We start from the raw sequence: 144,179 nt of genomic DNA on the forward strand, positions 1-144,179 counted from the left end.
TTTTGTTTACTTTTACGAAGTAATTCCTTCAACACCTCATGCCATGTGGTATTTATCGTGAAGAGGGTATAGGAGAAGTTTAGTTAGAAGTGCTTCTGCTTGTTTTTCACGTCTTGGTATGACGCGGCCAGGAGGCAAAACCAGAACTCCGGTATTCGAAACGGGCGCTCTACCACTAGGCTAATGTTGACTGAAATTGACAAAAGTTTATAAATGGTATCTTCTTTCAAGATCAAATACTCACTTAAATATGATTTTGTTATATCTTTTTATCACAAATCATTTGATTTCACTGCGTTGCGTAGCTATAACTGTTTCAAATCATAAGATGCCTACATTATAGCTATTGCTGTTTCAAGTCGTAAGTTGCTAAGCTATGACTGTTTCAAGTCAGAAGTTGCCTAGCTATGACTGTTTCAAGTCGTAAGTTGCCTAGCTATGACTGTTTCAAGTCGTAAGTTGCTAAGCTATGACTGTTTCAAATCAGACGTTGCTTAGCTATGACTGTTTAAAGTCGAAGTTGCCTAGCTATGACTGTTTCAAGTCGTACTTGCTAAGCTATGACTGTTTCAAGTCAGAAGTTGCTTAGCTATGACTGTTTTAAGTCAGAAAATGCTAACCTATGACTGTTTCAAGTCAGAAGTTGCTTAGCTATGACTGTTTCAAGTCAAAAGTTGCTAAGCTATGACTGTTTCAAGTCGTAAGTTGCTAAGCTATGACTGTTTCAAGTCAAAAGTTGCCTAGCTATGACTGTTTCAAGTCAAAAGTTGCTTAGCTATGACTGTTTCAAGTCAGAAGTTGCTAAGCTATGACTGTTTCAAGTCAGAAGTTGCCTAGCTATGACTGTTTCAAGTCGTAAGTTGCTTACCTATGAGTGTTTCAAGTCAGAAGTTGCGTAGCTATGACTGTTTCAAGTCGTAAGTTGCTTAGCTATGACCGTTTCAAGTCGTAAGTTGCTTAGCTATGACCGTTTCAAGCGGTAAGTTGCCTAGCTATGACTGTTTCAAGTCGTAAGCTGCCTAGCTATGACCGTTTCAAGTCGTAAGTTGCTTAGCTATGACCGTTTCAAGTCGTAAGTTGGTAAGCTATGACCGTTTCAAGTCGCAAGTTGTTTAGCTATGACCGTTTCAAGCGGTAAGTTGCCTAGCTATGACTGTTTCAAGTCGTAAGCTGCCTAGCTATGACCGTTTCAAGTCGTAAGTTGCCTAGCTATGACTGTTTCAAGTCGTAAGTTGCCTAGCTATGACTGTTTCAAGTCGTAAGTTGCTTAGCTATGACCGTTTCAAGCGGTAAGTTGCCTAGCTATGACTGTTTCAAGTCGTAAGCTGCCTAGCTATGACCGTTTCAAGTCGTAAGTTGCTTAGCTATGACCGTTTCAAGCGGTAAGTTGCCTAGCTATGACTGTTTCAAGTCGTAAGCTGCCTAGCTATGACTGTTTCAAGTCGTAAGTTGCCTACCTATGACTGTTTCAAGTCGTAAGTTGCTAAGCTATGACTGTTTCAAGTCAGAAGTTGCTTAGTTATGACTGTTTCAAGTCAGAAGTTGCCTAGCTATGACTGTTTCAAGTCATACGTTGCCTAGCAATTACTGTTTCAAGTCATAAGTTGCGTAGCTATGACTATTCCAAGTCATAAGTTGCGTAGCTATGACTGTTTCAAGTCAGAAGTTGCGTAGCTATGACTGTTTCAAGTCATAAGTTGCCTAGCTATGACTGTTTCAAGTCGTAAGTTGCCTAGCTATGACTGTTTCAAGTCGTAAGTTGCTAAGCTATGACCGTTTCAAGTCGCAAGTTGCTTAGCTATGACCGTTTCAAGTCGTAAGTTGCTAAGCTATGACCGTTTCAAGTCGCAAGTTTCTTAGCTGTGACCGTTTCAAGTCGTAAGTTGCTTAGCTATGACCGTTTCAAGCGGTAAGTTGCCTAGCTATGACTGTTTCAAGGCGGTAAGTTGCCTAGCTATGACTGTTTCAAGTCGTAAGCTGCCTAGCTATGACCGTTTCAAGTCGTAAGTTGCCTAGCTATGACTGTTTCAAGTCGTAAGTTGCCTAGCTATGACTGTTTCAAGTCGTAAGTTGCTTAGCTATGACCGTTTCAAGCGGTAAGTTAGCGTAGCTATGACTATTCCAAGTCATAAGTTGCGTAGCTATGACTGTTTCAAGTCAGAAGTTGCGTAGCTATGACTGTTTCAAGTCATAAGTTGCGTAGCTATGACTGTTTTAAGTCATAAGTTGCCTAGCAATAACTGTTTCAAATCATAAGTTGCGTAGCTATAACTGTTTCATATCATAAGTAATTTAATACAAGATGTCGGCCAAGTGGAAACTGAATTTTAAGCCCATATTCAACGACAGTTCGGTGCCTGGGTGCAAATCATATAATTATTAAGAAATTTTATTAATGCTGTTTGGATAATACATTCTTTTTAAGCTTCCATTTTTCACAGAGTTTTATCTTCATGAAGTGTACTGTCATAATGGATTTGTCTTTTGTCTCATAAACAACGTACCTGCCGAAAATTTAACCTTTTAAAAGATTTGTTGATAACATGAGCCAATATACACAAGTTATGAATAAATTTAACAAGCGAATGGAAACAAATGTAAGATAATTTCGTGATATCATACGTTCTGGCGTCATGAATCTCTGCATGACTCTGTATAATGCCAAACTCTCAGACAGCACGACCTGTGCCAAGTCACCATGTGTCTAGCGAAACAGTGGGTATATACATGTATTTGTTTGAATATACTATTTTATAAGTAAACCATGTGCAGATCCAGGAATTTCGGTTAGGGGGACACCAGCTTTAATGAGGAGGTCACCCATTTCAAGGTCACACCGAGTTTCAAGGAGGGGAGGGGGGATTGATCCACAATGCCCCTCTGCCAAACTCTGGGTGTGTGCATGTAAAGAATGGATAACCCATACGGCTAACAGGAAACTTCTCGCATCATGATATCATAGACCTGAAATTGTCTGATACTTCTGAAGAATTTTCTGTCTTACTATATAGTACCATTTTTTGTTTGTAATCAAACGCAACTGTCGTGTAAAGTGTCAGACAGAAACGGATCGTTTTTATCTGGAAGTGAAAATAAAATGTTCCATCAAATGATAATCGCGCGTAATTATTTATTTTTTAAGTAAAATGACTGTCCTGCCATGTGCCTCCTTCCAGAGTTCAGTCTTTGATGCCAAGATTGTGGACAGAGTAGATGAAAAAGACTGACGTTTTGACTTTCGTGATATCACATCTTCGAACGTTCAAAACTTCACTTCATACGACAAAAAGACCCATCTAGTATAATCGATACCGCCTGGGGACACAATTATGCCGTAGAAGTTAAAGTTTGAACAAAATCTCAATGCTTCTCAAAATCAGTTGATAACGATGTTTCGCATCAAATTTAGTCTAATCATACATATGGATAATCAAATAATAAGCAGACATCCTGAAACAAAGCTTTTTTATTTCACACAGCAATAAAGAGAAGTCTTAGGTTTACTTTATATTACATGGAAAACTTTAGTAGTAACGTCTGATATAAATAAAATACACGCATATCGGTGACGTGTTACCCCAAATATATATGAGAGACGTTGAAGGGGAAGGCGAAGGTTGAAATCTCAAACTCTCTAATGTGTCAGAAATAACTTTCTCCACATGAATCAGAAGTGGAGACATTTTTGGGAACGACTTTCGGAAACTCTATTAAGCTATCTGAGCAAACCATACACTAGGTGGGCCGGTGGTCTAGTGGTAACAACCTTGACTGTCAATCCAGAGGTCCAGGGTTCGATTCTCGGTCCAGGCACTGGAAATTCCTGAGATATTCTTGAGTGTCTCCCACCTAACAGTAAACTTAGAGGCCTGTACTGGTTCTTCCCAGGAAAGACGAACCCACGTGTGTCGGTGCTTTACATCGGGCACGTTAAAAAACCAATATACTGTATCTAAAAAGGATTTCTATCTGTTCTGGGGGCTTCATTTCACTCTGTCCCTCTGGTCAGATCTCTGTGTCTGTACTAGTAGAGGATGAATTTTGCGCCCTGTATGGCTGTGTTTGCTATACGTATTTTTCATGAAAAGGGCGCTATGTAAATCTGGTATAAAATAATGCACTAAAGAGACAAAGATGAGACAAAGATTTGGTGAAGCAATAGTGATCCTCTCAACCCGGAATAAGCTGGTTCAAATACCACTAGGTTCGCAACAGATCCTCTTTGAAGTCACCGACAAGTACGTTTGCAACTGGAATCGCTCGTGATTCAAATAAGCACCAGACTCCTTTTCAAAATAAACCTGACAAAATTTGTCATTAACTTATCTCACAGTCAAACAAGATATGTATAATGGGTTTCAGCTGGTCACATGATCTTAACATTGAATGTATAGTCACTGTGATAAATAGCAAGCAAGCGGGAAGGTTTAAGTTCAAGTTTGCGGAGATCCATTAAGAGGTTCAAGGGAAGTTTAAAAGGATGTATGCCGAAGCATCCACCAATGTTTATATTAATAAAAATGTAGATATGGTAACTTGTAAACACTGGAAGTTAAAATCGCATTGATCATAAAGCTGCTAATGACAAATCACGTTGACAGTATAACAGTAATAATTATCATCAGCATTTATTAATATATATTTCAATTATTTTGTCTGATACATCATCTTCATCATCGTCAGCAGCAGAATCAGCATCAATATCATCATTTTTAGTTTCTTAACTTATCTATCATAATCAGAATCATCATTACCATCATCATCACAAACGAAAACCTTTACAACATTACTTTTTCCTGGTATAAACAATACAACATACACTTGAACAATATGTAATAAAATGATGATGATAATGATGAGGACCGTTATGACGATAATGATGATGACAGCGGTAATGATGGTAAGGATGAGGGGGGTAATGGACGATGATGTTGAAAAGTAAGGTAATGATGATAATGATGATGTTGGCGGAAATGATGATGATGAGGGCGGTAATGATGATGATGAGGGCGGGAATGATGATGAGGAGGAATGTAACGATGATGATGTTGATGATAATGATGATGAGGACTTTAATATCGATGATGATCGTGATAAGGGCGGAAATGGAAATGATGAGGGCTGTAACGATGGTGAAGATAATGAGGGCGGTAATGATGGTACTGATGATGCGGACTATAATGACAATGATGATGATGAGAGAAGTAATGATTGTGATGATTGTGAGGGTGGTAATGTTGATTATGATGAGGACTGTAATGACGATGATGAAAGCGGCAATTTGGCGATGATTATGAGGGCGGTAATAATGTGGAGGATTGTAATGACGATGTTGAGAGTGGTAATGATGGTGACGATTATGAGAGCGGTAATGATGGTGACGATTATAAGAGCGGTAATGATGGTGACGATTATGAGAGTGGTAATGATGGTGACGATTATGAGAGCGGTAATGATGGTGACGATTACGAAGCGGTGATGGTGACGATTATGATAGCGGTAATAATTGTAATGATAATGATGGGCGGAAATAATGATGATCTGGGTGGAATGACGATGTGGGCGGTAATGACAATAATGTGGACAGTAATGAGGTTGATGATAATGCGGACGGTAATGACATCGATGATGATGAGAACGGTAACGACGTTGTTGATGATATGGACGTTAATGATGTTGATAATGATGTGGAAGTAAAGGACGCTGTTGATGGTAATATCGATGTGAATAATGGCACTGATGACGTGACCGGTAATGACACTGATGAAGCTTTTGACAGTAATAACGATGATGATGGTATGGACGATAATGATGTGGACGATAATGACGATGATGTGGGCGGTAAAGACTCTGATGATGCGGGCGGTAGTGACGCTGATCATGTGGGCGGTAATGCCGCTGATCATGTGGGCGGTAATGCTCGCTCGCTGATCATGTGGGCGGTAATGCCGCTGATCATGTGGGCGGTAATGCCGCTGATCATGTGGGCGGTAATGCCGCTGATCATGTGGGCGGTAATGACGCTGATCATGTGGGCGGTAATGCCGCTGATCATGTGGGCGGTAATGCCGCTGATCATGTGGGCGGTAATGGCGCTGACCATGTGGGCGGTAATGCCGCTGACCATGTGGGCGGTAATGGCGCTGATCATGTGGGCGGTAATGCCGCTGATCATGTGGGCGGTAATGACGCTGATCATGTGGGCGGTAGTGATGCTGATCATATGGGCGGTAATGCCGCTGATCATGTGGGCGGTAATGACGCTGATCATGTGGGCGGTAATGCCGCTGATCATGTGGGTGGTAATGACGTTGATGTTGATGAGGGCGGTAATGACGCTGACCATGTGGGCGGTAATGACGCTGATCATGTGGGCGGTAATGCCGCTGATCATGTGGGCGGTAATGCCGCTGATCATGTGGGCGGTAATGCCGCTGACCATGTGGGCGGTAATGCGGCTGATCATGTGGGCGGTAATGGCGCTGATCATGTGGGCGGTAATGACGCTGATCATGTGGGCGGTAATGCCGCTGATCATGTGGGCGGTAATGCCGCTGATCATGTGGGCGGTAATGACGCTGATCATGTGGGCGGTAATGCCGCTGATCATGTGGGCGGTAATGACGCTGATCATGTGGGCGGTAATGCCGCTGATCATGTGGGCGGTAATGACGTTGATCATGTGGGCGGTAATGCCGCTGATCATGTGGGCGGTAATGCCGCTGACCATGTGGGCGGTAATGACGCTGACCATGTGGGCGGTAATGCCGCTGATCATGTGGGCGGTAATGACGCTGATCATGTGGGCGGTAATGACGCTGATCATGTGGGCGGTAATGACATTGATCAGGTGGGTGGTAATGACACTGATCATGTGGGCGGTAATGATGCTGATGTTGATGAGGGCGGTAATGACACTGATCATGTGGGTGGTAATGACGTTGATGTTGATGAGGGCGGTAATGACGCTGACCATGTGGGCGGTAATGACGCTGATCATGTGGGTGGTAATGCCGCTGACCATGTGGGCGGTAATGCCGCTGATCATGTGGGCGGTAATGGCGCTGATCATGTGGGCGGTAATGACGCTGATCATGTGGGCGGTAATGACGCTGATCATGTGGGCGGTAATGCCGCTGATCATGTGGGCGGTAATGCCGCTGATCATGTGGGCGGTAATGCCGCTGATCATGTGGGCGGTAATGACGCTGACCATGTGGGCGGTAATGCCGCTGATCATGTGGGTGGTAATGACGCTGACCATGTGGGCGGTAATGGCGCTGATCATGTGGGCGGTAATGACGCTGACCATGTGGGCCGTAATGGCGCTGATCATGTGGGCGGTAATGGTGCTGACCATGTGGGCGGTAATGACGCTGATCATGTGGGTGGTAATGACGTTGATGTTGATGAGGGCGGTAATGACGCTGACCATGTCGGCGGTAATAACGCTGACCATGTGGGCAGTAATGACGCTGTTCATGTGGGCGGTAATGCCGCTGATCATGTGGGCGGTAATGACGCTGATCATGTGGGTGGTAATGACGTTGATGTTAATGAGGGCGGTAATGACGCTGACCATGTGGGCGGTAATGACGCTGATCATGTGGGTGGTAATGACGTTGATGTTGATGAGGGCGGTAATGACGCTGACCATGTCGGCGGTAATTACGCTGACCATGTGGGCGGTAATGACGCTGATCATGTGGGCGGTAATGACATTGATCATGTGGGTGGTAATGACGTGATTATGAGGGCGGTAATGACGCTGACATGTGGGCGGTAATGCCATGATCATGTGGGTGGTAAGACGTTGATTGTGGGGCGGTAATGACGCTGATCATGTGGGCGTAATGGCTTGCTGATCATGTGGCGGTAGCGTGGTAATGCCGCTGACCATGTGGGCGGTAATGACGCTGATCATGTGGGCGGTAATGCCGCTGACCATGTGGGCGGTAATGGCGCTGATCATGTGGGCGGTAATGCCGCTGATCATGTGGGCGGTAATGGCGCTGATCATGTGGGCGGTAATGCCGCTGATCATGTGGGCGGTAATGCGCTGACCATGTGGGCGGTAATGCCGCTGATCATGTGGGCGGTAATGCCGCTGATCATGTGCGTGGTAATGGCGCTGATCATGTGGGCGGTAATGGCGCTGATCATGTGGGCGGTAATGCCGCTGATCATGTGGGCGGTAATGACGCTGACCATGTGGGCGGTAATGCCGCTGACCATGTGGGTGGTAATGCCGCTGACCATGTGGGCGGTAATGCCGCTGACCATGTGGGCGGTAATGCCGCTGATTATGTGGGCGGTAATGCCGCTGACCATGTGGGCGGTAATGGCGCTGATCATGTGGGCGGTAATGGCGTGATCATGTGGGCGGTAATGACGCTGATCATGTGGGCGGTAATGACATTGATCAGGTGGGTGGTAATGACACTGATCATGTGGGCGGTAATGATGCTGATGTTGATGAGGGCGGTAATGACGCTGATCATGTGGGTGGTAATGACGTTGATGTTGATGAGGGCGGTAATGACGCTGACCATGTGGGCGGTAATGACGCTGATCATGTGGGCGGTAATGCCGCTGATCATGTGGGAGGTAATGACACTGATCATGTGGGCAGTAATGCCGCTCGCTGATCATGTGGGCGGTAATGATGCTGATCATGTGGGCGGTAGTGACGCTGATCATGTGGGCGGTAATGATGCTGATCATGTGGGCGGTAATGCCGCTGATCATGTGGGCGGTAATGATGCTGATCATGTGGGCGGTAGTGACGCTGATCATGTGGGTGGTAATGCCGCTGATCATGTGGGCGGTAATGACGCTGATCATGTGGGCGGTAATGACGCTGTCCATGTGGGTGTTAATGACGCTGATGGTGATGAGGGCGGTATTGACGCTGACCATGTGCCTTGGTGGTAAAGACGTTGATGAAATGGGAGATAATGCTGCTGATCATACGAGCGATAATGACGATGAGGGTGGTAATGACGCTGATAGAACTTTGGTTCTAATGCTGCATGTTCTATAAATCTACTGGGCATCATGTCCAACAAAAAGATGCAATCTGTTGTTTGGTAAATTTGTATTCATTCGACAGACCGTTTCATTCTTCTCCCAAACCGTTGTTTATTCAAGTATACATGCGTAATCTAAATATTGCCCTCTATTCATATACTAGTACAAAGTTTCATGAACCTAGCTTGAATACTTTTTGAGTAAATGCAGGACGGACTGACGGACGAACAGGCGGACGAATGGCATTCCTACAGTCCCCTCTGGTGTTCCAGAATGCAGGCTAGGCGTCCGGTTACCAGATGGGTAGAAACTTCAATCATGAAAAAACTTGTCCTTTCGTTTGAACAGATGATGGATAAACTATCATCATTATCGGAATCATTTCAGTTATCAAGACATTTGAACAAATTCATCAGAACAAACTACAAATGTATAATATTCTGGCAAAACATCTTTATTTTTCGTAACAACTGAATAAGAAATAATTGCATATTTATTCAATAAATTATTGCAAATGATTAATGCATCATAAATTTGCACAATGTACAGTTTTCAGACAAGTTGTCTGGTAAAAATCAATCATAGTTTTTATATAATCAATGATTTAATCATGTATAAGCCTGATGAAAGTTAAAACATTGGTTACTTACATATAAAATAACTATAAGAGTACCATGTAACAATTTTAATATAAGAAAGAAACATTTAAACTAAGATCTGAATAAGGTATGCGGTCATTCATTTCATGACATATAACTACCTAAATATCTTTTAACCCTTACCCTGCTGAATTTTTTATAATGAACTTGTCCATCTCCCAATTTGGACAGTACCATAAACTGTTAAAAGAGGTGCTCACCTAGATTTTAACTGAATGGCAAACAGTGCAGATTATGATTAGACTGCATGGATGTGCAGGTTGATCATGATCTACACTGGCCGCAAAGGCAGAACCAATCGTGTCCACCATGATTGGGGTTAAAAGTACATTCAAATCTAAATCTGAAACATCACGCTAACAACAGACATACAGCAGACATGAACAAGTTTTGCTGATAAGTATTTCAACCAGACGGCGTAATGAGGTCGCAATGTTCTCACGCCTAGGGAAAAATTAGAACTGAACAATGATCATAATATTATTTTTTGTTTACAAATTGGAGGACAACTAAATGGCATTTATTTTTGAATGTAGGTCTACAAACAAGTTAATTTATGAATTTGTTATCACCCAAAAATAAACTTTTTTACTGAAAGGTGTGCATTAACTTCTTTTGATTTCTGCCAAACTACGCTCAATACTATTTAGAAAAATAAAAATTAGAATTGAAAAGATATAGCACAGCATGTACTGTCAGGTGAGTGGTCAAGTTCACAACATGATTCCCTCAACAGTACACACAGCATTTCCTGAGATAAAGAAACAGTATTCAAACAAATCAAACATCTGTTTTCACTAAATAAATGAGATCTGTTAAATAGTGATAGAAAATAAAACAAGAAGGTCATAATGACCCTGGATTGCTCTCCTGAGTAATATGAGCTACATGTTTCAAATGTCAAACTGATGCTAAAATAGTAAGAAAGTAGGTCAGTAGGTCACATTTATGGTCACTGAAAACCAGTTTTATGAATGGTGTGCAAAACTGTAAATGTCATCATAATTTCAAGGCCCACTTCGGGTCATCAGGTAATTATAATTAAACAGTCTAGGAAATATGATTTGATAATTTTTAAAGTATTTTTTCCTATATAACTCATATAACAAGTGACCCCCAGGGTGGGCCTCTTTTCACTGCAGGGGCAAAATTTGAACATTCTTGTTAGAGATCCACTAAGCAATGCTATATACCAAATATCAAAGGCCTAGGCCTTGAACTTTCAGACAAGAAGATTTTTTTCCTATATAAGTCTATGTAAAACTTTGGACCCCTAGGGCAGGGCTTTTTTTCACCCCAGGGGCATAAGTTGAACAATTTTGGTAGAGGAACAATAGGCAATGCAACATACCAAATATCAGAAGTGTATGCCTTGTAGATACAGGCTAGAAGATTTTTAAAGTTTTTTTCCTATATAAGTCTATGTAAAACTTGGGACCCCCTGGGTGGGGCCTCTTTTCAAGTATGGGGCATAATTTGAATAATCTTGGTAGAGGACCACTAGGAAATGCAATGTACCAAATATCAAAGGCCTAGGTCTAAGACTTTTGGTTTCAGACAATAAGATTTTAATGTTTTTTCCTGTACAAGTCTATGTAAAACTTGGGACCCCCGGGGCGGGACCTCTTTTCACCCTAGGGGCAAAAATTTGAACAATATTTTTATAGAGGACCATTAGATGATGTCACAAGCCAAATATCAAGGCTCTATATCCTTGCGGTTTTGTAAAAGAAGATTTTTAAAGTTTTTCCTGTTGGTTGTCATGGCAACCAGAGTTCTAGATGGATTTAAATTCTTTGGGCAATTTTGAAAGGGGGCCACCCAAATATCACTTGAAATTCTGTCAAGTGGTTTTCAAGAAGATTTTTATAGAAAGTGCTGACACATAACAGACGATGGGCATCTAGTGGTCACAAAAACTCACCTTGAGCCTTTGGCTCAGGTGCGCTAATAAAACACTTTCAAACAATATCATCTTCTCTCATTGATACATCTGATTAAAAATTTCATTGAAACTAAATTCTTCAAAACATTTATACTTTTGCTTAACCCTGATAAATTTCTACAATGAACTTATCCAGGATGTAACATTACCTGTTAAAAGGGGTGCTTACGAAAAAGATTCTGACTGAATGGCAAACAGTGCCGATTTTGATCAGACTGCATGGATGTGCAGGCTGATCAAGATCTGTACTTGTTGCAAAGACAGAATCAATCCTATCCAGCATGATAAGGGTTAATAATCCAGCATGATAAGGGTTATTATAAAAATATGTCTTCTGAACTGTTAAATAAATTACCTGCTAGAAAATAAGTTTGGTTTACAATATTATATGATACAAGAAGGCAGTAACATGCCAAGTTTCAAAACAGTATTGTAACAAATTGTCCTTTTTCACAGGAAATCAAGAACCATACCTAACCATACATCGTTCCCACTTTACAAAATTCCATTCTGACTTTTATACAAGCTTTCTGATAGAATGTACATAAGAAAAGATGTAATGTAGTAATGGTGTTATTTTTTTTACAATTTTTTTTCATATCTTTGAAAATGTTTATATTTAAGGCTCCTACAAAGGCTGCATAAACTTGTTTATACTATTGAGTTTTCTGACAGTTTTTGGTACATATAAAGTTAATATCAATTATAAGGTAATTATCAAATCAATAAATTGTGGAATGATAAAAACTGATGTCTTCCATTTATCAGAGAATCACATACACGGGACTTCCAACACTGTTACATCACTATAGTCTGTACTACGTATAGAATATGGAAACTTTTCAATACCATGACATGCCGCCCCTGTAACATACAAAAAGGTAAACAATACTTCAATCTGCCTCCTTTCAAAGAAATATTGAGTGTAATAATATAAAGGAAACTACATGTACAGTCTAACCGTGTTATAATGGTCACTGAAGGGAATGACTGACAGTGACCACTATAGACAGTTGATCACTGACCACTATATCCAAGTTGGCTATATACGACATCTGCTTAAAACGTAAATAATAATTGTAATGTACGAAAAGCTACGAGTTTTATATTTTGGTGTTTTAGACTGCTTTATCGTCGTAGAAATTATTTTCACTGGGTGCAATAAGGAAAAACCATGCTAACAGTATGCTTATTTCATATAAGATTGCTTTTGACTGTTATAATGCATTCAGATGAATTTTAGGCTGGCAATTGTTGACTCCATTAAGTCAGGCTCACATTTTATAAAGGCTCATTTAGAGAATTCCGATGGGGGAATTTAAGAAACAACCATTCTAAACAGGGCCACACTGAATACATGTGACCACTAATTTAATGCATGTAAGAACCTTAACTCTAACTCTTCTAATACTTCAGTATATGCCAACATTAAATTGCCCCTATTGGATGTACGCACATATTGAGTGTACAATATATTGACTTAAGGTTACGTTTACGTTTAACATAAGTTTTATAGTGTATACATTGCGTGTGTACACTCTAAGCAGGAGAATTAATGCTGACCTACCAATACATGTACATCAAACATCTTGCCCATGGCCCAAACCAAAACAAAATCTTAAGTATTTGAGGCAATCAAAGCTAGATTCATAAATTCACATTTTATTGGCAAACAGAAATCACACATCTTGAATTTCGCAGTTAACCAGCAAACACAAGAAACTGAAGTTGACTGAAATTTCCTGCATTTCAACTATACATTGAAAATGTCATTTACTGCCAACCTGAGCAGGTTTCTGCTGTATACTATATTATTCAGGTTACTGTAATGCTGTACACTATATTATTCAGGTTACTGTAATGCTGTACACTATATTATTCAGGTTACTGTAATGCTGTATACTATATTATTCAGGTTACTGTAAGATTACTCATTTTTGTTGAAAAAAATTTTCATAGATTTGGGCAAAACGGCTATTTTACAGGGATATAAATTTGAGGCTACCAATATCTGAACAAAATGAAGTGGAATTTGTCTTGTTCATTGGGGAATGACTCAACCAGAAAATCTACAAAAATCAGTACCCATGAATTCATATTTCTTGGCTAAACATAATGAAGATCTGCTGTGATAAAGCAAGATTTCTACGTTAGAAGCAACAAAGCTTCTGTTCTAGTAGTTATATTCCCTGATATTATAACCTAGTGTATTCCCTAAGGTCCTGCACATGCACACAGATTTGGACTTAATAAAATGAATGTACTCATAAAGTAATAACATAACTGTAGAACAAATTCATACATACCATGTGCCCCTTCAATATTCACTGCTAGAACAGCACCAACAAAATCTGGATAAAATCTAATTATACTTTTTATAGCATCACCGGCTGCTATAGTTGGTGACGCACCACTTTTCATCATCATCACTGCATGGAAACTAAAACAGATTAATACGTAAAATATAACTATATAATCTTGTACTGTTCAAATATATTTATTGTATACACATGATAAAATACACAAGCACAGGCGTGTTTTTGTTGGGCTGAACATTTCACAGTTACAGGTCATAAAGTTACAACACACTAAATAGCTGTAACAGTTCTTCTTTATTCTATATAAAACTGACATATTTCAAATGGCTGCAGCACACATCAGGACCCATTTCAAATGTCTGTAATTTACATTTTCTTGAAAAATTTTGTCAGTGCTGAATAAAAATCAAAAGAAAAATTGGGGCTGTTTGAGGCAAAAAAAAAAATATTTTCAATCAAATACACAAACTGTATAACCAGCTAAAATTGAGACCCTCAAATTGTAGTGGTGGTGTATGCTGTAATTGTTATGTTATCATTTCATTATAATTACATTTGCCCTATTCATTTCCACTGAAAATTATGACGTTCATTTCTTATGAACAACTAAAGGAAAGGCGCAAAAGTTACATCAACGCTGCTTAGTGATAACTGACTGCTGTTTTGACGACGTCTGCGTATAGTCTGGCAGAACCTTTCTAGGAAGATGTTGCAGTTGCTCCGTCTGGTGAACAGAATGTCCGACAGAATGGCCGGGAAGCTGATTTTAATGTTAAATGCCACAAAATATGTGCAATTTATAATATCATCTTGTTTATAAATGGAAAGGAAATAGAATGTAAATATAAGAAATGAAACTATTTTTTTCGGTGTTCATGCGAAATGAAGGACAGAATATGATCGGCAAATGAAACATGAATCGCTAGCACCGCGATTTATGGATTTGCCGACCCTATTCTGTCGTTCATTATTCATGAACATTTCTTGCATGAAAATGTTACTTAGGTGTCAAGCATAGATATGTCAAGTGATTTCAGAAAAAAATTGCAAAGAAAATAAGGAAAATAACTCATTCAACAATTTTTACCCACCTTAATAACTTGTGTAAAAAAGTTTTAATTCAATATCTGCATTCAATTTGATTTTTAAGTGAGAAATCTGTAGACAAAACTACAGCCTGAAGTCCAAGAAGGGGGAACTAATGTAATGTTATATTGAGCTTTGATGCCATAGCTTTGTCTTATTATCTGAAACGTAAGTGTGAGGTTTTAAAATAGTATTTGCAATTACAGCTAAAACATGGTACTGTACTATTTGAACAAATTTAACCAAATTTTCCCACTTAAAAATTGGCCTAATTGTGGAAAAACTGCAGGCAGAGTTATGCCTCTTGTCACATTAACGTAAACTATCAGCAGGCACAGCAAGTTTCAATTAAATGTTTTAATTTATAATGAAGATATTGGATTTCATCAAAAGCTTTAACCAACACCATTGCAGAGGCAGACATCAACATCAGGCTGAGTGCAATAGCCATCTTCTTTCTTTAAACGGTCAAACTAAAACAAAATTCAGCGTATTTAACCCCCTCCAAACTGGTTGTTTTGTGGATACAGGGACTATATCTTTTTAAAGATATTCAACTTCCACATATATACAAATATGTACAACAGAACTGTATCATGGTTTCTTGATTTCTATTTTTACCAAATGAAAAGGAAAAACTCTGCACTTTAATGATCTACATCTGTATACAGTTTCAAGAAGATCCATCAATGGGTTACTTTGTTTTGTGGAAATTCATGAATTTTAAAACAATAAAAGGGCAATAACTCTGCAGTAACTGAAGAGATCCTGATACAAGCTGTGCATGTATCAATGGCCTTTAATGATCTATAGTTGTTTTAAATTTCAGGAACATCCATCATGGATTACTTTGTTACGAGACATTTTGTGGTTTGTAAAACAATTAAAGGGCAATAAATCTGGTTACTGAAGTGATCCTGGTGATACATGCGCGAAGGCCATGTGCTTACTAATATTTATGTGAGGTTTGGTGATTCTAGTTAAAATATGCTTTATATGATAAGCATTTTCAATTTCACACATATCCCTCCACCTTAGGCATAGAAAGTGTTTGGTGGTGAGGAAAGGCTCAATGTGGCTTCCATTTCTGTCTTTCATCTCATACCATACGAGATGCATTCTAGCTTTCTGAATAGTTAACTTTGTTGTTTTTAATTTACCTTGGTAGGAATCTCATCATGACGTCACCATCACCTGTTGCAGCAGCGCCACCTACATCATTATCAACATAGCTTCCTGCACCAGCTATAGGAGAATCTCCAACACGTCTACTAGTTCAAAACATAATAAAACATCATCTAAATATATCAGATTAAAAAAAAACAACTATTATTCTCAAAAAAACTTAACTTTATTAAATATATTTCAGACTTGTAATGAATGATATATCAATTTATATATCATATTTTGTAATCTTTCAGTTACCATGGTCACATTGATTTGTTACAATTTTTTTAATGTTTTAATAATCCGTTTAAAAAATAGTTTTAATATTCTATAGTTTTCTAGCTGCTATTAATCTACCAGTATCTCCCTAGTCAATATTTTTTTTATGTTCAGAACTTATGATTAACTGCATTTAAATAAAGGGTGTGTCTCCAGAAAAACATAAATAACTCATGTTACACACATCAAAATCTCACCTTTGATAGAACCATAGAACCTTAGGTTTATGAAAAAATAATTTACATGATACTGACCTAATTAAAAATGGTGTAGAAAATCAAACAAAACATATAAAAACTGAACTACCCATATCAGTCATCTGTAATAAACAGTCACTTTCCTTAAGCAGCCAGTCAGCTCATTTTCAGAATTCAAATTTTATTCTTATCTGAACCTGCCATAGGAAGCCACCTGCCTAAAGCAGCCACTCTGTGTCACTCCCTTAGGAAACTGCTTAATATAGAGTTTTACTGTACTTCAAAGAAAATATTTCTAAATGGTGACACAGTTTGTCTGGTTTTGACTTATGGCTTCTTTCTTGCATACCAGACTGGGGTTTCCAGTGATTTCCCTGCCGTCCAGTGCTGGAAAACTCCATATTAAAATCTGGGTTTTTAAGATGACTCTCCTGTTTTAAATGATGTATAAAGATCTCCATCTATGTAGTAGAACATTTAAGCAGTAATTTCTATCTTATTACTTGAAAAAATATAATACATTGATAGTTCCTTTTTGTTCCTTATAATATATTTCTCAATTAAAAAATTACTTTATGAAAAAAACAAAATGTTACGCTGCAAATGATAAAACAAAACTGGAACTTAACATCGTTATCTGTGTTTGAAATGTCGTGAAGTCTTTCCAGTTTACGAATGCTGATTTCCTGCACTTTGTTTAAATAAGCTACTGTAAGAAAGTAGTGCTATAAAAAAGTCATTCCTTTGATTTTATATTTATTAATATCTGTTGAATATGGTATGCAAGAAAACAGTTCTATCACTGGCTGTAGGTGCATATGGGAATATCTGGCCTTTGGGTATCTGTTTATGTGGTAACTCAGAAGAGCCTTATTACTCCCTAAACAGTTACACTTCAGCTGGATGTTTCCATCTGCACCTACAACCAATGAAAGAATCTCATAGTCCAGCCCATAATGGTGTAGGAAGACCCCTGGTCCCCCTTAGCATATTATTTCAAACACTGGTGGGCATCTGGATAGAACCACTAACATTCTGTAAGTCAGATGAATTGCCTACTAGATTTAAAGCCAGTGACTGTAACTCCTCAGTAATGCAAGCCTCTCATTAAAATTCTTGTTTCTATTCCTGCCTAACAAACAAATACTGACCCTGGAATCTTATGATTCAGCCCGTTTGTTGATGTTCCACCTGCTACATTTCCTTTACTGTCAACTACAACCATACCTGTATCAATATAACAAAGTGCATGGGTGGAATATAATATAATCTAAGATATAATTTCATATCTTCATAAAAATGTAAGAACGTGGTATAGTTACTGTATTAAAGGCTATGGATGTACTGGTGACCCTATTTTCTGGGGAAAAACCTTCATTTCTAACCGATCCTCTACTCTGGAATCCCTTGTATTCAGTTTTATGTCTATTCCAGGCAACTAACAATCCTTACCAAATAAGTGATGATAGTTACCAATCTGAGACTTTTTGTTGAGCTTTGCCTAGCTTTCGGCTCCAGCTTCGAACCTTCATCAGGGCGGACTGATATCAAGTGACGATCGATGATCAAACGGTTACAAAGAATGGATGAAATAAGGTACCAAAGAAACAGGATAAGACCAATGATAGTGTGAAAAGTGGTGAGAAAAACAGAAATATTTCAGTACCAATACCCTATGTGCAAGGTTTGTCAGAGAGATTGCAAAAGGTTTACCAAAAGCATGGAGTGCAGTCTTACCATAAACCATACAATACCTTGAAATCCCAGCTAGTACATCCAAAAGAACCCACCCCACAAGAAAAGAAATGTGGTGTTATATACAAAATCAGTTGTGAAGGTTGTGAATCAGATTACATACTTTAGGAGAAACAGCGAGAAGTCTGGGAATGAGGGTCAAGGAACATATGAGTGTGACACGCAGCAGACTGACTTCAGTGGGAAAACATTGTAAGGTTACTGGGCACAGAGTCTCATGGACAAGTATCAAAGTCATGGGCAGAGAAGACAATACGACCCAGTGCAGGATCTGGGAAGCCCTAGAGATCATGGAGGGGGCCCCATCGAAAATACAGGCTATGACCTCCCTCCAGTGTATAGGAAGGTCCTGTCACATGATCATCGATCGTCATGTGACATCAGTCCACCCCGATGAAGGTTCCAAGTTGGAGCCGAAAGCTAGGCAAAGCTCAACAAAAAGTCTCAGATAGGTAACTATCATCACTTATCTACGAATGGCTGAGACAGGGATTAACCTGCATTCCAAATTCTTACCAAGTTGCAACTGTTATATTGTGTTTAGTCTAACTGGCACTTTACACAACTAATGGCATGAGTCACACTCCCTTTCCATTTCTTCATGTTGAAAATTTCATGTCATGATATTCTAACAATATTATCATAACATCATTGTGTTGTGCAATCTGGTGAGTCCAGACCTACTTGACAAAGATTTGCTTACATTTTAACCTTTAGATTGCTGGTGGCAAGTGATTCCGCCTTTGCGACCAGTGCAGACCAAGATCAGCCTGCTGGTGGCAAGTGATTCCGCCTTTGCGACCAGTGCAGACCAAGATCAGCCTGCTGGTGGCAAGTGATTCCGCCTTTGCGACCAGTGCAGACCAAGATCAGCCTGCTGGTGGCAAGTGATTCCGCCTTTGCGACCAGTGCAGACCAAGACCAGCCTGCTGGTGGCAAGTGATTCCGCCTTTGCGACCAGTGCAGACCAAGACCAGCTTGCTGGTGGCAAGTGATTCCGCCTTTGCGACCAGTGCAGACCAAGATCAGCCTGCTGGTGGCAAGTGATTCCGCCTTTGCGACCAGTGCAGACCAAGATCAGCCTGCTGGTGGCAAGTGATTCCGCCTTTGCGACCAGTGCAGACCAAGATCAGCCTGCTGGTGGCAAGTGATTCCGCCTTTGCGACCAGTGCAGACCAAGATCAGCCTGCTGGTGGCAAGTGATTCCACCTTTGCGACCAGTACAGACCAAGACCAGCCCGCTGGTGGCAAGTGATTCCCAGTACAGACCAAGACCAGCCCGCTGGTGGCAAGTGATTCCGCCTTTGCGACCAGTACAGACCAAGATCAGCTTGCTTGTGGCAAGTGATTCCTCCTTTGCGACCAGTACAGACCAAGATCAGCCTGCACTGTTAGCTATTTAGTCAATAAATTTTCCATGAATACCCCTTTGAATAATAAGTGGTACTGCCCAAATTTAATGATGGACCAGTGCATTATAGAAATTTAGCAGGCTAAAGGTTAATCCACTAAATATGTAACAGTTTTTCATGAATTGCAACTCCATTGTACAAGATCTAGATATAATTTTATACTATAAAATATTCTAATTTAGTGTGGTTACCATAGTAAGATATTTCAGATTTTAATTTATACTATAAATGGTATCAACTTTTTATCCCAAACTGAGTTTTTCTCATTGTAATAATTTAATGCGCAAACTTACAATAAAAAAAATTACTCCATCTAAATTCTGTTTTGAGGATAAATCAAAACTAATTAAATAATTTAAAAATCTTAAAAGTCACTATTTACAACTACCAAGAGAGTTCATTTGATACTTGTATAATATAAATGGTTTTATCTTATTACATAATCTAAGGAGAAATCAAGGCAAAAACAGAAAAGGTTGGAGAAAACAGTAGATTTAAAACTGTAGTAAGAAGTGCCCTGTTTTGCTCAAAATCCTGGAAAAGAAACATAACTATGGTCCTTAACCACATTGTAGCAAACAGAGGCACTTGCCTTAGTATGTCCAATTTTCAAAAGTTTTAAAATTTTGTATCTAAAATTAAATTCTTTTACCATTAAATTAAATAAAGATGAAATAGTTTACAATCTAAATAAACAAGATCACCACTAAGTTGGGGCATTATACAGTAGAAAATTTAGATAAATAGAGTTCCAGCACCACAAGTATTTAGTCATGTATCCAAGTTAAATCATTAACTTAAAAATCATTTGACCAATCAGTTATACCCATAATGTAAAATAATATAGTTTATAAAGTAAATATTCACAGAACCACCTTAAAGAGAAGATTTTGTTGCACCTGTTGCATCATAAAGTAAAGTAGAGAATCTTGTTTAAGATGGGTAGTCCCCCCCTGGAATGAACAGAACAACTTATTTCTAGCCGAGTCCTCGGCCGGCTTCATATTTTCCTCCCAGCCATCCAGTCTAGGCCAATACTGGTGGAAAAAGTACCAATTTAAGTAAATCATCCAGCACTGAAAACTAGTCAGGATATCAGCATGACCAGGAATTGAGCCAGACTGTAGTCCAACCTGCTAACCACTGCGCAACTGACTCCCTATCATGAATGCAGTGAACATTAGACTGTTAAAATTTATTTCTTTTTTGTTTTTGTTGGAAATAGAGTCACAGCTACACAAAAAGGCCACAAGGCAACTTTTCCAGCTTTCAACTGGGCAGGAAGGACCCAGGTACCCATCTAGGCATGATTTCTTCATGGTTGAACTCTTCGTAGTACCAACTATCTTACATAAGCCAGCTGGATAGCTTCCACAAACTGAAGAATTCTACATTCCGAGTAAGGTTTCCAACCTACGTAGGTGAGGAGCATGTGATTCAGCCACCTTAACCACTAGGCCAAAGAGGCCCCCTGTACCTACTGTAGCATGACTGTAGTAAACATTTTACTGTAGCTACTGTATAATGACTGCACTGAACATCTGACCGTACCTACTGTATCACAACTGCAGCAAATATTTGACTGTATGTACTGTTTTATGACTGTAGTAAACATTTGACTGCATGCACTGTATCATAGCTGTAGTTAATACATGTTTGTTACTATTGTATCATAGCTAAAAATGTTGGACCATACCCATTGTATCATGACTGTAGTGAATATTGGACCATACCTACTTGTATCATGACTGTAGTTAAAATTGGGCCATATCTACTGTATCAGACTGCAATTAATATTGGGCCATACCTACTGTATCATGACTGTAGTGAACATTGGACCATACCTAGTGTATTGTGACTGAAGTGAACACTGGACAGTCCTTACTGTATCATGACTGTAGTTCACACAAGCCTGTATGTACTGTATCATGACTGTAGTTTACACAAGCCTGTATGTACTGTACCATGACTGTAGTTTACACAAGCCTGTATGTACTGTATCATGACTGTAGTTTAGCCTGTACGTACTGTATCATGACTGTAGTGAACATTGGACCATACCTAGTGTATTGTGACTGAAGTGAACACTGGACAGTCCTTACTGTATCATGACTGTAGTTTAGCCTGTATGTACTGTATCATGACTGTAGTTCACACAAGCCTGTATATACTGTATTCTGACTGTAGTTCACACAAGCCTGTATGTACTGTATCATGACTGTAGTTCACACAAGCCTGTATGTACTGTATCATGAATGTAGTTCACACAAGCATGTATGTACTGTATCATGACTGTAGTTCACACAAGCCTGTATGTACTGTATCATGACTGTAGTTCACAAAAGCCTGTATGTACTGTATCATGACTGTAGTTCACACAAGCCTGTATGTACTGTAACATGACTGTAGTTTAGCCTGTATGTACTGTATCATGACTGTAGTTCACACAAGCCTGTATGTACTGTATCATGACTGTAGTTCACACAAGCCTGTATGTACTGTAACATGACTGTAGTTTAGCCTGTATGTACTGTATCATGACTGTAGTTCACACAAGCCTGTATATACTGTATCCTGACTGTAGTTCACACAAGCCTGTATGTACTGTATCATGACTGTAGTTCACACAAGCCTGTATGTACTGTATCATGACTGTAGCTCACACAGGCCTGTATGTACTGTATCATGACTGTAGTTTTGCCTGTATGTACTGTATCATTACTGTAGTTCACACAAGCCTGTATGTACTGTATCATGACTGTAGTTCACACAAGCCTGCATGCACTGTATCATGACTGTAGTAAATATTTGACTGTACCTATTGTATCATGATTATCACTGCCTATGCCTTTATACGAATCTTCAGATAACTCTTGCTTATTTCTGTTTGGTGGAAATGGTTTGGGTTTGTAGGGTCCACAGGATTGTTTTGGGTCTGGTACTACATTCTGAAATAAGAGTACGGTAATGTTAACATTGTATGACGTAATTATGCACTCTGAATATGCTTAAGTTTATAGAATTACATTAAAGTCTAAACAACGAGCTTACTCCAAAACAAAGTAATCTGACATGAAACTGTTAACAATTTATAATACTTAGTTTTATTTCAATCGGATAGAAACTGTAGGAGATGTGTAGACAATGTATTCCAAATGGATAGAAACTGTAGGAGGAGATGTGTAGACAATTTATTTCAAATGGATAGAAACTATAGGAGGAGATGTGCAGACAATGTATTTCAAATGGATAGAAACTATAGAAGGAGATGTGCAGACAATGTATTTCAAATGGATAGAAACTGTAGGAGATGTGTAGACAATGTATTTCAAATGGATAGAAACTATAGGAGGAGATGTGTAGACAATGTATTTCAAATGGATAGAAACTGTAGGAGGAGATGTGTAGACAATGTATTTCAAATGGATAGAAACTGTAGGAGGAGATGTGTAGACAATGTATTTCAAATGGATAGAAACTATAGGAGGAGATGTGTAGACAATGTATTTCAAATGGACAGAAACTATAGGAGGAGATGTGTAGACAATGTATTTCAGTTGGACAGAAACTATAGGAGGAGATGTGTAGACAATGTATTTCAAATGGATAGAAACTGTAGAAGGAGATGTGTAGACAATGTATTTCAAATGGATAGAAACTGTAGGAGGAGATGTGTAGACAATGTATTTCAAATGGATAGAAACTGTAGGAGGAGATGTGTAGACAATGTATTTCAAATGGATAGAAACTGTAGGAGGAGATGTGTAGACAATGTATTTCAAATGGATAGAAACTGTAGGAGAAGATGTGTAGACAATATATTTCAAATGGATAGAAACTGTAGGAGGAGATGTGTAGACAATGTATTTCAAATGGATAGAAACTGTAGGAGGAGATGTGTAGACAATGTATTTCAAATGGATAGAAACTATAGGAGGAGATGTGTAGACAATGTATTTCAAATGGATAGAAACTGTAGGAGGAGATGTGTAGACAATGTATTTCAAATGGATAGAAACTGTAGGAGAAGATGTGTAGACAATGTATTTCAAATGGATAGAAACTATAGGAGGAGATGTGTAGACAATGTATTACAGTTGGACAGAAACTGTAGGAGGAGAAGTGTAGACAATGTATTTCAAATGGATAGAAACTATAGGAGGAGATGTGTAGACAATGTATTTCAAATGGATAGAAACTGTAGGAGAAGATGTGTAGACAATGTATTTCAAATGGATAGAAACTATAGGAGGAGATGTGTAGACAATGTATTTCAGTTGGACAGAAACTGTAGGAGGAGAAGTGTAGACAATGTATTACAGTTGGACAGAAACTATAGGAGGAGATGTGTAGACAATGTATTTCAAATGGATAGAAACTGTAGGAGAAGATGTGTAGACAATGTATTTCAAATGGATAGAAACTATAGGAGGAGATGTGTAGACAATGTAAATATGAAGCTGTAATATTTCAACGTAAAAAAGACATTAACTCAAGGAAAATTATTGTACATGGAAGTCCTGACTATATAAAAATATAAACCTTCCAGTAAAAAAAAGGTTGGGAAGTATTAAAGCTTCCAATTAAAGTTTAGAGAATATAACCTTCCAGTATAATGTTGGAAAATATTGCCTTCCAGTAAAAGACTGGAAATATTACCTTCTAGTAAAAGGCTGGAAAATATTAACTTCCAGTAAAGGGTTGGAAAATATTACCTTCCAGTAATTAGGCTGACAATTCTTTTGTTTCCATTGTTTATATAAATCTCTGCTTTTATCACTGTGTAAATCTTCCTCTTTGAACCCAAGCTGTGTTGCAAACTCAGTTGCTGAAATATTTTTGGTTTAGAGATATAAACAATTTACATATTAGAAACTTTAACAGAAATACAACATAATACATAGCATACCTTTCAGTAAAATATCAAGCATGCACCCCCACTACAATTTCTTAAAACTGTATAAATTAAATTTAACCAGTTTGTATAATTTTTTGAAATGCTATAAAGATAGGTTGTATTATACAGTCTTGTACTTGTAATACCATTGTTAGAATAAGGACTCTTTCGAATGGCTGACAGGCAAAATATATCAGATATAATATGAAATCCATCTGCTCAATTTTTTTGGAGATTGGGGAAGCATGTTCACCGGCCCCTTTGATACCTCCGTCAAACCTTGCATCCTGAACATACCCCAGATTTCCACCCCTCAAACCCTACATCCTGAACCTACCCCAGACCTCCATCCCTCAAACCGTACATCCTGGACCTACCCCAGACCTCCATCCCTCAAACTGTACATCCTGGACCTACCCAGACCTCCATCCCTCAAACTGCATATCCTGGACCTACCCAGACCTCCATCTCTCAAACCATACATCCTGGACCTACCCAGACTTCCATCCCTCAAACTGTACATCCTGGTTCTACCCAGACCTCCATCCCTCAAACTGTACATCCTGGACCTACCCAGACCTCCATCCCTCAAACCGTACATCCTGAACCTACCCCAGACCTCCATCCCTCAAACTGTACATCCTGGACCTACCCCAGACCTCCATCCCTCAAACTGTACATCCTGGACCTACCCAGACCTCCATCCCTCAAACTGTACATCCTGGACCTACCCCAGACCTCCATCCCTCAAACCGTACATCCTGGACCTACCCAGACCTCCATCCCTCAAACTGTACATCCTGGACCTACCCAGACATCCATCCCTCAAACCCTACATTCTGAACCTACCCCCGACCTCCATCCCTGAAACCGTACATCCTGGACCTACCCAGACCTCCATCCCTCAAACTGTACATTCTGGACCTACCCCAGACCTCCATCCCTCAAACTGTACATCCTGAACCTACCCCAGACCTCCATCCCTCAAACTGTACATCCTGGACCTACCCCAGACCTCCACCCTCAAACCGTACATCCTGGACCTACCCAGACCTCCATCCCTCAAACTGTATATCCTGGACCTACCCCAGACCTCCATCCCTGAAACTGTACATCCTGGACCTACCCCAGACCTCCATCCCTCAAACTGTACATTTGGACCTACCCTAGACCTCCACCCTCAAACCCTACATCCTGAACCTACCCCAGACCTCCATCCCTCAAACAGTACATCCTGGACCTACCCAGACCTCCATCCCTCAAACCGTACATCCTGGACCTACCCCAGACCTCCATCCCTCAAACTGTACATCCTGGACCTACCCCAGACCTCCACCCTCAAACCGTACATCCTGAACCTACCCAGACCTCCATCCCTCAAACTGTACATCCTGGACCTACCCAGACCTCCATCCCTCAAACCGTACATCCTGGACCTACCCCAGACCTCCATCCCTCAAACTGTACATCCTGGACCTACCCCAGACCTCCATCCCTCAAACTGTACATCCTGGACCTACCCCAGACCTCCATCCCTCAAACTGTACATCCTGGACCTACCCCAGACCTCCACCCTCAAACCCTACATTCTGAACCTACCCCAGACCTCCATACCTCAAACTGTACATCCTGGACCTACCCCAGACCTCCATCTCTCAAACCGTACATCCTGGACCTATCCCAGACCTCCATACCTCAAACTGTACATCCTGGACCTACTCAAGACCTTCTTCCCTCAAACTGTACATCCTGGATCACCCCAGACCTCCACCATCAAACCGTACATCCTGGACCTACCCAGACCTCCATCCCTCAAACTGTACATCCTGGACCTACCCCAGACCTCCACCCTCAAACCGTACATCCTGGACCTACCCCAGACCTCCACCCTCAAACCGTACATCCTGGACCTACCCCAGACCTCCATCCTCAAACCGTACATCCTGGACCTACCCAGACCTCCATCCCTCAAACTGTACATCCTGGACATACCCAGACCTCCACCCTCAAACCATACATCCTGGACCTACCCAGACCTCCATCCCTCAAACCGTACATCCTGGACCTACCCAGACCTCCACTCTCAAACCGTACATCCTGGACCTACCCCAGACCTCCATACCTCAAACTGTACATCCTGGACCTACCCCAGACCTCCACCCTCAAACCGTACATCCTGGACCTACCCCAGACCTCCACCCTCAAACCCTACATCCTGGACTCATTCTAAACCTCAGGCTGATAATATAGTCATTAGTTTGGACAATACAAAATGTAATTTATAGAAAATTAACACTTTAATTTTTTTCTAAATTTGTAATTGAAATTAACAGTTACTTGGAATCTTGTACATTATTGAATACATTTACTACCTTGATCCCCTACAAGAAGTGTATGGGTAGTTCTCTCCATCACTGCCCTAGCCACAGATATTGCAGCTTTAATTCTTCTTATTGCACCAACACCTCCTACATCATGTGTTATCCTGCAAAGTGAAGATAGTAAAATATGAGCTGTTTACGACTCATTTCTTTTCCGCCTTTCACCGACAAATGTTCCATCTTACTTAAAAAATTGTCAAGACACAATAATGGAATTACAAGTACTATAAGATACACCAATGCAGCTGTAACAGGCTATGCTGGCTTTAAGCACCGATTACAACATAAACATTTCTAACTGACCTTGAAACTATAACTGTTTTTTAGTACATTAGACATTGTTCAATAAAACACCACATAAGTGACTGCCAAAAAGTGGTCTTTTAATAGAATGGTCTCCAAACAGATTTTGGTATTTAGAATAAGTAATTATGAGCTACTGATATACCATACACACAAAACTAGAAATATTTCTCAAAAAGAGAACACTTCTCCCAGTCCGCTCACCATAAACACTATTTTGTTTGCTTGATAATAAGACAAATTTGTTGTACACAATCACGTCATGTGCAAACCTATTGTCTACTTAAACTGTTGCAAAAAAGGCCCAGTTTTGAACATGGTCATTTGATACTTCTAAAGATAATTTTACCTGCCAGGCCGATTTTATGTGGTGACAGATGGCGCAATGAAAAAGTCATTTAATTGGATGTACTTTTATACTGAAAATGTTCCTGCAGGATTGAAAGCAGTCGTTCAACAAAAAAGCTGCTTAATACATGTGGTGGTATGTACAATGTGGATTGTAATGTTTTGTACTTGTTTTGCTCATCTTCAGTAATTTTTACTTGTGAATAATGTCAGTGACAAGGTACTTCAACTAATTTAAACAATTAATATTAAAAGAAAAACTTTTTTAGGTAGTTTTCCCTTAATGACAATCTGAAATTTCAGTCAATAACAGACCTGGGATCTTGTGTTCTTGTTTCTTATATAAGCATCCTATGACTGCGAATGTAGTTCCTAAAAACAATAATTTCAATAAAAAAAATGGAAAATGCCTACATTACATTATGAAAAACATGGGCTTTCACTGGAGACAGTGTGCTTGACTATTTTGATGTTGGATAGTGATCCAGGGCACATCTGAGGAAGCTTGAACATTCACCGGAGTGTTTAATTACTCTAATGCAAATGAAGAAATTGGATAATAGTTTAAGTCTGAGCCAAATGTATTTAGTAATAAAATAGACACATTGATAGTGTATCATAACATTAACCATGCAAGTACAATAAAAGGGCCATAATTCATGGAATATTTCTGGAAGATTAATGTACCAAATCCACTAAGTTATAACAGAAACAGAGTGAAAGTGCATGAAAACTTTAACTTGAAATTTTTAGCAAGGGGGGATAATTAAAATATTATTGGTGTGAGAGACTGAGAGTCATACAGTACTTTTGTGATATGATGTGGGTGATGATAGAAGAATCAGTTCAAGACTGAAACAAATCTCTTCTGTAACAACAAAGATATCGTGAAAATGCACGAAATATTGGTGTCAGATTTATGGACTTTGTATGTTAAGATGCAGGTGATGATGTGGAACCAACATTTTAAGTTCAAATCAGATCCATGCATTCAGAAATTACAGAGATAAAGAGAAAGTGTGTTAAAACTTTTACAGATGAACAGACACATGGCCAAGCAGGATAGCTCTCCATTTTCTCCATATATACTTTGACAAGTTAAAAATGTATACAAAATTTTTAATGGAAATGACTGATTGTCATTACAAGGCTACTACCGTTAGGAAACTTAAGATCATACAGAAACAAATGTACAGAGTGTTTTTTATCAATATCTTGTAAGTAATTTAAACATGTTGATGTTTTTTAGCCTGGAATACTATAATATCTGCCAACAAGACAGCGGTTGATGCTGTAGAAGCAGGCTGCAGTGAGTGTGAGACTCAGAGATGTGATGGCACTTGATATTTCTTTCTTAAACCCACTCACATTGTGCATTGACAGGTAGTAACTGTCATGTTCAGATTATCACTTGCCTACAATCTGTGCGAATAGTTTTCAAGTGACTTTGTGCTCTATTTGTCACTACAATCTATTTTGAAAGCAATAGGCTAACATGTCTGCCTGTGTAAGGCAGCTGTGTTCCCCACCCTCGGGACAGCTTGGATAAAAAACCTCGCTAACGCTCAGCTTTTCATTCCATACTGTCGACCCTCGATAGGGAAAAACTGGTCTTACACATACAGGCATGTAAGATCCTTATATCTAAATGAATTCAGCATATCGCAATATAACCTACCAGTATCCACATGTTTATTCATCCAATAGGATTTGTATCATACGCTTGCACCCATACCAAACCTTAAACAATAGTTGGGCTTGACTAGTATAACACTGGACTATCCCTGCTTCGAACCACAGGTATTTTGCATGTGGCCAAGTCCGAAACTACTACCCCACCCCCCACCACCCCCCAAGTACTACCCCCCTCCCGTACCCCCTTGCTATAGAGAAATAACATATTAAAAACATTTTTAACAATCATAAAACATCTCATTTCTGCAAAAGAAACATTTTTTTGGACATTTCATTATATATACCAATATTCATTATAAGGAAGTATTCTGGGTCTGTTACTTTTTCTGTGCTATGTCAATGATATGTTCATTAATTTTTTATGCAGATGATAGCGCTATCCTATTCTCACACAGCGATCCAGATGTTATTAAAAATGTTCTAGGAAGAGAACTTGACAAGTGTAGCAAATGGTTGTAACAAATTATCACTGCATCTTCAAGCAGGTAAAACTGAATGTATTTTGTTCGGTTCTAAAAGAAAATTAGCAAAGGTTGACAAATTCAATGTTTGTTGTAACGGTCATACCATTAAGATAGAACCTCAAAAGTCTGTTAAATATCTTGGAAGTGTATTAGATCTTTGTATAGGCAAAGTAATTGTTTAAACATAATTAGAATATGAGCAAGAATTTATGTAATTCTTTAATACAATGTCATTTTGACTATGCTTCTTCATCTTGGTATAGTGATATTTCAAAACAGTTGAAAAATAGATTACAAGGTGTCTTAAAAAACAAAGTTGTCAGGTTTATCTGTGGTTATGATTATAAGAGATCTTAAAAATTGTCAGATTTTTGTAATAATGGCTGGCTAAATATTGAAAACAGAGTTAAACAATTAAGACTCAATCATTTTACAAATTTTTTTAGTAATAGTTGTGCAGTTTATTTGCATAATAATTTCTCTCTTGTCTCTATTTAAAGAAACCTTCTTATTGTTGTAGACATAGTGTTAACAGCTTTCATGTACCTCAGGCTGACAGTTTCACATCTACTTTTTATTATCAAGCTATATTATAAAAATTTGACTGGAATAGCCTTCCTAATAACATAAAAATTAAAAAAAAAAACAAGCATACTTTTAAAAAACGGTCATTTTTTTTTTTTTATGGAACTCATTGAATGTATGTAAAGTACTGAACAATCAGATTTCATTTTTTATTAGCTGTATGATATCATTTTATTATTGGTGTGCAATATTCCTGATTTATTCTATGATATGTTTGTCATAATTGAATGTAACTGTGATATTTGTGATACTTGAAACAAACATATATTTTAGATTTTAGTCAGGGATTTCTTTGATAGACAATTACATGTAAGTTAACTCTTGTATAGATTATCATTCATGCTAGTAAGAGTTGTCATTCTTGGGGCCAAAGTTCGCATTTAAAACATCCAAATATATATTTTGTACCTTGATAATTTTTCACAAGGACCCCATTGGAAATAAGTAGAAATACTTTATGGGTTATCCTGTGATATATTATGTCTCAAAATTTATATTCCGTACAGAGGGTTAATTCTGCGGGCAAAAAATTCTGCGGTTTTGTCCTAAAATGGCCCTATAGTTTATTTCTACGTTTTTTTTTTACGACTCAAATGAATAACGCTCTCGTCAGTTAGGTCTTGGTGGCATTATCCAGGTCGGAATCTAAGACAGTGAACTTGTGACAGCGTGTTTTGTGATATACACAAAGTCTTGTAAAGATTATACACCGCCCGAAATGGTAACCATTCATCCGTGGACAATATATTGATACAAAACACAATTACAAAAGCAATCAACCACAATCGATATGGTGTAAATAACTTGACAGCAGGCGAAAAACTCATGAGATAATGATGATGGGTCATTATATTAAGAGAAATATCAAAGTTTATTTCTGCGTCAAAAAATTCTGCTGATAGTTTAAATGTGCGGAATAAGCAGAAATAAAAACCCGCAGAATCAACCTGCTATACGGTATATAAAAATGGTTAGTTAATTTTTCTTTTAGGAAGTGCCTAGCAAATCCTCAGATGATTTTCTAGCCGTCCGGTAATTGATTTCTTAATGAAATAAGTAATAATTTTATATCATTTTAACTGTTATTTACTTAAGATATCAATACTTATCTGTGCTTTTTTAGCTGATAAAACCAAAGAAGTATAAAATACATAGAATGGCAACAAGAGATTATCTCGCGTGAGCTCGTTTCAGCGCATTATCTTATTGAAGCTTTTGCCAACAATCGTGATCAAATCAACAGACAATTATTAAAGTATTACACTGGCGATACGGCTGGCACGTAATAAACCGAATTGAGTCCAATTTTCAAAGACAACTGTTGATTTATCAGACTTTCAATCATAAATTCATTCCTTCCCTGTGTAGAAAATACTAATAACATTTAAAAACACCATTAACATTATATACTCAAACGCAAAAGAAAATGTGCACTCAGGTTTTCGTCAACTGAAGTAGATTATGATGTCCAAAGTAGATTATTTTGTCTAAAAGTATGTCATGTTTGGCACCATTAAAATTTAGTGTAGTTTATGGCCATTTTGATGTGTTTCGATTATTTTCAAAATTTTGACATTTATGGGGATTCTAAATGGCTATTCAAAGCCAAAAGGGGCCAAAAAGGAAGTTGTTAATCTCTTTCTTGTCAGATGATAAAAAAAGGTGTCTGTTCCTCAAACATTATTTTGTTTAAATATCGTGTGTGACCACCTCTACTATTTATTCAAGCATTGATATGGCAACGCTTAGGCCTAACGTAACACTAGAATGACGTCACGAGGAATTTTATTTCATTCTTGAGTAGCAGTTGTCACTAGAGGTCTGCTGGATCTTAGTATACTGGTGTACAGCAACTCGACCAGTTTACTGAAATTGCTGGTGCTAAAGAATTATGACATTACTTTGGCACCCAAACGTTCTGCTCAGACGTAAATAACATTGCCACCCCGTTGAAGCATTGTTAATGCTTCAATTCGCTGAGTTTCACTAAGTCGTGGCATTTTATTACAACACAGATTTGAAATCTATTGTGTTTTTCCTTTCACCAAAGGTATAAGAAAACTGACAAAACACGTTTTTGTAGACATGTACATTTCCTATGAGCAGCATGTGCAAATTGTGCAAAAGTCAACTATCGCTAGTTATCTTGACTTCGCCCAGTTATTATCGTAGAATTGAAGGAAGATCAATAGTACATGCTTCGAGCAAAGTATGTTGCAAATTGTAGACGGAATATACCATTTTTAGAACTGAGAATATTCAAATTTAAAAAGTGCACACTTTCTTTTGCGTTTGAGTATATAAACAAACGATCAAAACACAAATTTTTATCCTTCTGCTGTCTGTTTCATACACCGGTAAAATGAGATCTCATTTAGCTGCCATGTGATGTTGGTGAGATTTGCTCTTATGATATGCCTTTCAAGTTGCAGATCTATTTATTTTATAGCTCTTTCATAAAACGAATGAGATTGTGTTTGTATACAAAGCCACTGATATATTCTGTTTTAGAAATGATGAAACATTGATCGCCGAATGTCCATGTTAATTATTTTTTTAAAAAGTGATGTTTTTCTAATGGCCTAAAAAAAAAAAGTTGTTAAAATTTAAAAATCCCGATCCCATAAAAACATTGTTAATTTACCCGCCACCAGATGAACAGATTTTAATGAGTGACATCACGAAAATCTCGCCATTATTGATTTGGGCAAACTTTCATTTTACCGGCTGAATAATGCAGTGATTTATTCGATACAATTAAATGTAAATCTTTAGTATGTAAAGGTAAAGGTAATAAAATTTTATTTACCGTCGCTTTGTGAAACAATTAACATAATTAAGCTCTGTACTGAGCTTTTGAGTGACCCTATTTTAAGAACAAAATTTTGTTTGCAGATAAGTATTGATATATTTAGTAAATAACAGGTACCATTACTTATTCATTAGGAAATCTATTACCAGACAGCTAGAAATTCCTCTGAAGAATACCTACCCGTCCCTAGATTTGCCACTATAATGCCACCCTTTTCAATGGTGGAGTATTTAGACAATTTTCCACCAAAAATGCCACCAAAATGGTGAAAAAATGAACAGGACAGTGGCAAACCTGTTTTTCACTAAATTCCATCTTTTTCCACTTGTGTACACCTTTAGGTGGCAATAAGTGGAGTATTTAGACAGTTTTACACCATTGTGCCACCATTATGGTGGAAAATTTGTTTGCCACTTAATTCCACCAATAGCTACCTTCATGGTGGCAGTAAGTGGAGTATTTAGACAAATTACCACTAAAATGCCACCATTATGGTGTAAAATCTGTTTTCCACTAAACGCCACCTATTTCCACCTAACAGGTGGCAGTAAGTGGACAAATTTTCACCAAAACGCCACTATGGTGGCAGTCCTATTTTCTACTAAATGCCACCAAATAGCTGGCAATAGGTGGAAAATACGTGGCAACTAGTGGAAATCGGCTGCACCTGCTGAATCTGAAAAAAAAATCAGTAGTAAGCAAAAATCAAATTATATTAATATATTTTTTTATTTTTATACAAAAATCAAAGACCCTTCACAAGAAATCACAAAAGAACAGGAGGATCAGGATGTTGTCAATGCAGTCTTATTTTTTCATATTCCAGGATGGCTTAAGTAGATGGTGTATGACTCTCCAAATTTCACTCCTTTGGATGTAAGGTCATTTTTCCAGCACACAACCTGTAACAGGAAACCATACATCTATTAATAGATATATTTTTCTAACATTCAGAATAATTTTGCGGAAAATTGTAAATTTCCTCTAGGAAATATGATATCATAAGACTAAACTAACTCACTGGCATAACAAACTCTACAAACTTAATCTGTGTCAAATAATATGCCACATCTTTATTAAAACTGAGAAGTTTCATCAAAATCTACATTGTAGAAAAATTTCTATTCACTCAAAAGGTTACATTGTTTTGTGGGAATATATGCATCTTGAATCAATAAAAGTGCAACAACACTGCAAGAACTTGAGAATTGATGAAAGATGTGGAAGCACCATTGCTCTATTTACACTTGTGTCAAATTTCATGAATATCTATCAATGGATTACTTGTTATGTAGGAATTTATGGACTGAAAAACAATTAAAGGACAATAACTCTGGTTACTGAAGTAATCCTGATGGAAATTGCATATGCAATGCTGTCCTGTAGTGATCTACATTTTTGTAAAGTTTCATGAAGATCGATCAATAGATACAGGAAAAATCCCTATTTTTTACCAAATCAAGGGGAAACACTTCTTTTACTAGGTAAATAATTGAGCAGTGTTAATGAGCTAATAATAATTACAAGAGATTAAGTGATTCTGTAGTCAAAGCTACTAAACTATTTTTCCAATTACAAGCATTTCCAATTAAACTGACCGACAGATAAAAAAAGAAAGGACAACACCAAAAATAATATCCCTTTGCCTTTGGCAAAAGGTAATAAAAGCACTTGGGGTTTTCATCACATATATAATTACAGTAAACCTCGCTTATAATGAACAGCTTGGGACCTTTAAAAGTTGTTCCTTATAACCGAGGTTCCTTATATCCGTATAGCGAACTAATTCCTTGTAACCGAGGTTTGTATAACGAACACAATTTGTATAGCGAAAACTTTTTGACTGACATTTGAAAAGAGCTATGTGTTCACCTCTCCGGGCCGACCATAAATCTGTATGTGAGAATATTGCGAATCTAGTACCGGTCCTTTTCTGGAGAGGTGGTAAGGTAAATTGCCTGCATGTATGTGACTGAAAAAGTGTTGAAACACGGCCTATAAACCTAAACTAAGCCAACATGTACGTCGGTAAGAATGACCGTAGTTTTTGTTTATTTTTTGTCGGTTATTTCTATCTTGTTTTTAGAGAGCGCTACATTATGACTAAAAGATATGTTGCGGTTACTCCCCTTACCTTGCTCAACTGCATTTTATGTGAATAGGCATCAATACTAATATAAAATAAATTTTCAATTTTCTATTTTGCATACACTAGACAATGGCGTCTTACATATAGATTAAGTGTAAATTATACCTATAATTTTGCTATTGTCTATTTTAGCACCTGCTATGATTTTTACAATTGGAAATTAGGTAAACTGGACTCTTTGCCATTGTTAATCACGCGTAATTAGCACATTTATTAGGATATTTCCATCGTTACGAAACTATCTAGACTAATAATGACCAATATTATAATCCCTAGTCTACTATCCTATAGTATTTGATAAATATTATATATTTTCTTTTTATCGTATCCTTGAATTAACAAACTAAAGATCATAGAAATGAAATCATTTGTTTTATTCAAGTGCATGAAAGCAAGTGAAAGTGCCGAGAATACTCCGACGTCATCAGCAATTCTCCTGTTTATTTCCGATTTTCAATAATTTTTATTATGTCTGTTCGCTATAACCGAAGGGTTTTCCACTTAATTTTCATACTTTGGGACTGAAAAAAGTGTTCCTTATAACCGAGTGTTTCTTATAACCGAGTTCCCTATAACCGAGGATTTTTACATTGAATAAAGAAGGAATTAGACCGGGGAATTGAAAACTGTTCCTTATAACCGAGTGTTCCTTATATCCGAGTTCCTTATAAGTGAGGTTTACTGTAATATTTATCATATAATATGCCAGGAAATTCTATTAATTGGTGTACTTCTTTAAAAATTAAGGGTTATTTAAACATTATAGCTTTTATAAAAACATATAATATTTACCTGATTCAGAATTATCTTGATATGTTTCTTTCATGCAGTAATAATTTGTATGCTGCTCAGGTATATACAGTCAGGCAGGCAGATCATGTCACAAAGTTGCACTTTTTTCACAGAAGGTTCCTGGTATGAACAGTTTAAAGTACATATTGTATCCTAAGTGCTAATCAATAATGTAAATAATTACAAAATGATGCAGTTTTACAAGCAGTGTTATAAACATGATTGAGCTATATTCCAGAAATATATCTGGGATTTATTCATCTGCCAAACTTCCTAAGACATATAAGGAGATTTGTTGATTATAATTTCAAGCAGTTTTGTAAATGATGTTTCAAATTCAAGTATTTGTTAAGAGTAAGTAATTAAGACAATGTTAAAGACAGTAATAATTAAAAAAAAAAAACAGTATAATATTGTTACCTCTCACAATGTGTTTCCATTTTCTCCCTGACTGACTCATCAAATTCCAGATTTCAAATTTTGGTATTACTACACCGATAATCTAATTCCACACATACACTTTTTTGGACAGCTAAAGAAGGTGTCAAATACTTAAGTGAAAAGCTCTTGTAAAAACATCCTTTTTATATACACTTTTTATTCAATAAATGAAGAGAAAAGGCAAGAACTATTTCTTTGCATCTGACCTGATGTTTGCCTGCATATATAAATCTTAACTGACCCAAAGTTTCTGACATTAGTGTAGGAGCTTGTAACTTGATCTATCATTAATCTTATCTTTAACCAACTTTCATTCATGCAGAAATAATACACTGCAGACACTTTTCAGATTCAGCTAGTACAGCCAATTTCCACTAGTTGCCACCTATTTTCCACCTTTTTCTGTCTTTCAGAATTGTTGATTGAAAAAGTGACTTATTAATATTTACATTGAATATAATACAAAGATATAATAAATAATAAATATTGTCTCTCAAAATAACCAAAATTCAGATTTCCTGTATACCACCCTGAATATTATTTTTGTCTAGCTAGACTCAGCATAGACTTATTTTCATTTTAAGGAAACCCTTTGAAGAAGGAACCTGAGTATACTGTTTTGCAGATGTCGGTCAGTCTGTCGGTCATTCGGTATGTAGACCAATCGGTTTCTGGATGATAACTCAAGAACGCGTTGACCTAAGATCATGAAACTTTATATAGAGGTTGGTCATGACCAGCAGTGACCCCTATTGACTTGGAGGCCAGTGGGTCAAAGGTCAAGATCACAGTGACCTGGAACAGTTGAACAGTTTCCAGATGGTAACTCTAGTACTCTTGGGCCTAGGATCATGAAAGTGAATGGGAAGGTTGATCATAACCAGCAGATAACCCCTATAGATTTTTAGTTCTGTAGGTCAAAGGTCAAGGTCACAGTGAGCTGGAACAGTTAAGCTGTTTACTGGATGTTAATTTGAGAACTCTTAGACCTAGGATCATGAAACTAAATAGTAAGGTTGATCATGACCGGCAGACAACCCCTATTGATTTTGAGGTCAGTTGGTCAAAGGTCTAGGTCACAATGACCCAGAACACAAGAACTTTTTTTGCCCAATAACTAGAGAATGCTTTGGTCTAAGATCACATTTGATACAGAAGTCACTTATGAACCGGTAAATGACACATAATTATTGATTTGAGGGCAGTACATCGAACGTCCAGTGCACAGTGACCAAATGATTTCTGTTTCTTGTACAGTTACTGAATGCATCGGGGCGGGGCATTTTGTGTTCTACGAGCTGTTGTCAGTGTGGAGCTTTAGCAAAGTCAGGTTCCGTGTCCATTACGCCTTGATTCCAACCCGAGTCCATGTGAAGATTTTTGTACAGTTTTTTTTTTACACCTATTCGCCACCAAGAAAATTTTCTAAGTCCCTTTTTACCACTAAACGCCACTCGGTTTCCACCATGAAAAAAAACTATGTTCTACTTTCCACCAATTTCCACCTTTTTGCCACCATAAAGAAAAACTTTACACCTAATGCCACCTAAATGCCACCAAAATAATGTGGCTTTTGGTGGCAAATTTACCACTTATGTAGAAAAAAGGGTTGAATTACACCAAATGCCAGCTAATGCCACCTATTTCCACCAATTACCACCCTTATTCCATGGAAATAAGTGGCAAAGAGTGGCATTAGGTGGCAAATCTAGGGACGGGTAGACACTTTATTTCTTTTAAATCAATTTGAGATAAAATATAGCTATTACTGTGAAACAGAATGTTTGCTTGTAATGGTGTTGTTTATAATGTGATATCTGTATACTGCCACCCCATTGTATCGATCCATTCATTATATCGCTCTATTTACAAATCTCACGATATTTCTTTTATGAGCGCCCTCTACCGATTGTTTACATTCACAACAGTGTCACCGGTTACTTTCAGTTTCTGTTTAGCAAAGTTATTCAGCAAAAACATATTCAAACCAGTGGTAATTATAATAATTAAAAGTTTTTCAATGGTTTTTAGCAAAATCTTACGCATGATACACTGATGTGACATTTTTGTTTGCCATTTCGGCTTACTGATCATTATGTTCCCCTGCAAAACAAAAAGTCACGTGACCACTTCCTGTTCAATTTCTTTTCAACTATGGAATGCCAAACAAGTTTTCCATAGTTTGAAAAAAATGAATGATTCTCACAATAGTTCGGTATAATGGCGTGACCTATTTTTTACCCAATTTCAACATGGTTGCATGTAGTTGACGGTTTTTGCCACATAAAATGACATTTCTTCAAGATTCTTTGCATGATTAGAAGGGAGAGGGATTAAATGATTGCATATTGATCAAATATACAGGCAAGCTGTATTTTCTTTATTGCACTTAACGGTAAACATTAACTAGATCGATACAATGGGGTTCCAGGCTAATGTTTGTATTACCTGTAGGATGATTCTGGGCTCTGGTGGAAGGGTTATAGCCCTTTTTAAGCCCCTCTTCTTACAGAATTGCTGCTGTATGGCTAAATTTGTTTCATCACAGTTTATTGATTAAAATGGTGACAGATCTGCTTATATTGTCATTATAGCTGTAAAAGCGGTTTACAGCCCAGTGTTTTAGTGTCTTATTTTGTATGGAGTTTCTCCCTGCCAGTGCTTATCTAACCTTATTTTGGAGTCATTTACAGTTTTAGCATCTACAACATACTTTGGTAATTCATTCCATGGTTTGAGAACACGGCGAGAAAACTGGTTCAGCCTCAGGTATTCATGACATATCTAGGTATTCACGAATAAATCCTATGAAAGAGAATTTTTTAATTGATGTGTCAACACCAAAAGATTACCTGCTAATGTTGCATTTGTGAAAGGCCATGTGTTGACAACAACTGGCAGCGGTGATGAAAAACATGAAGTAGAAAAACAAATAATAACAACAAATTGAAAGTAGATACTGTCTACCATTTTGTAGTCATGTGACATTTGTCCGTGATTTTTACGAATAGCAATTATTACATTAGCACCGAAACAAGAATGCGGGTCAGGACGGCCCAAATCCAAAACGGTCCAGACCAAAACGGCCCAATCCAGGACGGCCCAGATATATTAAATATACCGTACTATATCGTTATGACAAATTAAAGATGCTATTATGTAAGATCATAGTTGATTTAGAATAAAATTATATTAAGGGACAATTATTTTTTCTGATTGATTGCAATTCAGTATAATTATGTTCGCAGTTTGATTGGTCTCTTCTCTTAAAGTACACCGACTGTTTATTGATGTGCGTAATTAATCCTATTATAATCATCTGCATAATGCTTCTATCACTATAAATGAATTAATTACTTTTAAGTAATTACTTATATCGCGATACATTCTTAAATTTATTTGACGGTCAAAACCGTTTAAATAAGTTATGTCAATTAACATAATTATCTATCTTTTACGGGCATTTAATTGATTAAAAAATTATTTTACTTATCACAGTTTTTACCGCGATATCTTTAATGTATTAATTTAGATTAGTTTGAGTAGTACAAGCGTGAAAATAAAGCTGTAAATTAGGTATAAAAGCGTAGTATTTTTTTTCAGAAGCATCCTTATTTCCAGAGTATTTTTATAGACTACGCATTATATTCATTTATTTAAAGTGCTCACTTTAGCTAGTTTATAACCACTATAATTATGGATTATCCGTGCATTGTGTGTAGTTCAGAAGTGAGGCCACGCCAGCATGCCGTAGCCTGTGATAAATGTGCGAAGTGGCAACATAGAACATGTAATACAGGTAAGAAAATTTTCTTAATAATAATAAGCATATTTTGGTATAAATACCGCGATACACTCATGTGTACTTTTTCAATACAATATTTGTGAAAGTTACTTCTCTTTATATGGAAATTATAGGGAAATTATTCACGTGCATAACTTTAATAATCAAAGGATGTCATCAAATTCTAAAACCACTTGATGTCTATAAGCTTTACCCGTGCACAGCAATAATAATCACGTGATGCCGTAATAATTGGTCACATGTATCATGATACTGATTACCTTACGGTTACAGGTATGATAAAATTTTGTTTTACGTTTTATTCTGTCTTGATTATAATTTTTGAATATATAACATATATTTGATATTTGTGTGTGTGTGTGTGCGTGTGTGTTCTAAACAGACAGACATGCAGAAACAATACCCTTCAATGTTACAGGTATTACAGCCGCCGCATATAGACAAGCTGTCCGCCAAGGCGACGACATTCCTTTTATATGCAAGATGTGTGTCAGTCAGTCTCCGCAACTGTCTGTGTCCGACGAGTCCGAAAATGAATTGGAACCCACGATTATTGAGCGCAGCGTAAGTTCATTATAATTTTTCAGTTAGTATTGTATATTTTGTAGCTAGAAACATTGCAACATTGTTTAAAGCTAAATAAAAATTATTGTAAATTGAAATTAAAAATTGTAAATTGTAATATTTTCACTATTGTGGTACCGTAAAAACTTAAGTTAAAGACTAAACTTAAAGTAAATAACATGAATGGCAGATGACGGTTCACCTTTACAATGTTATTTCAAGACAGTTCCCGAAAGAAGTGTATTATAATTTGACGGTTACACGCGCACTTCCACGAGTTAGAATACGTGGACAAAGTTTAATGTAAAATGCATGCCGACATCTTTTTTTCTATTTTACCAGGTACCTGTGTATGAGATGGAAACTATGGTAGACGACCAACCTTCCGTTCTTGAACTGAGTACTCCTATTGATATCCAGCAGTCTGATGAGCCACCTATCTTAGAACGTAGTGTAAGTGTTGCCTATTAATTTGCTAGGCCGATGAATAAAACTTTTCTTACTACATTTTTATTTCCTAATGTCATAAAGCTAGTTTAAGATACGGTATGTTAACATTTTTAGATCGACTATTCGAAGAATAGTCTAGCTATTCTACTCACCCTGGCGTCGGCGTCGGCGTCACACCTTGGTTAAGTTTTTGCATGCAAGTACATACATCCATCAATTAAAGGCATATAGCTTTGAAACTTATTTTTTCTTTTTCTAGGTCAATTACCAACCTCTCTGCATTAGTGATATTGAAGGTTCCGGTCGGAAGTCGTTTCTTGATAAAAATCTGGAATACAACAATAATTCAAAGTTTGATATATGCGTCCGTAAAAAATAATTATTATATATTTTTTTCATATTTATGTAGATTCCAGAAGGCCATGCGTTATTTCCGGTGCCAGTCGCAGAGTCTACAGCCCTCGAAATAGATGACGACAACACCTTACCGACAGAACCAGATCCCGAACCGATCTTCATGGATGCAGACAGTGACGACAACAGTGATTCCAGTATATCATTCGACATATCTAACAGGCGCTTTATAGATTCGGTTCATCCAATTCAGGAACAGTAAGTTAATCAACAATTAATATGGTAGTTTTCTTTTTTGTAATAATAAGTTCAATATAAAGAAATATGTATTGAAATGAAGTACAACCTGAAATCAAATAACATTTTTGTACACGTGCACGTGCCATCGTGCTTGAACATTAAGATTATATCATATTTAGATTTATCAACAAAGTGCATTTATATGTTATATATGTTATTATAATATAAATAGTTTCGTTTTTGTTTTGTAAAAAAAAATACGTGTTTTGTTGTGTAATAAGCGTTTATTGTCTTGATTATGATTACATTGTTATGTACGGTTATCTAATTCCACATGTTTAATTTCAGGCTGGCATCACCGTCTAAACAGTAAAGCGGGGAACATGGGGCTGCAATTCTACAGACTGGTGCCACTACTACAAACCGAGGCAGACGATGTGAAAATGGCGATCCGCGCAGGTGATCTGGAAAGAAACATGAGAGGACGGTCAAAGACGTTGGAGAAAAGTCTAAGCTCCATCTGGGACCAATATGAAGAGGGTAACATCACAACATCTAAATTCCTCAAAAGATGTGGCGAGCTCTACGGAGTCAGAGTGTAACTGAAGTGTACTACAAAAACTTAAAAACTAGACTGAAAAATGAGTGTGTGATTATATATGTTATTATAGTGTAAATACTTCTGTTTTTGTTTTTTATTATATTAAGTGTTTTCTTGTATGTTATTCGTTTCTTGTCTTTATTATGATTATCTTGAAGTTACATTGAATATGTTTAAATTATTGTGTTGTTTTATCTGTTCTTGTATAAAGTGTGTTTGTGTCCTGTTTCGTTGTACATATTCAGTTTTGTATAGTATTGATTATCAGCATTTCCAATATATATGTATTATCGTATTCAGTCATACTGATAATATTTAATGTTCATGTTAATTTCATGTATAAGTATGTTTTCGTGTCCTGTCCAGTTATCAAATTATTTGTATAATAAAATTTGTTGTCATTTTGTATAATAAAATTTGTTGTCATTTTTGCTATTTAAATAAATAAAAATTATTATTTGAAATTCTTTACTTCTTTAGCGATTTTGACGCTCACATAATAAATAATTGCTATTCATTTAATCATTTTTGGTACAATATCAATCATTTTTCTATACGAGTATGGGCAAAAAAAAATCTTTAAAGTAACATAAAGTACAGTATTAATCCTAATTGTTGGACTAAAATCATTAATTTTTGCTGTATAAGTGTATAATGCTCGTTTCTGTATGATGGTATGAAATAAATTTAATTTAGATATAAATGAAAAAAAAAGCTTATTTTCTCATATAAAAAGTTATATTCTTTAGCAATTTTGACAAATGTTAATAATAATCGCTATTCACTTCTTAATTGCCAGAATAAAATAATTTATTTTTGCTTTTTAAGTGTCTAATGATCGTATCTATATAACGATATAAAATAAATTTAAATAAGATACAAAAGTTAAAAAAAAAAATATGGCTTATTTTCGTACTTCCTATCCATATTTATGTATCTTTTATGGGCATTTAATTGCTTTAATTGCTTTAAAAATTAATTAATGTTCATTTTATAGGTGTTTTTTCATGTCCTGCCCTGTTGTCCAATTATATGTATAATAACATTTGTTGTCATTTTTGCTATGTAAATAAATAAAACATAAATAAAAAGAATTATTTGAAATTCTTGGTTATTCTTTGGTTATTAATGAAAACTGGTCCGTCATGGTATGGGCCGTCTTGGTTTTCGGCCGTTTTGGTTACGGACCGTCATGGATTTGGGCCGTTTTGACCCGTCACCCGAAACAATGGCTGTTGCAGGTATTTTCTAATTTTGGCATTTTGATGAGTATTTTTCATTTTTTTAATAGTCACAGCTATATAATTTAGACAATAGAAAATTAATTGAAATTTTCATCCCCGCTCCGATCTGAAAACCCCCGCCCGAATTTTATTATTTGTCAAAATCCGGATATCCAAAATTTTATATCCAGATACTGCTACACTTATATTGTACTTGTTGGATTCAGTGACTTACCCACATAAACTTACCAGGTGGAATCAGTCTGTACTTTATGCTGTTTGGGACAGTAGCCAAATAATATTGTCTAGCAACACCAACAAGGTCTTTCCGTGCTGCCCACGCCAAGGGAAACCACTCTTGCTGTGTTCTGGGTTCAGGCAATCGCCCAGTAGGTTAAAGGTCAGTAATTCAAATCCTTCTTTGTTTCATATAAAAAAACGACAACTTCATATCGTCTTTACGTATCTTTAGAGAACATCACTTTTTCCTACACCTATTTTTCATGAAAGTTCCATCACAAATTAACGAAAAAATGAAAAGAAAATAGGGGGTCATGTAGTTCCTAGTGAAATGCCAGTCAGTTGTGGTCTGCTACCCTAAAAATGGCGCATATTTACTCTCGTCTGCGCAATAAACACCTACTTCCGGTTTCGATCTGCAAAACTTGCCATGTGGGGTGTATGAACATGAAAACCATCTCATTTCATGCAGAATGTCTTCTAGTAGTGAGAAACGGTGATTAAAGCACTCGTTCTACACGAATTTGCGCTAAAAATGGGAAAATTAGGATCTATTTATTATGGACTTCTTTCGACTACACCACGAAAACACATTTTCGACCGAATTACTGACCTTATTCCTATAAGAAATGTTTCTTTTCAAATATCACATAATTTTCATTTCTATTTTCAAGAAAGATATAATACCAAACATATTGCCAAGTTTCATTGTGAAATTTCGAGATTTTTGAGAAATATAGACATTTAATAGAAGCCACCCCCTACCAATTTACTGGGCTAAATTTTGGCCCTATGGCCTTTTTATTGTATATTTTGGTAAAAGTTTCACTCGTTTGCATTATTTTTCACTTGGATTCTGAAATATCATTCATTCCGTCATGAATAAGACCCAAAAGGATGCACTTTGTGCATTTTCTGACATTCTGGAGACAAAATACTGGCTTTTTAATCCCAGAAATCGCTGCTGAATAGGCGCATCTTCTCAAAATATGGTCAAAATTCAAAATTTTTCAAATTTCACTATTATTTTGCATTGAAAACACCCTTTTATATCATAAACAACCGATCTATGACTATTAAGACTAATTGCGATGTGTTTCGAGAAAGTCTTATTTCAGCTCTTATAGGTTAAAGGTCAGTAATTCAAATCCTTCTTTGTTTCATATAAAAAACAACAACTTCATATCGTCTTTACGTATCTTTAGAGAACATCACTTTTTCCTACACCTATTTTTCATGAAAGTTCTATCACAAATTAACGAAAAAATGAAAAGAAAATAGGGGGTTATGTAGTTCCTAGTGAAATGCCAGTCAGTTGTGGTCTGCTACCCTAAAAATGGCGCATATTTACTCTCGTCCGCGCAATAAACACCTGCTTCCGGTTTCGATCTGCAAAACTTGCCATGTGGGGTGTATGAACATGAAAACCATCTCATTTCATGCAGAATGTCTTCTAGTAGTGAGAAACGGTGATTAAAGCACTCGTTCTACACGAATTTGCGCTAAAAATGGGAAAATTAGGATCTATTTATTATGGACTTCTTTCGACTACACCACGGAAGCACATTTTCGACCGAATTACTGACCTTATTCCAGTAGGCCGTACCAGACCGTACGCGGGCACTACACTTATATAAACATTGCCAAATTCTCCATTTTAAAATATGTTTTATATAGATCTATTAGATGTAAATGATGGCCTGCATGATAGATAGTATAATAGTATCCTGACGTCATGTGTTCTCAACATACATGTATTCTCCAGCTATTATGTTAATGGCCTGTTTATTTTTGCATGCAAAATAATCCACACAAGTAAATACACACGAGTATAAACATTGTGTCTGCTGTTTTAAAAATGAAAATAATAAACACTTTACCTCAAGTCAAAGCAAGACAGTTTCAGTCTGATTTCAAATTATGTAATTAAGCTAGAAAATCTAAATGTAACTTTTGACATGTTTTAAAAGTTGGTATATATCCATAAATCTTCCGCCAAGCATCATTACTGCTATCAGAATTTCTGCACCGGAAGTCAGTCAAAATAAACCTTAATGACATCAATCTGCCTGATTTCCACTGTAAGAGATGTGGACTGCGTAATGTAGCAATCTATATATAGGCGTTACTTGAAAGAACTGAAACACATATTTATTTTCTCAGATATAAATCGGGGCTATCTGTAAAGGAAATATTTTAGAAGAAAAGTGTTAACTTTTAAAAGAAGTTCAGCATATAGCCGTTTGACATTGATATGGGAAGGTTTTGTAAAATATGTAGCAATTTGGGGTTTTCGAATTATTTCAATTGTCAGATAAGTTGCTGGGCAACCATATCATTTGTGCATACCGATTGTTTTAATTTAGAATTATTAAGAAAAAAATGTAAAATTCCATATTTATAAAACAGGTGATACTTCAAAATTATATAATTTTTGCAATGTTATAGTTTCACAACAGTGATTTTAACAGAAATGGTAAAAATATCAGTTTCTAAATATAGCTCGGGAATATATGACAGGTGCTTCCTGGAACTAGAAAGTAGGTCACTGATAAAATGTGCTACTGTGAACTCAACGAAAATAAAATTGTGTATTTTTTAAAGCAGGATGATCAGGAAGGGGTAAAATTTTGAGGAAATGGTAATTTGAAAGATGAGTTTATCTTAAAGGTGCAAAATAAAGACAAATGAATAGATATAAATCTTAAAAAAAGACTACACATTTTGAAATATAGTACTAAACATTACGATAGCCGTGCAATATTCCCTTGTTATAAACACATGTACAAAGAAACAAATAATTGTTTCTGTATTTTCTTAGACTGACATGGGTGGTCATTTTGTCCTACTTTCGTGTTTATCGCTTTTCCGTAATCGGTCGGAAATTCTTGGGGATCACGTGATTTTAAAATTGTTTCGAACGAATATCCATTTAAGACGCGCAACAAAATAACTGTATTTCCATGATGGTAATTATGCACGACTTGCACGAAAAATATGAGATGTACAAAATTTAAATTTAAAATTGACAGTGACGTATATTAGGCCAAGACAATGACAGTTGTGTTTAATGTCTAAAATCTTATTAAATTAATGTAGCCATGTGTACATAAATAAGTGTATTTAGGTAAATTTCAATCATACTTTGTTTCTGCAGTGTAAGACAGTTACTCATTTATATTCTTAAAATTATACTGAAAAGAGATTAACTGAAAAAGTTTACAGACAAAGTTGTAAAAACACTTTTATTCGGGAAGGGCCAGAATTGTCCTTATGAAAACTTGTAGTATAGCTGTATATTACTTGTATTATAAGAATGATTTTCATGAAGTTTTTGTGAGTTACAAAATTGTTGAATTCCATGTGCTAAGTTTGTAAAAATCACGTTATCGTTTGGGCATATGATATATTTTGCATCTATTTATAAATTATAGCCTCGTTTCGGAGGATTCTTCCGAAAAAGTCCGAAGATGCTCGACGGGTTCGTAAGCAGTCGGAAAGTATACTTTCTGTTTGACATAGGCAACATTTTTTGTTTATTTGTTAGTTATTCTTGAACATATTCATGACTATTTGGTCAGAACCGATGCAGTGGGCCATATTTTCAGTAAATAGGAAGTCTCAGCTACAAACTCTGGTTTTCATATAATACTCGTTCGGGTTTTAGTAGTGGACCTTTAATTATCTTTTAAATATGCCTATTTTTGTTAGACTGTGGAGAACACATGATGCCAGGATAGTATAATATGAAATAAGGCAAAGCCTCAAAGCGAGCTCAAAGTAATCAGGTTTTGCTAAAAAATATATATATTTTAAGAGCAATGGCTAGAGAATCGGAATCGGTTCCCTAGACAGCGAACTTATTTGTCTGGAACCGGTTTTCTAACTCTAAAAGAGTAAAGGAAAAGCTTGTTAACACTCTGGAGGCCACATCTATGACCCTATCTTCATGAAACTTGGTCAGAATGTTTATCTTGATGATTTCCAGGCCAAGTTTGAATCTTGGTCATGTGGGGTCAATAACTAGGTCATTAGGCCAGATCACACACTGGTTATTCGGATACCTACTCGTATGAGCGATACCACCCTCGTGAGATTAATGTACATGTAGGTTGTTTAGGGTATATAAAAACAATGCCAACGTATGACACATATTTAAGAATGTTGAACATTTTAAAGACAGATTCGTCCGAGGCAATGTATTAATTCGCAATGGTGAAAATATCAGTCCTCAATAATATTGATATGACTATAAAATCTGAAGAAATATAGCGAAAATTACGTATTTTGACGTTTTGGGATGTATTTTTCTTTGTTTAAAGTTGAGATAACTGAATTTGCCACTCACCTTGGTAGAACTATTCATACTGAACTACAAAACGTTTGGATCATGTACCTGCAAGTTCTTTTTGTTGATAAAATTTCAATTATATGCATCCTGTTGCTGTTTTTTGATGGTACCTCTGACGATGTATGAAAATAAACAAAGATACCTACCCGTTTGCACATGGGTACCATCCTCGTTATGTCAATGAACATTAATAAAACTCCCCACGGCGATTGCTTCCGCATACGGTATGTACACTAAATAATTGTTTTGATGATCTAGAAATAAGAACTGGAAATGTGAAACCCGAGCTTTAGTCGATCTATTTGATAAGCATTTTAACTTTAAAGATGCAAAGAATGGGAGTGGACCGTGTTAACAGTATTTCACAAAGATTAAATCTTCCCTCACACCCACCCTCTGTTCTACGCATTCTATCATCTTGCCTTCTTAAAGTTCTTCTTTTTCTCCTTCAGTCTCATAATGAAAACGACCAAATTTGTCGCTCACCGAGCAAAAGTGCTTATGTATAGACCATTTTTTTCTCCTTGAAAGGGAAAGTGGACCCTCTCTCTGGGTATGTAGTCGTTTAGGGAGATGCTCCGGCTTCATAAATCTGCCATTTATCGTATCTTGTAATATTCACCTCTGTTCATAGGCGCACCCTCCATTAAGGTAGTGCTAATAAGGTGACTTGTTTACAAGTGCATACAATATACACTACTGTATAAGTGTCTTACAGGTGAGTAACTGAAGAAACAGAAGCAGATATGGAAGTCTTGGTATCAGATTCTATCTCTTTTTATTGTTTGTTCAAACACTCCTCACAGCGGTTGTAAACTTAAAATGTACGTCTGGGGAGGAAATCTGTGAGATTCAAGATTTCAAGCCTTTATTTATAACTAGGCCAATGCGGTATCAGCATTAAATAATAACAACAAATTTAACAAAACAAACACTAATACATAAAATAAAACAGTAGTTGTACGGCCATAATAGATCTAATACAAATATTTTGTAAACTAAAAATAGAAGATGGTGTACATTTAGAATTAACCAGGTTGAAAACATTGTTTTAACTGGCCAGCAAATAACTGCCAGTGACAAAAACCTACCCCTACCTAAAAATTTGAAGTATTTTCTGTACAAACAATGCTAACTTAAAAAGAGTACTATCATTACTTTGAAATAAACTTTGAAATGACATTACATTTAACAGTTGAAAGTCATTTGGTATATAATTTACTCTGTCCAAATCAATGTAGGGACATTCTAAAATAAGAATATTGCGGAAATACACTGGTGAAAGTACTGACTGATTCAACCAGAATTCAGCAGATCCAAGTTGTTATAAAGATTTTTTTTTACACATGAAATCCACGAACAATAATTTACATTTTGCTGATGGAGTCTTTACATGAACCTGTAAAGTACACAGTTTATCTTTTCTTGTTTATCATTTAATAAATTGTACACCAGTAGTTCAATATTCCTTTTCTAATTATAATATCTATTTTAATACCCCAAGCTCACCAAAAACCATGACCTAAGGTGTTGACTTTTTAACCTTCAGTAATGTTTTTAAAAATTTAAGCTGAAAACTTTTAACAATGCTAGCATCACCACATCCCCATACCTCTGATCCATACAATAATATTGGTTGAACCACAGACTCAAATAAATGTAATTGTGAATCAATACTAAGCTGCAACTTCCTACTTTTTTTCAACAGAGCATACATAGCCTTTCTAGCTTGGTCAACCAACTATATTTTAGTTTTATTGAAGTTACCATTGTAGTTCAATTTAATTCCTAGATAAATGAAGTCATCTACTTCTTCAAGTTCCGCATTATTATAATAAAAGGTAGACTTATTAAAATGTACTTTTCCACGTTAAAAAAGAACAACCTTAGTTTTAAATGAATTAATTATTTGAAAGTTTCCAAAGTTAATGCAGATTGTAAAACATTTTAAGATTCTGTAAATAACACTGTATCATCTGCATAAAGTAACAAAAATAGCTTGAAGGACATTTCTGAAATATCATAACTTAGCAGGTCCTATACATTGTTTGATATTTCCACTAGTCTTGAACAATAATTAGACATATTTGAGACTAAATCATTCTAGAAAACAGAAAATAATATTGGTGATAAATTTTTACCTTGTCGTACACCAGTTGAGTTAATAAAGAAATTTGATAGACTTTGGCCACTCTTTACACAAGATTTGGCTTTATCATATATTGCATAATATACAGCCTTAAAGACTTTCCCATCAATGCTATGCTGTAGTAATTTATTCCATAAACACATACGATCGACAGAATCAAACGCTTTCTTGTAATATATAATGGTACAAATTAAGAGCAGATTGTTTTTTTATACTTTAATTTACTGCCTTTAGATTCATAATCACCATTTGCAATACAGAATTAGCAACAGACTATAAGACAGGTAAGATTATATTTGTTAAAGTTTAAGTATCAGACGAGCTGTAATAACTTTGAAATAATGTACAAATGGTTACCAAGAACATGCAAAATTTCTCTTTTTTTTCTTTTCATTTCCCACCATTTTAGCTCTGCTTTCAACAGTTGGATGATAAGCAAATTGCTCGGGGCTTGAATTGCTCGACAAACCTGCAAACCTACTAAACTTCATGCCCTCTTTATCTACCTTAATAGGACATCACTTTTTCCAACACCTATTTTTCATGAAAGTTCTATCACAAGTTAAAGTAACGATAAAAATAAAGAGGGAGCTGAATAGTTCCTAGTAAAATGCCGGTCAGTTGTGGTCTGCTACCCTAAAATGGTGCTTATATGCTCCTGTCCGCACAATAAACCCCCTACTTCGGTTTCGATCTGCAAAACTATGTGAAATGTATAAACATATCTCATCTCATTTCATGTATTATGTATTCCAGCAATAAAAAGGTGAAATTAATGCACTAATGTCTTGTTCTACACGAATTTTCACAAAAAATGGCGAAACAAGGATCTGTTTACTACTGACTCTTTCGACTACTCAAACGAAGCACATTTTCGACCGAATAATTGCTTTATTCCTCAAAACGAAGTTAACAATATTTGACAAAAATCATATAATTTCTGAACAAATTTAATTTTGTTTTTGTTGCAAACATTTTGTACCCCATAACAACTTAAACTAGAGATGCTTTTGAGCGCATGTCTCCCACAACTGCCCCTATGAAAAATGTCTAGACTCTTAGATGAGTGGATCCAATTAGATGGTCTGGACAAGTGGATCCAATCAGTAATTCAAGGGCCATAAATCAAAAAAGCCTGGGCGGATTTGGCTAGTTATCGAACTTGGCTAAGGTCTTATGGCCAAACACATTTTGTTCAAGTTTGGTGAAGTTCGGATGAGAAATGTTCGACTTAGAGAGCGGACAAGTGAAAAAAGGCAGATTTTTCAGTAATTCAAGGGCCGTAACTCCAAAATGCCTGGACCAATTTGGCTAGTTATCGAACTTGGCCGAGGTCTCATGGTCAAACATATTTTGTAAAAGTTTGGTGAAGATCGGATGAGAAATGTTTGACTTAGAGTGCGGACAAGAGTAAAAAGGCAGATTTTTCAATAATTTCAATAATTCAAGGGCTGTAACTCCAAAATGCCTGGACCTATTTGGCTAGTTATTGAACTTGGCTGAGGTCTCATGGTCAATCACTTTTTGTTTAAGTTTGGTGAGGATTGGATGAGAAATGTTGGAATAAGAGTGCGGACAAGAGTAAAAAGGCCGATTATTGGTAATTCAAGGGCCATAACTCCAAGATGCCTAGACCGATTTGGCTAGTTATCGAACTTGGCCAAGGTCTCATGGTCAAACACGTTTTGTTCAAGTTTGGGGAAAATCAGATGAGAAATGTTCGACTTAGAGTGCGGACAAGCTTTGACACAGACACAGACACACACACACACACAGACTGGAGTAAATCAATATGTCTCCCACATCACTGTGTGGTGGGAGACATAATAACAAGACAAAACGTACGGTCGCAATATTCAATTGAAAATACACCTAAGAATGTGTCTATGTAGATGGATCTTGAAAGCGAACTTGAAGAAATTATGTGAGTTTTTCTTCGGATAGGCAGCTTCCAGTAGTTGGAGGGTATAAAACACCAAAGTTTTATCTTCATCCTAGCTGGTCTTTGCATATTAACGCTAAATTTTAGAAAAGGGGTCTGCGTCAATGTAATGTTCATTTCACTAACGAGGACGGTATCCGCTGGATTGACAGAAACAACGAGGATGGTACCATGGTACAGCGTCAGAGGTATCTTATTTTCTAGACACTGTCTTCGAAAAAATCGATCTAATTTTACTGTGCTTCTAGTTTTTGTGAAATAAAAGCAATGGCTAATACACAGAATGACTGCTTTTCATTTTCCTAATGAAAATTCCCAGTATAATCCGGAATAATACTATTAATCGTGAAAATATATACCATCGCCTTAAAATATCTTCATTTCTGCGACAAAAAACGTATTCTTTTCACAGTTATTCAGATCATATGAGATAGATATTTGACATGGATATAGTTAAGGTATGATCTTACACATTTAATACTAAAACTTTTCAAATCTTCAATAAAATACAGAATAATTACCTGTTATAGGTGTGAATTTCCTGTTCACCAACATGTACATTAATCACACGAGGGCGGTATCGCTCACACGAGTAGGTACCCGAATAACCAGTGTGGATCAAAGGAAAATCTTGTTAACATTCTAGAGACCACATTTTAAGTTTGAAACGCATGAGAATTAGTCAGAATGTTTGTCTTAATCAAATCTACATAACATTTGAATATGGGTCATCCTGGGTCAAAAACTAGGTCACCCGGTCAAATCAAGAAAAACTATGTGTGATCAGTAGAGGCTGCATTTTTCAGTGGGTATTCATGAATTTGATCAGAATGATCTTCTTGATGAAATCTAGGTCAGATTCGGTTATGGGTCATCTGGGGTCAAAAACTAGGTCACCTGGTCAAATCAAAGATAAACCTTGCATATGCAATAGGGGCTGCATTTTTCACTGGATGTGCATGAAGCTAGGTCAGAATGTTTGTCTCCATGAAATCCTGATTGAGATTTTATCTGGGTTATGTGGGGTCAAAAACTAGGTCACCAGGTCAGATCAAAGATTAAGCTTGTTTACACTCTATGGGCCACATTTTTATGCCCCCGAAGGGAGGCATATAGTTTTTGAACCGTCTGTCGGTCTGTTGGTCTGTCCGCAATTTTCGTGTCCGGTCCATATCTTTGTCATCCATGGATGGATTTTCAAATAACTTGGCATGAATGTGTACAACAGTAAGACGACGTGTCGCACGCAAGACCCAGGTCCATAGCTCAAAGGTCAAGGTCACACTTAGATGTTAAAGGTCATTTTTCATGATAGTGCATTGATGGGCGTGTCCGGTCCACTTCTTTGTCATCCATGGATGGATTTTCAAATAACTTGGCATGAATGTGTACCACAGTAAGACGACGTGTCATGCGCAAGACCCAGGTCCGTAGCTCAAAGGTCAAGGTCACACTTAGACGTTAAAGGTCATATTTCATGATAGTGCATTGATGGGCGTGTCCGGTCCATACCTTTGTCATTCATGCATGGATTTTAAGATTATTGGGCATGAATGGATACCACAGTAAGACGACGTGTCGCGCGCAAGACCCAGGTCTGTAGCTCAAAGGTCAAGGTCACACTTAGACGTTAAAGGTCATATTTCATGATAGTGCATTGATGGGCGTGTCCGGTCCATATCTTTGTCATTCATGCATGGACTTTAAAATAACTACGCATGAATGTGTGGCACAGTAAGACGATGTGTCGCGTGCAAGACCCAGGTCTGTAGGTCAAAGGTCCTAAACTCTAACATCGGCCATAACTATTCATTCAAAGTGCCATCGGGGGCATGTGTCATCCTATGGAGACAGCTCTTGTTGATTCAGTCTTCATTAAACTTGGTCAGAATGTTTGGTATCATGAAGTATTACATGATTTCAAATCTGTGCCATGTAGGTTCAAAAACTAGGTCACTTGGTAAAATCAAAGGAAAAGCTTGGTTACACTTTAGGGGCCACTTTTTTGCTCCAATCTTCACGAAACTTTGTCAGAATGTTTTCTTTTTTCATGATATCATGGATGGTTTCTAAACTGGGTCATGTTGGGTCAAGAATTAGGTCACTAGGTCAAATCAAAGAAAATGGTTGTTTACACTCACGCCACATTTTTTAAAAATTGCTCAGAATATTTGTCACCATGAAATTTCGAACGGGTTAAAAATTGGGTTGGGTTAGGTAAAAAACTAGTAGGTCACTAGGCCAAATGAATAAAAATCTTGTTTACACTCTAGAGGCCACATTTTTGCTCCAATCTTCATGAAACTTGGTCAGAATTTTCATCGACTTGAAAACTCAGACGAGCGTAAAACAGGGTCATGTGGTGTCAAAAGCTGGGTCACTAGGACAAACATGTTTACAATGTTATGGTATGTTACTCTTGTGAGCGACCTTAAGGGCCAAGATTGCCCTCTTGTTCAGTTTACTAGTGTATCAAATGGACAGTTTTCACAGAAACACATTTCAGACTACAAATTCTTTCTTTATTTTGAGGAATTATGATCAATTATCCTGAAACTGTTATAAAAATGAAGAGAAAAGTAGGGGTCATATATTGTAACAGGTGTGGTACCCACTCTTCATGTTTTAGACTTAAGTTGTGTAAATGACCTGCACGGAAGACACATATTTTGTCTTATACTGTCATGTTTTAATGTTTCTGTTTTCAGGGTTTGGTGCTTTGAAACAGCTAACAGAAATATTAACCAGGTATTGAAAGTAGTTTTGGTTGTTGTCACAGTTCAAGTTTAATAAACATCCCTTAAAATTAACCTTTTTCCTGCTAAATTTCTAAAATGGACAGACCCATCATTCAATTTGGGCAATATTTGAAGGGATGTTCCCTGAAAATTTATTGACTGAATAGCGATCATTGCAGACCGTGAACAGCCCGTACGTCTATGCAGGCTGATCTTGATCTGCACTGGTCACAAGGGCAAAATCATCTGCCACCAGCAGACTAAATGTTAAAGCTACTTGCCCACAGTTTGAGTGAAATTTTTCGACTTGTTCATTTCAACCAATTTTGGCATAGAATATATATAGGACACCAGCCGACCCAGCTGAATTTCAAATTTTTCCCACGGGAGCATGTCCCTGGACCCCCCCTAGCTGGTAGGCTATTTTTCTGTTTCAGTCTGTTCAACAAATTAAAAACTTATTCCCCCCCCCCCCCCACACCCCCGCAAAAAAAAAAAAAATTACATAAAATTATTTAGTGTTACTGTGTAAAGACATATGATATGACAAACAGAAAAGTAGCCTACCAGCTAGGGGGGTCCGGGGGCATGCTCCCGCAGGAAAATTTTGAAATTCAGGGCTTTATTTCCTGCATTCTGGGGCATTTGTGGAGCCTTTAAGAACACCTTTTCCACTGCAATTTTACAGACAATTATATACCCCTTATTTTCACATTTTTATGAGCTTACCTGTTAAATTTGGGAAAAAAATCAAGTTTTCTTAAGGGTAAAATTCTTTGTTTCATTGAGATAATTAACATAAATATGAATAAAGTTATGGTCATAAGTAGCAGCAGCCACATACACTTTGAATGCATTCCTGTTATAAATAAAAGAATACTTAAAGGCAATGACATATATGACTTTAGCTCAGCTGAGGGCAAACACTTAATTTTGATGCAGAATGCAGTGTATTATACTCCACTTTGATTCCTGATAACCACCTCAGAGAGTGTTTAACTTATAGATGTTTACTTATAACATTCTAAAGGGTTACTAAATAAACATATTCTTTGTCTCTCATTATTATTTTATTATTCTGGGGTCTGTTGTATGAATTGATGATTTTACATTCCAGTTTGTGCTTAATGAATCTGTTCTGCGTAAAAAGTTGTTAAATATTTATTCAGTGTCTATCATGAAATAATTGGGTTTTCCTAATAAATGGCTTATTTTTTTGATAGCTCATGATTTTTTTTATTATCATTTTAGGTCTAACAGAATTGCAACTTGTATAATAATTCAGAGACGCAATTTTCATATTACATCATGTAAACGGGATAAACTGTATGACCCAGAAGAGAGCTACAGGACGAAGTTTGGTCCAAAAAAGGGATGGTTAGATTATAATGATATAGTTTATGCCCCAACAGAGGAAGGTGAACCACCGAGACCAGCTGTAAGTTTTTTTGTTACGTTATTCTTAACAGTTTCTAGATAGGTTTGCAAACCAGACTTTGGTTTCCAGTGATGTTACTTCATCGTACACCCTGCAAATGACTGGAACTAAACTTATTTGTCTTTGAAATGTTATGACATCTTTCCTACTTATGGACGTTGATTTCCCATGCTAATGTGTAAATACACTACTGTAAGAAAATATAAAGAAAGACATTGTTTGATTTTGTTTTTTCTATTATTGGTTAAATATGGCATGCAACAAAGATTCTATCACTGTATGTGTGGATGGGAATATGCAGCTTGAGTGTAACTATTTAGGCAGTAACGGGGCTCTACTGAGTTACTACATAAACAGTTACCCTTAAGTGGAATATTCCCATCTTCAGCTGCAACCAGTGAAAGAATCTTATAGTGTTTAACTCATTAAGGATGCAGATCGCATTTATGCGTTCATTTGAACTCTTATCGAGTACCGCATGTCGTATTTATCCGTCAAAATATAACAGGCGTGTATGCCGAGGATCGCATAAATGCGCTATCTGCCTGATAGTACTGTATGCCGTGTGACGTGATTTTACGTTTGTAAGAGTTCAAATGATTGGACTGCTGTCAAAGTCAACCAATGAAATATTTTACACTAAAGATTTATAAAACCTGGAAGCGGTCGAAATAATCAAAATATTTATTATTTAAGCATGTATTTTTAATATACTCACCACTAAATATCGAAACTAGAAAGTTATTTCTAGGTATTGCCTGTTTTATCTTCACATTCTATTATACTGCAGAGACTTTCTTTTTGATTCAGTATTTTTAATTTTATTAAATAAAGCATAAATCTGTTCTTTTATAATGTCATTTGCTTTAACGTTTAGCAATAAATGGTATTTGAGTAAATATAAAATAATCAAATAATGGCTGTTTTTCTATGTCAAATCTTTCTTGAATATTGCAGTTGTCCATATTCTTGTTACTTCAGTAGCCTGTGGAACAATTTTGCAAATTAAAATAATAGTGTATTTTAAATTATTGAATAGATCATAAATTTTAGTATCAGATTTGAAAATTTCAGTTTTATTCATCTGTTATAAACAGATGTTTGTCCCTAATATTGATCAAAGGATGCCTAGATCTTATCGATTATTGATTATCAGTGAAAATCCACAGGCATACAAAGCAGATAAATTGATAAGTGGCTCAGGAATGTATAGGAAAATTGATGCAAGTAATTAAGCGGCATGGCTGCAGGTAGGTATTAATGAGTTAAGAAAATTGTGCCATTTTAGATAAATCTGTTCTACTTTTCTGCAGTTATTAGCTCACCTGAACACAATTGACCTTACGCCAGATAGCCTGTAGCCACGCCTACCAGTTTTCAGGGGGAACAATTCATGCTAGGTCTGACAAACAAAGGAATCAAATGGCGACGGCAGAAATATTTTGCCGGACATTCTAGTTTATTTCGGCGTACGCTACCTCAATTCACACGTATTTCTAAAGTGAAAAGACAAAACACAAAACACGTTAATAATTGGATGTTCTGTAGCGAAACATAAATTCTACAAAAAACAACGATACGTTGTTGTTAAAAGCTGGGAACTGCACCCGAGTATGAGGAATACTAAACAAGGCAGGGGGCCGAGCGGAAAACACGTAAAAAAGACGGAAATCTCTGAAACCATTATAGCTGATTTTGTGGATTTTTTTTAATTGTCCGTTTCTTTTTCATTATAGAAACGTCAAATTTTGATCTCCCGGAAATCATGTAGGGTATGACTATATGAAGCAGACTAGAAAATTGATTTTTATTAATTAAGGTTGAAATCAGACTGTGGATTCTGAATCCTATTTCAGAATAATTAGATAGATTAAATAAGGTTATTTACATGTAAAAATTGTCACTTGTGTCATTTAAGAAACGTCGGATTTCGAAATACCGGAACTCATTTAAGATGCTCATATCATTGTTCAACATTATTCAGATACATAGCATTTAATGTCTAATACTTAGACATGATGTGTTTTAAATATAAGTAAAGAAAGTTCTCTTATTAGAATTAAAACGTGTAAATGATAAATAAATAAGATATAGTCCAAGGCGATGATATAGTCCATACTCATATTTCAAGACATATACCGGCGCATCGCAGCTTAAAACAATGTTTGAGCCTACCAAATTTCTTTATAAAGTATACAGAATGAATGTATTTTTTCTTTTGTTTAAGAACATATCTTCTTTATAGGAAATATGTTATTTTTTCTGGAATTTTAGACGAAGTTTACGCTGTCTATTAAAATGAAATTTAGAACGAAAGCACACACCGAGTGCTAAGTCAAAACTTTGAGCGCCTGGAAAATTGTTGATTAGACTCATTAAAAATAAATCTTATATTAATCATAGTTTTTTATCATGTTTATTATTTGTTGTATTATCACCCAGGTATGACTTAACATACACCAGTGGGAGATTGATGTAAACCTTAAAAAATGCATAAATCATGTTTCCAGTACATTAAGGCATAATATTTACACGTTACCATTCAAATAATATAGAACATTAAATACTTGTGTCGTATCAGTACATACCAGTTACTCTGGTAACTGATGGAATATATTTACTATTGAATAAAGAATACTAGGCACTTTTGTTAAATAAGAAAGTTAATTTTCATAGAATTTTACACTGATTTAAATGAAATAATTAAAACGTTATAACACAATGAGTGCTAAGTCGAATTGCTTTGCTTTTAAACACTCTTATAAGATTTTTAAGATCAACTATTCTTGAGGACGTCCACAGAGCCTGATACATCGTTGACAATATTCGAGGTCTGAGAGTGGATTTGGAAAAGGCGAGCGCTCTAGTATTACACTCTCTTCCCTGTGTCTGATGTAAAGGTGTCGTAACCATTTTGGACGATTTTTCGGTGGTATTTATATTCTTTGACTGGCGAGTCCGGCACTAAGTTTGACTGACAAAATGGCGGCTAACAACAAGGCTTATCAGTTCTGTTATCTGATTGGTCAGTTGGAACCTGTCAATCAACACTGGCGTAAGGTCAGTTGGTTCTCAATAGGAGCTCAGGGTACATCGCTCAGTGTCATATTTTGTCTACAGCAACTGAACTGTGAACACTGTAGAGGTCACAATATTGGCTCAGTCTGAATGAAACTATCGTAATGTTTGTCTTAATGAAAGATCAAGGTCAAGTTCTAATCAGGGTCATCAAAGATTTAAATCTAGGTCACAATATCAAATCCAAGATAACCATGATTAATTGTACAGGTCTTATTTTGTACCCATGGTTGGAATTGTGAATATCTCAGGTGAATGATACAGGGCCAAACAAGAGCTGGTAACCATTCTGAGATTGAATAATTTAATGCAGGAAAGCATATAAGCATATGTGACGTTAACAGGTATGTACAGACATGTGATATTGCGTAACACTGATGTGCATATTAGTGCCTTAAAATATAACAGGGACTGTCACTTCATTGGAGTATAAGTACTAACTTGAAATTTAAGCTGGGACCCCTATTTAATTTAACCCAAACCCTAGGCACTGACCTCAAAATATTTGCTAAAAATAATCTTTCTTTAAAATTTAAGTTTGGTCACACATGTATTATGAACATTAGAATACAATGTATGAGTTTTTGTTTCTAAACTATCTTTAAAAAATGCCAAATGAAGGTAAAAGTGGGTCACTGCGGCAATATAAACCTTTCTGCTGTTGTTAACAATACTGCTATGGAGGATTTTGTGTATAACACACGTTAAATATAGATATTTATAATTAAGGCAGTTTACCTTGAGTAAAGCGTTATAAACGCTTTCCAATTTTCATTGTAAAAATTGGTAAAAACAACTAATTCTCATGTGTTTTCTTAACATATCCCGTGTGAAAAAAGAACAGGAAATCCTGGGATTATCCCAGGACTATCCTGGGATAATGTCCTGAAAATATCTCAGGAATTCCTGGGATAGTCCTGGGACTTTTCACACCATTAAATGGGACTGGGACAATCCCAGGATTTTCCTATGAACAGGAAAAAAACAGGACATCAGAACTATAATTTATTATATTGTCCTGTTCTCAGGAAATCCCAGGACTTCTTGAAGTCAGGATATCCGAGGACAATTGTCCTGTCATCAGGAAATCCCAGGAATTCCTGTTGTCAGAACATTTCAGGAGAATTGTCCTGTCTCCAGGAAATCTCAGGACAATTGTCCTGTCTTCAGGAAACCCTAGAATCTTGTAAACATGAATTGAAATTCACTTTGGCGGGAAATACAGTTAAGAAATTGACTGTTAAATTCCAATAAAATTTATGTGAACAGTAAGAGTATTACGCAAGGATTATCATTTCCTAATATTAAAAAATATTTTATAGATAAAAGGATACATCATGTACACAATCTGTCATAGCAGAAATATTAATTTCTTGGCACATTAAAAATCAGCTCAAATATGTGCACTTGTGGCAAGAAATCTAGGCGAAAATACTAATATTTAGTTTAAATCATCAAATTATGAGCTTCATATTGAGCAAAAAGCTCTTATTATTCTATGATCTGTTCAGCAGAGTGAAACTGTCTTTCATCAATTTGAAACATGTACAGATATCCTTAACTGTAATAAGACATTTCTGACTAATTTTAAAGAAAAATACTTTCTAAATAACATTGTTTTGTAAAATCATTAAATGAAGGAATACATTATGTATTATTTCTAAAAGTTTATACAGAAATAATTTGCTAACTTATCACAAGTATAGAATATATTCCTATTACACTGGCAACACCACAGCACAAGTGCTTAATGATGCAGTTTCTCCCAAAACATGGGTCTTCAACACCAGGATGTAATTAACTTACTAGACCATTACAAGATCATCTTTCAAATTAATTACCATTTTTCAATCTGTATCTTTTAGAAAAAGTCCTGTCTTTTTCCTGTGCATAGGACAATTTTTCTATCAAAAGTCCTGTCTTTTAGTGTTGAAGTCCTGTCTTCAGGACTTTCTTGCAGGCTTGCTAAAAGAATCCCAGGATAATCCTGGGATTTCCTGAGAACAGGAAAATATTTCTGCACGGGATAGTCTGTCAGAAGTTATGTTTCAGTGCACTCTTAAGAAATATTATGAGCATTAATTTTCTGATGCCTTAAATTCTTTTAATTTTTTTTACAATCTGGAGGCTAGTGCCTTTAATTACTAAATGTTGCATTCTGTCTCCTAGTTATTTAATTTAATATATTTGTCGGTTTATCAAGTATAAAGTATTTCCATTTCTGGAGATATATTAACCTTTTCTTGTTGGTCTGTTCTTTGTCACAAGAGTTTGTTTTTTGAGTATTTCTCTGAAACTAAATCCATGTTTGTAGTAAAGTTCATTACTAAGAATAGCTTTAGGTAATTCCATTGTTTTCAAACTGGATGATTTTAAGTTCACCTGGACCAAGCATACAGGCTGAGCAATCTACCACTTGCACCAAATGTAATTGTAAAATTAGCAAATGTTTTGCCTTGTGAAGAATCTGCAGTTATAGTACAATCATATGCCCAGAACCTGTACAATGACTATGGAGTTATTTTTCAATAACACATTTTCATTGTATTTTAGGAAATCTGTCACCAGAGAGATAACATCATGATGTCTCCAAAGAAATTTTGGTATGCAGCATGTCTGGTAAGTTTTATTATGCAGCATGTCTGGTACATTCTGGTATACAGCATGCCTGGTAAATTCTGGTATGCAGCATGTCTGGTAAGTTCTGGTAGGCAGCATGTCTGGTAAGTTCCATTATGCAGCATGTCTGGTTTGTTCCGGTGTGCAGCATGTCTGGTAATTTCCATTATGCAGCATGTCTGGTAAGTTCTATTATGCAGCATGTCTGGGAAGTTCTGGTATGCAGCATGTCTGGGAAGTTCCATTATGCAGCATGTCTGGTATGTTCCGGTATGCAGCATGTCTGGTAAGTTCCATTATGCAGCATGTCTGGTAAGTTCTGTTATGCAGCATGTCTGGGAAGTTCTGGTATGCAGCATGTCTGGTAAGTTCCATTATGCAGCATGTCTGGGAAGTTCTGGAATGCTGCATGTCTGGTAAGTTCAGGTATGCAGCATGTCTGGTAAGTTCCGGTATGCAGCATGTCTGGTAAGTCCCGGTATGCAGCATGTCTGGTAAGTTCTGGTAAGCTGCATGTCTGGTAAGTTCTGTTATGCAGCATGTCTGGTCAAGTTCTGGTAGGCACCATGTCTGGTAAGTTCTTGTATGCAGTATGTCTTGTAAGTTCCATTTTGCAGCATGTCTGGTAAGTTCTGGTATGCAGCATGTCTGGTAAGTTCCATTATGCAGCATGTCTGGTAAGTTCCAGTATTCAGCATGTCTGGTAAGTTCTGGTATGCAGCATGTCTGGTAAGTTCCGGTTATAATGCAGCATGTCTGGTAAGTTCGGGTATGCAGTATGTCTGGTTAAGTTTTGATGGGCAGCATGTCTGCTTAGTTTTGGTATGCAGCATATCTGCTAGATTCAGGTATGCAGCATTTCTGCTAAATTCAGGTATGCAGCATGTCTGGTATGTTCTGGTATGCAGCATGTCTGGTAAGTTCCGGTATTCAGCATGTCTGGTAAGCTCAAGTATGCAGCATGTCTGTTAAGTTCTAGTATGCAGCATGTCTGGTAAGTTCCGGTTTGCAGCATGTCTGGTAAGTTTGGGTATGCAGTATGTCTGGTTAAGTTTTGATGGGCAGCATGTCTGCTTAGTTTTGGTATGCAGCATGTCTGCTAGATTCAGGTATGCAGCATTTCTGATAAATTCAGGTATGCAGCATGTCTGCTAAATTCAGGTATGCAGCATGTCTGTTAAATTCAGGTATGCAGCATATCTGGTTAATTTTTGTAGGCAACATACCTGGTTAGTTCTAGATGCAGCAATTGTTGCAAGTTATGGTATGTATATATGAGTAAAGGTTGATGATTGTATATCGTAATGCAGAATACTGTTGTTTCAGCAGATCCTTTAGTTTATACTGAGATAGTTTAAAGTTTATATTTTATTCTAATTTATGACTAACAATGCTCTAATCATCACAAAAATATTATGTTGACATTATGTCGACATAGGGTTTAGCGCCATGTACGCTTCTTATGTTTCTTCATATTTGATAAAATATTTTGCTTATTAATAAAAACATGTTCCGAATGAAATGTCACATACATGTAGCATTTAACTGTTTTAATAGATTTACACACACACTAAGTTTATTAGCTTTGCAGAATAATTCACTATCATTCACGTCCTAGTGGAACTATTCCGAAAGACATATTACCATTTCCAGTCCTGGTGTGTATAAACAAAGGAGCGTGGTGACTTACCATTTCGAAATAATTTGTAGCAAAATCGTGTTTGAACACTATTTATACACACAATTTTAGCCTAGTAAATTATTCACATGTAGTAAGGGTCCAAAATGGAAGCATTTACCACCCTTTACTAAATGTTTCGGCTATTTTAGCTTGTCTGATTTTTGAAAAAAATCTATGAGGTATTACCATCACTTCATTGTCGGCGTTGGTAAAAGTTTTTGTTTAGGTCCATCGTTTAAAGCTACAGCTTTGAAACTTTGCACACTTGTTTATCATTATTAGATGACTATATTAGCCAAGAACCATAACTCTGCTATGCATCTTGTCAGAATTACGGCCATTTTTGTACTTAAAAATTGAGTTTCTTGGTTAAAATTTTTGCTTCAGTCCACTTTTTCCCAAAAGCTATAAGAGCTGCAGTTGAGACTTTGCACCCTTGTTTATCCTCATAGATGAATAAGTAGACTAAAAATCATAACTCTGACCTTCATTTTATCAGAATTATGGCCCGTTTTGTACTTATAAAATCTGAACTATAACTCTGTTTCTAACATGTTGTCCAGCACTTGCAGATGAGTGATGGCAATTGTAGGCGGTGCTCTAGTTTAATGTTCATGTTCCTTTGCTTTCCAGGTTAGAGGTCTGTCAATTGATGAGGCAATCAAACAGTGTGATTTCAGTAAGAGACTTGCCCCAAAGATTGTTAAAGAGGTAATACATATATGAGTGACTGTGTTTTACTGCATAATTTTATATATGTATGTAAAGCAAATTTGAATATAGTTATGAAAAGTGTGCTATATAAATTTGGTAAGATATATCGCTGTAACAACTAACTGTAATGGATTTAAACCTCACATACATGTATAATTATTTTGCTTTGATCATCTGATGTGTAATACACAGTTATCATAACTCTATTTTACTTTTTACAAGCTACCGTATGCGCCACCTTTGCTTTTGGTTTAATTCTTGTACATGTATTACCTCAGTAACCACTAGTAAGAATGAATGGAAACTTCACACTTATGTTCACTGTGATGATCTGACATGCAGTGCTCTACAGTGCTTAGCTGCTTTATTCGTGTAACAATTTTTAAGTGTTTTCTGTTAAATCAGTTTAATAACATCACAAGAGGGGAAAGTTTCACGATTGTGATGTACCAACAGTGATTTTGCTGCATATAACGTCACAGTTTCAGCATTCTTTGTTTATAGGTAGTCAGATCAGATGATGTTAGCAAAGTAAACTACATCTAGTGATATTAGTGTCATACGTTCAATTTCAGTACATCCAAATTTGTTTTCCTGTTAAACAAAGAAGACTGAAATTGTGTGTTATCATGCATTCATTCATTTTTAGCTCGAGTATTCGAAGAATAAGTAGAGCTATCCTACTCACCACGGCGTCGACGTCGGCGTCGGCGTCACACCCTGGTTAAGTTTTTCGTACCAGTCCACATTTTGACAAAGTCTTTTGAGATAAAGCTTTGAAACTTTCAACACTTGTTTACCATCACCATGTCCAGTTATAGGCAAGAGTACATAACTCTGTCAAGCATTTTGACTGAATTATGGCCCCTTTTGACTTAGAAATCTTGGTTAAGTTTTTCGTACCAGTTCATATTTTGACAAAGTCTTTTGAGATAAAGCTTTGAAACTTTCAACACTTGTTTACCATCACCATGTTCAGTTGTAGGCAAGAGTACATAACTCCATCAAGCATTTTGGTTGAATTATGGCCCCTTTTTGACTTAGAAATCTTGGTTATGTTTTTCGTACCAGTCCACATTTTGACAAAGTCTTTTGAGATAAAGCTTTGAAACTTTCAACACTTGTTTACCATCACAATGTCCAGTTGTAGGCAAGAGTACATAACTCCATCAAGCATTTTGACTGAATTATGGCCCCTTTTGACTTAGAAATCTTGGTTAAGTTTTTCGTACGAGTTTATATTTTGTGTAAAGTGTTTGACATATGGCTTTGAAACTTTTATATCTTGTTCAGTATAATAGTCTCTATCAATATGCAAGAGTACGTAACTCTGTCATCTTTTTTGGCTGAATTATGGCCCTTTTTGAACTTGGAAATTGGTTCTGTTTTGTAAATGTCCATGTTTTGTCAAGACTATTTGACATATGGCTTTTGAATTTTAAACACTTGTTTATCATTATGATTTCCATCTGTAGGCAAGAGTACATAACTCTGACAATTATTTTGACTGAATTATGGCCCTTTTTGGACTTTGAAATTTGTTCAGTTTTTCTTACAAGTCAGCGTTTTGTCAAAACTGTTTGAACTGTGGCTTTGAAACTTTTAACACTAGTTTATCAACATGATTTCCATCTGTAGGCAAGAGTACATAACTCTGTCAACTATTTTGACTGAATTATGGCCCTTTTTGGACTTAGAAAATTATTTAAATTTTTCATATAAGTCCATGTTTTGCCTAACATATAACTTAACATATTTGCTATCATGGTCACACATTGCCATTTAGTGCAAGACTTATCGAAATCCACAAGTACAGGAACATTTTTTGTTTAATCCATTTTTTTGTTTAGTCTGAAAATCTATGGAAATATTTTGACCCCATTCTTCAATCAATTCTTCGAATAGTCAAGCGCGCTGTCATCCGACAGCTCTTGTTAACTCACCTGAGCAATGCTTAGGTGAATTATTGTGATCGCTCAATGTCTAGGGCCCGTCATCTGTCGTCTGTTGACGTTTAGCTTGTGTATGCGATAGAGGCTGTATTTTCCAATTGATCTTCATGAAATTTGGTCAGAATGATTGCCTTGATGAATTCCAGGTCGAGTTCGAATATGGGTCATCTAGGATCAAAAACTAAGTCACTAGGTCAAATCAAAGAAAAACCTTGTGTATGCGATAGAAGCAGTATTTTTCAATTGATCTTCATGAAATTTAGTCAGAATGTTTGCCTTGATGTAATCTAGGTCAGATTCGAATGTGGGTCATCTGGCTTCAAAACGTAGGTCACTAGGTCAAATAAAAAAACTTGTGTAGGCGATAGAGTCTGTACTTTTCAATTGATCTTCATGAAATAAAGTCAGAATGATTGCCTTGATAAAATCTAGTCTGAGTTTGAATATGGGTCATCTGGGATCAAAAAGTAAGTTACTAGGTCAAATCAAAGAAAAACATTTTGTATGCGATAGAGGCTGTATTTTTTAATTCATCTTCATGAAATTTGGTCAGAATGTTTGCCTTGATGAAATCTAGATAGAGTTTGAATATGGGTTATCATGGGGTAAAAAAGTAAGTCACTATGTCATATCAAAGAAATAACATGTATGTGATAGAAGCTGTATTTTCCAATTGATCTTCATGAAATTTGGTCAGAATGATTGCCTTGATAAAATCTAGATGGAGTTCAGATATGGGTCATCTGGGGTCAAAAACTAGGTAACTAGGTCAAATCAAAGAAAAACCTTGTGTATGCGATAGAAGCAGTAGTTTTCAATTGATCTTCATGAAATTTAGTCAGAATGTTTGCCTTGATGAAATCTTGGTCAGATTCGAATATTGGTCATCTGGGTTCAAAAAGTAGGTAGCTAGGTCAAATAAAAAAACCTTGTGTATGCGATAGAGGCTGTACTTTTCAAGTAATCTTTATGAAATTAATATATAAATATTAACATTTGTTGTGCACGGCATAAACATTGAGAATTTGAACTGTCTATCACTATTTCCAGCATATTTTAAGATAATTTTGTTTGTACATGGCATATTTGTTGTGCACGGCATAAACATTGAGAATTTGAACTGTCTATCACTATTTCCAGCATATTTTAAGATAACTTTGTTTGTACATGGCATATTTGTTGTGCACGGCATAATCTTTGAGAATATGGACAACCTGTCACTATTTCCAGCATATTTTAAGATAACTTTGTTTGTACATGGCATATTTGTTGTACATACCATAATCTTTGAGAATATGAACTACCTACCGGTATCACTATTTCCAGCATATTTTAAACTTTGCACATGACATATTTGTTGAGAATATGATTTACCTGCCACTAATTTCAGCATATTTTAGGTAACTGTGTCTGTTTATTTGTTGACAACAGGATTTACATGTGCCAAGCACTAGTTCCAGCATATTTAGAGATTATTTTGTACACAGCATATTTGTACAAAGACATTACAAAATTAAAACATTCACAAATATATTTCAGGTTCTTTTAGAAGCTCAGGAGATGGCTGTTCATGACTTTAATGTAGAATTTCAATCGAACCTTTGGATTGGTAAGTGTTAAGCAGTTTTAAAGAGTAGATTGATATAAGTTTTTAGCTCCACTACTTAAAGAAAAGCAAGAGCTGTTCAACTCACAAAGTAGTTGTGTCACCTTTACCTTAATAAACAACATTTTTGGTCCTATAGCCCAAATAAATGACCCATTTTCGTTCATATTCACATTTTGCACACCTTGTGGCAAGACCTACAAACTGACCTACATATAGGGGAACTTGACCCATATAATTATGATCATCTCTTAAAACCTCAAGAAACAACATTCTTAATCATACATCGGAGGGGTGTGATTTTGTGTTTTCAAAACACAGCTCCTTGTTATAATTGTTATATACATGTAAGTCTTACTAACTGTTGTTAGACTAGGAAGCTCTGAAAAAGTGGAGCTTGTTCTCTTATTGACAGTTCTTGTTTTTATGAGCTTTTGTGATCTCGCAGCGTCCGTAGTCAGTACGTAAACTTTTGCTTGTGACCACTCTAGAGGATCTTTATGAAAATTGGTCAGAATGTTCACCTTGATGATTTCTAGGTCAAGTTCATAACTGGGTCACATGCGGTCAAAAACTAGGTCAGTAGGTCTAAAAATAGAAAACCCTTGTGACCTCTCTAGAGGCCATATTTCTCAATAGATCTTCATGAAAATTGGTCAGAATGTTCACATTGATGATATCTAGGTCAAGTTTGAAACTGGGTCACGTGCAGCAAAAACTAGGTCAGTAGGTCTAACAATAGAAAAACCTTGTGACCTCTCTAGAGGCCATATTTCTCAATGGTTCTTCATGAAAATTGGTCAGAATGTTCATCTTGATGATGTCTAGTTCAGGTTCGAAACTGAGTCATGTGCGGTCCAAAACTAGGTCAGTAGGTCTAAAAATAGAAAAACCGTGTGACCTCTCTAGAGGCCATATTTTTCATGGGATCTGTATGAAAGTTGGTCTGAATGTTCATCTTGAGGATATCTAGGTCAAGTTCGAAACTGGATCAACTGCGATCAAAAACTAGGTCAGTAGATCTAAAAATAGAAAAACCTTTTGACCTCTCTATAGGCCATATTTTTCAATGGATCATTATGAAAGTTGGTGAGAATGTTCACCTTGATGATATCTAGGTCATGTTCGAAACTAGGTCACGTGCAGTCAAAAACTAGGTCAGTCGGTCTAAAAATAGAAAAACTTTGTGACCTCTCTAGAGGCCATATTTTTCATGAGATCTTCATGAAAATTGGTGAGAATGTTCACTTTGATGATATCTAGGTCAAGTTTAAAACTGGGTCACGTGCCTTCAAAAACTAGGTCATTAGGTCAAATAATAGAAAAACCTTGTGACCTCTCTAGAGGCCATATTTTTCAATGGATCTTCATGAAAATTGGTCAGAATTTTTATCTTGATGATATCTAGGTCAAATTCAAAACTGGGTCACGTGAGCTCAAAAACAGGTCACTGTGTCAAGTAATAGAAAATATGACATCGTTCTCAGTTCAAAACTGGGTCATGTGGGGACAGGTGAGCGATTCAGGACCATCATGGTCCTCTTGTTTTAGAAAAAAAACAATGTAATCATTATTGGATTGCTCACCGTCTGGCGTCCATTCGTCCTGCATCCGTCCGTCCACACATTTCTTTAAACAACATCTCCTAAACCACCAGGTCAGTTTTGTTGAAACTTCACAGGAATGGTCCTTTGATGGCCCCCTTTTCAAAATTGTTCAAAGAATTGAATTCCACACAGAACTCTGGTTGCCATGGCAATGGAAAGGAAAAACTTTAAAAATCTTCTTATCCAAAACCACAGGGCCCAGGGTTTTGATATTTGGTATGTAGAATCATACAGTGGTCCTCTACCAAGATAGTTCAAATTATCCCACGAGGGTAAAATATGGCCATGCCCCGGGGGTCATATGGTTTATATAGACTTACATAGGAAAAAAACTTGAAAAATCTTTTTGTCTGAAACCACAAGACCTAGGCCTTTGATATTTGGTATGTAGCATTTCCTTATGGTCCTATACTAAGTTGTTCAAATTATGCCCCTCTGGTGAAAAGAGGCCCAACCCCAGGAGTACCAAAGTTTACATAGACTTATATAGGGAAAAAAAAAATCTTTTTGTCTGAAACTGCAAGGCCTAGGCTTTTGATATTTGGTATGTAGTATTGCCTGGTGGACCTTTACGAAGAATATTTAAATTATGCCCCTGAGGTGAAAAGAGGCCCCACCCAGGGTGTCCCAAGTTTTACATAGACTTATATTGGAAAAAACTTTAAAAATCTTCTTGCCTGAAACTGCATGACCTAGGCTTTTGATATTTGGTATGTTGCATTGCCTAGTGGTCCTCTACCATAATTTTACAAATGATGCCCCTGGGGTTAAAAGAGGCCCTGCCCCAGGGGCCCCAAATTTTACATAGGCATATAGGAAAAAAAGTTTAAAAAATCTTCTTGTCTGAAAGTTCAAGGCTTAAGCCTTTGATTTTTGGTATGTAGCATTACCTAGTGGATCTCTAACACGATTGTTCAAATAATGCCCCTGGGGTGAAAAGAGGCCCCACGTTGGGGGTCACTTTTTTTATAAATTTTATAGGAAAAAATACTTAAAAAATTATCAGATCATATTTCCTATACTGTTTAATTATAATTACCGGATGACCCCAAGTAATTAGGAGTCTTTTGACTGTGACCTTGACCTTCTTTTTTGTTATTTTTAGATACAGCCTTGAAATTTGGATGACATATACAGTTTTGCACACCAATCTTAACAGCATAGAAATTTGCCCTGACCTACTGACCTACTTTCTTGTTTTTGAAACTAAGCAAAAAGATTTGGACCACATGTATAATGTTCGATGCAGATTTCAATACTCATCTTGAATAGTCCTAATCATGACCTACTGACCTACTTTTTCGTTTTTAGCTCGACTATTCGAAGAATAGGGGAGCTATCCTACTCGCCCCAGCGTCGGCGTGAGCGTTAGCGTTAGCGTCACACCTATGTTTAAGTTTGAGTACCACCCCAAATATTCTCAAAGTCCATTGAGATATTGCTTTCATATTTTGCATACTTGTTTACCATCATGACCCCAGTCTGTAAAAAGGAGGAGTCAACTCTATCAAGCATTTTGACTGAATTATGGCCCCTTTTCGACTTAGACTAAATGTTAAAGTTTGCGTACCACCCCAAATATTTTAAAGTCAATTGAGATATTGCTTTCATATTTTGCATACTTGTTTACCATCATGACCCCAGTCAGTAAAAAGGAGGAGGCAATTCTATCAAGCATTTTGACTGAATTATGGCCCCTTTTCGACTTAGAATAAATGTTAAAGTTTGCGTACCTCCCCAAATATTTTCAAAGTCCTTTGAGATATTGCTTTCATATTTTGCATACTTGTTTACCATCATGACCCCAGTCTGTAAAAAGGAGGAGGCATCTCTATCAAGCATTTTGACTGAATTATGGCCCCTTTTTGATTTAGAATAAATGTTAAAGTTTGCGTACCACCCCAAATGTTTTCAAAGTCAATTGAGATATTGCTTTCATATTTTGCATACTTGTTTACCATCATGACCCCAGTCTGTAAAAAGGAGGAGGCAACTCTATCAAGCATTTTGACTGAATTATGGCCCCTTTTCAACTTAGAATAAATGTTAAAGTTTGTGTACCACGCCAAATATTTGCAAAGTCCATTGAGATATTGCTTTCATATTTTGCATACTTGTATACCATCATGACCCCAGTCTGTAAAAAGGAGGAGGCAACTCTATCAAGTATTTTGACTGAATTATGGCCACTTTTTGGCTTAGAATATGCTTATTGTAATGTTAAAGTTTTACTCATTGCTTATATTATACTATCAAGCACTTAGAATAGTCGAGCCCGCTGTCCACTGACAGCTCTTGTTTAAGTTATGGTATAGAAATTTGGACCACCTGTATAAATTATTAGCTCATCTGATTTTTTGAAAAAAAAATGATGAGTTATTGTCATCGCTTGAGTGGTTGTCGGCGTCGGCGTCGGTGTCGGCGTTGGCGTCGGCGTCTGCGTCGGCGTTGCCTGGTTAAGTTTTATGTTTAGGTCAGCTTTTCTCCTAAACTATCAAAGCTATTGCTTTGAAACTTGGAATACTTGTTCACCATCATAAGCTGACTCTGTATAGCAAGAAACTTAACTCCATCTTGATTTTTGCAAGATTTATGGCCCCTTTTGTACTTAGAAAATATCAGATTTCTTGGTTAAGTTTTATGTTTAGGTCAACTTTTCTCCTGAACTATCAAAGCTATTGCTTTGAAACTTGGAATACTTGTTCACCATCATAAGCAGACCCTGTACATCAAGAAACGTTACTCCAACTTGCTTTTTGCTAGAATTATTGCCCCTTTTGGACTTAGAAAATCAGTTTTCTTGGTTAAGTTTTATGTTTAGGTCAGCTTTTCTCCTAAACTGTCAAAGCTATTGCTTTAAAACTTGCAACACTTGTTCACCATCATAAGTTGACCCTGTACAGCAAGAAACATAACTCCATCCTGCTTTTTGCAAGATTGATGGCCCCTTTTGGACTTAGAAAATATCAGATTTCTTGGTTAAGTTTTATGTTTAGGTCAACTTTTTCTCTTAAACTATCAAAGCTATTGCTTTGAAACTTGCAACACTTGTTAACCATCATAACCTGACCCTGTACAACAAGCAACATAACTCCATCCTGCTTTTTGCAATAATTATTGCCCCTTTTGGACTTAGAAAATCATTTTCTTGGTTGAGTATTATGTTTAAGTCAACTTTTCTCATAAACTATCAAAGCTATTACTTTAAAACTTGCAACAGTTTTTCACCATCATAAGTGGACACTGAACATCAAGAAACATAACTCTATCCTGCTTTTTGTAAGAATGATGCCCCTTTTTAGACTTAGAAAATCATGGGTAGGACAATATTTCTATTACACAAAAAAAAAAATCAGATGAGCGTCAGCACCCGCAAGGCGGTGCTCTTGTTTTTATACATATTTCCATACTCATCTTGAATAGTCTTAATGGTGAATAGTCTTAATGGTGACCTTCTGACCTACTTTCTTGTTTTTGAAGATACAGCATGGAAATTTGAACCACATGTAGAACTTTTGATACAGATTTCAATACTCATCTAAATACTGTAAACCCTGACCTAATGATCTACTTTATTGTTTTTGAAGCTACAGCAAAGAGATTTGGACCACCTGTCTATTTTTTAACAGATTTCAGTACTTGTCTTGAAGAATCTTTACTATGATCTTCTCACCTAGTTCTTTTTGTTTTTGAAGCTTTAGCAAAGAAATTTGTTCAAGCAAGCAATTTAGGGCCATCATGGCCCTCTTGTATTCAAATTGAGACAGTAGTATTTAAGTTGTATACACTATGTTAGTTAAAAGTGTGTTTTAAAGGCTTAAATGTCTTTGTGTCACAAATACAAAATACTTTTTTTATTTTTCAGCTGACTCATTTGTACAAGAACATTTTAGGTATAATAATGGAATAAGACGTCATGCAAGAGGAAAGGCTAGCAAAATTACTCTCAAATTTTCAACCTATTGTGTTCGACTGAGAGAAGGACAACCGCCCAAACATTACTACGCGCCTGAACCATCTGGAACTGAAAAATTGGAAGAGTACATTCGTGGTCAGAGAAAGCGGAGAATACTTTACTCTCTATAAATATAAATGTGTTTATTTGACTAATAAAGTGTTAACCTTTACTGGATTTAGCTTGTCATGATGTTAGATTTACAAGTTAAGTGTGAGAAATACACATCAGCTTTGCTCATATCAGTTTGGTACTTTATGATAAGCATGCTCACTTAGTTTTTGTTTAATAGTGTACCATTAAAGTGCTCAATTCGATTTTAATCAGCAATGTTCAGTAAAAGTGCTTGTATGGACTTTGGTAGGTGGTTTACAGTAAGTTTTGATTTGTTACACACAATAAATTTGCCCAGATTTAAAGTGGCAGTGTAATAGTGCTACGTTGGAATACCATTCATGGTTTACAATAAATGTTCATTGTTGAATTTTGATTGATAATGTACTATAAATATGCTTAGTTTTTAGCTCGACTATATGAAGTTTTACAATAAATGTTCATTGTTGAATTTTGATTTATAATGTACTATAAATGTGCTTAGTTTTTAGCTCGACTATACGAAGTATAAGGAGAGCTATCCTACTCGCCCTAGCATCGGCGTCTTTCCGCTCCCCACTTTGGTTAAAGTTTTTTTACACTTTCTCTTTTTTCAACTTATCTCTGTAATTACTTGATGGATTTGATTCAAACTTGAAATACTTATTCCTCATCATCATCCAAATCATCTGACATAAGGGCCATAACTCTTGCACCAATATTTCATGAATTATCCCCCCTTTTCACTTAGATTTTCAGGTTAAAGTTTTGATGCACTTTCACTCTATCTCTGTAATTACTGAATGGATTTGATTCAAACTTAAAATAGTTGTTCAACATCATCACCCACATCATATGACACAAAGTGCATAACTCTGGCACCATTTTTTCATGAATTATTCCCCTTTTTACTTAGAATTTTAGGTGCACTTCCACTCTACCTCTGTTATTACTGAATGGAATTGATTCAAAACTAGTTGTTCAGCATCATCACCCTCATCATATGACACAAGATGCATAACTCTGGCACAATTTTTCATGAATTATTCCCCTTTTTACTTAGAATTTTAGGTTAAAGTTTTGATGCACTTTCACTCTGTCTCTGTTATTATAGAATGGATTTGATTCAAACTTAAAATAGTTGTTCAACATCATCACCCACACCGTATGATGCAAGGTGCATAACTCTGGCACCAATTTTCGTTTAATTATTCCCCCTTTTTACTTAGAATTTTAGGTTAAAGTTTTGATGCACTTTCACACTGTCTCTGTTATTACTGAATGGATTTGATTCAAACTTAAAATAGTTGTTCAACATCATCACCCACATCATATGACACAAGGTGCATAACTCTGGCACCAGTATTTAATGAATTATGCCCCTTTTTGCTTAGGATATACTTATATAGTGTTTTGATACATTTTATCTTTACCTCTCTTATTACTTTAAGTTGATACTTTTTGACATAGACTCGGGCTATTGTGCAATATCTTCATCCACAATTGGAGTCATTAAACACTCCAGTGACAGCTCTAGTTTCCTCAGATGTGCTCAGTTTCACTATCCAGCATCGAAATTGTCGAGCGCGCTGTCTCCTGTGACAGTTCTTGTTATTCTGACAGCTCCTTATCTTCCATAAATTGTGTATTTATAAAAAGCTTCAAACACAATATCAATATAATTGTCTACTTTTTTCTCATGAAACACCTGGTGGATGTTTAAGCTTTGTCAGAAGCTCTATAGGAGGGATCGCCGTGACGTCACACACCTGTTTATCTGGTGGTGGGCAAAACAAATGTTTTTACATCGTTTGTGTATGGGATCGGAATTTTTAATTTTTGATAACTTTTTCGCATGTTTATGGATTTTAAAAATTCTTTTAAAAATGTCTTATCAGTTCTAAAAATAGAAAATACAATAGATTTGTATACACACACGATCTCTCCTATATGGCTTAACTGTTATACAGTTTTATTTTCCCATTAAAATGCGAAAAGATATGCAAAACCGAAAGTGCCAAGGATAAAGAGAATGCGCCGGAGAGTAACAGAATATGCCAGAGTACAGAATATGAAAGTAAATAAAAGTGCAGAGTAAAAGAACATTTTGTTGTATATACAACATTTACAGATGTCTGGTCATTAGATTATACTGAAGTTGAGATAATTCTAGACACCTTTCAGTAGCGAGCTTTGTAATGCATGGCAATACTTCATTATCAAAGAGGAGAGCGGTGATGTAGTGGTTAATTATTATTATTATTATTATACCAGGTTTGTTGAGCGCCCTTTTCATATGTAATATACGTTCAAAGGCGCTTTACAATTAAACATGTGACACATCGCAGATATGTACGAAAATAACAAAACGTGACATATGCAATCACAAAACTGAAACTGAACAATTTGATTAAACGCCTTTTTTATAAATGATATTTTCAATGGCGTTGTACATAATAATAAAAAATAACAACAATATCATAAATGAACAATGATAATATTTACAGCCTTATTGTAACAAACAGCCATGACCGCACCCCCCACCCCTGAGGTCGTTTTACCCCTATTGCCAATACCAGTGCTTTAAACATCTGGTACGCCCAGACGGGCTGCATATAGTGGTTCAACCTCCCGGTAAATGGTGCCATCATGTACTGTTTTAGAAAGAAATACCACACATTTCAAGTGAAACTCAAGTCTTGCGAAAAACACACACATAGAACGTCATAACCCTTAAAATGTGACATGATGAAATAAAAGATGGATTGTCAATTTAGTTAATTACATGATGAATTGTACAGTTAAGAGACCTTCGTCAGCGACGAATGACTTGCTGTAGTTCTGTATTACAAAAATAACAATGACATATTTATTATGAGTAGAAACAGTCACAGTTGGTATCTATGTGTTGTAGAAAATTTTGAAAAGGTGTGTTTTGAGAGCTCTTTTGAATGAATTAAGTGATGAATCTTTTCTGAGATTGTCAGGGAGAGAGTTCCATAGTTTTGCGGCGGCAACCCTGAAACTTCTATCCCCGTAGGTAACCAGTCGACTTTTTTGTGGCACAAGGGTTGTTGCTGCATTTGCTGACCTCAGATTTCTAGTTGGCACGTACACCTCCAGTAAGTCTCTCATATACACCGGCGACTGTCCATGCAAGGCCTTGAATGTTTGAATGAGAATTTTGTATTTGATTCTATCTTGTATTTGAAGCCAATGAAGATCTTTAAGGATTGGTGTTATATGTTCAAAACGGGTTGTTTTCGTAATAAGACGTGCAGCTGTGTTTTGGACATTTTGCAGTTTGCTCGTTGTTGATTTTGGCACGCCGTACAAAAGAGCATTGCAGTAATCTAATCGTGAGGTCACAAGCGAGTTTATCAGGGTTTTTGTGGCTTCAGTTGTCAAATATGGTCGAATATGACCAACGTGTCGTATTTGACCGTAGCATGTTCGAGTCACAGAATTAACATGATGGTCCATGTGCATGTTCGAATCAAGCGTAGCACCAAGGTTTCGAACAGTTTTTGATGGTCTTATGCTCGATTCGCCAACTTTCAGTTCTAGATTTTCAACATGTTTGGAGTGTTTTTGACCCGAAAAAAAATTACTTCAGTTTTGTCTGCATTCAATTTTAACATGTTTGAATTCATCCATGAGATGATTTCTTTCAGGCATTGTTCAACTCGTGTGATTGTGGCTGCCTTTGATGCTTGGTCAACTGGTTTAAACGATAGATAGAGTTGGGAGTCATCTGCATAAAAGTGGTGGTTTAGACCGTGGTTTCTACAGATGGACCCGACTGGCTTTGTGTACATCGTGTAGAATTTTGGGCCTAGAACAGATCCTTGAGGAACACTGAATTTCATAAGGACTGGTTAAGGTGTCGGCCATTCAATCCGGGGTTGAGGATTCGAGCTTCCTGGAATTTGAGTGTTTTCTGTATCTTGTACTCTAAGTTTACCAACGTTTCTATCTACCTATTTTTACTGCATCACTCCTCTTTACGAGTATTACGTGCAGCTGCGCGCCTGTACAAGAAATTTAAAAGTAGAATAGACAGGAGAATAAAAGTAATACACGAATGAATACAGTTGATAGTGTTAAAAACAAGAAGGATTTACAGAAAAAAGCAGTTTAAAAACAGGTCTATCATGTAAAGCATTGAGTGTCGCTCGTATTGGTTACTGGTGGCAGCTAAGAGTAAGTGTAAATACAAACGTTTTTAGCGATGTTATAGAGGTGCGACAGGTCCGAGTGGCTGTCTGTTGGAAAATACAAACACTAAAAAAGTCGCCATATTCCTTACAATTTTGTCAGTAAGACGTTAAACTTAACAAAAAATTCCTAAAACTTGTGTTAATGTTAACTTGCCATTGGACCGAAAATACATAATCAAAGCGATAAGAACTTCTATAGGATAACTTTATGGAACGGACCCCTGAATTAATTCAGTTATTACAATGAACTGAAGCGTTGCCACTAACCAAGGTCAGTGAATTTTCAGGTAAATCTTGATAATGATCAGCGAAAAATGAAATTTTAGAAAAGTCGGGGAAAATAAATTTCTGGGTCAATGTTTAAAATTTTTAGGTCTTCAAGCAGTATTATAAGTTTTTCCAAACACATTTGGTGTAATTGTGTATATTGAACAATGAAGTCAATTATTGTTACTATTGTCATCATTATAATGTTTACACTATATTTTTGGTATTTGCTAATGAAAGTTTGTTATATCTGAAACAAAATAGATATAAAAGGGTGGATTGGATGGCTGTAGGGGAGGAGGGGGTCGAGAAAATATATTTGTATCGTTCAGTGAATAGTATGGGTTAGTCGGGGAAAAGTCGGCGAATTTCATTTTCTCAACTAAGTGACAACCCTGAACTGCTATCAACCGCTTGGCAACTACTTGGCGCATCGTGGAAATAATCCTGACCGAATCCAGATCCATACCAGATCCACTGCAGTGTCGAGTTTCCTTCATATTATTCATATGCATTAGAATTTAATCGTTATGAAGAGGTATTTAAATGCTTTAAACTTATTTTTGTGTATTTGATAACATTTAATTTTCTGCTCTTTAAGATATCAAATTAAGCCAACGTAAAGAAAATGTAACGGGATATATATGCTATTCAAAAGCTTTATTGTACGCGATAATCTCCTAATCAATGAATGGAAAACTTTAAGTAAAATATCATACATTGAAATCCAATGGTTAGGCCGTACTAAGTAAAATATAGGTTTATCATTAATGTCCGATACCTCTGTGGCCTAGAGGTTAAGGTATCCGATCCACAAATACATAACATCTCGACATCTACTACTGTTAAATCTGTAAAAAGTAACAGCTGGTTTATTGAAATAAAGAAACTTTTTTGGAAGTATGAACTGGGTAGTATTGACAATTTACTTTGTAATCCCGCTGATAAATATATCTGGAAGAAAACAGTGAATGACTCGGTAAACAAACAGTGGAAGGAAGAGATCTTGAGTATAGCAAAGTACCATCATTCTATCAGGTTTCTGAACACTAGCCATTTTATTCCTGGAAAGCCACACCCTTTATTAAGTATACAAACCAACTCATTTAGAGATTACACCAGAATACCAGTGAAACTTAAATTGATTACCGGTACCTACATACTACAAACCAACAGAGTAGCCTTTAATCAAAATGCAATAGATCCAGTGTGCCAGTTGTGTTATACAGACAATGAAACCGTTGAACATTTTCTTCTTGACTGTCCAACCCTGTACAATATTCGGGAACCAGTCTTATCCGACATGTTGTTTGAATTACAAACGTTGGGTTTGAATAACTGGACTTCACTGAGCACGTCACAGCGAATAGAAATTCTTCTAGACTGTACACATGTGGCTGACAAACTGGGTATTCCTAGGAAAAATTTAAACAAATTGGGTGGTATAGAATTTCACTGCAGAAGACTCCTCTTCAACTTACATGTACAAAGAAATAAGAACTTCACTGCAATGAAAAATAAGTATGGTAAAAGTGGAAACAGTGACATTCGTGGTCCTAAGTAAATTGTGTATCCAGAATAGAGATAAACTATCTCATTAACTGTGTATTATTAAAGAAAAAATTTAACTGTTCCTCAAAAAGTGTATATACTGTCCAGACTGTTGTAAGGTGTACATGACATTCTATTTTGGTGGAGGGATTCTAAGACGTCTACACAGTAGACGGTTCTCCTATACTGGAGGTGAAGACTTGGATACAGATACAGATACAGATGCCTGGTGTCCCCATGCTTTTTGTGTGTTTTTCTTCATTTGAAAGAGTTGTGTCTACTGAACAAGAATTAGTAAATAAGATGACCATAATAATATGCACAAATCACTGCAGTCGTGTTTTTTTCACTGCAAAGTGATACAATTTACACTGTAATAACTGGGTTCCTGTTGAAGTATCATTGAAAACTATAAAGTAAAACAAATAAAAGATCTATAACATATTTTTGTCATGTATGTATATTTGCTTTTTTCAGTAGACAATACACTTTCAAATGACACTAAAGTTATATATGAGCTTACCAGGCATCAATATTTGGTTATAGTCGCACTGTTATATAGCACTTGCTAATTTGTGGACCGGGTACCTTAAGTTCACTGACTTCAAATAACTTGCCCCTCGCCATTGTGGGTTCGAAACCTCGTTTAGAGTGTATAATTCTTTCGTGTGAGGAAGCAATTGATCAGGCTTACTATCTGAATGCCGTGGTTCTACCGTGTCCAGGGTGACGCCCAGAGGGTTCCTGGAAAGCCAAAATATGACTTACATTTAGCAGGTGTGACGTTGAATCCAACAGCTGAATCTTAATTAGACTGTCTAATTACTAAATGTTTCGATCTTGTACAAACCTGAAATGCCCCATATTTTCTCCTTCACAGACCACATCGAACTATCGTTATTGATGGAAATCAGCGTATGGTTTAAATCTTAAGTGTCAGTATTCGTTGTACGAAGTGATGGTTAAAGTCAGGGCCTTAAATGCTCATTGTTGGGTCTGTCCCGCTGATAGAAAATATGAAGTCTGTTTTTCTTCAAGGCTTTTATTTGACACTGAATATTTGATTTATCCGACAATTAAGTATGAGCAAAATGTGATTCCTGAAGCATATAACGGCTGGACAAAAAAAAATGTTAAAGCGCACACGTTGTTTACACTTGTTAGCTTATCAAATGAAACATGTTGATTTGATTTTGCAAATATTTCTGTGATAGAAAGTGAAGGAAGTTTATTGAAAATACGATTTATATCTGGGACTTAACAAATATACAAACAGACACCTTTAACAATATTCATGACGAAAAAAAAAAACGAAGGAAACGAGATACAGGTTTAACCTACGCTCTTTTAATGACAAATTATTTGTTACCTAGTCCTATCTGAATGATGTCACAAGAAAACAAAGATAAACAAAACTATAAAAAATAATCATGACACAAATTTGAAATATAAATATTTCTACAAAATACTGTGTATTGACTAAGATTTAATGTTGAGCACCCATTTTTATGTTCAACAATAACAAAACAATATACAATAAAGTTACAATAACTTCAACAACGCATTCAAACTATAAGCGGTCGTTATCATAGATACGGGTTTCTTGTTCCATCTAGTTTCTTTTCAGTTGGTCGAGTCTTGCACGAATGTTTTATACTACCATCTGGCGTCCACATACATTTCTTGCAGTCTTCAAACAATTCCATTTTTGCCCACGAGTGTCTGCCAAGATCTAGGAACGTATTGTCCAGCTTCCAAGACTGGGATTTCTTGGCGTTTGATGACGTAGTAGGTCTCAACAGACGCTTGTTGAGTTCCTCTATTTCCGTTTCGCTCATAGAACTCTGACTCGGAGATTTTACGCCAGAATGCGCGTGTATGTCGTGTGCACTTCCGGTCTGGTGAAACCATGGTGACGAAAGGGAAGGCATTCTGTACAGTTGTTTGAGTTAAAAATATATATATCGCTAACTGCTCGTAGACGTCCTTTTTTATTATTTAAATTCTGTATCACAATGAAATAAACGCTAACGATCGAATTAGCAAAAATCCAAGCAGAAGAACGTGTTAGATACCAGAAAGATTTTTTAACAATAGTTTGAATATTCTTTCAGTTTTACTCCGCTCACTGTACTTCTATCCGCCCGAAATGAATGTTCTTGTATGCTCTTAAGATGTTATTTGCTTACACCCTGTTCCGACGTACAATTGCTTAAATATTTATAAGCGACAAAAATGTTTTGTACATAAAACGACGGTTTTATCTAATTGTTGTGTTCAATAAGTGCCAGTAGTTTGTTTGAATTGTCTCTAAAACGGAATAATAAATTACTTCCACTTGTTTTTTTCAATGGGTTGTAATTCAGCTGTTTGTTCTTGGCGCTGCAATCAATAAATGCACCGGTATTTACACTAGTGATTATACATTCCGTTGGTAAAATGCATTTTATTGTCCACTGAATTTTACTCCAACAATAAACCTGTTCAAATTTTCTGTTTTGATTTATAGTTAACCATATTTAAATCCCGAATTTAAACAGCTGTAATAATGCTTATCACGTGCTTTTATTCTAATTTGAAGATTTTCCAATTTCGATTTGAAATGTAAGGGGTTGATAATCTTCTAGTATAGGAGACGAAACACTGATAACCAGCAAGGTTAATACGGGTTAATTCACTATAGGACTCCAGACTACATACACGATATATCCAGCTACCATGTAGCCTAAGCCAGGGTATAATCTGACAATACATTTTTTATTACATTGATTTCAATAAACTTCGTCACAAAAGATTTAACACGTATAAGATTGTCTCAATAAAAAGAACATGTTAGAACGATTAATGTCAATAACCTTCAAAGCATTTAATCCGCAGTGCGAAAATGTTTTATCTGCATTCGAATGAAAAGATTGATAAAACAGTCTTAATCGTTAATGCGACAATTTTTTTTTACATGATTACACCACATGATATTTCAGACGGTGGGTTGTCATATATGGGTTTACCTGTACTCGTGTTCAATAAATGTTTACTACCTACGTTCAATTTACTTTAACTTCTACGTACGACGTCCTTCGTTCGACTTATTGACTCATACTTACTCCTTCGTTCTACTCTTACTAACTCCTTCGTTCGACTTACTGACTCTAACAAACTCGTTCGTTCGACTTACTGACTCTAACTAACTCTTTCGTTCGACTTACTGACCCCTTCGTTCGACTTACTAACTCTAACTACCTCCTGTCCTCGACTTACTGACTCCTTCGCTCGACATACTGACTCTAACACTTTCACCTTCGTTCGACTTACTGACTCTAACTAACAATTTCCCCTACGTTCGACTTACTGACTCAAAGTAACACTTTCCCCTTTGTTCGACTTACTGACTCTAACTAACACTTGCCCCTTCGTTCGACTTACAAACTCTAACTTCTTTCCTCCACTTGCTGACACCTTCGTTCGAATCATTAACTCTTACTAACTCCTTCGTTCGACTTACTGACACTTACTAACTCCTTCGTTCGACTTACTGACTCCTTCGTTGACTTACTGTCAGTTACAGCTTCGACTTACTGACACTTAATTACTCCTTCATTCGACTTACTAACTCTTACAGACTCCTTTTGACTTACTAACTCCTTTATATGAAAGAAGAAATAATAAATATGTCACTATTTTATCACTTAATAAAATATGGGCATGAGTTATAAGAGTTATATAGAGGATAATTGTTGGTTTCGGTCTAATATCACGTTATAATTTCACCGAGTGGGCACCAAAAGTGATATTTTCACGAGTGGCGCAGCCACGAGTGAAAATAACAACTTTTGGTGTTCACGAGTGAAATTACCGTGATATTACATTGCTACCAACAATTTTTCTGTTTATTTTATGTCTAAAACTTCCTGTACGAAATTTTACAGCTGTAAAAGACCTGTATTTTTGTTCAAAATAACAGTCATGCTTATTCCAAATTTACACCTGTAGATTTTATATAACAATATTGATTTTACAGCTGTAGATTTCAATTTACAGCTGTCAAACGACTGTAAAACAGTTCGAAATATGCAAATGAGCTACACCTGTAAAAAGTTACAGCTGTAAAAATGAAAAAAGTTACAGCTGTAAAAATGCCCAAAAGTTACAGCTGTAGAAATATAGGTATTGAAAAAGAGGGCTTATTTTAAGGGACGAAAGTAGAGGTGCAAAACGTTTTAGGATGAATTGCAGTTCTCTAGATAAGGTAGCAATTACTATGAAAATGGCAAAATAAATGATCTGGTACGTAAAGTATATGTGGTATGATTACAGTATAGCAACAACAAAATTCAAGAGTAGGATACAAAGTAGAACATATGCAGATCTTGTTTATAAAACTTTCTTTGTCGGTCATGAAAACATATGACAATCTTGTAATTATTTTTTTTTAAACTTATCGGCTTCCAGTATAGAGTAAATAGTTAATGTATGTACTTATAAATACATCTCCTTTTACAATTATAATAGATAATTAAACATCTGTACTTACTCTATACCGCTTTAAATTCCAAAATTTTACAAGATGTGATGTCTGTGTGAATTTCAGTTATATCCCGCCAAAATGCATTAAAGATGGCTGACAATACTCAGGTTTCTCTCCAAAAATGTTACAGCTGTAATTTTGAGACATGACCATTTTACAGCTGAAACTTTCAACAGTAAAATTTTTACAGCTGTAAATTGAGACCTTCTTATTTTACACCTGAAAATGTTAACTGTATTTCTGATCAGTTTTCCACTTACAGGTCTTTTACAGTTGTAATTTCAAAATACAGGTCTTTTACAGACGTTTTACAGCTGTAAAACAGGTCCATTTTTCGTACAGGTCTACTTTTGTTGTGTTTATTTCAATAAAATGTCGAAATTTGCGGGAAATTTTATCAGGAAGCATCGCAAAGATGACGTCATTTTAACGACGTCATCGTCATATTGTTTCCGGCTTTCCGTACGCTCGGTAAACTTTTTGACGTTAATCCGGGTATCAGATTTGATAATTTTCACTGAGTGGCCAGTGAGTTTATCAGGATATAATTCACCGTTATATTTCGATAAACCACCGAAAAACATAAAATAAATAATAATTAAATCACGAGTGCGATAAGATTATTGGAACATACACGTATTTATTATTTCGATTATAACCACGCAAATTCTTCGCATTTTACAGCACTACATTTTGGCCATATGCTATCATAAAAACCCACCCCGCGATTTGAAAGCGTTGCATAACGGAATTGTCCGATATTCAGTAAACTTTAATTAAAGTATTAATAAATACTGCTGTGAAAATGTTATTTTCAGTAACATCTTATAAGACATTTGCGAATTAAGTCTACGTGGACTGTGGACACCTAAGACGATAGATTTTTCAAGGGGACCGTCTCAACATAGTTTATTTATATTATGCGCGGTAGGAAAAAGAGTTTATAACTGCATTAGGGTTTGGGTTATTATATATCACTATGCGGTAGGTGATATAAATTCGGATGTGCCTGTTTTTAGCTCGACTTTTGGAAGAAAATGTACTAGTAAAGCTATTGCTCTCGCTCCGGCGTTGGCGTCGGCGTCGGCGTCGCTGTTTGTTAAAGTTTTTGATGAAGTCAAATATCTCTGTTACTATCAAAGCTATTGACTTAAAACTTATACTAATTAATTACTATCAATGTTTACACCAGGAGAAATAATCCCCATAACTCTGATTGAATTTTGATAGAATTATGCCCCTTTTTAATTTAGAATTTCTGGTTAAAATTTGGATAAAGTCAAATATCTCTGTTACTACCAAAGCTATTGACCTGAAACTTAAAATAGTTATTTACTATCGAAGTCTACAAAAACAATCTTCATTACTCTGATTGGAATTTTGACAGAATTATGTCCCCTTTTAATTTAGAAATTTTGGTTAAAGTTTTTGATAAAGTCAAATATCTCTGTTATTATCAAAGCTATTTACTTGAAACTTAAAATAGTTATTTACTATCGAAGTCTACACCAGGAAAAATATTCCCAATAACTCTGATTTGAATTTGAACATTCCCCAGAACTTTAATTTTGATAGAATTATGCCCTTTTTTATGCCCCCACTTTACGGGGGGTGGGGGGCGCATATAGATTTGCCCTTGTCCGTCCGTCTGTCCGTCCTTCCGAGAATGTTGTGTCGCGCCTAGCTCCAAAAGTATTTGACGTAGAGTCACAAAACTTTACAGGAATGTTGGTCAGCATGTGTAGTTGTGCACCTGGGGTTTCGCGTCCGGATTTATTCAGTCATGTAGGAGTTATGGCTCCTGACTTAGTAAAAAATTGGTCATTTTAATGTTGTGTCGCGCGTAGCTCCAAAAGTATTTAACCTAGAGCCAACAAAGTTTACAAGAATGTTGGTCAGCATGTGCAGTTGTGCACCTGGGGTTTCGCGTCCCAAGAAAGCATATATTGTCACAAATTGACATACGGGCCTTATTTTATCTGTAGTGTAAATGCAGGTATTGCATCATCTTTTTGTAAATTTTTGAGTTATTGAGGTAAATGTCAGATTTCACGCATGAAATACCTCTCATGTTTTTCTGTATTTTATAACTTAAATTTCCATGTAAAGTTTATTAAATTCGGTTCAGTAATAAGAAAGTTCATATTTTATAAACTTCAGTAATTCATGTTTTTATCCCCAAAACCACTATAATGGGCCTCAAATTGTCAATTTCAATCCGCGCCAAAGTAGTTAGATTTCCCGGCTATATCGTGAATCCTGTGAAAATGACAATAGTCATAGCTCACGGCTTAGCCGTGAATCCCATGAAATTTAGTATTTGGCGGGACATTACCCTTTAAAAAGACTGGACTAGATATGCCTTGTGCACACCACCTTCCGACATTATAGACGAATCTATGTCTGATTATTTTTTCTTGCTAGAAAATTATGCTCGATCGAGGTAAGAAATTTATTTATTAGATTTTTGTATGATTTTTTGCATTATGATTATTATTTGGTAAATTATTGTTGAGTCTACAGAACTCTGTAACATTTATTTTTCGGCATATGATTTTGGCTAGTTTCGGTATGTCGGGATAATTTATTAAATTTTTCAGACTTTTGTAAATTATTTCGAAAGAGGAATCTAAAATGTTTCATTTATATAAGATGTAAAATTTGTACTGAAATTTGTAACATGATAATTGTAAAGCACTGTTTCAAAAACTTATGTCAAACATTTTGTTAATTATGGAACGCCATTACTGCATTGTATTGTTATGTATAAATCTATATGGCAAGTCTAGTACCATGTATATATTATTGTAATATGAAATTGTGTGCCAGTCTATTGCATATACATACAATTTCCGTTTGTTGTATGACATTAGACATTATATTGATACAAATTATTGTATAACGTTTGATTTAAATTGAATTTTGTTAATTTGTAGTTGTAAATAATAGCTGCAGTTTATCATGTCCGTATCTATAATGTTTCATCATATACTTTCATATCTTTTTCATACTTTATCTTTAGTCTTTTAAGTAAGTAATTTTTGTAATAATGGAAGTAATTAGTGACGTATTTTAATCACGTGACGTATGAACTTAGTAGCACATATATATTTTGTATAAGTAGCACGTATTATATATGGGAGCCTACGGAGGTATGGTGTACCCAAAGGAGCAGTTTTATGCCCTGACTTATTTGTTTTGCTATGGTGCTTACCATATGCTATATATTTTAGCTTCTTCCGCCAGACAATTTTACCTGGTGATGTCATAACCCGGAAGTACGATGCCCGAGGTTCACTTGTCTTCACTCGCCTGGATGTGATTTTCCCAGCGCAGAGCTTTCGTCCCATGGTTGTGCCGTAAACCGCAAAGACGCTGATTTTTGTTATCCTCTGAAGTCAGCTCAGGGATGCAATCACCCACACCATAGGGAGCCAATACGGAATCAACGTATTCACGGTTTAAAGGGACTGGATTAGAAGATATGTTGTCATATATTGTTTGTGCTACTTAAAGTTCGCAATTAAATCAAAGAACTGTGCCACGTCAGATTAGAATGGAACTATAAGAACTTTTTTATCTAGAGATACTGAACTTTATTTTTTTTTCTTTCTTATAATCAGTTTTTTTTCTTTTCATATCATCTATTCATTGTTAAAAATCATCTTTTGTAAATAAATTTGTAAATATTGTAAAGGGTGTTGATTTGTTCTGATGGTTACTGTCGCCGGTACGGCCTTTCCTGTCACAATGGTGTCAGAAGTGGGATTGGTCGACCAGACACAGTAGCTATTCGAACATTATTAACACCCATTTAACTGCAGCAATAATTTGTAAAGATTTCTCTTGTTTTGTTCTATTGGTACACATATAATAGTTTTATTCATTTTTCAGAGTGACGTCTTACCTCAGACAAGACAAGACAGATCCGTAGCTTCAGCTAACCAGCTTTAGTGGTCACAGACTGACAGACAGTTGCATACGACACTTGGATCCTGGGGTGAGTTCGTTCCTTTTATTTTTCTTTTTGGTTTATTTTGTGTCACTATATGATTAAGCCACCATATATCTGTGCTGAGAGTGACCGCCCTTGACAAGGAGAGTTATCCTACTCACTCTTACTTCTGCATCGCCCTACTTCTCCCAGTGATCCTATTATATATTAGTGTACTGTATACAAACTAGATACAGTATTTAATTTGTGTGTGTTAGCAAGCTTGTTTACTTCCATAAACTTTTACCTACTTTTAAGTTTTAGTGCTACACAGTTGTGTTATACCTATACTTTATCTTAGGATAAAGCACTTTGGTTTATTTTTTTTTGTTACACTAAAGTGTTAACACTAGTTACAGTTGATTGATATTTGATAAGGCTAGGGTATTGTTACAGCCTACTGTCACTGTACATTGTTGATTGCTGCCTATATGCAACCTTGATTGACACATAGTACTGTTGCTCAACTTAGTGTATTATTATTTTAGTGAGGACGTCTTGTGTAGTATATACTTAGAGTATAGTATTTTGTTTTGGCTTCATGACAGGCTCAATCAAACCGAGCCTGCAACATTTTCGTTGTTGTCGTGTTGGGCGACCTGTGAAGTTTCCACTTGTTTCTACTTCAGTAGTAACTGTAGAGCCTTAGTGTAGTCTAGTATTCTCTCACGATTGTTTATTTAGTGTCTCAGGTTGTTATAGTAGCTGTTGTACTGTAGTGTTATATAGTGTTAACGTAGTGTAATCATTTAAACATGACTAGTGTAGTAGAGTTAACGAAGGTAGGAAAGGAGTTAGGTTATGAAGGAGAGGAGTTACGTAACTTTGTTAAGGAAGAGCAGGCTAGGGAACGTAAGGAAAGACATAGTAGATTAGAAGCAGAGAAATATAGGTTAGAAGCAGAGACAGAAAGAGAAAAGGAAAGGTTAGAAGCAGATAGGGAAAGATTAGAATTAGAAGCTAGGTTGCAGAAGGAAAAGATAGAGTATGAACGTAAGTAAGAATTAGATAAGTTAGAATACGGACGTAAGTTAGAACAGGATAAGTTAGAAATGGAAAAGGAGAAGTTAATGTTAGCTAGGAAGTTAGAAACAGAGAAGGAGGAAGCAGAAAGTAGGAAATTAGAAACAGAGCATAAGTTTAAGACAGACTTAGAAAAGATGAGTAAGAAAAGGGTAAAGGTTAAGATGTCTCCCTTTGATGAGAAAATTGAATACATGGATGCGTACTTGAATGTGTACGAAACGTACGCTGTTGCGCAGGATTGGGATAAAGAGATATGGTCACTAAACTTACCGTTCCTTCTTAAGGGTACGGCAAGAGAGGTTTTGATAGGCTTCCGTTGGAAGATAGGAAGGATTATGATAAACTGAAAGCCGCTTTGCTACGTCAGTTTCGAACTCACTGACGATGGCTATAAGAAAAAGTTTAGAACTGAGAGGCCTCGTGATAATGAGACCTTTGTGATGTTTCTAGCCAGAATAAGTAGATATTTAGATGGTTGGCTTAGATTGAGTAAGGTAGAGAAAACGTACGAAGGATTGTTAGATTTTATTCTTAAGGACCAATTTTTAGATGTATGTAATAGAGAACTATATCAGAATTTGAGTAGTAAGAGGTAAGTTAAAGCTAGGGATGTAGCAGAAGATGCAGATTTGTTTGCAAAGACTCGTGGAGGTCCCAAGTATGTCGTGAATCGAACCAATAAGGACCGGAACCATAAACCATATGAAATACCTCAGAGACAGTATCCTAGTAGTCGTAATGTAGGCACTAGTAATAGAGGTAGTAGCAGTGTTGCTAATAGAGGTAGAGGTTATCAACACTTTGGTGTACTGAAGTGTACTAATTGTGGTCGAATAGAGCATAGTTCATATTACTGTAGGAGCGGAAAGTACGGTAACAGTGCTAATGCAGCAGCAGAGGTAGAGGTAGAACAGGAAAGTAGTAAAGGGGAGAATAGAAATAGTAAGGAAAATAGAAATAGAGGTAGAGGCCGTGACCGATCTAGGAGTAGAGGTATAGGAAGAAATAGAGATAAAGATAGGAGTAAGTCAAGCAGGTCAGAGAGTGGAAATAGTATTATAGAACTCAGTGATGTTGAGGAGTTAGGTATGCTTAGTGTAAGTACATGTCCTACAAAACCCGGTACTTGTAATGGTAGGGATGTAATCGCTATGCGGGATACAGGTTGTACATGTGTGATAGTGGAACGAGACTTAGTAGAAGCAAGTCAGTTTTTAGAGAAAACCCGTAGATGTAAGTACATAGATGGGAGTGAACATAGGCTAGATGTAGCTAGAATAGATATTGATTGTCCTTATTTCAAGGGTACAGTAGAGGCGTTGGTTGTAGATAATCCTACCAATGATGTTATAATTGGTAACGTAGAGGGAGCTGTAGAACCTCAGTTTAGTAGTTTAGCGTCAGCAGTAGAAACTAGGGCGCAAGCCGAAGTTAAGAAGCAAGTAAAGCTAAAAGTTCCGTCTCAGATTTTAGATGTATCTAGAGAGGAATTCTTAGAAAAGCAACAGAAAGATAGCACTTCAGATTTGTGTAGAAAGAAGGCTAAGGAAGGTACGATTAAGCAGTGTAGAGGTAAAGGTTCAGTTAGGTTTGAGATTAGGAATAGATTGTTATATAGAGAGTATACCGCCCAGAATTTAGACAAAAGTAGACAGTTGATTGTGCCTAAATGTCTTAGAGAAACTGTGATGAAAGTTGCACATGATTCGTTACTGTCAGGTCATTTAGGTGTAAGGAAAACTAGTGATAGGGTATTAGGCGAATTCTACTGGCCAAGAGTAATGGCAGAGGTTAGAAGGTACTGTCAGTCATGTAGTATTTGTCAACGTACTATAGCTAAGGATAGAGTAAGTAAAGTTCCCTTTAGGAAAAATGCCTTTGATTGATACTCCGTTTAAGAGAGTTGCTGTCGACATCGTTGGTCCGATCGAACCTATGACTGATAGGAAAAACAGGTACATTTTGACTATGGTAGATTATGCTACTAGATATCCGGAAGCCATAGCACTACCTAGTATTGAAACTGAGAGAGTGGCAGAGGCATAATAACGGTTTAGTAGAGAAGTTTAACGGTAGTTTGAAGCAAATGTTGAAGCGTATGTGTAGTGAGAGACATAGAGATTGGGATAGGTATTTGAATGCTATGTTGTTTGCTTACCGTGAAGTTCCGCAAGAAAGTTTGGGATTTTCTCCCTTTGAGTTACTTTATGGTAGAACAATCCGTGGACCGATAACTGTGCTAAGAGAGTTATGGGCTGGTAAGACGGAGACTGATGAGGTTAAAACCACTTACCAGTATGTTATGGATTTGCAAGAAAAGTTGGAGGATACGTGTAAGATAGCTCAGCAACAGTTAGCAAAAAGTAGTGCTAGATACAAGAAGTATTAAAATAGGAAGGCTAGAGAAGAGGAGGTTTAAGGCAGGTACTAAGGTACTTGTATTATTACCTACGAAACATAATATTAAGTTGTTGTTACATTGGAAGGGTCCTTACTTAGTAGTAGAGGTAGTAAATAGACTAGATTACAGGATAGATGTAGACGGAAAGTTGAAAACGTTTCACGCAAACATGCTGAAACAGAACTGTGAAAGGAAGGATGATAGTAAGTCTATACCAGATAAGGGTATATTAAGTAAGGTTGGAGCAGCTATTGTAGAGGAGGATCAGAGAGATTATGACAGATTAGATCCGTATGAAAGTAGTGATGAGTTTTCGAGTAGAGTAGAAAAGGATATAGTTTTGTGTCCTAGAAAGCAGGTACAGAAACGTACAAAGATGTAGAGATAAATCCACAGTTACCAGCAGAATGTAAGCAGGATGTAGTAGATTTGTTAGACAATTTCTCAAATGTATTGACAGATATTTATTTTGTATGTGTATTTTTATTGATATTTTTTAAGTTTATCTCAAATTTCGGCGCTATTTCAGTTCCACTCATAGATTTGACGAAAAGGTGTCAGCCAAATCTTGTAGAGTGGGGTGAAAGTCAAGAAAGGGCTTTCCAGACTTTGAAGGCTAGCTTAATGGGTCCGCCTATTTTGAAGTTGCCAGATTTAGATCAGACTTTAATATTGAGAGTAGATGCTTCAGATGTAGGTTTAGGCTCAGTATTACTTCAGGAAAGTGATGGAGAGAAATTACCTGTAGCGTATGCTAGTAGGAAATTGCTACCTAGGGAGCAGAAGTACTCAGTGATAGAGAAGGAGTGTTTAGCGATAGTATGGGCAGTAGCTAAGTTTCACCGGTATTTGTTCGGTAAAGACTTTGTATTAGAGACAGATCATCAGCCGCTCACTTATTTGAATAAAGCGAAACTTAGCAACTCCAGGCTGACGAGATGGGCATTGGCATTACAGCCATATAGGATCAGTATAAGAGCAATTCCTGGTAGAGAAAATGTAGGCGCAGATTATTTGAGTAGAGTGTAAACAGGTGGCTATATTATATGGTGTACAGATAGTGACAGTGTTTTTTTTTTGTGTGTGTGTGTTTGCTATTTTTAGTATGTCATTTTGTTTCATCTAAGAAAATTATAAATTTTCTTTTTAAGGGGGGACGTGTGTCACAAATTGACATACGGGCCTTATTTTATCTGTAGTGTAAATGCAGGTATTGCATCATCTTTTTGTAAATTTTTGAGTTATTGAGGTAAATGTCAGATTTCACGCATGAAATACCTCTCATGTTTTTCTGTATTTTATAACTAAAATTTCCATGCAAAGTTTATTAAATTCGGTTCAGTAATAAGAAAGTTCATATTTTATAAACTTCAGTAATTCATGTTTTTATCCCCAAAACCAATAATGGGCCTCAAATTGTCAATTTCAATCCGCGCCAAAGTAGTTAGATTTCCCGGCTATATCGTGAATCCCGTGAAAATGACAATAGTCATAGCTCACGGCTTAGCCGTGAATCCCATGAAATTTAGTATTTGGCGGAACATTACCCTTTAAATAGACTGGACTAGATATCCTTTGCGCACACCACCTTCCGACATTATAGACGAATCTATGTCTGATTATTTTTTCTTGCTAGAAAATTATGCTCGATCGAGGTAAGAAATTTATTTATTAGATTTTTGTAAGATTTTTGCATTATGATTATTATTTGGTAAATTATTGTTCAGTCTACAGAACTCTGTAACATTTATTTTTCGGCATATGATTTTGGCTAGTTTCGGTATGTCAGGATAATTTATTAAATTTTTCAGACTTTTGTAAATTATTTCGAAAGAGGATCTAAAATGTTTCATTTATATAAGATGTAAATTTTGTACTGAAATTTGTAACATGATAATTGTAAAGCACTGTTTCAAAACTTATGTCAAACATTTTGTTAATTATGGAACGCCATTACTGCATTGTATTGTTATGTATAAATCTATATGGCAAGTCTAGTACCATGTATATATTATTGTAATATGAAATTGTGTGCCAGTCTATTGCATATACATACAATGTCCGTTTGTTGTATGACATTAGACATTATATTGATACAAATTATTGTATAACGTTTGATTTAAATTGAATTTTGTTAATTTGTAGTTGTAAATAATAGCTGCAGTTTATCATGTCCGTATCTATAATGTTTCATCATATACTTTCATATCTTTTTCATACTTTATCTTTAGTCTTTTAAGTAAGTAATTTTTGTAATAATGGAAGTAATTAGTGACGAATTTTAATCACGTGACGTATGAACTTAGTAGCACATATATATTTTGTATAAGTAGCACGTATTATTTATGGGAGCCTACAGAGGTATGGTGTACCCAAAGGAGCAGTTTTATGCCCTGACTTATTTGTTTTGCTATGGTGCTTACCATATGTTATATATTTTAGCTTCTTCCGCCAGACGATTTTACCTGGTGATGTCATAACCCGGAAGTACAATGCCCGAGGTTCACTTGTCTTCACTCGCCTGGATGTGATTTTCCCAGCGCAGAGCTTTCGTCCCATGGTTGTGCCGTAAACCGCAAAGACGCTGATTTTTGTTATCCTCTGAAGTCAGCTCAGGGATGCAATCACCTACCACCATAGGGAGCCAATACGGAATCAACGTATTCACGGTTTAAAGGGACTGGATTAGAAGATATGTTGTCATATATTGTTTGTGCTACTTAAAGTTCGCAATTAAATTAAAGAACTGTGCCACGGCAGATTAGAATGGACCTATAAGAACTTTTGTTTCTAGAGATACTGAACTTTATTTTTTTTTCTTTCTTATAATCAGTTTTTTTTTTCTTTTCATATCACCTATTCATTGTTAAAAATCATCTTTTGTAAATAAATTTGTAAATATTGTAAAGGGTGTTGATTTGTTCTGATGGTTACTGTCGCCGGTACGGCCTTTCCTGTCACATATATGTTTATATGTACATTGTATATGGTTCTTTTTTGCATTTTTTTAAATAGCAACATATTATTTTCCCAAAGTTGATCGGTGTCCTTTGTCATGTAGTGGGGACATCTGTGTCCCATGGACACATTTCTAGTTAACTAAGAATTTTTGTTTTAAGTTTTTGATAAAGTCAAATATCTCTGTTGCTATCAAAACTATAGACTTGAAACTTAAAACGGTTATTTACTATCGAAGTCTACACCAGTAAAAACAATCCCCATAACTCTGATTTGAGTTTTGACAGAATTATGCACCCTTTTTACTTAGAATTTTTTATTTTATTTTTTTATAAAGTCAATATCTCTATTACTGTTAAAGCTTTTGACTTGAAACTTAAAATACTTTTTTACTATCAAAGTCTACACGCGGAGAAATAATCCCCATTACTCTGATTTGAATTTTGAGAGAGTTATGTCCCGTTTTAACTTGGATTTTTTTACTGGCAAAGCTCTTATTCACAGCACTGAGAAAAGTCGAGCGCGCTGTCTTACGGACAGCTCTTGTTCCGTGTTTCTGTCCATCAGAGAGAAGTTATGCTACACATATCGCCAAAAGTATTAAATCGAGTCATGCGCTCTGCACGTCGTCATAATGGTGTGAACGTGCCATGTTTCTTTAAAATCCTTCAAGCAGTTCAAGAGTAACATATCGCACTCGAATCAAAATTATATGACCTTTGACCCCTAAGTGTGATATTAACCTTGTAGCTAGCCATCCAAAACATGCGCTCTGTAAGAAACATGTTTCTTTAAAATTCCTCAAACAGATCAAGAGTTACAGAGCGGACACGAAACAAAGTCATATGACCTTGACACCTAAGTGTGACCTTGACCTTAAAGCGAGCAACCTGATACAGGCGCTCTACACGTCGTCTTGATGTGGAGAACATTTGTCAAGTTTGTTTAAAATCCTATACGGGGTTCACGAGTTACAGAGCAGAGTCGACACGAAATTGCTAACGGACAGACACACAGACAGACAGACAGCCAGACAGCCAGATGAACACCTGTTGTATCCCAAAATACGTCCCCTCGGGTGTATAATAACAACAAAGGAATGGAGACGCACGCTATTACGTTTTCTACAGTTTTCACAATGATTAACCTACTGACCTAAATTTTGATTCCAGCTGACCCAGTTTAGATTTTTTCATGTCGGACGACGACGATGATTGAATATGGATACATTGCGATCAGACTAGCTCATCTTTTCAACTTTGACGCAGATGCTCAACTTATTATATCAAAGAACATTTCAGAAAAGAGTTATGACGCTAGATCAAATACTTTTTGCGATATGTATAACAAAACATTTCAGTGATGAACAGACGGACGGAAAGACAAATCCAAATCTTATCCTGTTCGGTGACATAATAAGCCAGACCTTACCATCATTATAGGAATGTTTTCCTACCAAACATAAATTGAAATTATCATGTTGAGACGGTCCCCTTGAAAAATCGATAGTCTTAGGTGTTCACAGTCCACGTAGACTTAATTCGCAAATGTCTCTATGTCGAAAATGATCAGCACTGAAAAAATCGAGTACATGTATATAATCGGCATACAACGGAAGCAGAGTAGAATCTCACAGTCATGTTACAATCGTAGGGTGGAATGAAATAGCTATATTTATCGTAGATTCATGTATACGCGATTTCGCTATATGTTTATACACGGATCGCGTTAGGATCACTAATTATTATTACGAGGAACTAACCTATACACTTACCTATACGCACTTCATAACATCTCCTAGTAGTACTTACGTTCGTCCTACTTACTCCTACAGGGGCCTCCGTGACGAAATGGTTCAGGACCCAGTTGTACAGGGGCCTCCGTGACGAAATGGTTCAGGACCCAGTTGTTCGAAAGTTTAACATATGATTTAGCTAAAGGTCGATAATCTTTTAGCTCAAAAGTCTTTACAGCAAAATTTAAACATTAAACTTACCACCAAAACATATATTTTGAATCGTTTAACTGATGGTTAGTTAAACAGCCGGTTAAAGTTTCATACAACTTGGCCTAGGTCGCTTGCTTAGAATCACTTGCCCCTCATCGATGTGGGTTCGAGTCTCAATCGGGGCGTTAAATGTGAGGAAGCCATCCAGCAGGCTTACGGAAGATCGATGGTTCTACCCTGGTGCCCGCTCGTGATGAAATAATACACTGAGGAGCATCTGGGGTCTTCCTCCACTGTCATAGCTTCAAAGTCGCCTTATGACCTAAACGTGTGTCGATGCGACGTTAAATCAAACAAAACAAACAAACACATTTACTCCTACACAGGAATAAGTATCTAAGTTCGACTTATTAAGACATATGTAGTGCCGACTAACGCGCACGTATAGTACTATAATACCTCCTACGTATGACTTGCTAACTCTCACAATAACTTTAAGAAGGACTGATTTGCTAACCTTGATTTAGGACAGAAACATTCTTATGTAGGATTTACTAACTTTGATATAGGATACAATGGTACGACTGACAAACTTACTTTGACGTAGGACACTATAACCCCTATGTAGGACTGACCTATTAACTTTTACTTAGGTCATGATTACTTCTACGTTAGACTGACTTACTTACTTTGACGTTGTACATAATAACTCCTTAGTAGGATTGAGTTACTAATTTTGACATGGCATGATAACTACTGCATAGGATTGACCTACTTTGATGTAGAACATGCTAAATTCTACGTAGGGCCAACCAACTTTGACGCAGAACATAATGCCTCCCTCGTAGGATTGACCAACTTTGTCCTAAGACATAATAACCCCCACCTAGGACATATTAACTTTGAAGTAGGACATGACATCTCTAACGTAGAACTAATTTGACACAGGGCATAATAACTCCGACAAAAGACTGACTAACTAACTTTGACTTAGGACGTAATGACTTCTACGTAGGACTGACTAATTTTGACGAAGGTCATGGTAAAAGATAAAAGGTAATGGTAGATTTCCCGGAAGCACAGAGCAACCTAAATACAACCATAGAGTAGGACAGACTAACAAACATTGAAGTAGGTCATATTAACTCCTACGTAAGATTGACTTAGTTTGAGGCAGAACATGGTACTCTTACGAAGAACTTACTAACTTTGACATAGCACATTATTAATCTTATGTAGGTCCTACTAACTTTGACGTAGGACAAAATAAATCTTAAGTATGGACCGACTTTCTGACTGTGGGGTAGGGCATGATAACTCCTACCCTTAACTATTTAACTTTCACGTAGGATATCATAACTCTTACGTAGGACTGACTAACTCTCAAGTAGGACCTAATAAACTGCATGTTCGACTTGATAACTCCTACTTTTTCTGCAGCGGTATAGTCTTCAGCTTGCGTCACTGCGAACCTGTTTGCGGTATGATCCGGTTTTAATTTCGCAATAGTAACGCCTAAATATATGATGGCTGCAAAGAGATTGGCAATAAACATCTAAATACGTTTACTGTTAGTATTTCTCTCTAGACATATTGTTAAATTGTGTTAATATCAGTACTGGCAGCTCCCTTGCTTGGCACTCAGCGTTTAAAGTCTTGTACCAGGAGATAAAATTAACACACTGTCTGGTAAGTATCTGTTACAAGAGCTTTGTAGCTCGTGATGTATATTGATTCGAGGTTAAATCTTACCTTTACCTTTTGAAATAAATAAAGCTAACCTGTATCTTTCCTGCACGTCTATCTATATGTTTTTGCATTAATTGTCTCTCTGTCTGTGCGTATTCAGCTTGTCCTCGCTAATCTTTGGCCAGACTCCAACGACACTTCAATGGAGGTCTTGGCATGAAGTCTAGTTTTACACAACATTTTATTGCCCATAAAGGTCAGTTTTGAATATAATTTGTCCGGATTACATCTCCTCTACTATTGGCTGGATTTGAAGGAAATTTCAAACGAATTATCACTGTACCATGCCAAGTACATATGCTGGGCATGTTTTACGGCTGACTGTGATTTTCACTGAATTATGCACGTTTGATTGTTACAGAGTAAGTCTGTGTAGAGATTAATGTCCGCGCTCATCTCCATAACTCCCGTTCAGATTTTATTGAAACTATACAAGAATTATCGGTAGGAACGATGAGTAGCTAGCCCATACATCTATTGCGTATTTTACAGTTAAAGATTTTTACAGAGTTATGTCATATATAGATCAAATCTACAAAGTACCTAAATGATTCATAAATTTCAGTTTTTATTTTATGCTAACTTACTATCAGTTAGATATTTTCATATCTCATCACCCATACTGTGAAAATATGAAATATATATTTTCACACTGTGAGAGATATAGCTCCGCCCCCCCCCCACCCCCTCGGATCTACTTGTATGAATTTTAAATTATTTGCTTAAAACAGGATGGAAATTGTAGCCACTCCCCCTCCCCTCTCGGATCTATTTGTACATTCTGTATGAATTTTAAATTATTTGCTTAAACAACAGGATGAAAATTGTAGACGCTCTTTGTTCTTTATAGTATATTTCTCGATTCAAATTAGTTTTACTTAATGAAAATTTCATAACGTTATGCAGTAAAAAATGAAATGAAATAAAACAGTTTTTATGTTTATATTTATGTTATGCGCGTCTTTCTAACGTCACAACAGGTCTGACGTCATGCCTGTTTACGTGCGTCTGTTTCCCGCGCTCAGATTAAAATTTGTTGTATAATGCACATCTCAACGTAATTAAGCATAAAATTAAAAGAAAATTTGTTTGTTTTTCGTGAATAAGGAATAAATCTCACCTCGAAGTGAGAAATTTTTCACATTTTTAATTTTCTCACTTCTCAGTGAGATATATTCCATATTCACTCAAAACAGACAAATATCCTCTAGCCTATATATTTTCCTTTCAAATTGTAACTTTATTTAAAGGTTCCGTTTCTTCAAAAAAATGCCTTTTTAAGATTAAATATCTGGGGAGATATTTTTCTTCTTCTCCAGAACACCCGTCTAGTTATTTATTGAATTTCATATGCATTTTATTTTATGTTAATATTTTAGTGTTCTAGTTTTAGCTCACCTAAACAATGAGCTATCATCAATACCCCCTGTCCGTCTTCGTCTGTGGTTAACAGTTTCAATATAACTAGAGGACAAAATATTGTCCCAATCTAAATGAAACCTTATCAGAATGTTAGCCTCAGTGATATCTTGGGCAAGTTTGTTACAGGGTTATCTGTTCACAGCAAACAAATAAGATAAAATATAGAAACACAGGTGAAATTACAATCAGGAAATATTGAAACACAGGTGAAATTTCAATGAGGAAATATAGAAGCACGCGTAAGATTTCAGTGAGGAAATATAGAAACACAGGTGAAATTTCAATGAGGAAATATAGAAACACAAGTGAAATTTCAATGAAGAAATACAGAAACACGCGTGACATTTCAATGAGGAAATATAGAAACACAGGTGACATTTCAATAAGGAAATATAGAAACAAGCGTGACATTTTAATGAGGAAATATAGAAACGCAGGTGAAATTTCAATGACGAAATATAAAAACATGGGCCATTTCAATGAGAAAATATAGAAACACGGATGACATTTCAATGAGGAAACACGGGTGCCATTTTAATGAGGAACCATAGAAACACAGGTGAATTTTCAACGAGGAAATATAGAAACACGCGTGACATTTCAATGAGGAAACATAAAAACACAGGTGACATTTCATTGAGGAAATATAGAAACACAGGGGCCATTTCAATGAGGAAATATAGAAACACAGGTGACATTTCAATGAGGAAATATTGAAACACAGGGGCCATTTCAATGAGGAAATACAGAAACACAGGTGACATTTTAATGAGGAAAACAAACCTTTTAGTATTGTTTTATTGTAAATTTGTGCTTGATCAACCGTTTCTTGCATACCAGATTCGGTATTTTTACCGGTGCAGGAAAAATCCATTTACACCCGGGGTGTAAGATAACTCTCGTGCTGTAAATGACGTATTACGAACTATATATATGTGGAATATTTTTGTAGTAATTTATATTTTATTTCATAAAACGGAATAAAAATCCAATACCTTGACAGTTCCTCTTCGTTCCTGACAGTACATTTCTCGATTAAAAAAACAAACGTTATTTTATCAAGTAATCATAACGTTACTCTGCAAGTGATAAAACAAAACCGGAACAGTTAGCTTTATCATTTGTCTTTGAAACGTCTTCACGTCTTTCCTGTTTACGGACGCTGGTTTCCATTGCTTTGTTTAAATACGCTACTATAAGAAATAGTTCTAAAAAGACAGTCGTTCGATTGATTTTATTTGTACAAGAATTTCTTGAATATGGTATACAAAAAAAAGATTCGGTCACTAGTGGTGGGTGCAGATAGAAATATTTGGTTCTCGGGAAACTGTTTTCGCGGTAACTCGGCAGGAGCCTTGTTACTGCATAAACAGTTACCCTCGAGCCAGATATTCCCGTCTGCACCTACAACTAATGTAAGAATCTTATAAAATTAAACGCAAAATATCCAGGTTCCAAAGTTTGGCCTAAAACGCTTTTTTAATACCCAGTTATAGAGATGTGTGGCGATTGATGTTGATGCCTTTCCTTGCCGATTCCTTCGGTATTCAGCAAAGTGATTTTAAAAGTGCTTGACAATTGGTGACCATAAAACACCAAGATCCGAAATTAGTTTAAATTCCACTATTTTGTTCATATACTAGTAGATATGCACATAATTATGTACAAAAAGACCGTTCTGTGACAATATGTGTAGTGTTACTCTCCTCAGCAGTTCAATGTAAGGTTTAGTGTCATTGGAAAGTATATGTAAAAGGCCACAATATGATAATTTTCATTTCTGTTTTACAAGACCTGTAAGAGTCGCGTGTGCATACAGAAACATAGACAAAAGCTTTAAGTGGAACATGCTCTATTACATCGTAATATAAATAAATGCTTAGTGGTCTGGAACCATCGTTGCGTCAGATGCAAGCCTGAAATTTGGTCAAAGACTGCTATTTTTCACGTAACCATTACTTTAAAATTGGGCTTTCAAATCCGATTCTGATTACCTGGATACCAACCTCCTCTGAACTGCAAAGGAAACGTTAGGATTCCAAAATATGGTGAAAACCCGATACTTTTTACATACATAAAAAAGTGTCGTGTCTTGACACTGTATGAAGTGCGTCGATCACTGCTGACCAGTTCACTGTTGCCTTTTCAAAGGCTAAAGGTCGTTGGAAAGTGTATGTCACAAGCTACACTATGATATCTTCCGTTTGTGTTTCTACCAGATCAAATATATAGAATGTAGAATATAGAAACACGGATGTAATTTCTGAACAAATCTCCCAACATTCAAGGGTAAGGGGTACTGTCCTGTTAAATCGTAGTGTGAACATTTTGGTCAGCTTGGGCCATTCTTTCTTCTATTGAAAGCAAACATTCTGTTCTTTGAAATTTATTGAATTACAGAAACACAGATGAAATTTTCATTAAGGAAACACAACTGTATGTCAGTTAACCCTAACCCTAACCCATTTGTGCTTACTAATGCGCTTAGGAGAGTTGGCCCATATTTAGAAATATAGTAACATGGACAAAAACTAACAAGTCTAATGCAAACTTATTCTGATATATCATTAAAAAGTAATAGATAGATAGATATCTTTTATTCCCCCAATAATGGAGGGTACAACATAATTATATACAAGTATATGTACAATAATATAAAATATCAATAATCAATACATTACTTACAAATACAGTTACAAACTAGCATAACATTAAACGTAATTATATAGCTCTAACAAAAAAACACTTATAGTTGCACTTATATGTAGATAACATATATCTCGAAAGTATCGAAAGGCATAAATTCAGTACTCTATATATACACAAGTAAATATTAAAGCCATACCAGTACAGAAATAGAGCAAATACTTTCACACCAATATTTTCCAAGCTTTCAATTGTTCAAAAGACAAATGGAAATGCTATTGAAACTTGGACATTTTAACGCTAAAAAAGAAAACAAATTAAATAAATTCAATGTGAAATGAAGTGATTGTTTATCTCTGCTTTCACTAGACAACTAATCTTTCTTCTGTACAGCTCGTTTTCTGAATCTACCCAGTGCTGCACCACCAACCCCTACTTTGTTTCTGCCCCTTCTCCCCCTTTCCCCCCCACCCCCCAAGCTTTTTGGCATAGCCTCTCATGCCGATCGGGTATCTTTTATTTTTGTTCTTTATTAAGGTTATAAGAGGTAGGTATTACAAACAAAAAAGATGAATAACTGTGTTTTGATTAGCGTATTATGCTTGTATGAATTATTTCCCTTTATTTAGCTCAATAGTAGTAATTATACTATGGTATTGCTTGGACCCTTGTTTTGTTTGACACAATTGGTTCTGCCTTTGAGACCAGTGTAGATCTTGATTGGCCTGCAAAGCAGTGCAGTCTGATCAAGATCTGCGCTGTTTCGCCTATCGGTCAGTATCTTTTGGTAAACATCCTTTAATTTTTCGATAGTACTGTCCAAGTTGAAGGACAGACAATCTCTTTAAAGAAATCTTACAGGGCAATCCCATTATTTTAACTGGGGACCATACGCCGCTTTTCATGGAATTACACTCTAGTGTAGCATTGAAGGTTCCATGTGCACCGCCGTATGAACACATCTGCGGATGTCTCTAAATTGTTTTTTCTGTACTTTTAGCATGTGTAAATGTTGATTTCTGCTCAACCCGGGGCTAGAGGGCGTGGACGGTAGCATGCATTTCCACTACCGTCCATGAACAGGCTCAATCAAACCGAGCTCAAGTTCTAAGGGAAAAAAATCCCCCCCAGGCTCCCCTATAAGGGTTCTGCCCTGGACCCGATGCTCAGCCAGCATGACTATATCGGCCCGATATAGGTATAATGTCGGAATGTCGGCAAAATGTGCCGATGCAGGGCCGACGTCGGGCCGTTGTGAGTGAGTGAGTTAGGTTTTACGGCGAATCGACACAAAACGATCATATATCGCAGAGATCGGACCGTTGAACTGCCGCAAAATATTGAAATCGGTAGATCGATATCAATCAGTGTAACTATTTCGTAAGTCGGATTGACATCGGGCCGATATTGGATTCTCCAATATAGCTTTATTTTTCAAATATTATTGATAAACGTGAAAAAGTAATCTAATTGTTTATGTGTGCTAATTTATTAAGCAAATATGATGTATGCCAGAATTAATCAAACTAGGTTCCAAACGAAATTTATAGACGGTATTTATCAAAATTTTATATGTAATAAAGGTATAATTAAGATGCATTTTTATTTTATGTAGAATGCCGCCGTAGAAATATTTATATTTACAAAAAAAAAAGAAAATGAAAATATATAAATATGTTGAAAATTCTAATTGAACAATTTTAATAGTGTTAAAAATATACAGAAAACTTACGTAACTGTATAAAACATGTAGTATATAGTTGTGAAAAATATTTTATCAATAAAATCAAATAACCATCATACACATGATGCGAGACACATCTGTTCTCAAGTAAATTACTCTGAGAATTTATAATGTGTATATTTGAAGAAAACTTTGATGACGCACTTTCGCGACCAAAATGCGTTACACTCAACGAAATTTGGTAGTTTACAAAATTGTAATACCAAAATGCGTCGGGTATGTACACATCCAACGAAAAACGGTATTAATAAAAATCTCATGATTTGCAAAAATGGTATATATATTGTGACAATGGACAATATTACTTTAAAAAGTGTCATGATGGAACTTAATCGCTCATCCTACCTTGACCTTTTAATCTTAAAAATATATTCAGTCAAGCAGGACCACTGAAATACACGTGAGTCTAACTTTGATATTATATCTAGAGATATTGAAGGAACTTGCCACAACTGTTTATCACAATTATTTGATGCATCGATCGCATGACCCGACCCTGGGACAGGTTTCACAAACGCCCATAAGTAAGTGTAGACTGTTTAAGGTTAAAATTTTGGCGATTCACGAGAAAGCGATTCACGAGAAAGGGTCACAAAAGACGCTCTGTATAATACCTTTAAAAGTATATGCATGGTAGACATGCAACCTTTATCCGCCAAAATTCTTTACAATTTTTCAGTGTTGTTTAATAGAGTGAAATGCAATTAAATAATCCAATCCCGCAGTGAATTTAATTCCGATGGTCACCGATTAATCTATTCACCGAGAGTTAGAGATTGTCCGAGTAAATATCAAGCACTTGTATTTTTGGTTTAAACATACTTTATTTCAAACATACGTGCATATTACATTTTACAATTTACAATATCGATAATTATACATGTTAAAAAAGGATAAGATCCGAAAGCTAAGCTTATAAAGGTCTTCTCCTTACTTGTATTTTTGTATACCGGGCATAATTTTCTCGTATTTTCACCTGGTGCTGGAAAAAAACTTTTCGTACACGCCGGGGAGTAGGATTGTCGTTGGGTTGATTGCACAACTGTACGCATCTAAATTTTTATATCTGTTTTAAAGGTGAGGTTCATTTGTTTTAAGTAAGGTAGAGCATTTTTTGAGAAATAATTAAGTTAAAAGGTATTATCAGACCCAGCATCTACCTTTCCGAAAGTACAGTAGAGGAAGCCCCGCAAAGAATCAGCGTTCTGAGGCTTCTTTTAAAATGTGGAAGAAATAGCGGTTAATTTTAGAAATAAAAAATGTGATAAAGACACCAAGATGGTCAAATACACTAGTCTTTGAATCATAAGGTGATCTCTTATGGAAGGTTACATAACTGTAGCATAAATATTATCACAATATGGGATGAAAAATCAGTTCCAAGCATTTTGGTTCTCTACTACCAAATTGCATTCAGTCTAACGCAGTTTGGTATTGACTACCAAAACTCGGCCGAATTTTGGTAGTGACTACCAAAACTCGACCGAATTTTGGTAGTTTCTTCCAAAATGCGTTGCTACTATTTCGAGGCGCGGTAATGGAACGCATTTTGGTAGTTTCGTCTACATCAGGGGCTAGGCTCATTTTAATGATACACACGAATGGGAGAGGTAGAAAGGGGGAATAACAAACCCCAAAATGTTGAATTCTGAGCGTGCGTAAGGGGTCTTAAACATATCTAAACGAAAATCAGAAATACGATATATATATATATATATCTTTTCATGTAGTTTTGAGGGATCTTATACGAAGCTTCCTTCGCAGTAAGATAAACTGTCGTCATCATTATTTTCAGCCTCAATATCATCGCCACAATCATCATTTTTCATTATTATCAGTTTCATTAGCATCATTATCATCACTACCATCATCATCATCATACAGGTCGTCATAACCATTATAGCATCATCATAACAATCATCATCATCATTTATAAATTTATTTTTCTCTTCATTAGATAAATCATTTAAACCACCACTTCCGTCATCATTTTCATCATTATCTTTATAATCGTCCTCATTGTCAATATAATCATTGATTTTTATCACTATCAGTTTCGTCGACACCATTTTTTTTATCACTGTTTTACGGGTTGTGTTTGGATGGCGTTTATAGACATAAAACAGCTTTATCTATGTTTGGAGTTAAAGTATTTTTAAAAAAGCTCAAACATTTGGTTTAAATGTTTAATTTTATGAAAATTAACCAATTTCACAACACAAGCAAAATATACGTTATTTTGATTACAAAACATTTAAACAGTTGTACGGTATGCACTTTCAAGTCTAAAACATTAAAATGTATGCAAAACACAATTAAGAATTGTAAGAAATAGGAAAATGCTGAACATGGGGTTAATATGTTTAATTATATCATGACAATTAATCATTTTCACAACACATGCAAAATATACGTTATTTTGATTACAAAACATTTAAACAATTGTAGGGTATGCAAAGCTAAAGGAAAGCATTTATTTTTTGCTGCTAGTTATCAAACTTGCGCGAAATATTATGCCCATAAATATTCTGACCAAGTTTGGTGAACAATAAAAAAAGTTTGGTGAACATCGGACAAAAACTCTTCATGTAAAAGAGCGGAAACTGTCAACATTCACAATTTTAAGTTATTCGAGGGACATACCTCCAGAGCTACTGAGATGAGATGATCATGACCGAGATATAATGCAAATTAGCATTTTGACCACTTTTGGTGGATATTGGATTAGATTGTTTAACAAATTGGCGGAAAAAATATAAGGTTTTGTAAATCTGAAAATGAAATAAAGCATGTATATTTTTTTATGAGAGAGAGAGAGAGAGAGAGAGAGAGAGAGAGAGAGAGAGAGAGAGAGTGGGGTGGGGGTGGGTGGAGGGGGTGGGGACATTCCAGTATTCTCAACTTTATATTCTCATTTATACTATCGTATATTACTGTTTGAATCTTGCAGTCTGTTTTATGTATTTTTGAACCTGTAAGAATATAAAAATTATTCTCCTCATCCGTATATCTATCGCTACCAAAGAGCAGAGTTTCTAAATTTAGCGGATGAAACATACGAGTATCGCGAAATAAGTTAATTCTTTTAGTTTGGAAGTAAGTACAGTTGAAGAAAAAATGTTCTGCGTCCTCATTTTGATGACCACATTCACACATAGGATTATTACGAAGATGATTACGAAAGAGATCACCATTTAGGTTACTACAGTAATTACGCATGCGTGCATGATATACCGAAATTTGTCTGTCACCTGCGCAGTAGTATTTAGGAATGGTATGCGCTTTAAATTTTGTCTTTAATTTAGTTTTGAAAATATTAATTTATTCCGAGTTTCTTATGTTTAGATTTAAGTTAAAGAGAGGACGTAGTCAATACTTGCAATTTTGAGCAATTAAAAGGGCGAAACTGCAGAACTACTGGGACGATCCGGCTGATTATCGAACTTGTCCGAGATGTTAACATTCTGACCAAGTTAAGTGAACATTGGATAAAAGATGCTCAAGTCAATAAGTGAACAACTTTTGGAGCCGCCCGCTCGCCGCCCGACCACAGCAGGTGTTCTCACAATACGTCGTATACAAATGAAGAAGAAAGCCAAATCTGCGATAAATATTTAGAGAAAATCATTCGCATATATGTACATAAATAATAAGATACATGACACTGTATACCTCATTGCGGAGCAACCTTCATTTCTGAGTAAATTATATATTTCTTATACATTTAAACATCACAGAACCCAACATTTCCATGTGTGGCCCGAGGAGGACCCTAAAATACCACTCGCATGTATACACCAAAATAAAAATCTAAATCTAACGACGGAGAATTTAGCTCTTGGAAAATTAGTCAAGTAAGCCCAGGCCCACATTTTACCATTCTCTTATGTTGTGTCTAAAAGATATCTGTGATTTACTCTCGAAACCCCTCACTTTTAAAGAGATATTTTTTTCCGGAAATATTTATCTGAGTCCCCTTTACACGCACAGAATTCACCATTTTTGTTTATGTGGAATGTTTTAAAAATATTTAGGTGGAGGGCCCACGTGCCTTCCTCGTATATAAACATTGTACTCCGTTTCACACATTAAAACAACAAAACAATACAATGTTTCTGCATGGGAAACGTTGTTTGAGGCTCCTCTCTCACTCTCAGGAATCTACATTTTGGTTGTTTTTATACGAAAACTGTATATCGGGAGGGGAACTCCGTATACCCCGAACCCCCTCCCCGACCATTTTTATGAGGCATTCACTCCTTTTTCTCTCTTTTATGCGTAATGCAAAAGTGAGCTCAGTCCCCGTTGAAAAAAAAACTACCAAAATACGTTCCATTCCATGATCCTTAACACATCATATGTACCATTGCAACGTATTTTGTCACTACTAAAACTCGGCCGAATTTTGGTAGTGACTACCAAAACGCGTTGCTACCATTTTGAGGTGTAACACAGCCAGTTTATCTACCCCTCTTACCCGTGAGCATACATGTAGTTGACTAGTGCACAAATAAAACCCACTAGAGCTAATGTGGCTTAATATATTATGTTATTATTAAGTTATTAAGCATATATCTATTTCGTGAGTAGTGAGTACTATAGCGGTTTTGGCATTTTGACCTCAACTTGACCTCTAACCCTTGACCTAAACTGACCAATGCTGATCAATTCAAAAAGCTTTTAGTTTGACCAATTAAAAACCCACAGGTTTTGACAAACTACTGTGAAAACCTCTGGTTTGATGGACGTGAGTCCCTGGGAGCTGGAAGCTCACACAAAGTTATAAAACCTACAGGTTTTGAACCCAGTGAAAAGATAAAACGTTTTAAATACATATAATATAAATGAGTTTACAGAATAAAATATATTGTTTGAAAGAAAGAAAAAATGATAATCATGGCTATCTGTTCATCTTGTGGAAGAATGAAATCAAGGTTTGTTAAAAGTACAGGAGGTAATTTAGATATTCATAAAGCAATGTTATCTTTATTACCTAAGAAAGAAACACTCACAGGATATAACTATTGTGGACCAGGAAATCCTTTAAAAAATGGACCTCTTGTTAATGAACTGGACGCAGTATGCATGGACCATGATTTCTGCTATGACAGTGGTGTAGAAAAAGGTATATGTGACAAGCAAATGCTTTCCAACTTAAATAACACTCAATCAAAGAAAAAAAAACAAGCTTTAGTAAAATGGAAAGGTTATAGTGAAAAATTTAATAGCTGGGTTTCATTTAGTGAATTGGAAGAAATTTTGATAATCAAATTAAATTTAAAAAAATATATTATATAAATGAGTAATAAAAATTTAATTTCTAATGGAATAGAAATAGAAACAATAGATCAATTAATAGATCACTTGACTAAACATGCTGCTGCTTGCAGAAAAAGTTACAAGTTTTGTGGAAGAGTACATACAGGATTACAAATTACAGCAGGTACCTTTGGTTGCTCGACTGCATTAATACTTGTTCCTGCTATTCCTATATTTGTGGCATTTGCTGGCGCTGTTCCATCAATAATAACTATATTTATTAAAAGTCTGAAAGTTGAAGACAAAAAAGCTATTTTAAAATTACATCATAAAAAATAAAACAACTAATAACAAAAGCAAAATTTGGAATATTAGGTGATGAAGATGTGAAAAAAGTTATTCAGGATATTTTTTAAATACTGTTAAAAATGCAGAAAGAAAAAACTATTCAACACCTCTTGAAATGTATATGAAGGAATTTAAACTTAACGGATATAAAAATAAAAAAGAAGAGTTGTATTAAATTTAGATTGCTGAATTTATTTTTTTACATGCGTTTGTTTTAAAGATTTTTTTTATATAAGTATATTTTATAAATGGTAAATAGAAAGGTAAATAGAATAATTATGCCAAAATTATCTAGCACTTTAGGAGAAATAATGAATGAAGATAGAAATTCATATAAAAAAAGTACTAAAAGAAGAAACGTTATTAAATCAAAACTTGATTAAATAGTTAGCGATGATTATAAAAGACATGTGATTGATATATTACAAAATATTATAGATCCTTATCTTTTAAAAAAGAATATATATTTATTTGAATGTGATTGTGGTTGTTTATTAACAGAAAAGCAAACTAATGAAATATTATGTGATTACCCCAGAAAAATTAATCATCGAAACAACCCTAAAAGAGTAATTGCAACCGATTGTGACACTAACGAAGAAATAAATATATATAAGCACTTACGCAGCATCTAAAGACCTTGATATTAATTCTGGGTTAATAAAAATGTGCTGTGAAGGGAAGAATCGAGTAAAAAGTGGAATATCAAAAGCTAATGGAAAAAGATATAAATCTAAATATTTTATTTCTTCTTAAACTTTATTTATTTATTTTTTTTTTGCCTAAAGATTTTTTTCTAAATATAATATATAGATGGCTGTAAGAGAAATTGAGAGGTCTTTAAATCAATGTATTAAGAAATTTGAAATTAAAATTACATATAGACAAGATCCAAAAAAACAGTTGTATTTAAATATAGAAGACTCATTTGATATTCTTAAATCAGAACTTAAAACTTTAAAAGGTATAAGAATAAATGCTGTTTTAAAAATATCTTCTGCGAAAATTAGTAAAACAGATACAATATATAAATCAGCTTTTTTTCAATCAAAGGCTTTAATTATTATGAGAGAATCTCAAATAAAAAACACTTTACGTCAAGCTTTTGATGAAATAATAAATAGGATTGGTAATTGGATTTCAGAAGGAAGCGGCTGGAGAATAGAGTCAGTTGATGCCCATTATATAAATAGATATAAATATACTCCGCTGGCTACTTCAAGTTATTTAGACTTACCAAAGGAATTAAAACATCCGATGAAAGGATTAATAAATACAAAGAATGATGATAATGAATGTTTTAGATGGTGTCATTTAGCTTACAAATTTTCTGTTAAAAACCCTCAAGAAGTTTCAAAATATAAAAAGTATATAGAAGAACTCAGTTATAAAGGAATAAAATTTCCTGTAACATTAAACCAAATACCTAAAACAGAAACTCAGAATGATATTTCATTTAATATATTTGGTTATGAAGATAATAATGTTTATCCATTGTACATTTCAAAATATCAATATGAAGAACACTGTGACATGTTGTTAATCAGTTATAACAACAACAACAACCAAAAAAAAAAAACAACAAAAAAAAACATTATGTTTGGAAAATAGACTTTAATAAATTAATGTTTAAAAAAAACAAAATATGAACATAAAATACATTTTTGCAAATCATGTTTACAATGTTTTTCACAAGAAAGAATATTAAATGAACATATACCAAATTGTTAAGCTATCAATGGTGTTCAAGCTGTAAAAAGCCAAAAGAGGGAAGTAAAATGAATTTTAAAAATTATCATAAAGGCTTAGCAGTACCTTTCGTAATTTATGCTGATTTTGAATCAATAACTGAAAAAATTTCAACTGCTTTGCCGACACCTGAATCTTCATTTACTGAACCATATCAAAAACATATAGATTGTGGTTACGGTTATAAAGTTGTTTGTTGTTATGACGATAAATATACTAAACCAACACAAGTTTACAGATGTCCTGATGCAGTTTATAAGTTTATTGAGAAAATGCTTGAGGGAGAAGAGTATTGTAAGGAAATATTTAATGAAAACTTTAACAAAGATTTGAAAATGTCTAAAAAAGATGAAGCTTTATTTTAAGAAAACCTCTTGTCATATTTGTGGAGAAGAATATAAGAAAAATGAAAATCCAGTCCGAGATCATCGTCATATAACAGGAAAATTTAGAGGAAGTCAAGAATGTAATATTAATTTTAGACTAACACATAAAATTCCTGTTTTTCTACAATGGTAGAATATCATGATTATATTCAAAAACTGACGTATTACTTTTGGCTGATGTTTTTGAAAATTTTAGAAAACTATGTTTGGAATATTATAAACTTGACCCTTGCCATTACTTTAGCAGTCCTGGTTTAGCTTGGGATGCAATGTTAAAAATGACTGGAATAAATCTGGATTTAATAACTGATATTGATATGTATCTTTTTATTGAAAAGGGACTGAGAGAAGGAATAAATTATATAGCTAATCGTTACAGCAAACAAAGCAAACAATAAATATATGAAAAACTATAATCCAAAATTTAAATCTAAATACATTATGTACCTCGACGCCAATAACCTCTACGGTTGGGCCATGTGCCGACCTTTGCCCTCTGGAAATTTTAAATGGGTCACTTTAAAACAATATAAACACTTAATTGCAAAATGTAAAACTAACTTTATAATTGAATGTGATCTTGAATATCCAAAAGAATTACATGATCTTCACAATGATTATCCTTTAGCTCCTGAAAAGATACTCATTCAAGATCAATGGCTTTCAAAATACAGTAAAACTATTAAAAAAGAATTTGAAATAGGAAAGAGTAATGTAAAAAATATAGTTCTAACATTAATGAAAAAAAAATACTATATTGTTCATTTTAAATTTTTTGAGCTTTATGCACAATTAGGATTAAAAATAACAAAATTACACAGAATAATAACTTTTGACGAAAGTCCTTGGTTTAAAGGATATATTGATTTTAATACTCAAAAAAGATCTAAAGCAAAGAATTCTTTTGATAAAGACTTTTTTAAACTCATGAACAACTCTGTATTCGGTAAGACGATGGAGAATTTATGCAAAGAATCAATATTAAATTAACACATAATGAAAATCTTTTATTGAAGTATATAGCAAAACCTTTATTTGTTAGCTCAACAATGTTTAATAAAATTCGTTTGGTATTCATAGAATAAAAGAAAATTTATTAATAAACAGACCTTGTTATGTTAGAATGTGTACTCTTGGTTTATCTAAATATTTAATGCATGATATTCATTATAATTACATTAAGGAAAAGTATGAGGATTCAGCAAAGCTTTTATTCACTGACACTGATTCATTATGTTATGAAATAAACACCAAAAATGCATATAAGGAGTTTTATAACGACAAAGATTTATTTGAAAATAGTGATTATGATAGTAATTCAGAGTTTTATTTTGATTACAACAAAAAAGTAATTGGAAAATTCAAAGATGAAGCTGCCGGTATTCCCATTGTTGAATTTGTTGGATAAAGAAGTAAAATGTATTCATATTTATTAAAAAATGAAGTTAACATTAAAAAATGTAAAGGAATTAAAAAACATGTTGTAAAGAAAACAATAGTTCATGAAAATTACAAAAATACCTTATTTAATTCAACCCAAAGTAACCATACCTTTAAAGATATTCGTTCTGATAAGCACAATATTTCTAGTTATGTTCTTTATGAAACGTCTTTATCATGTTATGGCGATAAAAGATATATTCTTGATAATGATACTAATACATTAGCCTACGGAGCTTCAGCTCCTGATGAGCTTTAGCTCAGCCCGGTCACAGAACCATAAATTGTTAACTGGATATTTTTAACGTTTAAACCAACTATATAAATAACTGAATTCATTTTAAATTGATTAGCATAATTAATAGAAATAGATTCATTTTTTCTGTTATATTTTGCAGTATCAATATGAAGAATTTTATTTTCTTTGTTTTTTAATTCCAATTTAACATCTCCTTTATCTAATTTAATTGCATCTATAAGAATAATTAAAATGCAATTTTGTTTGATTGTTACATAATTACCATTTTGATCTTAACATGGACTAGCGTTACCAACGTTCCATTGAAATAATCCAGCAACATCTTCTGTTGCAGATGTTAAAAACAAAGGAAGTTTTCTTACTATTTGCCTTTCTATTTTATTTACTTTTTCATTTATATTATTGAATATTCTCATTACATAAAATGGAAATAAATCAATTAACTAGATAGAATCTAACATAAATTCCTGGTTCTAAAGTATATTGAATTCCTGGAATCAATCCAAGATGAATTGTAAACATCATTTCCTCTGCTTAAATTAATTTCAATTTTCTTGAAAACATGACTTTGATCTCAATATGCCAAGTTGAACCAGACCCACCCCACCGTGTAAAATAGATATAAATATTACTATGCTTAGTGGGTGAACCTACGGTAATGTTGGCTTCAATTATGTAATCCCCATTTTCTTGGACTAGAAATACACTCTTTTCAAATTCTGGTAAAATTATAAATTGATGATCTGTTTTAATAAAATTTTTATAATCTGTAATCTTATTAACTCGTATTCCAAATAATGCAAATAAATTTGAGGTATTTAATACCTTTCGTTGTAACTGTTTATCTTCAATATCATATTTTTCTCCTCTAATATAATCTACATGTAGTTGTCTGCTATTGTAATATTCAAAAAGGAATACTTCACGTCTTACTTTTTCTAGTTCTTCTTCTATTGCTTTATATTTATTTTCATGTTCAAGAATTGCTTCAGCCAAATCATCAACTCGTTTTGTTGTAGCAATTTCAGAAGCAGACAAATTGTCAACAGTATTTTTTGTTCTAGCTAATCGTGTTTCTTGTTTAAAAAAAAGCATTTCTTACTTTTGTAATTTCTTCTGCATTAGTGGTAATTGCTTCAGCATTAGAGGTTATTAATTCTCCTTGTTTAACTGACTTTTCTACTACGAAGTCCAGATCATTTTTTTTTTAAATTTTTGCATTAAATTCGTTAATATCTTTTTGTAATATTTCTGTAAGTGTACTTAAGTCCGCATACTTTAAATTGTGATGTACGTCGACATTACTGATCCAGTTCTGAAGTTGTTTCTTCAAATTTTCTAAGTTAGAATTTAAAGTTAGAATTAAACACTTTTCGAAGGTTTTCTAATGATGTGTCGTGATCATCACCTCTTTGTGAAGCTGCCTTTTTAAGTTCAGATTTATATTCTGCAAATTTATTTGAAAATGTGTCAACAAATCTTGATACTTTTTTTTGTAAAGTCAGTATTTAGTTTATTTATTTCTGTTCTGACTTCTAGCTGATACATATTTTGTAACTTTTTTCTCAGCTTCAATAATCTTGTCTTTTAATTCTACATGTTTAATCATACTATCTTTTAATTCCTGAACTTGATTGTATAAGTTTTCAAAATTGGTTCTGAATACTTCTTTTATCTATCTGTCAAATCAGATTTCTCTCCAAGTTGTTTAATAGAATCAACTACAGCTTTCATTTCTTCTTCAAGTTTACCTTGTAATTAAACTATTAATAATGAATTGTTTTTAAAAGCTTTTGTTAATTCTTCATTATTCTTTACTTCTTCTTCTAGTGAGCCCGCCCGCTTGGCTCAATTGGTAAGAGTGTTGGTCTACGGATCTCGGGGTCGCGAGTTCGATCCGCGGGCGGGGCGTATGTTCTCCATGACTATTTGATAAACGACATTGTGTCTGATATCATTAGTCCCCCACCTCTGATTCATGTGGGGAAGTTGGCAGTTAGTTTTGGAGAACAGGTTTGTACTGGTACAGAATCCAGGAACACTGGTTAGGTTAACTGCCCGCCGTTACATGACTGAAATACTGTTGAAAAATGGCATTAAACCCATATCAAACAAACAAATCTTCTTCTAGCGTCTGTTTAATACTTTTGGTGTCTTCAAGATTATAGTCTTCTATTACACTTTGATTTTTTTTTTAAACACAAACCATCTTGAAACTGCATCACTGAGTTTATCTGGATTTCCTAGGTTGATTATTTCATTACCTCCCATATCTACTGGTCTGTTCATTGTGTTATCAAGTTCCTTATTTCTATGAAGATATGAGTCCATGTTCTTTTTAAGCTTTTTGAATTGTTTTTTAGTGGCATAATAACTTAAATCGATATCAAATTTAACTTTACTTATACTGTCGGGTTCACTTATTTGTTTTACATCATTAAAAACTCCCATTATATTATTATTATATAATTCCCGTAAAGTGTTTTCTTAAAAAATTCCTTGGTTTGTCAACATATAAGAAATCATATTTTTGTTTTGTTGCTTTAGCGAAAGAATCACGATTTATATTTTGTTCATTACAAATCATATCATTTCATTTTTACCTGGACTTTTAAACAAGACATAGTTTGAACAGTTAATTCGGATATCTATTGGTGTTTTATAGTAAGACTGACTTAAATAAATAACAGAACAGTTTTTGTGATGTCCTTGAATAAAAAAATATTTTGTTATTTCATTTTGAACATTTTTTTTCTTCACATATAAAATCATCAAGTATTACTACTTTTTGTTTTTATCGATTCAAGATTCTCACAAGGTTCAATTTCATTATTAGAATATTCAAGTATTTCATTTGGATCTACTTTAATTCTTTTGCAATTTCCTTTAAGTGGTTAATTAAATCCTAATATTTAGATTGTTCTAGGTTTTTAGCATACAGGTATAATTTATCATAATATATAAGAGGTTTTCGTAGTATATGCATTAATGTATTTGTTTTTCCCGACCCGGAACATCCACATATTAACATTCTAAAACTTGGCATAAAAGGATAAAATTGCTTAAAGTTATTAGATTTATCACTTTTTATATCATAATTAGGAACTTCCATTATATAAAATTATATTATATAATAATATTACATTTTCTTACATTATCTTGCATTATTATATAAATGCTAGCAAAACTTAAAGAAATGAGAGAAATAAACAACCTAGTTGAACAAAAAGTAAGAGCTAAAAGAGAAGAAATAATGAGAGAAAAAAAAATAAGAAAAGCTTCTGGTCGAGAAATGTATAGTGAAATTTATAAACCAATCTCAGAAGGAATAGAAAGTCAAAAAAAGAATTGTCAAGTCAGTTAAAAGTATCACCTGGAATCAAAGAACAATTAGCGTTAATTCTGAAAAGTATATCAGAAAATCTGACACAAGGTATTACTGAATTAACTTAAGGATTGCAAGAAGCAGAAAAATCTAAAATACAAGAAGAATATGAAAGAGAAAAAATGAGGATAACCGTTACCGCCACCAACAAGAAAATTAATTGAAGAAGAAAAAGAAAAATATATTATTAAAAAATTAGATGAATCATATCATGAAGAACAAGATGATGAAATAAACAATTATTATTACTTGAATTAGATGAAGCAGAAAATGAGCTTAAGGATTGGAATTCGGATGAAGAGTATAAAATAGCTAATGAATTTATTTCTAAAGAATTGAGGGTAAAATCAGAAGAGGTTGAATTGGACCCAAATATAGTTGTTAATTTGGACTTATTAGGCCTCCAGTGTGACATGTGTATGGTATGGTACCATGCAGATTGCCAAAACGTTTCCGATTCCCTTTACGACATCCTCGGAGACTCATCAGCCGGGGTAGCAGTCTGGAAGTGCTCACAATTTTTGAGAATATAAATTTCTCAAATGGTTCTGTCCCCAGTCTGGACTCACTCGAAACATCGAATCCCTTCGCCAACCTTGATAACTCAAACGTGAGTGATATATCTTTCTCGATGGCCCACACATCCACTCCGAAGCGTCACATCCCTACCCAACAAACAAAAACCAAGCCCAATAAAGATAAGAAAAATAAGAAGGTCACTTAAAGTCCAAGTAATTACTTGTAGGTCAGTTGTAGAAAAAAACTTGAATTTAGTAATTTAGTAAATTCCACAAAGCCCGATATTGTGATAGGTACCGAGTCCTGGCTTAAACCTAAGCATCGCACTAGTGAGGTATTTGACTCAGACCTAGGTTACTCTATCTTCCGTCGCGACCGTATCAAACAGGCTGGCGGAGTGGTCCTCATTGCAATGAGAAACTGTATCACAGCCCAAGAAATGCCCGAACTTCAGTCCGAGTGTGAGGACCTTTGGGTAAAATTAGACCTGGTAGGTAATAAGTCCGTAGTTATTGGTGCTTATTACAAGCCACATGAATGAGACATTGACAGTTTCGCAGAATTTACTAAATCCCTTGAAAAGGTTAATAATTATTTTTACGGGAATTATTGAAGTCATGAAATACTTTTAAAAAATTTAATTAAATTTAAAGGGGTAAAAAAAAAGCTTTAAAAATTTTAAAAGAAGGGAAAATTTAAGGGTAAATTCCCAAATAAGTTGTTAATTGGCCCATTTACCCTTTCCGGGTTGGGTGACAAAAAATTGACCAAATTGAAACTTTTCCGCCAACAACCCTTTACGACACCCCCCTCCGGAAAAAACTCACCCCCAACCCTTGCGCTGGAAAGGCTTAAATTTTTTGGTTTATTTTTAAAATTTATCTAAAAGGGTTTTTGGAAACCCCCCTTTTGGACCCTTTGGCCGCATTTTTCCCAATTTAATTAAACTAAAAACCGGGGTTTTGACTATTTTTCCTCAAAATTGACCCCCCCAAAATCCCCCCGGGCGCCCCCCCCCCCCCCAAAAAAATTAAATCCCATTAAAAAAAAAAAGTTAAAGGGTCCCCAAAGTTGAAATTTTAAATCTTTTTTTTGGTTTTTTAAAAGTTTTTTTTTAGTTTTTCCCTTACCTTTTTTATTTTTTTTTATAATTTTTATTAAAATTATTTATTTTAAATTTTAGGGAAAAATTTTAATTTTTTAAATTTTAAAAATAAAAAAATTTTTGTTTGGGGTTTAAAAAAATTTTAAAAAAAGGTTTTAAAAAAATGTAAAAATGTTATATTATTCTAAAAAAAAAAAAACAAAAACCCCTCCAAACCCCTTTTTAAAAAAAAATTTTTTGATTTTAAAAAAATTTTTAAATTCTTTTCCCCGAAAAGAAAACCCCCCCCCGCCCCCCAAAAATAAGGGGGTAGCCCCCAGATTCCCCCAAGGTAAAAAAATTTTTTTTAATTTTTTATAAAGAGTTTAAAACAAAAAAAATTTTGGGGTTTTTAAATACTTTACTTTATTGGGCACAAAGTAAAATTTTAATTTTTAGGGGTTTTTAAAATACAAAAAATTTGAATTTAAATTTTAATTTTCCCAAAGCCCCAATTTGGGTGATGGTTTAAACCAAGTTTTTTTAAAAAAACCCCATAGTAAGGTCTTTGACTTCAAAAACCAAGGTTTTTAAATTTTCTTTATTTGTCGCAACCTTTTTTCAAAAAAATTCTCCCAATTTCTAATGAAAAATTTAAAAGGTTTTATCAAATCCCAAATGCCCGACCTTAAAAGCCAAATTAGGCCTTTTGGTAAAATTTTTTAACCTTGGTTAAAAAAAAAATCCTTTAAAGTTTTTTGGTTTTTTTTTAAACCAAAATTTTTTGGAATTACAAGTTTTGCAAAAATTCCTAAATCCCTTTAAAAAGGTTAATAAAAAGTTTTCAAATTTTGGGTTTTTGTGTTTTTAAACCCCCCAAAAAATTTGGAGGGGAAACACCACTTATTGAATTTTAACCCCCCAATTTTGGGTTTTATTAAACCATTTAAAATTTTTCAAAATTTAATCAAATGGTTAAAATTTTCCAACTGAAAACCCAAATTTTCCTTGGTTTTTTAAAATTGCAAAAAAATTGAAAAAAAGGGTAACCCCCGGGCCGGGGACCAAAAATTTTAAAAAAAACCCCAAAAGGTAAATTTGCGGTTTGGGTTACCAAGAAACCTGTTTCCCCTTGTTAAAAAAAAAAAACTGGGAAATAAAACAGCCCATTTAAATTTATCCCAAATTTTTTAATTTTCCCAATAAAAGGGAAAAAATCCGCCCAAAAAACAAGAAAAAGATTTTTTTAAAATTCTCAAATCTCTAAAAACCTAAAAAAAGGGGTTTTCCAAAAAGGGTAAAAACTTAAGAGTTTCCCGGGGAATAATAAAATTTTTTTTTGAAAAAAAAAAGAAAACCAAGCTTTAAAAATTTTAGAAATTGTGGGTTTTAAATTGGGGAAAAAAATTTTTTTTTAAAGTTTTTAGTGCGGAAAAAAGTTCAAAATTGGCTAATAGCCGATCTTGGGTTTTAATCCAAAAACCAAACAAACTGTTTGTAAACCAAAAATAAAAATAAAAAGGGAAATGCCTTAATTAAAATGAACAGGATTTTTTTTTTTAAAAATCCTTTTTAATAAAAAAAAATTTTTTTCTTTTGGGTTTTTAGTTTTTTTCCAAAATTAAAAAAATTTTTGAACAAACGTTTTTAAGTTTTTTTAAAAAAATTTTTTCCTGCCTGCTTAAAAAAATTTAAATTTTTTAAAAACCCCAAAGATGGAATTCTTTTTCCAATTTTTGAATATTTTTTTTTTTTAAAACTGGTTTTTAGCCCTTTTTCTAAAACCATTTTCCTGGACAAATTTTAACCAAAAAATTTTTACTTAAAACCTTTCTCTTTTTTGAAAAAACCCCCACCCTTTTTGGGTAAACCCAAAATGGGGATAAGGATCCCCTTTTTTTTCCCATGGTGCATTTTTTCCCAACCCTTTTTTAAAAAAAGAGAAAGACTTTTTTCGGGAAAATTTTCCCCAATTTTCATTATGTGCCCCAAATGCAAAAAATTTTTAAAAACCATTTTTTTCCTATCAATTGTTAAAAGGGTTTTCAAACCTGGAAAATTTTTGGAAATGCCTCACTTAATTTAGGGAAAAAATCATCTTAAATAAATTTTTAGATTTTGTTAATTAAATAAACTAAAAATTTTTAGTTTTAAATAAAAAAAAGAGTTTTCTTTTTACCCCTAAATTTGAAAATTAAACTTTGGAAAAGGGTTAACCAAGGGAAAATCCCAAAAAAGGCTTAAATTTTTAGAATGTTTTTTAAAAAATTTAAATAATTACCCAAGGCCTTTTAAATTTGGTGGCCCAATCCGAATTTTCCTAAAATGGAAAATTTTTCTGAATAAATTTATAAACCCATGCCCACGGGGGTCTTCCCCGGGGGCCCCCCAAAAATTTTTTGCTTACTAAATTCCACCCCCATTTTTTTTCCGTTTTTTTTCCGAAAGGGAAAAAATTTTTATTTTAAAAATTTTTTCAATTTCTGTAAAAATTTCACCTCCAAAAATTACCCAAAAACTTCAAAAAGAAAATTTTTTAAATTGGGCGGGGAAAATTTAAATTCAAAACCCCTTTTTCCCAATTGTAAGGTTACCACCCCAAATTTTATACAAAAAACATTTTTTTTCCCTCCCAAAGTTTTTTTTCCAAAGGATTTTAATTAATATTTTTTACCTTACTTAGACCCCAAAACTTTTGGAATTTTTATTTTTTAAAAAATTTTTAATTTATGGGGGAATTTTTAATAATTTTTTTACAAATTTTTAAAATAAAAAACCCTATTTTCTTACAAGGAAAAATTTTAAAAATAAAACCCCAATTTATTTAAAGGCCCATTGTTTTCCCGGCCTTATTTCCCCCCCCCCCTTTTTCGAATTTTTGCCCCGATTTTAAATTGGGTGCCCACAAAACCCAAAGGAAAAACCCCCTTTTTGGAAAAAGGGCCCTGAACTGGGCCCCCCGTTTTTTCTGGTTTTAAACCCAAAAAAAGGGTAACCCCCTTAACCTTTTTCGCCGATTTGGAAATTAAGGGCCAAAAATTCCCCTGGTTTTATTTCTTTAAAAATTTATCAAAGGATCTTTTGCCTTTTTCCCAATGTCGTTCCCTTAACCCCAAATTTAACCGATGTTTTAAAAAGGGGGCCTTCCCCCCTGGTATTGTTAAGAATTAAAAAACCCACTGCCAATTACCAATTTTTCCCCTTATTTTGAAAAAAATTATTTTAAAACCAACCCCCCCTTTTTTTCCCGGGGACCCCTACCCAAAACCAGTTAAAGGCTCTTTTTTTGGAAAGCCTTAACAGGGACCATTTTCCCGGGCCCCATTTCCTCCCAAATAATTTTTAAAACCCGTTTTTTTTAAAACCAAAAGTTTTTTATTTCCCTCCCACCTTTTAAATTTTTTTAATTCATAATTTTTCCTTTTCCCTTTTGAGCGCAAAACCCCCCAAACGTTCCCCCAAGGGTTTTGACGTCTAGGGAAAAGAAGTTAAAGATAAAAAAAATATCCCATACCCCCAAAAGTTTCTAATTTTTTCAAAAAGGAAAAAAAAGATTTAAGGGAAAAAAAAAAAGGCATTATAGCAAAAGCAGAAAAAATTAAAAAAAAATCAGATTTAAGCTACGGGAAAAAAAAAAAAGGAAAAAAATTAAAAAACTGAAAAAATAAAAATAAAAGATTTAAGAGGTAAAAGAAATTTAAAATTTGTAAATTTATAAAGTTTCGCTAAAACCAAAATTTATTTAAAAACAAAAAAGGGGAAAAGGGGAATAAGAAAAATCCCCAATCCAAAAATTTAAACAAAGGGGGGCCCAAAATGGTTTTTTTAATTATTGATTTTTTAATTTTTTTTTAGGTAAAAAACAAATTAAAATTGAAAGGGAAAATCAAAAAAATGGAAAAGAAGAAATTTAAACTTTTAAAGGTAGATAATTTTTTAAATTTGATTGTTTAATTTAAAAGATAAACCCAATAAAAAAAAACATTCAATATTTCTGGGAAAAAATTTAAAAAAAAGAAAACAAAAAAAAACGGGATTAACTATAAATAAAAATCTAAAAAAATTTAAAAAAGTAATTGGGGGTTCGGGTTTTGGACGTTTGTCCACCCAACCCCCAAAAAAAAGGGTATATTGACTTAGAACTAATTGTTTTTTAAAATTGATGCGGGAAATAATAAAAAAGAATAAAAAATGAAGGTATTAACAAATTTTGATGAACTTTAAAATAAAAAAAATTTGGTTCCCAGAACAACATAAAATTTTATCTAAAAAATTTTTTCTAAATAAAAAAGGAAACAAAATAGTTTAAAATTTCTCTAAACCCCGGGGCTGGGGGCGGGAGGGTTTTAAGCTTTTTCCACCGTCCAGGGAACAGGTTTTAAATGAAAGGGACCCCTTCAACATTTTGGGTTTTTGTCGTTTTTGAGGGCCCGTTGAAGTTTTACTTTTTCTTTTTTAAAATTCAAAGCTTTTTAAAAAACAAAAAAAAAACAATACTCCAACCCGGATTTTACGTCAGTTCAGCCTTCCTTTAAATTTTTAAAAAAAAAAATAAAATTTAAAGCTTTGGGTTTTGGGGAATAGAATTTAAACACTATGACTTATTCTTGGCAAATTTTAGTGATAAATAGAAAATAAAAAATTCGTTTAATAATGGTAAAGTTTGGGAAAAGTATTAAAATTTACAAATGGTTCTTCCAGTTAAAAACAACAAAAATAATTTATCAGGAAAAAAACTAAAAACCAATGGTTTTTAAAATTTGTTAAATCAGACATTCCCCCCAAAAAATTTGGGAAATTTGTTTTAAAGGGTGGTTTTAAAAATTTCTTAATTTAAATTCAGTTTTTTTTTAAGCCTTTTTAAAGTTTAAATTTTTCCCATAAAATTTTTTTGGGATTTAAAAAACTTTTTGTAAACAAAATGAATGGGAACTACAACACCAAAAAAAAACCAACCCCGGGGATACAATTTCATTTATTGTGTCTTTTTGTATTCACTTTTTGATGGAAAATTTTATGAATTCTTTGTTTTAAGAAACTGCAGATTAACAAGACTTTTTCCTTTTAACAAAAGGGCCAAACAGAGTAGAATTTCCAAAATTAATAAAAATGTTAAAAAATTTCTTTTAGAATATATATTCCGATGTTTTGGTAGAAAAATTAATTTTTAAGGGTTTGAACCAATTTTTACACTAATTTTAAAAAGAAATTAAAAAATAAAAATGTCCAAAAAAGTTATAAAAAAAATAAAGGAATATTTTTTTGTTGATGCCCAAAGGGAAAGAAATTAAAAAAGGGTTCAGGTACTTTCACTTTAACAAAATTGTTTCCCTCTTTATTTGCTTTAAAAGGTATTGCTGGAAAAAAGCCCGGGAAAACGCAGGAAAAATCCCCTTTGAAGGGGGGAACAAAAAGATTGGAACGGAATGGGAAAATTTAGCTGCTGAAAAAATTTTACAGAAAAAAAATTAAAAAGTTTAAAAAAACCCCCCAAGGGTTTCGTAATGACTTTAAAAAAACCCGCGTTGGGAAATTTTAAATTTTTAAGGTTTTAAAAAAAACAAATGGGGTATTTAAAAAAATGGGAGGATTTGTAAAGAAAAATAAAAATTGTCGGATTGGGAAGAGAAACGTTTTAAACCCGTTTAAATTTAAAAAAAAAAAAGGGTATTTTATATATTGTTTAAAACAAAAAAGAATTGGAAAGATACGAACTAACCCCCTTTTTAAAATTGATACCCCAAATTTTTTGTTTTGGGAAAAAAATTTAAACAACAAAAAAGGGGGTTATCACTTTAAAAATTAATGAAAAAAGTTCAAAATTTAAAGGGTTTAAGGGGTTATTTTGAAGTAATTTTTAAAGTTAAAAAACTTTCTAATGGTAATAAAAAGGGTTAATAAAGATAAAATTTTTTTAAATTTAATAATGCACAAAAATAATTGTTTGCTAAAATTTAAAACCCAAAAGGAAAAAATTTGTCTTGATTGTAATTTTATACAAGGAAATAAATAAAAAAAAATTTTTTTGAACAATCAAAGGGAAAAGCAGAATAAACCCGGGGAAAAGGAAATTTAAAAAAAATTTAGTTTAATACCGATAGGCTAAAGGTAGGGATGACAAGTGGATTAATAAAGGTTTTGCTTCAAAAAAGGGCCCTTTAACCCCAAGGAGGAATGGGTAAATGTTTAAAATTTCCAAAAAATAATTTTTCTTTTTTTTCGGGTTTTAGAAAAACCAAAAACCCCTTTACCCCCAACCAAAATTAAAAAACCCCTTAAAAATTAACAAATGAGATAAATTTAATTTACAGGAAAATTGCTGCTGAAAATTTTGGGGAAATTTGTAACTAAAAAATTTTTGGGGGGACCACTTTAATTTTAAAAAATCTATGGAAAAAAATTTAATTTCAAAAAGTTAAAACCCCCAAAAAGTTAAAAAAATCCCTTTTCGAAAAATGAAACCCAGCCCCCCCCTACCCCCCAAAAAATTTTTTAACTTTTAAAATCCACCGGGTAAAAACCCGAACATTTTTTGTTTATTTAAGACCCATAAAAGAATTCAAAAAAAATCCACATTTATTAGTACTTTTAAAAATTAATGCAGCAAATGAAAATTTTGCAGGCTGAATCTTCCGTCTTGAAGATGGTAATGGTGTTTTTTATCCCAAAAGGGAAAATTTATACAAGTATAGCAAAAATTTAGGGATGTGTTCTTAATTATTTTTTTAAACAAATTTTAAAAAACCCCACTGGAAGTCTTTTAAAAAGGGTAAAATTTTTAAAAAAATTTTTTTTGGGGATTTTTTTTTAATTTAAAATTTAAAAAAGGAAAAATTACAGAAGTTTAAAACATATTACTTTAACAGCAAAATTAAAAATATTCCGCCAGGGGCTAAATACGTTTTTTACGCAATTGATTGAAATGAAAAAATTTTTTGGGAAAAAATACAAAATAAAATTTGAACTTTTTAATTGGGGAAAAATAAAATAAAAATATATAATTGGCATAAAATAATTTTGAATAAAGAAAAGATTTAACAGATGGACAGAAAAAAATTTTTGGCAAGAGTTTAAACCAAACCAAAAAATTCCCAAAAATTTTTTTATATTAAAATAGAAAAATTTCGTGGAAACTTTTTTTTTATTTTTAAAACAAAAACCGGGAAAAAAAAATTAAAAAATTCCCAAATTAGGAATAAGAAAGGATTAAAAATTTACAATTTAAAAAAAACAAAAAAAAAAAAAAAAAATGCCCCAGCCCAAGGTCAAAATGGCGGTTTTTTAGGAGTTTGGGGCGGGTTTGTTGGTCGGACAGTATTTCCCGGGAACTGCAAAATGTCCAAATATTAGGACCGTTGGGCGTGGGCGCTTTTTTTGGGTTTGCCAAAAGGTGTTAGTAAAATATTTGGAAAAAGGTATGTTTTCGGTAGCAATGAAAAAAGAAATATGAAAACCCCAAAGTTTACACCTAAAAAAAAGAAAAAAATTTAAGGGAACTTTTTGAATTTTAATTTAAACCCAAAAAAAAAACAAGAGGGGCGGTTTTTTTCGTTTTCCCTTGCGAGCCCTCGGAAACCCTTTTGTTTTCTTTTTAAAATAAAAAGGGGTTTGCTGAAAGGCCCCCCGCCAGGGTCGGGGAAATACAGATTGTTTTAAAAACAAAACCCCTTACGACAAATTTCCCTTTTGAAAAAAAGAAAAAAAATTTTATAAACAAACCTATTTAAATTTTTAAAATTGAAAAAGGGGGGTAAAAAAATTTTAAAAATTTAAAAATTTTGGGTGTTTTTAAGTAGAAAAAATTTTCCCAAAAAAAAAAGGCCCCAAAGGGGAAGTCGGGAATTAAATTTGGAAAACCTTTTGGGGAATCCGGAACACACAGGGGTAGTTATGTAAAAAAAAAACCTTTGCCCCTTTTTGGGACTTCCCCGCCAAAAGAATAAAAAAATAACCCCCTGGAGTAAAGTATAGAGCATAAAAATATCAAAACAAAACAAGTGTATTGTGGGGTTATTTTTGTTTATTTTCATAAAAATGTTAAAAAGGGGGAAAAAAATTTTTATGATTTTTTTAAAAAAATACGGAGATTTAAAACAATGTAAAAAAAAAAAAAAAAAAAAAAAAAAAACCCAAAAAAACAAAAAAATTTTTTTAAAAAGGTTTTTTGTTTAAACTTTAAAAAAAATTCCTCCCGACCCTGGAACCCGAACCCCCCCGGCCCGAAAGCGGAAATAAAAACTGTTTCAATCCTTTTAACCGTTTCGAGCTATGAACGCCTGTGTAAAAGGGGGTTTTGTAAATATGGGATTTTTAAAAATTAGACATTTACCTTGGCAAAGCGTTTAAAAGCGTTTCTTTTGATTTGTGTTATTTACTTTTTTTAAAATTTTTTAAACTTTGAAAATTTTTTTTTTTTTAAAATTTCCCATTTTTAAATTTAAAATAAAAAAATTTTTCAAATAAAAAAATTTTTCCCCGGAAGTTATGAAATTTGTCCGACAAAAGTAGGGGTTCTGTGTGAGTGATACCCTTTGATCACGTTTTTAAATTTTAAATTTTTCACTACTTAGGTAACCTTTCCAGGGGTGTTTTTTCTGGGGAAAGGTCCCCCCAAATGGGGTAGCTGGATGTGCTAATTTGAAGGGGAAATTCAGGCACTTGAATAATGTGCCAGCGGGTTTTTAAAAAGGGCCCGCCGGGGAAAAAGGGGGAGAGGTAAAAGGGTTTAAGTTTCCCCGGGACCCGGCGGCCTGCATCACACAGCGGGCTTTTTGGCCCCATTTTTTTTTTTTTTTCAAATATAGTTTTTAATTCGTTTGTTTGTAATTTTGGGTTTTGTCTTTTTAAAAAACTTTTTAGTATTGATCGGTTTAGAGTTTGGGTTTTAAAAGTTAATATGAATGAAGAATGCGGAAGAAAATTTCAAGTAGTACATTTTTTAAAGTTATTAATTCTTTTATTTGGGTTTTTTACTTTACTTTAAAAAATTTTTTTTTAATTGGTGAGTTTTCAACTTTTAAGAAAAGACAAAAGTTGTGGTTTTGCAAAAACCCGTGTTTTTTTAAAAACACTGGGGGTTTGCATTGGGGTCGCCCCTGGTGTCGCATTGGGTCACGCTGGTGTCGCGCCGGGGTTTTGAGGCCCCTTTGGGGTCCCTGGGGTCGCCTTGGGGGTCGCCCCCTGGGGTTTGCATGGGTTTTCGCACTGGGGTCGCAAAAAATGACACCTGTGTTTAAAAATGATGGGCAAAATTTAATTCTTTTAGTTTATTGTTTTTAAAACCCAAAATTGATCAAATTTAAAAATTAAAAGTTTTTAAAAACTCTATGAAAGGCAATTTTTAAATTTTAAGACTAAAAAAATATTGACTTTAAAAAATGGAAGGGTAAAACTATTTTTTTAAATTGTTTTTCCCAACCGGGCGTAAAGCTTTCTTTGAAAAACCCGGTTTTTTTTTTTAAATTTTGGGGGGTTGGGGGCTTTCCCGCTCCCAGGGATTCCCCGGGCCATAAACCAGAGGTTTTTTTGCAGGAGTTTTTCAAAACCTGTGGGTTTTTTTTTTTTTTCAAACTAAAAGGGTTTTTTTAAATTTTTCAGCAATTGGAATTTTGGTCAAGGGTTAAAAGGGCAAATTGGGGGGAAAATGCCAAAACCCCTATTTTAACCCCTACTTTCGTAAATTTAAAAAAAAATTTTATAATTTTAAATTTTTTTTATTTTTTAATTTAAATTCCTTGCATCTTTTTAAAAGATTTTTTCAGCAAAAAACCCTTTTTTTTTAATACCCGAAGTGAATTTGTTTATGACCCCGAAAATGGGGATATTTAAAAAACGCAATGTCCGTCCGAACTTTGCAAATTTTGCCCCGGGGTTTTAACTCTGCCATCCCAAAGAAGGGATTTTAAAAAAGCTTGGGATAAAATTTACCCCTTAAAAAAAACGACGTTTCTGCATAAAACACAACCCCCCAAATACAAGGCAATTTACCCCCTTAGAAGTCCCAAAATTAAAAAGGGTCTGTTTCGTGTCCGGGTTTGTAAATTTTTCCATTTATCAAAGGGAAATTTTGAAATTACTTCCCTAAATGTTTTTTTCATAAAGAGGTTAAAAGTTTTCCAAAGCGCCCAAAACCCAGTTCCCCTAGCTCCAAAAAACAAGGCACACTTAGAGTTCAAATTTAACAGGGTTTTGTTTTTGGTCCGGGCCATAACCCCTTAAAGGGGTTTTTAAATTATTCACATAAATTATAACCATAACAGACAATTTTGTCATGGGCCCAAAACCCCGATCCCTTTCTCAAAAGGGCCCCAAACCTACTTGGGAAATCAAAGGGTTTAAAAGGATTTTTTTGTCCCGGGATAAAAACTTTGTCATCCCTAAAAAGGGAAATTTTAAACAACTTTGGGATAAATTTTTTTCCAAAATGAGACAAAGTGCATGCGCAAAACCCCGACCCTCCGCTCAAAAATTTAAGGTCACAAAAAATAAAGGGAAAAGGGGGGCAAAGTTTTCCCCGGTTTAAAATTGGGGGAAAAACCCGTGTCATGCACCAAAAACCAAAACCCCCTAAATTTAAGGGGGCCCCAAAGGGTTCAACCCAAACCCCCCAAGAAGGGTTTAAAAATGGGGAAACCCCTTTAAATTAAAAATTTGGGCCCCTTGGGCCGGTCAATTTTTTGTCCGGGGCAATAATCTCCATTCCCTCAAAGGGTGTAAAATTACTTGTCAAATTTTTTCCCTATAAATTTTCGTCAAAGCTTTAAAACCCAAAAACCCCTAGCCCCAAAGGCCGGGGTTTCCTTGGAGAACTTGTTTTATTGGTCACCAAAAATTTATACCTTAACTATTCTGGCATATTTTGGGGCAACAACGTAGCATTCTTGGGCAAACTTTTGGGGGGGGTTTTTACCCGCTCGGTTTTAGGTTCAATTTTAAAAAACTTAGTAATTTTGAGGGTTATATTACTTGTATTTTTTTCCCCATTAAAGGTCAGAAATTGGGGTGGTTTTTTTCAAGTTACCTTTTTGAAAGCACCACAAAATAAAATGAATTTTTTTATTTTTCCCTGAAGGAATTTTTACATTTTTGCATTTAGAAAATAAAAAAAAGTGTCTAGTTACCCAAATTTTCAGTGAATTTAAGGCTAAGCCCCCGTATTTAAAGTCAAAAGTATTATTAAAATTTAAATTTTGTAATATCAGGGTATTTTATGTATTAAGGTGAGTTTAGACCACACTTTTTTTTCTACAAATGTAAAATTTGTTTTTATTCAAGGGTTTTTAAACTAAACTGAGAAGAGAAAGATGAATTGTTTTTCAGATTTAAATTGTGAAAACCCGGGCCCAAATTTTCAACCGTCATCTTGTAGAAAAAAGCTGTATTATAGCAGTATTACCAGAAATTTTTTCACAAAGGGCCAATTTGGGGGAGGGAAAAATTTTAGGTCACTAGGTCGTGCTGGGTTTTTTAACCCTTTAGTAATTTCTTTAATACCGATGGTTTAAAAAAAATACTATAGCCCAATTTTTTAACCGGGTTTAAAGCGGAAAAACGATAATGTTTCCCCCCCTTAGCCCCCAAAACGAAAACTTTTTAGAATAGACTTGTCATAGTAGCCACGCGGAAAAAACAAAGTTTTAGTATTGGGGGCCCCGGGAATTTTATGGCATGTTAAAACGACCCAAAGAAATTTTAAGAAATTTAAAACGAAATTCAAGTATTTTGAGTTTCGTCTATTTTTCCTTTTGGGTTTAAAGTTTAGATAAAATGAATTTGCCCAAATCTTTCCTTTGGGAGAACTATAAAAACTCAATTACAAAAAAATGGGGGATTTCCAAAACCGCAATTTATTTTTTTTCTAAAAATTTCAATTTTATGCACCCTGCGCCGGTTTTTTTTGAACCTTGACGATTGGGGAAGAAAAACAACGAAATATAATTTTACCCGTTTGCAAAAAGATACCGCATCTTTTAAAGTCAATGAACCTTTAAAAGACTCCCCCCACGATTTTCTCTCCCTTTCGGTTTCAATGGAAGGAGCTTTTTATTTTTAGGAAATAAATAATGGGAAATTTCATCATGTGAAAACCCCAACCCTTTTGTAAATCTATATGATTAGAAAGTTAATTTTAAGTTAAAAAAAATGGAAAATGGACCGTGTTGGCAGTTTCCACCTCTCTCCCTCTATCCTACAAAATCATATCCTCTCGTCCCTTTTTGAAATTTTTTTTTCTTTTTCTTTTCAGTCTCTTTCTAAAACGACCCAAAAATTTTTGGGCGCACCCTGCACCTGTTTCGAAAGGTTAAAAAACCCTTCCCCCTTTTTTCCGAAAGGGGAAATTGGACCCCCCTCCCGTCTGCTCCTGTATGCGTATTTGGGAGAGGTTTTGGCTTTATCATTTGCCTTTATGTATGGGTAAATATTTGCTCTGTTTATATGTAACCCCCCCATTAAGGTATGCCTTCATTACGCGGCTTTTGTACAAAGGGATAAAATTAAACAGATTGGTTTTTATGCCCCCCGGGTTTTACTGGTGCGGGAGGATATAGTGATCTTCCCGTCCCCTTTTGGGGCCCTTTTTTCCCTCCGTAAAGAGGGTTTTCCAAATGGGACCGTTTCGGTACATCAATACCCCTTTTCTAGAAGACTTGATACTAATGCCCGATGTAACCTGTGACCATTCTCATCTTCAAAAATCACCTGACCTCAGTTTACCTTTTACCTTCCCCAATTTTTGGGCTTTTGGGTTTCTTTATATGGGGGAAACCCTTGGTTTAAACCAAAAAAAGGGCCGTTTCCCTCTAGATCAAAACCTCTTTTCAAGAATGAATTGATAAAAAACAAAATTTTTAAAAAGGGGACCGTTCCCATTTTAAAAATTGAAAACCGTTTGCCCTTTACCCTTGACCTCGTTTTGGACTTAGGGGCAAAAGTTCGCCCAAGGGTGCCACCGGGGGCATCAAACGTTATTTTAACGCAGCCCTTGTTATACTTTTAAATTTTATATCACCTTGCCAAAAAACAAGCCCCAAAATTAAAACGCCCTATTGGATTTCCCCACGTATTGAGTTGTACTGTATACTTTACTAAAAGGGTTTGGTTGGAAAAGAAATCATGAAACTTTCCAAAGTTAACGCCGCCTTGGTGTATTAACGTCACCCCAAATTTTGATTTTCCAAAAATAATAAAAAAATAAAATTTTTAAAAAAAAAACTGCCTTAAAACCGCCCCCCCCTTTTTAAATTTTTTTTTGGGTTTTTCAGAAAAAAATTAAAAAAAACCCTTTTTTTTGAAAATCAAAAAATTTGGGGGGGGGGGGGGGGGGGTTTTTTGGGGGGGGGGGGGGGGGTTTTTTTGGGGGGGGGGGGGGGGGTTTTTTTTGAAAAAAAGGGGGTTTTTGGTTTTATTTTTAAAAATTTTTTGGGAAACCCCGGCCATTGAAATTCCAATTTAATTTTTTCGCCCAAAAAAGGGGCAAAAAATCCTGCAAAAAAATAAATTTCCAAAACTCCGGTTTTTTTTAATTTTTTTTTAGGGCCAATTTAAAATTTTAAAAATTTGAAAACACCGGGGTTGCAATGAAAATACTGGGGGAACAAGCCGAATTTTATTCTTTTTTCCGGAAGGGGTAATTTTTTTAAAACCCCAAGGGGGGGCCCCCAAGGCCAAAAACACAAATTTAAAAAGGAATTTAAAAAAAATTTTGGCTGTTCCCCAAAAATCAATTTTCCCCCGTCCCCAAAATTTGGGGCGTAGGAAAACCCCCCAACCAAATTTGCTTTTTTATTATTATTCGAAAATTAAAAAAAGGTTTTGTTTCGGTTGTTTTAACCCGTCTTTTTTTTTTAAAGTGGTTTTAAATTTTTTTATTTTTTTTTTAATTTTGGGAAAAAACAAAAGGGTTAAAAAAAAATTTAAAACCCTTGGGGTTCCCAAGGGGGAAAACTTTTTTTTAACAAGGCAAAAAAAATTTTCAAAGGAAAATTTTTTATTTAAAAAATTTTAAAAAAACCCAAAAATTTCCTTTTGGGTTGGCCCCTTTCTATAATTGGGGTTTGAAAGGGAAAAATATACCAAATTTAAATAAATTTGTTTTAGCCCATTTTCAAAAAAATTACAAAAATATTTAAAATTTTAAATTTTGGGGTGGGGCAGCGAAAAAAAAAAGAAAAAAAATTTTTTAAAAAAAAAAAAACCTTTTTTAAAATTTTTTTGGAAGGAACTTTGGTTAAAATTTTTAGGAATTGGAAAAAACAAACCGGAAATTTCAAAAAAAAAAAAACCCGTTTGGGAAAGGATTTAAAAAACCAACTTCCAAAATAAGGGGAAAATAAAAATTGTATTTTGGAAAGAAAAGGGGTTCAGTTTTTCTGATTATTGGGGGACACATTTAAATTTTCCTTTTAAGGGGTTTTCGTCTTTAAACTTTTTCATTAATTTTACAAGAGTTATATTTTTTCCCCCCACAGCAAATTTTTTTTCTAATACTAAAATTAAGCAAATAGCTATGTTTGCAAAAATCTGGTTAAACCCTCGAAAATAATTCAACACATAATTCAAAGTAATTTTTATCAAAGCACATAATTATATAACGATAAAAGAAATAATGTCACCACAGATGTTCGAAGTATTGTAAGCCCCCACCTCTCTCTCCCCCACCCTCTCTCTCTCTCTCTCTCTCTTTTATCTCTCTCTCCCCGTTTCAGAAGAATTGCTTTTGTTTCAAATCTTGTATATCTTGTAGCTAAAGACATTTTATAGAGGTGCTAATGGAGTATTTTGGTATTTTGTAAATGAGATTGGATTTACGCATAGTTATTAACTATAATAATATGACATTTTTTGGGGGTAAGTTGGGGAGAAAAGTGGGAGGATGCATAGACTGACAGAACTTCGAGCATCTATGTTTTCGTTTGGTTAGGTATTTATCCATTTTAAGTTTCTAGTTATCCATCACTGATTCCTATACCAATCAGGAATTATACGCAAATCCAAACCCACCTCATAATCAATACAGTTTTGAAGCTATGAAAAATGAATTTCAAACTTTGATACTGTTACACATTGTGATAGACATGTTTAATCAGCTAAAACAGTTGACAAGTAAGGTATTAAAACGGTCGGTACAATTCAATGAATTCCAGCGACATAAAATAATTTGTAAAACAAAATATTTAATAAACAAATATTGTTACCAATACAGGTGTGACAGGAAAGGCCGTACCGGCGACAGTAACCATCAGAACAAAACAACACCCTTTACAATATTTACAAATTTATTTACATAAGATGATTATTAACACTGAATAGATGATATGAAATAAACTGATTATAAGAAAGGAAAAAAAGAATAAAGTTCAGTATCTCTAGATACAAAAGTTCTTATAGTTCCATTCTAATCTGACGTGGCACAGTTCTTTAATTTAATTGCGAACTTTAAATAGCACAAACAATATATGACGTATCTTTAAAACAAGTCCCTTTAAACCGTGAATACGTTGATTCCGTGTTGGCTCCCTATGGTGGTAGGTGATTGCATCCCTGAGCTGACTTCAGAGGATAACAAAAATCATCGTCTTTGCGGTTTACGGCACAACCATGGGACGAAAGCTCTGCGCTGGGAATATCACATCCAGACGAGTGAAGACAAGTGAACCTCGGGCATTGTACTTCCGGGTTATGACATCACCAGGAAAATCGTCTGGCGGAAGAAGCTAAAATATATAACATATGGTAAGCACCATAGCAAAACAAATAAGTCAGGGCATAAAACTGCTCCTTTGGGTACACCATACCTCCGTAGGCTCCCATAAATAATACGTGCTACTTATACAAAATATATGTGCTACTAAGGTCAGACGTCACGTGATTAAAATACGTCACTAAATACTTCCATCATTACAAAAATTACTTACTTAAAAGACTTAAATTAAAGTATGAAATGATATGAAAAGTTTATAATGAAAATATATAGTAATGGACATGATAAACTGCAGCTATTATTTACAACTACAAATTAACAAAATTCACTGTAAATCAAACGTTATATCATAGTTGGCATCCATATAGCATCAAATGCCATACAACAAAACGGACATTTTATGTATATGCTATAGACTGGCATAATATCTCAAATTACAATAATATATTACATACACAGTACTAGACTTGCCATATAGATTTATACATTACAGTGCAATACAATATCGGCGTTCCATAACAACGAAATGTTCGACATAAGTTTTTGAAACAGAGTACTATATAAATATCATGTTACAAATTTCAGTACAATTTTAACATCTTATATAAATGAGACATTTTTAGATTCCTCTTTCGAAATAATTTACAAAAGTCTGAAAAATTTAATAAATTATCCTGACATACCGAAACTAGCCAAAATCACATGCAGAAAAGTAAATGTTACAAAATTCTGTAGACTGAACAAAAATTTACCAAATAAAAATCGTAATGCAAAAATCATACAAAAATCTAACAAATAAATTTCTTACCTCGATCGAGCATAATTTTCTAGCAAGAAAAAATAATCAGACATAGATTCGTCTATAATGTCGGAAGGTGGTGTGCGCAAGGCATATCTAGTCCAGTCTATTTAAAGGGTAATGTCCCGCCAAATACTAAATTTCATGGGATTCACGGCTAAGCCATGGACTCCGACTATTTGTGTTTCCACGGGATTCACGATATAGCCGGGAAATCTAACTACTTTGGCGCGGATAGAAATTGACAATTTGAGGCCCATTATAGTGGTTTTGGGGATAAAAACATAAATTACTGAAGTTCATAAAATATCAACTTTCTTATTACTGAACAGAATTTATTGATATTTACATGGAAATTTAAGTTATGAAATACAGAAAAACATGAGAGGTATTTTATGCGTGAAATCTGACATCTACCTCAATAACTCAAAAATTTACAAAAAGATGATGCAATACCTGCCTTTACACTACAGATAAAATAAGGCCCGTATGTCAATTTGTGACAACAGGATATTATGGCTATTTATGTTTTATGCTAACATTGACCACAAACATAAAAACATGAAACAAGAGTGCAATGATGGCCCTGTATCGCTCACCTGAGTACCATTTGCTCAAAATGATATGATCAAATTTTGAAATACAGCAAATAGGCATACACATTAAATATCATCAGGATAAATATTTTCTTGCGATAGTCCCTTTTGACCTAGTCAGGGCCAATTTCCATACCAAGTTTGAGGGTCCTAGGCTCAAATGCTGCATTTTTATACTAACATAACTATTCCTTACCCTGGAAAACCAATTTCATTAGATGCTGCTGAGATATATTCATTTACATAAAATAAAGGGAGGTAATAGTCATAGACTCAGTCAAAAGTTATCTACCCTGATTTTCCAAGTCCATCTGATGGGATAAATGACATTTCAAATCAGTATCGTCATTGGTTACTGAGATACACCCATTTTATTTTTAAACAAAGGGAGGTAATTTGACATAAAATCAGGCAATAGCTATCTACCCTGATTGCCTCTGTCCAACTAAAGACAATAATGAAATTTCAAATGAGTTCTATAAATATTTACCGAGATAAATCCATTTTTATCAAAATCAGGGGAGGTAATCATGCATTGGTATACGCATGCGGAAGATACAGAGTACAGGCCTATACAACAATATATTAGAAAAAGTATTCATATCGATAAATGTTCAATCAAGAGTTATCTAACATGACTATTTCTTACCTTGGAAGACATTAATAACATTTCCAGATCTTCAATTTTGGCTGAACATAAGTGAACTTTATATTTCATTTTTTTAAGTAACTGTTCTTTTGTTTCTGTATTTGAAGTCCCCAGGTCCCCATGTCCCCATCAAAGTAAAATGTTTCTGTCTGTTTTCTCAGCTGCACTACACACCACTCTCGGGTATTTGTTTTCAATAATATGATCCCAAGTAGTTCAGAAGTACTGATACTATGACATTATGACTTGTCTTTGTTATTACATGTTTTTGTATTTAAATTAATGTATTGTTTAAGAATGTATATACACTAAACAAAACAAAATAAGGGTCATATATAATATATGTATATTTTATATGAAAATGTTTACTTACATTTGATATAGTAAATCAAAATCCAAAATCAACACCCGCTAACACAATTTATCAAAACACAGTGTCATTCAATTTACTTAATAATCACTTGTTCATATACAGTCCTAAAACTTGACTGAAATATGGTAGTGGGTGAGATAACAATTTTGTTTAAATTGTCAGTTCTATACGGCACAAGTTGTCTCAATAGTGAGTGTGACCTCTCCTAGTCCTGATAACTTCCAGTATACGGGTGGGAAAGCTCCTGATGAGTGCATGGATGTCAGCAAGTGGGATCAGTCCCCATTCCTGGACAAGAGCATTTGCGAGCTCGATCCTGGTCGACGGCTTTTGAACCCGTGCTTGAATCCGCCTCTGTAGCATGTCCCAGGCATGTTCCAAGGGATTAAGGTCTGGAGAGCGTGCTGGCCAATCCATTCGTTCGATGCCTTGTTCCTCAAGGTAGGTATCTACGATTCTGGCGCGGGTGCGAGTATTTCGTCCCTATAACGCAGACCGGTGACAGATCCATTCATGAACACATGCAGGTCCGTACGTCCATCATAAGAAATACCAGCCCAAACCATAACTGATCCACTTCCCCACTGGTCATGTTCGGCTATACAACAGTCCCGGAAGCGCTTATTTCGTTGTCGAAAGACCCGCCTCCGACCATCATTGAGGTCAAGACAGAATTTGGATTCGTCAGTAAACAAAATGTGTCTAAACTGTCGTAGTCTCCAATTCTGGTGATCCCGTGCAAACGCCAGCCTGTTAATTCGATGTCTTACGGTAAGTGGTACACGTATGGCGGGCCTTCGAGCGCGTAAGTTTGCTTCATGAAGTCTGTTTCTAAACGTTTGAACAGAAACATTCACATTTGTCGCCCTTAAAAAATCTCTATTTAGTCGAATCTTCTTCGTTTAGCCATTACCACCATTGCACGGTCATTTTGGACTGACGTAACCCTCAGTCGGCCACTTCCGGGTCGCCTAACAGCCGATCCGGTATCAAGGTACCTAGTCCATAACCGCTGGATAACTCTCTGGCTGACGTTGTAAGCCTGCGCCACTTGACGCTGACTTCCACCAGCCAGCAAGCGACCGAGAGTTTGTGCAGCCTCTTCGAGAGGCATATGTTTTCTTGGCATATTCAGTGATGAAAATCACTTATAACCGAGCAAACAAACAAAAAATTTGTTTTAAAAATCCAGGAATATTCTGTAATTTGCGATTTAGGAAGGACCTGAATACTCCAATTTAATGCAATTTAGAGGGTGTGTGTCAATCGAAGCATTTTTGACGGGTTTTTCGAGATTTTCCTGAGCAATAAGTAGCTGTGCAGTTAGCGAAATGGTGAACCGATGGGAACATGAAATATGTATATTTTCTTATTTAATAATCATTAAGATATATTAACTTATATTACCTACCGGCTTCTTTGTTCCGATGAGGTCTATAAACACCTTATAGACCGCTTATGAAGTCTATAAGAATTTCAAGACCTGTCCTATTTCTAATGTCTACACAAAAATCTCTAGTACCAGTGGCGGGAACCGAATCCGAGTCGCTCCGATGCTAGTCCAATGCTCTAACCACTGAGCCAAATTGTCGACACACTGACGCATTTGTCAGAGATTAAATTTAAAGTTATGCGTAAGCGACCGAAACAATGCAGTAGAATCATGAGAAGTCCGTGCATGACATTTAAGGTGAACGCGTGATTGCCTCCGTAAATACAGTATCTATTGTTTAAAAAAAGTACGTTATAAGTGAAAAAATTCCGACCAGTTTTACTTATCTTGAAAATTGATCTAATAACGTCGCCTGATTCTTATAGTGCTCTATCTCCATTTTAAAAACAAAATGAGATTTTTACATCATTTTGTTTGTCTGGCCAAGCTGTATCGTTCTGGGGCAAGAAAACGTAACTTTTGACGTCATAGAGAAAGATCCTGCGTAATACTTTGCTACATGTCCTCTGTTTGAATATAACAGTAACGATTAACGTACTTTATCTCCAGGACTTAAAGCACTGTAATGTTTAAAATTATTCTGACCAATCATGCACATAAACTAACATCATGTGATCATCATTAGACTTTGTAAAGGAGTGCTCTATCTCCATTTAACTTAATCCAGAATTGCTCTAACTCCATTTTAACCAACAGAATGCACAGTTACATGCATGTGATCACAACAAAATATGGGGGATAGGCATAGTTGTAGCATGTTTGAAATATACTTAGAATGCCTATCTACACGACATGCATAGGTGAGATTGCTTATACAGGTTATTTTATCATTTTATTACTTATACAAACGCATAGCATTGTCAAGTTATAGGCAAGAAGATACATGCAAGATTTGCAACAGACCAGTAGTGATGTGTATTTCGGATAGAAACTATTTTCGTCATTCTGAAGCTGTATCTTAAGAAATACCACTGAATATAACAACGGTATTTGCAAACATGTTTCCGAGAAGCAAATTTGTGATAGTAAGGTATTGTCTAGTAAGAGCAGTAGAAATAAAACCAAAAACAGAACATATTTTACTTTACAAAGTTACAGTAAGGCGCCAACTAATTTTCTTGGTGATCACTTTTTTTAGCTATGCAAATTTGCGGAATGCAGTATTCGTAAGACAACAAGAACTGGCAGTACAATATCCCTACTTCCAGACGCAAAAATCCTATCGTTAAACTTGCAACCCTTGACAACAGAGAAAATTTAAAATTAAATACTTAAAAAACAAGGACAAATATCAAACAAGGAATGCAATGCTGAAATTCAAGTCAATAAATGAAAGTTCGTACATGAAGAAACTGTGGGGAATATAAATAACGATTGTGTTTGTGAGAGAGAATGGATATATATGTTTCTTAGAATTTGAAGTAGTCAGTACTTATTACAAATGGTTGGTGTGAATCAAAATCAATGCCACAAAACTAATAAAGTATCACATGATGTAACTGTACCGAATATGAAACATGTGTGCTCTGACTGCAAATGTTTAGTTGCAAAATAAATGCTATAATTCTTGTTATGATACTCAGTATTAAGTTGAAATGTATGCCACCAGATTTAAGAACGACATGCAGAAACTAAATTGAATATATACAATAATATTAGTATGAAAGGTATGACCGGGACATATTATTTGCGATGTAATATCTTTGAGCCTTAATTTTATTGTCGGAATTATGTGAAAAGTTAACAAGAGGCCTAAATGGCATTGCCTTAGTCCTTCAACTGAAGAAAGCCTTAACCATCTGACTTTGCTTTTAACTAGGTTTGGTGAAAATCCTTTAACCTGTTCATTATTTTTTCATTATCATTTTGCTGTCACGCACCAAAGCACATAACCATCGAAAGAAATCATCTAAAATTATTTCTTTTTCAACTCTAGTGGCCCCTAAAAGGGCCAAAGTGTCCCTATTTGAATAGATTTGATATAAGACATAACATGGTAAAGGACCTTATAATGATGCTCCGGACAAGGTTTTATGAAGACCCATTCAGGAGTTAGAGAGGAATTTAGTAAAAGGTATCTCTATTTTGCAACTCTAGCAGCCCCTAAAAGAGGCCACACTAATTGAATAAATTAGTTAAAGGACCTAATAAAAATTTGACGAAGATCCATCAAGCGGTTGAGAAGTAGTCATTTAAAGGCATTTGTAGCTTTAGGTCTAGTGGCCCCTTAGAAGGCCATGCGCCACTCACCCCAACCAACAATTAAAAAAATGGAGGGACCAATATAATGATGCTACGGACCGAGAATGATGACAGTCAATTGAGTGGTTCATTAGAAGTAGTCATTAAAGGTATTTTTAATTTTAGCCCTAGAATGAGCAAACAGTCTCCGTTTGAATAAAATTGATGTATTTTCCTCAAATATACATATGTTTTTCAGCCACTGCCCTTATGAATGTATCTTTTTATTTATTATAGTCTCTTCACTGTACAGTACATCAATATACAACATAGGTCATAGAAACAATAATACAATTACAATGTCATTCATGTATGAATTATAAGAGACTGAGATAAAACTGATTTCTACTATAAGCCAGACATAATTTTAAAACATACTCATAATTACTATTACTGGTATTACCAATAATTAAAATTCTATATTTACTATCTAAAATCTAGGAATTAGACATATAAGTACTAAAACAGTGCCATTTAAAAGTTTAAAACAGTCTATTTATAATGAAATTTAAAAGGAGATAGAACAAGTGTTTACAGACTGTCCTAAATATCTACATAGGTACATATAAGACCATAATGTCAGTGTTATTGATACAGCTATTAAAAAGCTGTTTTAAAATGTATGCTTTATTAGAAATATATTTTAACAAGAACTGTTCGTAAGACAGCACGCTCAACCTTTCTCAGTGAATTAGAGCTTTGTCCGCAAAAGAAACACTTTATAAAACTTAAATCAGAACATTCTAAGTTAAAAAAAAGGGCACAACCCTGTCAAAATCCAAGATCAGATCTATGGGGATCGTCCCTCCTGGTGTAGACTGGAAACAGATGACCATTTCAAGTTGGAGGTCTAACAAATTTATGAAACTTAAACCAAAATATTATAAGTTAAAAAGGGGCATAACCCTATCAAAGTTGAAACCAGAATTATGCAGATTATTTCTCCTGGCATAAAACTTGATAGTAAATAATTATTTTATGGTTCAAGTCACAAGCTTTGATAATAACAGAGATGTTCAAATTGATCAAAAAACTTTTGACTAAAGAAATTTCTAACTTAAAAGGGGCATAACTGTGTCACAACTCAAACCAGAGCCATGGGGATTGTTTCCCTGGTGTAGATCTTGGTAGCGATAACTGTTATAGTTTAATCCTTGAAGGCAATAAATAGAAAAAGTGGAAACTCCACAGGTCGCTCAACACAACAAAAACGAAAATGTTGCAGTCTCGGTTTGATTGAGCCTGTTAATGGACGGTAGTGAAAAAGCATGACTTTATAGAAAAAAAGAGAAAAAAAAAACTTCGACGGTTATGACAGCGCCGCGGCAAGTGTGAAATAGCTTCCTGACATTATGCTGGCAACCCACTGACAACAAACTGATAACACACTAATTTTGAATGACAATACTGACAATAAGCTGGCAACAATATGGAAAAACGCTGACTACAAAAAATTGGGCTTTCAATCCTGAGGTCGGGGGTTCGATCCCCGGCAGCTACTCGGGAATTTTCAGAAACGCTTTTCAGTGTTTCCCACCCAACTAGAGGTGTATTGGTCAGGAACCCAGGCAATCCTTGCGTGTATCAGTGCTATACACTGGGCACGTTAAAGAACCAGGCTGTCTATTCGCAACGAGCTAGGCTAAGTTAGCCGGACAAGCCTGTATCTGATTTCTGATCTCTCTGTCGCAGGGGCTTTGTCTCACTCTGTCCCTCTGGTCAGATCGCTCTGTGTCTGTACTAGGACAGGATGAATTATGCGCCCTGTGTGGCTGCATTTGAACTATGTAATGCGCATTTGAACGTGAAATTGATCATGAAAAGGGCGCTATATAAATCTGGTATAATAATGATAATAATAATAATAATAATAATACAGAATGGACATACACTGGAAATACTGACAATACATGTGCACTATTGTCAGTGTATTACCAGCAACTATTTATAGAATGAACATGAACTGGAAACAAAATGGCAAGAAATCATTGAAAACTGATACAACTGTTAACTTACATTTTAATTCAGTTATATTTTAAAACTGTAATGTTTCTGACAATTCGCTGGTTTTATCGATACATATTTAAATTGACGTATGGTCTATTAAAGTGGCATTACCATGGATTTTTTTGTGTTATAGGTTAGGCATTGTGGCAGACTGTGGACACTTTCCATAGAGAAATATGGATCATGATTAATGATCAACTATGTTAAAACATGTTGAAACACATTATTGTATCCACACTCATGTTAGCTAATCATGTTTTATGAACATGTTCAACCATCAAACATAAATAAAATTGACAACTAGAATGTGTCTGTAGGACACAGGGTGTGCCCCCACTGGTACAATTGGCACAAATAAGGGGCAATAATTTAAACGTTTGCAGTCTTAAGGGGGTATTGTGACAGGATGGACGTACCTGGGACAATAACTTCCAGAACAAATCAACACCCATTACAATATTTACAAATTTATTTACAACAAAATGATTATGTACAATGAAAAAATCGAGGGCTTGGCGCAAAACTATTGTATCTTGTTCTTTATTTATATACACTTACAATAGTTTTGCACCAAGCCCTCGAAATGAAAAAGTGGGAAAAAAAAACTTATTGTAAGAAAGAATGAAGCAAAAAAAAATTGAGCTCAGTATCTCTAGATATAAAGTTCTAACACTGACAGTTCCGTTGTAACGTGCCGTGGCACAGTTGTTTTCATTAATTTCGAACTTTAAGTAGCACAAAAACTAAACAACATATCTTCAAGTCAAGTCCCACTAAACCGTGAATACGTTGATTCCGTTTTGGCTCCCTATGATGGTAGGTGATTGGATTCCTGAGCTGACTTCAGTGGATCACAAAAATCTTTGCGGTTTACGGCACAACCATGGGACGAAAGCTCTGCGCTGGGAAAATCACATCCAGGCGAGTGAAGACAAGTGAACCGCGGGTATTGTACTTCCGGGTCGTGACATCATCACCAGGTAAAAGTCGTCTGGCGGAAGAAGCTAAAATATATAACATATGGTAACACACTGGTTATTCGGGTACCTACTTGTGTGAGCGATACCGCCCTCGTGTGATTTATATTCATGTAGGTTGTTAAGGGTATATAAAAACAATGCCAACGTATGACACATATTTAAGAATGTTGAACATTTTAAAGACAGATTCGTCCGAGGCAATGCATTAATTCGCACTGGTGAAAATATCAGTCCTCAATATTGATATGACGATAAAATGTAAATAAATGTAACGAAATTCATGTATTTTTACGTTTTGAGACGTATTTTTCTTTGTTCAAAGTCAAGATAACTGAATTTGCCACTCTCCTTGGTAGAACTATACATGCTCAACTACAAAACGTTTA

General features: G+C 35.1%; 3 protein-coding genes across 5 annotated transcripts; 2 read left to right on the top strand and 1 right to left on the bottom strand.

Moving 5' to 3' along the window:
* Positions 1 to 9,461: 9,461 nt before the first annotated feature.
* On the bottom strand, positions 9,462 to 27,916 carry LOC123558012 (putative N(4)-(beta-N-acetylglucosaminyl)-L-asparaginase GE19290). Its single transcript, XM_053544405.1, has 7 exons — positions 27,118 to 27,916; positions 24,564 to 24,676; positions 22,667 to 22,796; positions 17,833 to 17,908; positions 16,199 to 16,306; positions 13,941 to 14,074; positions 9,462 to 12,498 (listed from the first exon to the last, which is right to left on the bottom strand). Exons 1-7 carry the CDS (start codon positions 27,155 to 27,157, stop codon positions 12,407 to 12,409), a joined length of 693 nt encoding a protein of 230 aa, XP_053400380.1. The 5' UTR covers positions 27,158 to 27,916; the 3' UTR covers positions 9,462 to 12,406.
* An 11,808-nt stretch (positions 27,917 to 39,724) lies between these two features.
* LOC123558013 (39S ribosomal protein L22, mitochondrial-like) lies at positions 39,725 to 74,194 on the top strand. Of its 2 annotated transcripts, XM_053544404.1 has the most exons (8): positions 39,725 to 39,743; positions 43,950 to 43,970; positions 55,343 to 55,382; positions 56,624 to 56,810; positions 62,442 to 62,507; positions 64,822 to 64,899; positions 68,394 to 68,463; positions 73,933 to 74,194. In XM_053544404.1, the coding sequence occupies exons 2-8, from the start codon at positions 43,958 to 43,960 to the stop codon at positions 74,151 to 74,153; spliced, it is 675 nt and encodes a 224-aa protein (XP_053400379.1). In that variant the 5' UTR covers positions 39,725 to 39,743; positions 43,950 to 43,957; the 3' UTR covers positions 74,154 to 74,194. The 2 variants fall into 2 exon arrangements, with proteins under 2 accessions (XP_053400379.1, XP_045205816.2); XM_045349881.2 differs by lacking the exons at positions 39,725 to 39,743; positions 43,950 to 43,970 and adding an exon at positions 52,783 to 52,822.
* LOC128557233 (uncharacterized) lies at positions 39,753 to 43,146 on the top strand. Of its 2 annotated transcripts, XM_053544407.1 has the most exons (6): positions 39,753 to 39,874; positions 40,438 to 40,514; positions 40,939 to 41,084; positions 41,427 to 41,537; positions 41,944 to 42,146; positions 42,477 to 43,146. In XM_053544407.1, the coding sequence occupies exons 3-6, from the start codon at positions 41,004 to 41,006 to the stop codon at positions 42,499 to 42,501; spliced, it is 420 nt and encodes a 139-aa protein (XP_053400382.1). In that variant the 5' UTR covers positions 39,753 to 39,874; positions 40,438 to 40,514; positions 40,939 to 41,003; the 3' UTR covers positions 42,502 to 43,146. The 2 variants fall into 2 exon arrangements, with proteins under 2 accessions (XP_053400382.1, XP_053400381.1); XM_053544406.1 differs by having other exon boundaries at positions 39,777 to 40,514.
* Positions 74,195 to 144,179: the final 69,985 nt, after the last annotated feature.

Source organism: Mercenaria mercenaria, chromosome 5, assembly GCF_021730395.1.
Source record: "Mercenaria mercenaria strain notata chromosome 5, MADL_Memer_1, whole genome shotgun sequence".
Classification (NCBI taxonomy): Eukaryota; Metazoa; Mollusca; class Bivalvia; order Venerida; family Veneridae; genus Mercenaria; species Mercenaria mercenaria.

What these genes read in the sequence shown, in the direction of transcription:
- LOC123558012 (XM_053544405.1), bottom strand. Translation starts at nt 27,157, where the DNA reads ATGGAGAGAACTACCCATACACTTCTTGTAGGGGATCAAG. An exon ending in ACTTCTTGTAGGGGATCAAG is followed by an intron (nt 24,677 to 27,117) that starts GTAGTAAATGTA and finishes AAAATATTTCAG; the next exon opens with CAACTGAGTTTGCAACACAG. An exon ending in ATGATGAGATTCCTACCAAG is followed by an intron (nt 14,075 to 16,198) that starts GTAAATTAAAAA and finishes AATCTGTTTTAG; the next exon opens with TTTCCATGCAGTGATGATGA.
- LOC128557233 (XM_053544406.1), top strand. Translation starts at nt 40,412, where the DNA reads ATGGATTATCCGTGCATTGTGTGTAGTTCAGAAGTGAGGCCACGCCAG. An exon ending in CCACGATTATTGAGCGCAGC is followed by an intron (nt 41,085 to 41,426) that starts GTAAGTTCATTA and finishes CTATTTTACCAG; the next exon opens with GTACCTGTGTATGAGATGGA. An exon ending in CACCTATCTTAGAACGTAGT is followed by an intron (nt 41,538 to 41,943) that starts GTAAGTGTTGCC and finishes ATATTTATGTAG; the next exon opens with ATTCCAGAAGGCCATGCGTT.
- LOC123558013 (XM_045349881.2), top strand. Translation starts at nt 52,798, where the DNA reads ATGGTACCATGGTACAGCGTCAGAG. An exon ending in GTGAACCACCGAGACCAGCT is followed by an intron (nt 56,811 to 62,441) that starts GTAAGTTTTTTT and finishes ATTGTATTTTAG; the next exon opens with GAAATCTGTCACCAGAGAGA. An exon ending in TCAATCGAACCTTTGGATTG is followed by an intron (nt 68,464 to 73,932) that starts GTAAGTGTTAAG and finishes TTTATTTTTCAG; the next exon opens with CTGACTCATTTGTACAAGAA.